The sequence below is a fragment of the Myxine glutinosa genome, chromosome 2, assembly GCF_964187855.1.
Source record: "Myxine glutinosa chromosome 2, kmMyxGlut1.1, whole genome shotgun sequence".
Classification (NCBI taxonomy): domain Eukaryota; kingdom Metazoa; phylum Chordata; class Myxini; order Myxiniformes; family Myxinidae; genus Myxine; species Myxine glutinosa.
In genome coordinates this window covers 267956775-268080509 of record NC_136262.1, presented here as the reverse complement: position 1 = coordinate 268080509, position 123735 = coordinate 267956775, and the positions used below count along the sequence as shown (strand labels likewise).

Below are 123735 nucleotides of genomic sequence, written 5' to 3'. Positions count from 1 at the left end.
CGTCATTGGTCGAGAGGACATGGGGTGTTTCGAGGGAGCTCGGCCGTTGGTCGGCGTGACGTCAGAGAGCGAGAAAGTTCGAGAGGAGGGATGAAGAAGATCTCTCTCTCCCTGGATCTTTTGTCTCTCGGTTGGTTCATGCACTTGGGGAAGGAGCTAGTTTTTGCTCTGTGTGCGCTTCTGAGAGGAAAACAGAGCGGGTTGGGTAATTTTTCTCAAGCAAGAGGAAGAAGTCTCTCTCAGTCGTTTTGTCTCTGGCTCGGCTGCTTCTGGCTCATGTGCGCTCGTGAGGAGAACTTTTCAGAGCTGCTGTGTGAACCTTTGCAACGTTGGAGGAGGGGTGTTGTTGCACTGTGGTGGTTTTCGGGGGAGCTGGAGTCACGTTACGTTTGGCGGTAGAAGCAAGGAAGGGCCGTTTGACTGCTTGCTCATGCCTCGGCATTTTCGGGGTTTCGGCGCCATTGTCAGAGTGCTTCCCGTGCGAGTGGCTGTGCCAGCGGTAACGACCAACAAGCCCCTCAATGCGTTTTGGACCAGCGCTGAGTACCAGCTGACTCAATAAAACATTTTATATTATCTTTCCCCTTGTTCGTGTCTGAGTGGAGGAAATATTAGACTTGCCTCGCCTTTTGTTTTTTTTATCCCTGACATTTACCTTCATTAAATTCATTATTGTTGCATTTTATTTGTCGTGTGTTTATTTGTTCGTGGGTCCGAGAATAAACCAGTGTGGCTTCCATTCGGGTAAGCGCTTTGGTTGCTTCACCCGCATGCGACGGACCAACCGCCAAATTTGGCTATGCACCTCGGAATTAAGGACCGTTACGGCTTTGTCATCCAGTGGCTTTAACCGCCGGGCGACGTGACAATATATGATTGTGCTAGTTATAAGAATAGGTAATTTGTTAATCTTCAGATTTCACTCCAGATTGACACTTTAGTCCACCAGCTCCGATCCTCAAATCTGAAGACAGATTTGGATTATATACTTTAATTACTCCGTGAAAGGTCATCGTGGTTCGAAGGCAAGGCATTTTTTGGATTAGGCCGAGACAAAATGGCGGATTAAGACCCCTGTGAGGTTAACGTGGGCTGACTAAGGGTAAGCCTGTTTTTGCTTTTATTTTAATAAGCTTGTTAATTGTCTTCAATAGGGGTGTTTAAACTTACCCAAATACCAGGTATTCATTCATGCACTCCCTCAAAGTTCCCTTTGTATGCATGCAAAGTTTTGGGCTGCTAGGTTTCATGGTTTTGGAGTTATGGGAGAGACACACTGACTGACACACTCTTTTATTATTATTATCGATAGATATGTGAACCACCTTGCAACCCACACCTGCAGAAAAGTATTTTTTTTTTGGAATGCCGACCACATTTTCCATCTAATCATCATGTAATTGAGTTCAAACATTCTCAATGTGTAGACAGACGCTCCTATGTTCAAAGTTTTGTGTCAATCGCTCAAGTGATTGTGGAGAAAACAAACTTAAAATGGAATAAAAGTGAAAACGTGAGGGTGTCGGCCAACGTTCCACAACATGGTCAAAGATGGTTATGGATGCCTATTACTAATTTAGTTGAAGCAATCAAACGTTCTTGGGGGGTTTACGTAATTAAGAAAATAACAGTAATGTCACAACACCAACATGCTGCTTTGTTTGTTTGAACAATCTCCACTTCCTGGCAAAAGGACAAATGGACCAAATGAACTCTTCACATCCACTCAAACCATCAGAGGATTTTTGTCCCCCGTCGCACCGCAGAGCGAAAGGGGGACTATGGTTTTCCCCTCCGCCCGTTTGTCCGTCCGTGCGTGCGTGCGCGAAGGACCGCATTCGAATTTGGTGTGTGGATGCAACCCACGTCAAAATCCAAGATGGCCACCGCCATGTATGTCTGAACCTTGTGAGCGGAATATCTTGAAAAATAAGCGAAGTACCAACTTCTATTCTGGTGTGTGGGTGTATCTAGGCATACGGAAGAATGCTATTCAAAATCGCGTCGCCACGTCAAAATCCAAGATGGCCACCACCATATATATGTCTGAACCTTGTGAGCGAAATATCTTGAAAAATAAACAAACTACTAACTTCTAATCTGGTGTGTGGGTGTATCTAGGCATAAGGGAGAACGCTATTGAAAATTGGGTCGGCACGTCAAAATCCAAGATGGCCGCCTTGCGTCTTCCACTTTGTCAACTCACATCACTCCACCGACGGGGGACCTAGGCGAAACGCTTGTCACAAATGGAATAGACCAAATAAGTTGAGCACTTTCTTAAAAATAGGACACACTGAATTTACAAATATAAACTTTTATTAGACATTATTAGGCAATGAAAGACATTAAGCAGAGTACATTCAATTCCAGTGCAAAAAATTCAAAATGTGCAAAAATGATTACAAGCAGCTGAAGTCTATCTTAGGACGATATTGAAGTATCATTGGAAATGTCTGCAACGACAAGAACAAGTTGTGTAAACTAAACGATGCACAATTGTGTCACAAAACATGAAAATCCGTTTAGTGTAAATTTACAAACTTACGTTGGTGCCTCTCATTCTCCATCGTGTCATGTAGATAAACTCCAAGGTGTGGTCTTTCCCCATAATCTCGCCATTACAGAGAACGTCGAGCTGAGGCAACACCACATGACATCTCATCAAGCAAGACACAGGACACATGTTAACAACTGCTTAGAGATATGGTCCTCTTTGTAGTCAGCACATGTTAACAACTGCTGAGAGAAATAGATGGACCTCATTGGAGTCGGCACATGTCAACAACTGCTGAGAGAGATAGATTGTCCTCATTGGAGTCAGCACATGTTAACAACTGCTGAGAGAGGTAGATGGTCCTCATTGGAGTCAGCACATGTTAACAACTTCTGAGAGAGGTAGATTGTCCTCATTGGAGTCAGCACATGTTAACAACTGCTGAGAGAGATAGATGGTCCTCATTGGAGTCGGCACATGTTAACAACTGCTGAGAGAGATGAAATCAGCACATGTCAACAACTGCTGAGAGAGATAGATGGTCCTCATTGGAGTCAGCACATGTTAACAACTGCTGAGAGAGATAGATGGTCCTCATTGGAGTCGGCACATGTTAACAACTGCTGAGAGAGATGGATTGTCCTCATTGGAGTCAGCACATGTTAACAACTGCTGAGAGAGGTAGATGGTCCTCATTGGAGTCAGCACATGTTAACAACTGCTGAGAGAGGTAGATCGTCCTCATTGGAGTCAGCACATGTTAACAACTGCTGAGAGAGATCGATGGTCCTCATTGGAGTCGGCACATGTTAACAACTGCTGAGAGAGATAGATTGTCCTCATTGGAGTCAGCACCATGAGGACACATAGAGGGTGGGGGGTGGGGCCGGCGAGTGCAGACAACACAAAATGGACAATGCATGATGATTGTCATTCACTTACAATTAAAATAGGTGACAATGGATTACAAACACAGACGCACAAACATTGTGTATTCCGTAACTATTGAACTACATCTTGAAACGAGCAATTTACTCAAAATGGAACGTGTATTTCTGTGAAAGAAGTGTGTTGGGAATTGCAACAGTTTCAAACGCACCTCGTAGTTGCTGGGAAGCTGAAGTTTCAAACTCAGAAACTTCTTAATGGTTCCAACAGTTACTCGAGAAGAACAGCGAATAAACTTCTTCATCAGACTCTGTGCAGAACACAAGGAAAAACACCTGCACTTTATCGCACGTTTCTAGAACTTTTATCCAACAAACAAATTATCTAACTCGATATAGTCGAACACACGAACTATGCATTCTGCAATCATTACGTCACACAATGTCCAGAGACGTGACATCAAATCAGAACACTTTTCTGATACACCTTGTGTCATAGCTCATCTTTGCGTGTGTCTTTCTCCACACGAAACGCTGGAAGGATTTCTTACTGTTGGACTAAACCTGACGTCCTCAGTCCTCGAAGCAGGCCCAACCTTTGCTCCACACAACACATACCTCAACTGATCCTAAAACCACCCTCCAGAATCGACCTATGTCCCTCAACCGATCCCAATACCACCCTGTAAAATGAACCTGTGTCCCTCAACGGATCCTAATACCACCCTACAGAATCGACCTGTGTCCCTCAACGGATCCTAATACCACCCTACAGAATCGACCTGTGTCCCTCAACCGATCCCAATACCACCCTGTAAAATCAACCTGTGTCCCTCAACTGATCCTAATACCACCCTACAGAATCGACCTGTGTCCCTCAACCAATCCCAATACCACCCTGTAAAATCAACCTGTGTCCCTCAACGGATCCTAATACCACCCTGTGGAATAGTTTGTGGCATGCGTTTCAGTCCATGTGTTAGACGAGGTTGTCTGACTGTGCATTTCCACGATTCACAAGTTGGATCAACCTGCTCATTTCCATCTGAACACAAAGCTCATTATGCTGGGATCACATGTTCAACTAGATCGGGACTTGGTAGAGCACATACCTCCGCCAAGCTGAACCGTTTACATTTTGCATCCACCGGATAGGCCGGATCTGGATTCGGACTTGAACCAAAATCGAATTGGCATGTTCATGTCACCTAACCAACTCGTCCACCAAGTTTTGTCAGAATTCATCCACAACCTTTTGCGATATCCTGCTCCACATCGTTTTTGACCCCATCTGTTAATGGTGAAGAATCACTTTTTAAAATTCTCGCGTCCGCATCCGAATTCAGATCTTCACCAAAATCTAATCAATTCGTCCTCCATAAACACACAACCTCTCCACCAAGTTTGGTCCGAATCCGTCCATAACTTTTTGAGATATCGTGCTATATATAGTTTTGGCCCAATCTCTCAATGGTGAAGAATCATTTTTTAAATTATAGTATCCGGATCTGCACCAAAATCTAATCATTTCATCCTTGCCACACGCGCAACCTCACCACCAAATTTCATCTGAATCCGTCCACAACGTTTTGCAATATCCTGTTCACAGACGCAAACACAAAGACAGACAGTGGTGAAAACATAACCTTGTCCACCTTCAGTGGCAGAGGTAAATATCATACAATTTTTAGTCTCCAAATGCCTTTGCAATTCATTTGAAATTGCATTGATATCTCCTAATCTCCATGTCCTTACATGTATGAGCTCAACCAGTAGCCTTTGATCATGAAAGAACAAATAACAATCCATCAAAAACATTCTTTCCACTCAAATGCAATATGGAACAAAACACTTTTTTTCGTTTGAATGCAGCACAAGGCTGTGGGGTGAAGTCATTGGCTGAGGGCGCAGCTGTGCCGCCGACGAGGTGCCCTCTGCTGGTTAGAGCAGGAATTTGAAATTTGTTCAGGGTGCCGGCGAAAGCTCGCCCACTTTTTGTGAAGGACACCGTGGGATCTTTAATGTCCACCGTGGGATCTTTGACCCTGGTGTTGGGCTAGCGGCTAGGGTGCCGGCTTAGGATCCAAGGATCCTGGGTTCGAATCCCGGTCGATCGCCGAATTAACGCCAGGGGGGTTGACTCAGCCTGTCATCCTTCCGAGGTCGGCAAATTGAGTACCAGTTCACTGGTAATTCCCTGTTTGTCGTTAAAGGCGGCAAAAAGGGTTGGCGTCAGGAAGGGCATCCGGCCGTAAAACATTGCTTCAAAAAGGGGACGGAAAAACAACAACAACCACGGTTCCCGAAAAAGGCCAACCCCCGCTTTGCGGGGAAAAATGGCCTCTAAAGGTGGTTATAATGAATGCTGTCAGATGGGACACCGGTTTAACGTCCACCCGAGGGACGGCACCACAATGATGAATCGCCGTGCTTGTGAAACACCGGGAAGACGGGTTATAGGTGGGTCGGGATTCTAACCCATGCTGGACAGCTTAGAGGTGAGAGCGCGTACCGCTAGGCCATCATGTCAGCCCACAAAACACTAGGTAAATGGAAACAAGACTTTGCACATAATGATGGGTAACAATAGAACTTTGCACAAAATGATGGATAACAATAGAACTTTGCACATAATGAAGGATAACAATAGAACATTGCACATAATGAAGGATAACAATAGAACGTTGCACATAATGAAGGATAAGAATAGAACTTTGCACATAATGATGGATAACAATAGAACGTTGCACATAATGAAGGATAACAATAGAACTTTGCACATAATGAAGGATAACAATAGAACTTTGCACAAAATGATGGATAACAATAGAACTTTGCACAAAATGATGGATAACAATAGAACTTTGCACATAATGAAGGATAACAATAGAACTTTGCACAAAATGATGGATAACAATAGAACTTTGCACATAATGAAGGATAACAATAGAACTTAGTACAAAATGATGGATAACAATAGAACTTTGCACATAATGAAGGATAACAATAGAACTTTGCACCTAATGACGGATAACAATAGAACTTTGCACAAAATGAAGGATAACAATAGAACGTTGCACATAATGAAGGATAACAATAGAACGTTGCACATAATGAAGGATAACAATAGAACTTTGCACATAATGATGGATAACAATAGAACGTTGCACATAATGAAGGATAACAATATAACTTTGCACATAATGAAGGATAACAATAGAACTTTGCACAAAATGATGGATAACAATAGAACTTTGCACATAATGAAGGATAACAATAGAACTTTGCACATAATGATGGATAACAATAGAACTTTGCACAAAATGAAGGATAACAATAGAACGTTGCACATAATGAAGGATAACAATAGAACGTTGCACATAATGAAGGATAACAATAGAACGTTGCACATAATGAAGGATAACAATAGAACTTTGCACATAATGATGGATAACAATAGAACGTTGCACATAATGAAGGATAACAATAGAACTTTGCACATAATGAAGGATAACAATAGAACTTTGCACATAATGAAGGATAACAATAGAACTTTGCACATAATGAAGGATAACAATAGAACGTTGCACATAATGAAGGATAACAATAGAACTTTGCACATAATGAAGGATAACAATAGAACTTTGCACATAATGAAGGATAACAATAGAACTTTGCACATAATGATGGATAACAATAGAACGTTGCACATAATGAAGGATAACAATAGAACTTTGCACATAATGAAGGATAACAATAGAACGTTGCACATAATGAAGGATAACAATAGAACGTTGCACATAATGAAGGATAACAATAGAACTTTGCACATAATGATGGATAACAATAGAACGTTGCACATAATGAAGGATAACAATATAACTTTGCACATAATGAAGGATAACAATAGAACTTTGCACAAAATGATGGATAACAATAGAACTTTGCACATAATGAAGGATAACAATAGAACTTTGCACATAATGTTGGATAACAATAGAACTTTGCACATAATGAAGGATAACAATAGAACGTTGCACATAATGAAGGATAACAATAGAACTTTGCACATAATGAAGGATAACAATAGAACATTGCACATAATGAAGGATAACAATAGAACTTTGCACATAATGAAGGATAACAATAGAACTTTGCACATAATGAAGGATAACAATAGAACAGATTGTAATGTGGGAAAAAAATCAAAATCAAAACTAATATTACCAAAAGAGAGCAGAAAATCCTTCAAAAATGAAACGTCGGTTCAATAAATCTCTCTCTCTCTCTGAAATGATCTGATTGTGAAGTGATTCGTTTATTAGAGAATGTTCACGGTGTGCAAATTCGCGTTTTTTAAAACATAAATTAATCCAAATTGAACTAAAGTATAAATAGCTCGTGTATAATCGGGAAAACGTTTTACAACAAAAGCTTAAACCAATCAAGATTCAAATAGTCCTTGCAATTTGACCTCATGATAAAGGTGCTCTTTCACTTGGGATCGATCATCGTGAACCTGAGGGCCTCACCTGCATGCTCTCTCCAGAAGCCTGCCCGTTTTGCCACAAACAGTCCAAACAGAGGGCAATCTGAGGATCGCTGCGATGAAAGTCTTCGTTCCCACACAAAAAATCATTGTCTATTCGCTCCCTCTTGGCCTTGGGTTCATCATCTGCCGAGAGAAGAACCCCCGAGGGGTAAATGTCACGCAAAGTCCCGAAGGAGAGAAGATTCCCTCTCGTTTTGTCCATCCAGGCTCACCTTCACGGCTTTTGTGCAGACTTTGGGATTTCCAAAACTCCTTTTCTTTCTTCTCTTCACCTGAGACAGAATCAACTTTAGTTTGCTATTACTCCACAGCAATAACCAATGTCTGGTAATCAAACAATGGTCTGGAACACAATGGAATTGGTTCATAAGGATGGATGTCTTCCAGCACGTTATGAGCACAAGATTGAGTGAATAAAAATGAAGGTACCTGCAGGTAAACCTTAGCTCAGCTGCCCTTTACAAACTGTGCCAATCAAACAACATTTGCAATAAATCATCAGATTTCCACACATGGTCACAGCTTATAGAAATTTTGTATATCGTTTATAAATTTTGGATATAAAATGTATTAGAAATGAGACAATGGATTCTGTAATAGTGCGTTATCAAAATATCAAATGTATAATAAATGAGACAATGGATTCTGTAATAGTGTGTTATCGATATATCAAATGTATTATAAATGAGACAATGGATTCTGTGACAGTGTGTTATCAAAATATCAAATGTATTATAAATGAGACAATGGATTCTGTAATAGTGTGTTATCGATATATCAAATGTATTATAAATGAGACAATGGATTCTGTGACAGTGTGTTATCAAAATATCAAATGTATTATAAATGAGACAATGGATTCTGTAAAAGTGTGTTATCGATATATCAAATGTACTATAAATGAGACAATGGATTCTGTAATAGTGTGTTATCGATATATCAAATGTACTATAAATGAGACAATGGATTCTGTAATAGTGTGTTATCAAAATATCAAATGTATTATAAATGAGACAATGGATTCTGTAAAAGTGTGTTATCGATATATCAAATGTACTATAAATTAGACAATGGATTCTGTAAAAGTGTGTTATCGATATATCAAATGTACTATAAATGAGACAATGGATTCTGTAATAGTGTGTTATCAAAATATCAAATGTATTATAAATGAGACAATGGATTCTGTAATAGTGTGTTATCGATATATCAAATGTACTATAAATGAGACAATGGATTCTGTAATAGTGTGTTATCAAAATATCAAATGTATTATAAATGAGACAATGGATTCTGTAATAGTGTGTTATCAAAATATCAAATGTATTATAAATGAGACAATGGATTCTGTAAAAATGTGTTATCAAAATATCAAATGTATTATAAATGAGACAATGGATTCTGTAATAGTGTGTTATCAAAATATCAAATGTATTATAAATGAGACAATGGATTCTGTAATAGTGTGTTATCAAAATATCAAATGTATTATAAATGAGACAATGGATTCTGTAAAAGTGTGTTATCAAAATATCAAATGTATTATAAATGAGACAATGGATTCTGTAATAGTGTGTTATCAAAATATCAAATGTATTATAAATGAGACAATGGATTCTGTAATAGTGTGTTATCAAAATATCAAATGTATTATAAATGAGACAATGGATTCTGTAAAAGTGTGTTATCAAAATATCAAATGTATTATAAATGAGACAATGGATTCTGTAATAGTGTGTTATCAAAATATCAAATGTATTATAAATGAGACAATGGATTCTGTAAAAATGTGTTATCAAAATATCAAATGTATTATAAATGAGACAATGGATTCTGTAAAAGTGTGTTATCGATATATCAAATGTACTATAAATGAGACAATACAACAACAACAACAACATGCATTTTAAGGCCATTTTCCCTGCTAGAGCGGGGGTTAGCCTTGCGGTCCCCATGACAATCTTCTCCATATTGCCCTATTTTCTGCATCTCTCCTCGTTAACCCCCTTGCCCGCATTTCTTCTTCCACTATCTTTAGCCAAGTCTTTCTCGGTCTTCCCCGTCCTCTACTTCCTTCTACATTCATATCCATCACTCTTCTCAACCAGTCACTTTCATCCTTCCTCAACACATGACCAAACCATCTCAACCTGTTCCTCTTCACAGCATCAATCACAGGCTCTATTCCCATCATCTTTCGCAATTCATCATTTGTCTTCCTCTCTCTCAACGATACTCCACACAGCCACCAAACCATTCGCATTTCCACCCTTTCCAGCCTTCGTTGCTGCTCTACGTTCACTACCCATGTCTCGCTCCCATAAATCATAACACTTCTCACACATGCAGCATACACCTTTCCCTTCAGCTTCAACGACACTCCCCTCCTCGTCAGCACGCCACTCAGTTCCCGAAACTTCTTCCATGCACATCTCACTCTAGCAACTGTTGCCGAGTCTGATCCACCTTCTCCATTCAGCATGTCTCCGAGGTAGCAAAATGTTTTCACACCTTCCAGCTTCACGCCATCTCCAAGATCCAACTCAACATTTCCTCCATCTGCAGCTCCCCCTGTGCACACCTTACACTTGAATGTAGCTGCCACACTGGTTAATGACCCTCTCAGACCACTACATTTTTGATGAACCCACTCAGCGCATATTGTACATTGAATGGAGTTCACTCCGACACCCTTCCTGCACACAGCACACGGCCACTTCCCAGTTCTTTCCACCTCACCACATGCTTTACCACTTGCCATCACCTTCGTCTTTCCGATATTCACCTTCAGACCTTTTGTCTCCATACATTCCTTCCACTTGTTCATCTTTTCTTTCAGTCCATCCATACTTTCCGCAATCAACACCAGATCATCTGCATACAACTCCCACGGTAAACCCTCCTTTATGTTCTGAGCCAGCACCTCCATCACAGCTACAAATAGAAGTGGACTTAGTACCGACCCCTGATGCACTCCCACCTTCACCTCAAACTCACCACTGTTCCCGTCCTTCGTCCTTACAGCTGTGCGCGCTCTTTTGTACATTGCCATCACGACTCTGATCAACCATTCCTCCACTCCTAACTTCCTCAATGCACATGTCACTACTTCGCGTGGAACCCTATCGAATGCTTTCTCCAGATCAACAAACCCAAGAATCAACTTCTTCCTCTTCTCCATGTACTTCTCCTGCAACTGCCTCACAATAAAGAGCGCGTCTGTCGTTCCTCTTCCTGGCATAAATCCAAACTGCATTTCGTCGATCTTCACCTTCTTCCTTATCCTCCTCTCCAACACCCTTTCCAATACCTTCATTCCATGCTCCAATAACTTTATTGCTCGGTACGAGCCACACTCCAGAGGGTCACCTTTCCCCTTGTATAGAGGGACGAGGGTACTCAGTTCCCAACCACTGGAATGCGGCATTCTTTCACCACCAGATTACAGATCTCTGTCATTCTCTTCACACCCCAACTTCCTGTTGCCTTCAACATATCTACCACAACTCCCATCGGCCCTCCCGCTTTTCTACTCTTCATTGCTTTTATCGCTTCCTCAACTTCCTTCTCAGTTATCTTTTCTGCCGGTCCTAAAACTGGGTTACTCTCTATGCTGCCATCCCATTCATTCTCTGTATTCAACAGCATTTCCATATATCTTTTCCATCTTCCTTTAATTCCAGCTGGGTCCACAACAATTTGTCTCACTTCATCCTTCAAGCAACTCACCCCCATCACACCTCTTTCGCTATCTGCTTTGCAATCCTGAATACCGCTCTCTGACCCTCTTCCGAATCCAAGCGTTCTCCGAACATTTTCCTACATGCCTCCTGCGCCTTTGCTACCTCTTTCTTTGCAGCCTTCCTGGCTGCCTTATAACTTTCATGCTCTGCCTTTTCTGCCCCCATACCCTTCGCCTTGTGCCACTCCTTGAACTTCTTCCTCTTCTTGTCAATCCTCTTTCCAACTTCATCATCCCACCACCATGTTTCCGGGTGCCTCGCTGGTCCTTTTGTCCATCCACATACCTCACCAACGGCTCCCAACAGACTATCTTTCATTGACATCCAACCACTTTCAAGCTCAACCACATCATCCTCTACCCTACTCAGCCTCTCTTTTAATGCCTCCCTTACTGTCACCTCTTTCAACCTCCACACCTTCATTCTCGGTTGGTACTTCACCTGCCGAGCTCTCCTCGCACCTTTCACCCTTATGTTGCAGACAACCAAGTGGTGCTGTGAAACAGCCTCCTCCCCCGGGATCACCTTTGTGTCCGGGAGGTGCCCCCTATCTCGCCTACGCACCATCAGGTAGTCGACGGTTGTCGTCGACCCACCTGACGTGTATGTAACAAGCTTATTATCCTCTTTCTGGAACTGAGTATTACAAATCAACAAATCAGCTCCATCAGCAAACTCCAAAATCCTTTCACCTTCTCCATTTCTCACACCATATCCATAACCCCCAAGTCCCCCATGAACTCCCTCAAAACTGTCCATACTCCTTCCCACATGTCCATTTAGGTCTTCTCCTACCACAACAACTTCCTCATCTTTCACGTTTTCCATCAGCTTCTCTATCGCACACCAGAACTTGTCCTTCTCCATCGCTCCGACCAACCTGCGGAGCATATCCGAAGATGACGTTCACCAAGAGCTTTCCTATCATCATTTTCACCATCATCAACCTTTCACTCACTCAGGTCACACTCACCACACTGTCTACAAACTCCTCAGAAAACAGGACACCAACACCATTCACGCCCTCCGGGCACCCTTGCCACACAAACTTGTATTTTTGTCCCTGCCTACCCTTCACCATTCTCACACCACTTCCCTTCCATCTCGTCTCTTGCACACAACATATGTCCACTCTTCTTCTGACCAATACTTCCACCACTTCTCCTGATCTCCCTGTCATTGTCCATGTTATTGTCATTGTCATTGACAATTGTCATTGCACACAACAATTGCACACAACATATGGGGCAGAAATTGTCATTCCATGTCCCAAACCTCAGAAACCGATCTCCACTTCGGGCTGTACCCTGCCCATATGTAGTTGTAATTGTCATGGTTCTCTTTTTGAGGCAATGTTTTTATGGCCGGATGCCCTTCCTGACGCCAACCCTCTTAGTCGCCTCTTACGACACGCAGGGAAACGGTGTACCTATTCTAAACCAGGGTACACACCGGGTCCACAATATAAATGACAATGGATTCTGTAATAGTGTGTTATCGATATATCAAATGTATTATAAATGAGACAATGGATTCTGTAATAGTGTGTTATCGATATTAGTTCCTGTGGATATTTTTCTCTGCATAAACCATGCTGCCTGGCACCGAGTTGTGATCTTCAAACTTTGTCCTCTGGTTGGAGTATGTCCTCGATTCATGTTAAAAGTATCCTATACTGTTTCTTCAATCACCTTTAGAAGCTCGATACACACAATACAGCATATGTTGGTGACCTGTCCTATCAGGTCCTCGTTCATTGTTCTGTTTGCAGATGACAAACTCCATTTTAAACCAAACTGTTCCTATCAACAGCAGATATGTTTAAGCTCATCCAGAGACCAGCAGAACACGTTTTCACCAGGAATACGATCTTAAGCCTCGGTTCAATAATTAAATAATAGTAAATAAAATAAAAAGAATGGCCCGAGTGTTTTTGATCTTTCACCAATCAGTGTTCAAAGTCCTCGAAGATAGATCAACCTTGTAGTTGTAGCCCCTTGTCCGATCGGACGCCGATGCCGTGAATAATCTTCCATCTTGTTTTCCAAACCCTGACCCCGATGTGCACAACCTCTCATTTGTACGAGAGGAAACCATTCATAGTGTTTATTTGTAAGAGCAGAAAGATTGATTTTATTCATGAAAAGTAAAAACTATGATGAAAACTCACGTTCTTTTAGTCCAGGCACCAGTTTGAAGATAATTCCCTCGAGAGTTTTGTCTTGTCTGTAACAACATAGGACAAATGAAGGGTGAAAATATTGTATCTCTTTTCTCTATCGATTAAAGTTTCATGTTGATTACCTTCCACCAATAATTTATCGTGCAACACGACCACCGCGGTCGTGCGCCTCGACCGCCGCGGTCGTGCGCCTCGACCGCCGCGGTCGTGCGCCCCGGTCGTGCGCCTCGACCGCCCCGGTCGTGCGCCTCGACCGCCGCGGTCGTGCGCCTCGACCGCCCCGGTCGTGCGCCTCGACCGCCCCGGTCGTGCGCCTCGACCGCCCCGGTCGTGCGCCTCGACCGCCCCGGTCGTGCGCCTCGACCGCCCCGGTCGTGCGCCTCGACCGCCCCGGTCGTGCGCCTCGACCGCCCCGGTCGTGCTCCTCGACCGCCCCGGTCGTGCGCCTCGACCGCCCCGGTCGTGCGCCTCGACCGCCCCGGTCGTGCGCCTCGACCGCCCCGGTCGTGCGCCTCGACCGCCCCGTCGTGCGCCTCGACCACCCCGTCGTGCCCCTCGACCACCCCGATCGATTGACCTGAACCAAAATCTAATCGCTTGTTCTCGTCAACTACTCAACTCATCCACCAAATTTTGTCATGAGTCATTCACAACTTTTTGAAATATCTTGCTATATTTCGTTTTTGGACCCATCTCTCAATGGTGAAGAATCACATCAGAATTTTAAATAAAATTCTCGTATCTAGATCCGTATTTGGATCTTCACCAAAATCGAATCGATTTGTCCTTTTCACCCACCCAACCTGTCCACCAAAGTTAGTCACAAGTCATCCACAACTCTTTCAGATATGCTAGTTGTCATGTTTTTCCCATCTCTCAATGGTGAATAATCACTTTAAAAATTCACAGATCCGGATCCGGATGTTCACCAAAATCTAATCATTTCATCCGTGTCACATACCCAACCTCTCCGCCAAGTTTAGTGCAAATCTGTCCACAATTTTAGATGTACCATTCACAAATATACAAACAAACATATAGGGGTGAAAACATTAACCTCCATCCATCTTCCATGGCCAAAGGAAAAATAGATGACCAGTTCCCAGTTTATTTTTACCCTACAAAACCGCAATCTTATTACTACATGGAAAATGTACCATATTTTTGTGTAGCACTTTAAATTAAATTGTTGATAGCGTTTAAAGTTAAGCCATGTAGTGTTTAGGTTTAAAGTGATTCAGAAAGTGGACCAAAGTGTGGACGTGGCTCGGTTTTCCTTCGTGGGTCAGCCCTGCACAACAGGGAACTGGTGGACCGAGAGTGTGAGGCTTCACAGACATTCTGAACAAGGATTGTGCGAGGGAGACGAGGTTGGAATCAAGTGCGAAAAGCATTTACTGTGTTTACTTTGAAATTTTTACTTTGGTAAGGGAGAAGTGAGGTGGGTGAGGGAGAGGAGTCGAGTGTTGAGGATGAAAATGAGAACAATGCAGGAGGCGAGCAGCGAAAGAGGTTGTGTGTGTGTGTGTGTGTGTGTGTGTGTGTGTGTGTGTGTGTGTGTGTGTGTGTGTGTGTGTGTGTGTGTGTGTGTGTGTGTGTGTGTGCATTCTAGGATAGTTACGATGACAGGGCTAGGGTAGTTGGTCCAGCAGGTCTGCCTGGGTAGTGCTGCTGATTGATGACCCGAATGTCCCAAATTATTCAAGATGGTACTTCGCTCTGTCAGGCGGGCAGCAGTTCAGAAGTGAGGTCTGGCTATGTCGGTTGAATGTGGGATCAATGGAGGAAAGAGGAGTCGAGGTGGTGGGGATGATGCAGAGAAGGAGGTTGGAAGTGTTGTATGTGCAGGATACCAGGTGGGAAGGAGACAGGGTGAGGAGGTTGGTAGGAGGATCCAAGATGTTGTACGTGGGTGAGGTTGGAAGGCGTAATGACCTGAGGATAATATTATTGGAAGAGATCAGCAAGTAGGTGTTCAGAGTGGGAATATGGAAGGGACAGGTAGTTATGGCATGGTTGGCGATACAGAGGCAAATGGTGTGTGTTATGCCAGTATATGGGCCTCAAAGGGGAAGGGCTGTGGAGGAGAAGCAGGAATTCAGTGATGCACTGGAGAGTGGAGGTGATGCTGTGCATTGTGGGGGACTTTAACACGCAAATGGGAGTAGCGGGTCCAGGTGAAGATGAATGTGTTGGAAAATTTGGTTGGGGAACGAGGAATAGAGAGGGTCGAGAGCGAGTAGAGCTGGTGGTGAGGAATGGGATGGCCATAGCTGGTTCATTCTTTCAAAAGTGGGAAAGCCACAAGATTACCTGCAGGGGTGGACAGAACAGAACAGAAGTGTATTTGGTGGTGGTAAGGAAGTGACAGTTATGGAGGGTGAAGGATTGCAAGGCAGTGATGGGAGAGCATGTTACCACCCAACACAAGCCTGAGGTGTTTGTGGTACTGATGAAGAAATGGAGGGAGGTTAAGAGCAGGGCTTGGAAGATTATTAGGTGGGGGTAACGTAGGGGCAATGTCGTAGTAGAGTACAAGGAGAGAAGGAGAGGATGAGGGCCAGGTATGAGCAACTTAGCGAAGAAGGTGGTTTGGAGGAGGAGTGGAAGAAGTATGGAGTAGCATTTAGGGGAATTGCATAAGTTTTGTGTGGAAAGACGTCAGGAAAAGGCGCATCGTCCAGGGATAGAAACCAGGAAGTAGCAACTGAGGAAGTAGCGAGGGCAGTTGGTGAAAAGGAGGAGGTTTGGAAGAGGATAAAGAAGGTCAAGGGCAGAGAGAGGCAACGGGATGCAGGGGAGGGGAAGTGAAGGTGCATCAGCCGATGCACCTGTATGGGCAAAATAAAGCAGCAAAGAGAGCTGTGGAACACCGTGGATTCACCGTTCTCTTACCTTTCCCTTTCCATTTGCTTTATTTGTCGTTTTGCTAAAACATTTGTAATGACTTTGTTGCTCAACTTTGAGTGATATTCTTCGATCTTTGTTCGTTTGCATGAGAAGGGGTGGGTTGGGAGTCCTGGAGGAGGTAGGGGGGAAGGTGGGACAAGGGAGGGGAAGGAGTGTGAGCCAAACTGAGCCATTGTGGCAGCTGCAGAGTCTCATCCCTTAAGGGAAGCCCATGTTATAATCTCTTAACATAGTGCGTGCTGTTTGAAAACGATGGGTACTTTGCTATCCTGTTTGTTCCCTTCCTGTTCATGTTTCTTGCTAAACCTTCCGCTTCCTGATCCCTTCTCCTCTGCTCACGCTGCCTTCACTTCCCTTCCCCTATCCTCACACTACCTTCCCCTACCCTCTCCTCACGCTGCCTTCACTTCCCCTCCCCTATCCTCACACTACCTTCACTTCCCCTCCCATCATGCTGCCATCCCTTCTCCTCTGCTCATGCTGCCATCCCTTCTCCTCTGCTCATGCTGCCTTCCATTCTCCTCCGCTCACGCTGCTTTCCCTTCTCCTCCGCTCACGCTGCTTTCCCTTCTCCTCCGCTCACGCTGCCTTCCATTCTCCTCCGCTCACGCTGCCTTCCCTTCTCCTCCGCTCACGCTGCCTTCCCTTCTCCTCCGCTCACGCTGCCTTCCCTTCTCCTCCGCTCACGCTGCCTTCCCTTCTCCTCCGCTCATGCTGCTTTCCCTTCTCCTCCGCTCACGCTGCCTTCCATTCTCCTCCGCTCATGCTGCCTTCCATTCTCCACTCATGCTGCCTTCCATTCTCCTCCGCTTATGCTGCCTTCCCTTCTCCTCCGCTCACGCTGCCTTCCATTCTCCTCCGCTCACGCTACTTTCCCTTCTCCTCCGCTCACGCTGCCTTCCCTTCTCCTCCGCTCACGCTGCCTTCCCTTCTCCTCCGCTCACGCTGCCTTCCCTTCTCCTCTGCTCATGCTGCCATCCATTCCTCTCCCCTCCCTACCCTCCAACCACCCCTGCTCTCTTTCCTCTTCCCCCTCCCCCGCCTCCCCCCCCTATAATATTCCTACCACAGAGTAACGCTGCATTTCCTGGAAATTCCCCGCATTTCCTGGAAATTCCGGGTAACTATGCTCGTTGAGGTATATAATCAAAATCTGGTTTTGGGATCAAAATCTGGGTTTGGGTTTGAGGATCGGATCTAAGACTAAATAAGTGCCGAAATACAGATTGAAATCTGTCATTTTAATAAATTACCAATTCTTATAACTAAGTGTGTGTGTGTGTGTGTGTGTGTCCCATTGACATATGTCCATGTGTGTGTTACCTTAACATCTCCAGAGGGTTTGTCTCATGCACCTGGATGCCACATCGTGGACATTCGTTACTTTCTTCAAAATGCTGGACGATACAACTCTTGCAAACTAATCGCACAGCAGGGGGTGAGACAAAGCAACTTTATTACAATTGGACCTTAAATCATGGGACGTGATCTCCCCCAATCCCACAACTCCCCTTATACATTCACCTACCTCGATATTTATTGTAAACCCCACACCTCCACTACCGCCCCCCCCCCCCACCCCTCCTCCCCACATATGCACAGGCTCCCCCTTTCTCTGAACGCCCACCCAGAGCCAGATTCAAGTTTAACAGCCCCTGGGACGTTAAGGTAGTAGCTTTCTGGAATCCTCCCACCAACCTTGAAACATAGTGGGAAGGACGGAGGGGTGGGGGGTGGGGGTAGGTGGGGCCACAGCTGAACTGCATTAGTGTTACATAATAAACATTCTGCAACAACACTTTCAATTTTTCTTCAGTTTTAAAAAGAAAAACACTTTTTTCATTGACTGATTATAATAGCCGATTCCAAAACTAATTTATTTAGTCACCGACCTGCATTAAAACCCCAGCAACCACAATTTCCAATACTACTTAAAAATCACACCCGTGTCCAAAGGAAGCAGTTCAGTTTGGCATTTTTAATATGAAACAGGCAAAGCCGAGAAACGAACAAAACCCATTAGAATTAGAATTTTGTCCTCCTCTCCAGACAAGGTGGTTAAGTTTCTGTCAAACCTCGACTCTGATTCTGCAACTGGACCAGACGGGTCCTAAATCAGCCCACGGGTCCTAAAATCCTGCTCTGCCGCTCTATCTGCAACAACACTTTCATCTTTCATCTTTCAACATTTTTCAATACCATCTCGTCTTCAGTTGTCATACCCTTCCTCCCGTCCATGGTACACGGAATCTTGTGGTGAGACTGTTGCCCTGAAACAACTTGCGTTCGTCTCCTGGAAAGCAAATCCAACGGAAGGAAATCTCATTTCCTTTCACAAAGCCCGAAACAAGTGTGTGTCCACCCTCAGGAGAGCCAGGAAACAATATCTCACCATTCTCAAGACCGAACTCTCTTATCTGTCTCCCTCTTCCAAATCCTGGTGGCGTCTGGTCAAATCTGTTTCTGGTGTTTGTTCCCCCTCCATCCCCTCCCTCACCTCAAACGGCTTAACGGCTGACTCCGCACGTGAAAAAGCTGAATGCCTCAACTCTGTGTTTGCCTCTAAATCTTGTGTCCCAAACCCATCCCTCTCTGTACCCACCGTACCCAGTCGTACCCAGCTGCTCCTGGACTCTGTGTCCTTTCCTCCTGACAAGGTGGAAAAGTTTCTGTCAACCCTCGACTCTGATTCTGCAACTGGTCCTGACGGCATCAGCCCACGGGTCCTAAAATCATGTTCTTCTGCTCTTTCACTCCCTCTTTCTGTTCTCTTCACCCTCTCTTTTGCTCAAGGTCATCTGCCATCTGCTTGGAAATCAGCCAACATCACCGCTTTGCACAAAAAAGGTGCAAAAACAGATCCCAGCAACTACAGACCAATCAGCCTTCTCCCAATTATCAGCAAAGTCATGGAATCCATCATTGCTTCAGATATTAAATCTTTCCTCTTCTCCAATGGCTTGATCTCTGATCATCAATTTGGTTTCAGACCTGGTCACTCTACTCTGGACATGCTGCTTCTGCTTTCTCAACAATGGATGGAGGTCCTCAACGCCAAACAGGAAATTAGAGCTGTCTCCCTTGACATTTCACGTGCCTTCGATACGGTCTGGCACCCTGCTCTGCTCTCCAAACTCTCCTCCTTTGGTATCCATGGAAATCTCCACGCATGGCTGGCGGACTTCCTCTCTGGTCGTAGTCAACGTGTGGCCCTGAATGGGTTTCTCTCATCTCCTCTTCCTGTTCAGGCTGGAGTTCCCCAAGGTAGTGTTCTGGGCCCTGTGCTTTTTCTGGTCTTCACCAATGATCTCTCTGACTCTCTTGAAAATCCTCTCTATCTCTTTCCTGACGACTCTACTCTCTGTCGCTCCATTCCTCATCCCTCAGATCGGCAGTCTGCAGCCTCCTCACTCTCTGCAGACCTGGACAAAATCACAGACTGGTCAAACAAGTGGAACATGTCTTTCAATCCTGACAAATTTCACACTCTTACAATGTCTCTCCGAAAGGACCGACTGGACAACCCTCCCATCTACTTTCTCAACAATCCTCTCCAAGAAGTTCTGTCGCTCAAGCTTTTGGGTCTCACTATCTGCCATGATCTTTCTTGGGAAAACCACATTTCCAAGCTGGCCTCCAAAGCCAGTCGCCGACTGGGCATCCTCCGTCGTGCGAAGTCCTTCCTTGGCACACCTGAGCTCCTCACCACATACAAGGCTTTCATCCGCAGCTCAATGGAATACTGTTCCCCCCTCTGGGCTGGTGCTCCTGCCTCACACCTTGCTCGGCTTCACGCTGTTGAGGCCAAAGCTTTCAGAATCATTGGAATCTCCTGCGATGTAGTCAACGCCGAGGGCCTTTCACTCACTCACCGCAGGCAGGTTGGTGGTCTTTCTGTCTTCTACCGACTCCTCTCCAGCCTTGCTCCCCCAGCTCTCTCTGTGCTCTGTCCCCCCAATATTCCTTCAGGTCGCACAAGATCTGCCTGCAACCCTCTTATGGTTAAACTGCCAAAGTCTAGGCTCTCTGCTCACCTTCACTCTTTCATTCCCCTTTTCTCCCGCCTCTGGAACAAACTCCCCCACTCCCTTCAATCCCACTCCTCCCTCCAGGTCTTTAAAACAGCTGTTCACCACCATCTCTTATCTTCCCCCATCGAAAACCTTGATCTTTTCTACCCCCGGTAATTCACCCCAGAGTCCTTGCAGTGTTCATATGTTTTAATCCTCTCCCACCTCCCCCCAAGTCCTCCCGATGTCCCTGCTCTCAAATGTTGTGTTTGTGTCCTTCCCCCTCTTCCCCCTCTCTTTTGTGTCCTTCCCCCTCTCTCCCCATCTTGTCTGCCGCACCCCTTGTTTTTTGTGTTTTGTGTGTCGGTTTGTCTTTTTGTGTGATTAATGTTAGCTCTTTCACGAGCCTCGATCTTGTATACAAAAAACAAAACAAAACAAAAAAAAAACATCTCACCCTCTCTCTGTTCTCTTCACCCTCTCTTTTGCTCAAGGTCATCTGCCATCAGCTTGGAAATCAGCCAACATCACCGCTTTACACAAAAAAGGTGCAAAAACAGATCATTGCACTGCAGACCAATCAGCCTTCTCCCAATTATCAGCAAAGTTATGGAATCCATCATTGCTTCGGATATCAAATCCTTCCTCTTCTCCAATGGCTTGATCTCTGATCATCAATTTGGATTCAGACCAGGTCACTCTACTCTGGACATGCTGCTTCTCCTGTCTCAACAATGGATGGAGGTCCTCAATGCCAAACAGGAAATCAGAGCTGTCTCCCTCGACATATCACATGCCTTCGATACGGTCTGGCACCCCGCTCTGCTCACCAAACTCTCCTCCTATGGTATCCCTGGAAATCTCCAAGCATGGCTGGCGGACTTCCTCTCTGGTCGTAGTCAACGTGTCTCAAAATGGAATTCTCTCATCTCCCCCTTTCTGTTCAGGCTGGAGTCCACCAAGGCAGTGTTCTGGGCTCTGTGCTATTTCTGGTCTTCATCAATGATCTCTCTGACTGAAAGATCCTCTGTATCTCTTTGCTGACGTCTCCACTATCTGCTGCCCCATATCTCAACCCTCAGATCTGCCGTCTGCAGCCTCCACATTCTCTGCAGACCTGGACAAAATCAGACTGGTCAAACAAGTGGAACATGTCGTTCAATCCTGACAAATCTCACACTCTCACTATGTCTCTCCGCAAAGACCGTCTGGACAACCCTCCCATCCACTTTCTGAATAATCCTCTTGAAGAAGTTCTGTCACTCAAGCTTTTGGGTCTCACTATCTGCCATGATCTTTGCTGGGAAAACCACATTTCCAAGCTGGCCTCCAAATCAAGTCGCCGTCTGGGAATCCTCCATCGTGTGAAGTCCTTCCTTGGCACACCTGAGCTCCTCACCACATACAAGGCTTTCATCCGCAGCTCGATGGAATACTGCTCTCCCCTCTGGGCCGGTGCTCCTGCCTCACACCTAGCTCGGCTTCACGCAGTTGAATCCAAAGCTTTCAGAATCATTGGAATCTCCCGCGATGAAGCTGATTCTGAGGGCCTTTCACTCTCTCACCGCAGGCAGTTTGGTGGACTTTCTGTCTTCTACCGATTCCTCTCTAGCCTTGCTCCCCCAGCTCTATCTGTGCTCTGTCCCCCAAATATTCCTACAGGTCGCACAACATCTGCCAGCAACTAAATCCTCTTCTGGTGAAATTGCCAAAATCAAGACTCTCTGCTCTCCTTCACTCTTTCATTCCTCTTTTCTCCCGCCTCTGGAACAAACTCCCTCACTCTCTTCAATCCCACTCCTCCCTCCAGGTCTTTAAAACAGCTGTTCACCACCATCTCTTATCTTCCTCCATCCAAAACCTTGACCTTTTCTACCCCCGTCAACTCAACCCAAATCCAACTCTTTCAAATTCCGTTTTCTTTCCTGAAATCCCCTGTAGTGTCCATCTTGTTTATCCTGTGTGCCCCGCTCCAGCCCTCTCCCTTCCACAGATCTCCCAATGTCCATGTTCTCTGCTGTTATTGTACTTCCCTCTGTCCCCACCCCTTTCTCCCACTCCCTTTATTATATGTTTTGTGTTAGCTCTTACATGGCCCTCGACTTTGTAAACAAAAAACTCCTTTAGAACACTTCAGAACCCATTACAATTACCCTGTAGAACCCTTTAGAACTTTAGAATTACCGTTTATAACCCTTTAGAATTACCCTTTAGAACCCATTAGAATTACCATATAGAACCTTTTAGAATTACCCTGTAGAACCCTTTAAAATTACCCTGTAGAACCCTTTAGAACAAACGTTACGCCTAGGCCCCCCGTCGGGGAAGTGATGCGAGTTGACAAAGTGGAAGACGCAGAAAACATGCTATGACATGATATTTCGCTTACAAGGTTCAGACATACATGGAGGCGGCCATCTTGGATTTTGACGTGGCGACCCAATTTTCAATAGCGTTCTTCCTTATGCTGAGATACACCCACACACCAGATTAGAAGTTGGTACTTCGCTTATTTTTCAAGATAATCCGCTCACAAGGTTCAGACATACATGGCATCAGACATACATGGCGGCGGCCATCTTGGATTTTGACGTGGCGACCAAATTTTCAATAGCGTTTTTCCTTATGCCGAGATACAACGAAACACCAGATTATAAGTTGGTACTTCGCTTATTTTTCAAGATATTCCGCTCACAAGGTTCAGACATACATGGCATCAGACATACATGGCGGCGGCCATCTTGGATTTTGACGTGGGTTGCACCCACACACCAAATTCGAATGTGGTCCTTCACTTACGCACGCATGCACGGACGGAGGGGAAAACCATAGTCCCCCTTTCGCTCCGCGGTGCGACGGGGGACAATTACCCTGTAGAACCGTTTAGAATTACCGTTTAGAACCCTTTAGAATTACCCTTTAGAACCCATTAGAATTACCATATAGAACCTTTTAGAATTACCCTTTGGAACCCATTAGAATTACCCCTGTAGAACCCTTTAGAATTACCCTGTAGAACCCTTTAGAATTACTGTATAGAACCCTTTAGAATTACTGTATAGAACCCTTTAGAATTACCGTTTAGAACCCTTTAGAATTACCCTTTAGAACCCATTAGAATTACCCTTTAGAACCTATTAGAATTACTCTTTAGAACTCTTTAGAACCCATTATAATTACAGTATAGAACCCTTTAGAACTCTTTAGAATAACCCTTTAGAACCCATTAGAATTACCGTTTAGAACTCATTAGAATTACCCTTTAGAACCCAATAAAATTATCCTTTAGGACCCACTAGAATTACCCTTTAGAATTAAACACGGTGGGGTAGTAAGGTTCTTCCTCTTCTTCATTTTGTTTTTCGACAGACAGACAAAGCCAAATAATGAAAGGGCTTCAGCGTTTAACAAGAGTTTGCAATGCAACTCGGTACCTAAGTTACTGCAGTAAATTATACCGTGATTTGAACATTTGTGAATGTGGAAACCACAGGGGGATTTAAAATGAGGTGGAGGAGGTGAGAAGCTGTGCTCTTCTTACCCACAACACATTCAGCGAAGCAAGGCATTTCTGCTGGAAAAGATCCATCCGAATCTGAAGGACAAGTGCACAGAAGGGCAGAAACTTCCTGACAAATGAGTTGTAATGTGAATCGCTACAGGGAGAGATGCCCGACTTTTCCGGGACATCAGGGGATGAGAAGGTGGGGAAGGGGAGCTGGGGGGAGAGGGGCCGAGGAAAGTAAGAAGATCCTTGTCCAAGTTTGGCATCGTCGCATCATATGAATGGCACAGAATTCTGCGCAGCCAGGTAGTTCATGTTAAGGATAAGATCCGGCATGACCGGAAACGTAGCTTGGTGTTGGCATCGGATGTGGAGACCCATCGTACACCGAGACCTACATGGGAGAAACTCGGATAACTCTTCAGGCCTGAATGAACCAACATTGTGGTCCAGCTCATGAAGGGGCTTTGAACTCTGCGGTGTATACGCACCTGAACCTGCATGGTCAAGTGGCCATCTTAGACACAGAAAGGTGGTTTGCACGAGGTGTAAATCCTTTCGGGAAGAGTTGACTCACCGTCCCTCAACAAATATGGAGGTTTGCCATTTCATCTGTCTCGTACATGGGACAAGGCGACAAGTACGACATGTCTCCCATGCCCTCTGCAACCGTCACGTGACCCCCGGATTGGTCGACAGACCAACTCACCCTTCCAACAGTGGAGGTAACATGACGATTCGAGAGGATCTTCTTCTTCACTTCAAAATCTGCCGTGACCAAGGCGAGTGAATTCTCGTCGAAAGGTCAGGTGCACCAACGAGGAAGTCCAGCAGTCTTCAATTATAAACTTTTATTGTTCTCGACTAATTCGATTATAAAGAGATTTTAAATGATCATTTAGATTTTAAATCCCTGGTGTTGGGCTAGTGGCTAGGGTGCCGGCTTATGCTTCAGTCACATTTGGCTCGGCGGCCGAAGGGTCTAAAAAATCTACGGCCACTAGCAATTATAGGGCGGCCGCAGTATTTCCACGGTCACACAATGTTGCAGTCACATATGTTTTTATTTTTCGGGTAGCCGCACGGGGTATTTAGAAATTGTGGAGACCGAAAACGTGGGGGTGCCGTACGGTCTTTGATTTGATGTCGCACGGTGACCTTAGGGCGTCCCTGCGGCGGCCATATAATTTTCAAGGCAGACGCAAGGTAGCCTCAAGGTGCCCGCAAGGCGACCGCAGGGGGGCCCTAAGGCGAACGTGCGGCCAGACGGACGGTAACGAGTGGATATATATACCAGTTCTGTTTCATATGTATATCATATCTCACATCGTCATGGCTACGGCTTGTCGAATTGCTACGGCCAACCTAGAAATGAAAAAAGTTATAACTCCGCGCTATAATTCCACGGCGACCCCTACGGCTTGTAAAAGATAGCCATACGCCCTAGGGCCACCCTGAGGCCACCTCAGAAACTCTGCGGCCGCCGCACGTTTCTATCAATTTAGGGGGGTACGGCCGCCGTATCCTAGCCGTAGAGCAAATGTGACTGAGGAGTTAGGATCCAAGGATCCTGGGTTCGAATCCCGGTCGATCGCTGAATTAACGCCAGGGGGGTTGACTCAGCCTGTCATCCTTCCGAGGTCGGCTAATTGAGTACCAGTTCACTGGTAATTCCCTGTTTGTCGTTAAAGGCACCGTCGTACACGAGTTTAGCTCTTTCACGAGCCTCGATTCAGTATTTAAAAAAAAAAAAAAAAAAAAAAAAAAAGGCAGCAAAAAGGGTTGGCGTCAGGAAGGGCATCCGGCCGTAAAACATTGCTTCAAATAGGGGACCGAAAAAACAACAACCATGGTTCCCGAAAAAGGCCAACCCCCGCTTTGCGGGGAAAAATGGCCTCTAAAGGTGGTTTTTAAATTTTTTTATTTAGAGCTTAATAAAGTGATATCAAATTGATGAAGTGATTTTGACGGAACGTTAACACAAATTTATCAAAAACTGAATGGGAAAGTCCAATTGCCAGCCTTACACAGCAGATGTTGCCATATACCTGGGCACTTACCTGGCTCTGCTGACTTTGAGAAAACAAGGGATAAATAATACTAACTTAATAAATAAATTAATGTATCGTATGTTTTTTGTGGGTCCCCTGGAGCTTGAGCCCTGGACAAACGTCCCGTTAGTCCTTCCCTAAATCAGGTGCTGCCCATACACCTTCCATCTGATTTGAGGTGTAAACCTTCTGTTCTTTCCCCCTTCCACTTCCTCCAGCGCATGCCGACGGTTACTACCCCCTCTCAGACTTCATCCCTGCTGCAGATCCCAACTCTTCCAGCATGAGACTTACCCACCAATATCCGACAACTGGCATCAGGCTACGAGCCAGGATGGGTGGTCGGTACCATCTGGGCGGAGTAATGCTATGTACGATTTTGGCAAGGTAAATGGCCCTAGATATTGAAAATATATGACAGCATTCTATAACTCTTGGCCTTCTCTATGGTAGCCACCGTTATCCAAGCCTAAAGTGTGGAAAACCGCAGATTGCGACCCTAAAATCCCATTGGTCAATTTTCAAATCTGCTTTAGTTACCCGCAAGCACCCTATAAATATGAAGTTGTGTCTTTTATTGCTGAAAATACATCTGTTCTGTAAAAAATGGTGTTTTATTTCAATATCAAGGGCCAACGTCAACAGTTTGTTACAGAACAACACAAAACGAGTACGCAACTTAAAAAATGCGTACGTACCTGTCTTACACCCATTATGCTGTACATACACCTGTCTCTATTCATTTTCAACACCAATAATAATAAATTGTCTTCGTCGGTTGACATAATGTTGTTGAAAATGACAATGGAACTATTGACCAATCCATAGGATGATGATAGATATGTTACTGTAACTACGTCCGGCAAACAAATCACATTGATGTCGTCGGAGAAAATTCCAAAACGTTACAGATTCCAATTGTGACGTTACACTCACGGATTGGTCAATTGTTTTGCGGTAATGTCGGTCTTTAGTAACCATGGTAATTTGATCGTTTTCATTTCCGGTGGTGGTGACAGACAATGTATTATCCATAAGGAACCGCTTCACGTAGACCAGGATGACAGTTTAACAAGTCCACAAAATGTTCCCTCTTGGAAAACCTTGTTGGAAGCTGCAAAAATCAGAAATCGTGCTCCTATTGTGCGCATTCCCAAGTCCGTCACAGACGAAGAAACTCCGAGTGTTGTCTCACAGAAAATGCCGAAGCATATTCACCACGAAAAGAGATCTGGAGGCGCAAACGCAAAGAAAGGCACGTGGCGGCCGAGCAGGAGGACATCATCCGAATCACGAACGTACGGACAAGAATGCATATTCTGCGGAAAAGTGAAGCGACATAAAGGAACAAGTACACGTGGGACATTAGTCAAAGCGGAAGAGCTGAGGGGTGCAAAAAAGCCGCAAGAATGTCCGATTCAAAAATCTTATCCGTCACCAGCAAGGACATAGTCGCTGCAGAAGCACACCATCGTTGTTCTTGCTATAGAAATTACACAAGACCCACAGATGATAGACATCGACGACATGAAGACAGGAAGTGATCAGGAGCTCGAAGCCTACGATGTCTTGAAGGAAGAATCGTACGAAGAACTGCTCCGGTACATGTGTGATGACGTCACTGTGAACAAAACAATTGTTAAAATGGCAAAACTAACAGAAAAGTTGGAAGCACTTAAGAAATCCAAAGGAGCGCATGCCTTCATGGAAGGAACAAAGAAGCATCGTCGCCAGAAGCTGGAATTGGAATTGGCGGAGTCTTCATATTTTTCCCAACATGAAAGGGAATCTTCTTCTTGTGCCTGACAATATTAATCTGCAAGAGGCCGTTATTGAATGTACCGAAGCTAAGGGACAAGTTGAGTTTGAAGAAATAAGTCCATAGCAAAGTTAAAAGTAATTGATCAAGCAGCATCTTTCCTGATTGGTGTCTGAAATAAAAATAGGACCGCCGGTCCTGAAGCTCACCTGGATCAGGAGCAACAGTCACTCAGCCCCCCCGCACCCCTCCACAGACCCCAATATTCTTAATGCTGTGAACAAACCTTGGTACATCATGCATGATGAAGGTTGTGATCACGTTTCATTGAAATCGTGTATGTAGTTTCAGAGAAGACAAAACATTCCTATTTGGGAGGTCAAAAAACCCTCCGTAGACCCCCTTAATGAGCGTAGATTTTGATGTGGTCAATACACCTTTGTTCGTCATCAGATATGAAGCATATAGCCAGGTTTCATAAAAAATCCTGTTTATACATTTGGAGAAGAGAGCAAATACGTATTTGGGGGGGGGGGGGGGGGACAAACTCCTCCCACCCCATATATACCCCTGCCCCTTATTGTGCGCAGATTTTGATGGGTTCAATACACCTTCGTTAGTCATCAGATATGAAGCATATAGCCAAGTTTCATCAAAATTGTATATGTAGTTTCAGAGAAGAGAGCAAATACCTATTTTAGGGGTCAACCCCCCCCCCCCCCCTTCCCCTGTAGACCCCCTTCAATGGGTGCAGATTTTGATGCGGTCAATACACCTTCGTTCGTCATCAAATATGCAGCTTATGGCCGAGTTTCACCAACATCGTATGTTTGGTTCACGTGATAATGACTGAAGTGTTTATGGACTCGCTCACTTACTCATTTACCTACGGACACTACTCAATCGCCTAAGCTCACCGGACTAAAGTACAGGTGAGCTAAACAACGATAAACGGCTAACACCATCACCTTATCATCCAGTGATGTTGGCAAGGATTTGTTCACCGGATACCCGAACACCTTCCTGGATTTATGCTTGGGCCTCTGAAAAACGTCCCAGCAATTAAGTTCCCATCCAGGAGAATGTTCAAACTCATGGAATCATTGTCAAGATATCCCATATGCCATCAGTGATGGAAAGCACGAGGCCCCTAAACATGGTTTGCGCCCGTACAAGGTTAGAACCCTCACGGGCAACGCAGAGCCGATCCGCACATTGAACCGATTAGGACATGGCGTACCATATTCACAATTACAAGGGGATGATACTGCCCTCCGCCTTGAGAAACTCGCAGCAGTCACATCCAAACGGCCCGTTATCCCAGGTAGCTAGGTATCCAGCCATACGTGTTCACAAACTTGCCATGGGATAACATCGACAGATTAGAAGAAACCCTGACTAGAAAATGTACGTTTACATGTCCGTATGCATGTTTGAAGTTGCGTCCTAGTTTAGTGTTGGTCTGTAACAAACTGTTGACGGTCACCCTTGATATTGAAATAAAACCCTTTATTTATACGCAGAAGATAACAGATTTATTTTATGTAATAAAAGACGTTTAAAAGTTCATATTTTAGGGTGCTTATTGACAACTGAAACCGATTTGAAAATTGGCCAATGGGATTTTAGGTCCCCAAACTGTGGTTTTCCACACCGTAGGGTTGGGTTGGATAAAGGTTGCTTACATAGAGAAGGCCGAGAGTTATATAAGGCTATCATACATTTTAAATATCGAGGGGCATATACCTTGCTAAGATCATGATAGCATTACTCCCCCCGGATGGTACCGTGGACCAAATTTTGATGGTCTAGCTCATCGCCAACATGAAGCACAGACTAAAAAAAAATCCTTAGAACCAAATTAATATTTACAACATCCACATCATCATCATCATCATCATCATCATCATCATCATCTCAGCCACTGATTTTCAATGGAAACAAAATCAAAGGTGTCAGCTGTTGAGTGAACCACCATAGCGATTAAAAAGGAAAAATGGACGAATGGTCAGGAGGTCAAAAAGGTGTAAATCGCAAAATGGCGAAAAACCACCAAAGAACCAGTGAGGGTTTATCGTATAACAAAAAACCACCAAAGAACCAGTGAGGGTTTATCATATAACAAAAAACCACCAAAGAACCAGTGAGGGTTTATCATATAACAAAAAACCACCAAAGAACCAGTGAGGGTTTATCGTATAACAAAAAACCACCAAAGAACCAGCGAGGGTTTATCATATAACAAAACACCACCAAAGAACCAGTGAGGGTTTATCATATAACAAAACACCACCAAAGAACCAGTGAGGGTTTATCGTATAACAAAAAACCACCAAAGAACCAGCGAGGGTTTATCGTATAACAAAAAACCACCAAAGAACCAGCGAGGGTTTATCGTATAACAAAAAACCACCAAAGAACCAGTGAGGGTTTATCGTATAACAAAAAACCACCAAAGAACCAGTGAGGGTTTATCATATAACAAAACACCACCAAAGAACCAGTGAGGGTTTATCATATAACAAAACACCACCAAAGAACCAGTGAGGGTTTATCGTATAACAAAAAACCACCAAACAACCAGTGAGGGTTTATCGTATAACAAAAAACCACCAAAGAACCAGTAAGGGTTTATCATATAACAAAACACCACCAAAGAACCAGTGAGGGTTTATCATATAACAAAACACCACCAAAGAACCAGTGAGGGTTTATCGCATAACAAAAAACCACCAAAGAACCAGTGAGGGTTTATCGTATAACAAAAAACCACCAAAGAACCAGTGAGGGTTTATCATATAACAAAACACCACCAAAGAACCAGTGAGGGTTTATCGTATAACAAAAAACCACCAAAGAACCAGTGAGGGTTTATCATATAACAAAACACCACCAAAGAACCAGTGAGGGTTTATCGTATAACAAAAAACCACCAAAGAACCAGTGAGGGTTTATCGTATAACAAAACACCACCAAAGAACCAGTGAGGGTTTATCATATAACAAAACACCACCAAAGAACCAGTGAGGGGTTTATCGTATAACAAAACACCACCAAAGAACCAGTGAGGGTTTATCGTATAACAAAACACCACCAAAGAACCAGTGAGGGTTTATCATATAACAAAACACCACCAAAGAACCAGTGAGGGGTTTATCGTATAACAAAACACCACCAAAGAACCAGTGAGGGTTTATCGTATAACAAAACACCACCAAAGAACCAGTGAGGGTTTATCATATAACAAAACACCACCAAAGAACCAGTGAGGGGTTTATCGTATAACAAAACACCACCAAAGAACCAGTGAGGGTTTATCGTATAACAAAACACCACCAAAGAACCAGTGAGGGTTTATCATATAACAAAACACCACCAAAGAACCAGTGAGGGGTTTATCGTATAACAAAAAACCACCAAACAACCAGGAAGGGTTTATCATATAACAAAAAACCACCAAAGAACCAGTAAGGGTTTATCGTATAACAAAAAACCACCAAAGAACCAGTGAGGGTTTATCGTATAACAAAACACCACCAAAGAACCAGTGAGTGTTTATCGTATGACAAAAAAACCACCAAAGAACAAGTGAGGGTTTATCATATAACAAAAAACCATCAAAGAACCAGTGAGGGTTTATCATATAACAAAAAACCACCAAAGAACCAGTGAGGGTTTATCATATAACAAAAAACTAGAACGGGCACTCGGTAGAGCGCATACCTTCGCCGCAGCTACTGTTCTGTACTTGGCATGGGAGTGTAGGGAACAGAACAGTGAACAGTTTGGTGCTGATTTCATGCAAATCGGATAAGAATTGACCGAGTTATGACAAATAAAAATACGATTTTGACCTTTTCGTGACCTTGACCTTGACCTTTGACCCGATTGCTCCCAAAATCTAATCAAATGTGTCCCGTATAATAACCAATCATCCCACCAAATTTCATGCAATTCGGTTGAATACTTTTTGAGTTATGCGAATAACATACACACACACACACACACACAGACATACAAATAAATACACAGCGATCAAAACATAACCTTCCGCTTTTGCGAAGGTAACCAGCAAAGAACCAGTAAGGGTTTATCGTATAACAAAAACAAACAATCAAAGAACCAGTGAGGGTTTATCGTATAACAAAAAACCACCAAAGAACCAGTGAGGGTTTATCGTATAACAAAAAACCACCAAAGAACCAGTGAGGGTTTATCGTATAATAAAAAACCACCAAAGAACAAGTGAGGGTTTAACGTATAACAAAAAACCACCAAAGAACCAGTGAGGGTTTATCGTATAACAATAAACCACCAAAGAACCAGTGAGGGTTTATCGTATAACAAAAAACCACCAAAGAACCAGTGAGGGTTTATCGCACAACAAAAAAACCACCAAAGAACCAGTGAGGGTTTATCGTATAACAAAAAACAACCAAAGAACCAGTGAGGGTTTATCGTATAACAAAAAACCACCAAAGAACCAGTGAGGGTTTATCGAATAACAAAAAACCACCAAAGAACCAGTGAGGGTTTATCGTATAACAAACAAAAACAATTAAAGAACCAGTGAGGGTTTATCGTATAACAAAAAACCACCAAAGAACCAGTGAGGGTTTATCGTATAACAAAAAACCACCAAAGAACCAGTGAGGGTTTATCGTATAACAAAAAAAAACAATCAAAGAACCAGTGAGGGTTTATCGTATAACAAAAAACCACCAAAGAACCAGTGAGGGTTTATCGTACAACAAAAAACCACCAAAGAACCAGTGAGGGTTTATCGTATAATAAAACACCGCCAAAGAACCAGTGAGGGTTTATCGTATAACAAAAAACCACCAAAGAACCAGTGAGGGTTTATCGTATAACAAAACACCACCAAAGAACCAGTGAGGGTTTATCGTATAACAAAAAACCACCAAAGAACCAGTGAGGGTTTATCGTACAACAAAAAACCACCAAAGAACCAGTGAGGGGTTTATCGTAAAACAAAACACCACCAAAGAACCAGTGAGGGTTTATCGTATAACAAAAAACCACTAAAGAACCAGTGAGGGTTTATCGTATAACAAAACACCACCAAAGAACCAGTGAGTGTTTATCGTATGACAAAAAAACCACCAAAGAACCAGTGAGGGTTTATCATAAAACAAAAAACCACCAAAGAACCAGTAAGGGTTTATCGTAAAACAAAAAACCACCAAAGAACCAGTGAGGGTTTATCGTACAAGAAAAAACCCACCAAAGAACCAGTGAGGGTTTATCGCATAACAAAAAACCACCAAAGAACCAGTGAGGGTTTATCGTACAAGAAAAAACCCACCAAAGAACCAGTGAGGGTTTATCGTACAACAAAAAACCACCAAAGAACCAGTGAGGGTTTATCGTATAACAAAAAACCACCAAAGAACCAGTGAGGGTTTATCGTATAACAAAAAACCACCAAAGAACCAGTGAGGGTTTATCGTATAACAAAAAACCACCAAGGAACCAGTGAGGGTTTATCGTATAACAAAAGCCGTGTCGTGACATTTGACCATAACATGGCTTCATCCAGCAAACTATCAAACGTAACTTGTGGTATATCTCTGCCTGTCATGGAACACAACCGAGTCGGGTTCACTCACATGTGTGCAAACACTCGGTGACGGCCAGGGGCTTCACAAGGTAGCCGCGACACAATGAGCACATGATGAAGGGATTGAAATCTCTGAGGCGCGTGCGGTGTCCCGTGGCCATGGGGACCGGTGGTGCCAGGCCGGGGATCCTGGCCTCGCCCCGTCCTGGCATGCAACGTTTAAGGCAAGAGGCGCGGCGCCACTTAAGGCTCGGAAGATCTGATGTCCCTTAAAGGTCGTGCTCCATCTGCAAGACAGGGAACGTGTTACCAGGTCATGGCGGGTGCACCGAGGGTATTCACCAATGTTTAAGAAAACAATTAAACTTCCAGTGAGATTCCCTCCCAATCCTCATCAATGATGCTCCGACACAATCTGAGAGAACAATCTCCTTTACCACAACCCACAACAACAAACTGCTGCAACGGGTCGACACATATCGCAGACATCCGCACCCGAGAACATCTCATATACCTCCTCGTATATCTCATACTCCTTTGGGAGAAGATCTGGGTTGGGTGGGGGGGGGTGCAAATTACTCCCTCAATCCCACAACCCTCAGTACAATCTTGGAGTACAATCTTGGATGGGGTCGCCATTCCGACACAGCTCCAACTCAAACTTAGGCACAAGAAGCTGTGGATACGAAAATCATTGAGTCTGGGACCGAATATCCTCGAAAACTAGGGATGCCAGCAATTAAAGGTACACTCCCACACTGTCGCGATTCCTGGCATACAAGCTTCACGACCACAGGATGGACAATGGATGTATACATACATACATATATATACAATCACGTGAAAAAGTAAGTACACCCCATGTAAAGTTTTGACTTTTTCAACATACAGCTATTTGATCTTCATTTCAACAATATTGATAGATAAAGGTGATATAAAATAACAAATATCATGAAACATTTACATTTTGTAGTCCATTGTATAATTTAAATAAACATAAATGCAAATTTCACATGTGGAAAAAGTACACCCCTACATTTATAACTTCTTCAAATAACTAAAATTAGAATCAGGTGCACCAGCTCAGGTGCAAATGATTACAACATCGTTAGAGAGGATCTTGGAGGAACCTGTCTTATTCAAATCTCAGACATTTAGTTTGGTTTGCTCTTTGTTGTTGAAGTGTGCGGCGTCACCATGCCAAGATCAAAAGAGCTCTCTGAGGCCTTCAGAAAGAAAGCTATAGATGCCTACGAGTCTGGGAAGGGATTAAAAAAGATCTCCAAACAATTTGAAATCAATCATTCGACTGTCCGGAAGATCATCTACAAGTGGAGAAGATTCCAAGCAACTGCCAACTTGTTCAGGCCAGGCCGCCCCAGCAAGTTCAGCCCGAGAGCAGACCGCAAGATGCTGAAAGAAGTCTCTAAGAACCCCAGAATGTCATCACAGGACCTACAGGTAGCTCTTGCCACTGTTGATGTCAAAGTGCACGAGTCTACCATTAGAAAGAGGCTGCACAAATTTGATCTACATGGGAGGTGTGCCAGGAGGAAACCTTTGCTGTCCAGAAAGAACATCAGGGCAAGACTAAAGTTTGCCAATGAACACCTAAGCAAAGACCAGCACTTCTGGAACAATGTGGTCTGGACAGATGAGTCAAACGTAGAGCTATTTGGCCACAGTACAAGAAGACATGTTTGGTGAAAACCAACGACAGCATTTGACCACAAGAACCTGATACCAACTGTAAAGCATGGTGGTGGAAATATTATGGTTTGGGGCAGCTTTGCTGCATCAGGACCTGGGCAGCTCACCATCATAGAATCCACAATGACTTCTTCATTGTACCAGAGGGTGCTTGAGGATAATGTGAGGCCATCTGTCGGAAAGTTGAAACTCAACCGAAGGTGGACCTTTCAACATGACAATGACCCTAAACATACCAGTAAACCCACCAAGGAATGGCTGAAAAGACAGAAATGGAGGGTTCTGGAATGGCCAATTCAAAGCCTGGATCTAAATCCCATTGAGATGTTGTGGGGGGATTTGAAACGAGCTGTGCATCCAAGAAACCCCTCAAACATCGCACAGCTGAAATAATTCTGCATGGAGGAATGGGCAAAAATTTCTCCCAGTCGATGTCAGAGACTGGTAGACAGTTATAAGAAACGCCTACTTGAGGTTGTTTCTGCCAAAGGGGGCAATACCACCTATTAGAGCCAAGGGTGTACTTACTTTTTCCACATGCGAAATTTGCATTTATGTTTATTTAAATTATACAATGGACTACAAAATGTAAATGTTTCATGATATTTGTTATATTATATCACCTTTATCTATCAATATTGTTGAAATGAAGATCAAATAGCTGTTTGTTGAAATATGTTGAAAAAGTCAAAACTTTACATGGGGTGTACTTACTTTTTCACGTGACTGTATGTGTGTGCATATGTGTACGTGTGTGTGTGTGTGTGTGTGTGTGTGTGTGTGTGTGTGTGTGTGTGTGTGTGTGTGTGTGTGTATATGTGTGTGGGTGTACGTGTGTATATGTGTGTGTGTATGTGTGTGTGTGTGTATGTGTGTGTGTGTGTATATGTGTATGTATGTGTGTGTATATATGTGTGTGGGTGTACGTGTGTTTGTGTGTGTATAATGTATATGTGTGTATGTGTATGTGTGTGTGCATGCACATGCATTCACATGTTTTCAGAAGTAAATACATTGTGTAGATTACATCATTTGTGCATCTGATAAATTGCCAGTAACCATTTTGTGAAACTGAATGTGCAGGTGCAGCATCTAACTCAATATGTCGAAATGTCACACACGTCCATGCCTGTGGGATTCCCACGGGTGACCCCACTAGTATATATATTATAGTCATTGAAATAATTATGGAAAAGGACAAGTATACTGAGTATTGCGCTGCAATACATGTCCCCTTCCGGCATTGGGTAGCACTGTCATAGAAGACAGTATTATGACTTACCGCACTCCAAATTATAGTCCGGAAAACTGTTGGGGAAATTCCCAAAGTTCAAAGTGCCATAACTTTGTCAAAAATGATCGAAACGTCGTGAAGATCGAACTTGATCTGTAACTTATCATGAGGAAACCATGCACCAGGTTTGAAATCATTAGCATTAAGAGTTTAGAAAAAAGTCCGGAAAACTGTTCTTTGCATGACGGACTGACGGACCGACAGACTGACAGACGGAGTGCAAACCTATAGTCCCCTATGGTGCACACCGGTGGGGGACTGTTACGGATTCGTCACTTCCGTTGTTGTGGTTCTCATCCACTGAAAACATTTTTGGTTCCATGTACTATTATTGTTATCCATTCAAACCATTGTACTATTATGTTATTTAAAAAAACATTGCCTCAAAAAGAGAACCATGACAATTACAACTACATGTGGGCAGGGTACAGCCCGAAGTGGAGATCGGTTTCTGAGGTTTGGGACATGGAATGTAGGGACGATGACAGGGAGATCAGGAGAAGTGGTGGAAGTATTGGTCAGAAGAAGAGTGGACATATGTTGTGTGCAAGAGACGAGATGGAAGGGAAGTGGTGTGAGAATGGTGAAGGGTAGGCAGGGACAGAAATACAAGTTTGTGTGGCAAGGGTGCCTGGAGGGCGTGAATGGTGTTGGTGTCCTGTTTTCTGAGGAGTTTGTAGACAGTGTGGTGAGTGTGACAAGAGTGAGTGATAGGTTGATGATGATGAAAATGATGATTGGAAAGCTCTTGGTGAACGTCATCTCGGGATATGCTCCGCAGGTTGGTCGGAGCGATGAAGAGAAGGACAAGTTCTGGTGTGCGATAGAGAAGCTGATGGAAAACGTGAAAGATGAGGAAGTTGTTGTGGTAGGAGGAGACCTAAATGGACATGTGGGAAGGAGTATGGATGGTTTTGACGGAGTTCATGGGGGTTACGGATATGGTGTGAGAAATGGAGAAGGTGAAAGGATTTTGGAGTTTGCTGATGGAGCTGATTTGTTGATTTGTAATACTCAGTTCCAGAAAGAGGATAATAAGCTTGTTACATACACGTCAGGTGGGTCGACGACAACCGTTGACTACCTGATGGTGCGTAGGCGAGATAGGGGGCACCTCCGAGACACAAAGGTGATCCCGGGGGAGGAGGCTGTTTCACAGCACCACTTCGTTGTCTGCGACGTCAGGGTGAAAGGTGCGAGGAGAGCTCGGCGGGTGAAGTACCAACCGAGAATGAAGGTGTGGAGGTTGAAAGAGGTGACAGTAAGGGAGGCATTAAAAGAGAGGCTGAGTAGGGTCGAGGATGATGTGGTTGAGCTTGAAAGTGGTTGGATGTCAATGAAAGCTAGTCTGTTGGGAGCCGTTGGTGAGGTATGTGGATGGACAAAAGGACCACCGAGGCACTCGGAAACATGGTGGTGGGATGATGAAGTTGGAAAGAGGATTGACGAGAAGAGGAAGAAGTTCAAGGAGTGGCAGAAGGCGAAGGGTACGGGAGCAGAAACAGCAGAGCATGAAAGTTATAAGGCAGCCAGGAAGGCTGCAAAGAAAGAGGTAGCAAAGGCGCAGGAGGCATGTAGGAAAATGTTCGGAGAACGCTTGGATTCGGAAGAGGGTCAGAAAGCAGTATTCAGGATTGCAAAGCAGATAGCGAAAGAGAGGTGTGATGTGATGGGGTTAAGCTGCTTGAAGGATGAAATGGGACAAATCGTTGTCGACCCAGATGGAATTAAAGGAAGATGGAAAAGATATATGGAAATGCTGTTGAATACAGAGAATGAATGGGATGGCAACATAGAGAGTAACCCAGTTTTAGGACCAGCAGAGAAGATAACTGAGAAGGAAGTTGAGGAAGCGATAAAAGCAATGAAGGGTAGAAAAGCGGGAGGGCCGACGGGAGTTGTGGGAGATATGTTGAAGGCAGCAGGAAGTTGGGGTGTGAAGAGAATGACAGAGATCTGTAATCTGGTGGTGAAAGAAGGCCGCATTCCAGTGAATTGGGAACTGAGTACCCTCGTCCCTCTATACAAGGGGAAAGGTGACCCTCTGGAGTGTGGCTCGTACCGAGCGATAAAGTTATTGGAGCATGGAATGAAGGTATTGGAAAGGGTGTTGGAGAGGAGGATAAGGAAGAAAGTGAAGATCGACGGAATGCAGTTTGGATTTATGCCAGGAAGAGGAACGACAGACGCACTTTTCATTGTGAGGCAGTTGCAGGAGAAGTACATGGAGAAGAGGAAGAAGTTGTTTCTTGGGTTTGTTGATCTGGAGAAAGCATTCGATCGGGTTCCACGCAAAGTATTGACATGGGCATTGAGGAAGTTAGGAGTGGAGGAATGGTTGATCAGAGTAGTGATGGCAATGTACAAAAGAGCGCGCACAGCTGTAAGGACAAAGGACGGGAACAGTGGTGAGTTTGAGGTGAAGGTGGGAGTGCATCAGGGGTCGGTACTAAGTCCACTACTATTTGTAGCTGTGATGGAGGTGCTGGCTCAGAACGTAAAGGAGGGTTTACCGTGGGAGTTGTTGTATGCAGATGATCTGGTGTTGATTGCGGAAAGTATGGATGGACTGAAGGAAAAGATGAACAAGTGGAAGGAATGTATGGAGACAAAAGGTCTGAAGGTGAATATCGGAAAGACGAAGGTGATGGCAAGTGGTAAAGCATGTGGTGAGGTGGAAAGAACTGGGAAGTGGCCCTGTGCTGTGTGTAGGAAGGGTGTCGGAGTGAACTCCATTCAGTGTACAATGTGCGCTGAGTGGGTTCATCAAAAATGTAGTGGTCTGAGAGGGTCATTAACCAGTGTGGCAGCTACATTCAAATGTAAGGTGTGCACAGAGGGAGCTGCAGATGGAGGAAATGTTGAGTTGGATCTTGGAGACGGCGTGAAGCTGGAAGGTGTGAAAACATTTTGCTACCTCGGAGACATGCTGAATGGAGAAGGTGGATCGGACTCGGCAACGGTTGCTCGAGTGAGATGTGCATGGAAGAAGTTTCGGGAATTGAGTGGCGTGCTGATGATGAGGGGAGTGTCGTTGAAGCTGAAGGGAAAGGTGTATGCTGCATTTGTGAGAAGTGTTATGATTTATGGGAGCGAGACATGGGTAATGAACGTAGAGCAGCAACGAAGGTTGGAAAGGGTGGAAATGCGAATGGTTCGACGGATGTGCGGAGTATCGTTGAGAGAGAGGAAGACAAATGATGAATTGCGAAAGATGATGGGAATAAAGTCTGTGATTGATGCTGTGAAGAGGAACAGGTTGAGATGGTTTGGTCATGTGTTGAGGAAGGATGAAAGTGACTGGTTGAGAAGAGTGATGGAAATGAATGTAGAAGGAAGTAGAAGACGGGGAAGACCGAGAAAGACTTGGCTAAAGATGGTGGAAGAAGAAATGCGGGCAAGGGGGTTAAACAAGGAGAGATGCAGAAAATAGGGCAAAATGGAGAAGATTGTCATGGGGACTGTGGAAGTGTAACTCAGTGTAACTTATTAATTGGCACTGGTAACTTATTAATTAACCTGGTAACAAAGCAGATACATTTTACATGCAAACTCTGTTAAAGACGAGTTTGTAAATGAGTGTCAGAATGTGCATGAACATGGTAATCTCTTGAAACACCTGGTCAAGGCCCCAGGCTAGAGCACCCCCCCTACTGTGTAAATGGAAATCACAGCAGGAGGGGAGCGAGCTGATGCCAGGACTCGGTGCAATGCATGACCTCGGGGCATCAGCGGAGAGAGGATTAAGTCCAGTTTGGCGATATAACCGAGCGCAAACGTTGGGTAAGAACTTGCTACGAGAAGCGCTGACCGAACGGGAGTGGCGGAGGAAACATCGGCTGAACGAGAAGGACCAGCGAAAAGAGTTAACCTGATCCATTATATTATGCGGTATCATTTTGGTCATTGGAATGAAGTAAATACAGTTAATAAACCAGACCTTTTGTAAACCTGTGTCCGGTCATTGGAGTCCTGAGTCCCCCACTACAAATTCCCCTACAATCTGGAGGCACCGCTGGGATCAATTGTACACACAAACAAGTCTTCTTTAAAAGGTGAGTGTGTCTTGTTTTGTCCAATATGATTTACGAACTTGGAAGTTATGGGTACATACATGGGGGAGCAGGTGGTCTGGGGCTTCTTTGCGCACCGATGCCGCGATATAGGTGGCGTGAGCCATCACGAATGGGATTTCGATAAACGACTGTAGCAATTTATTCGTTTTTTTTTCTAAATGATTTCTGTAAATACGTATTTTTGCGCTGGTCATTAAGGGTCTTACTGTGACCTGGAAGCAAACGGAGCAAGTGTGCACCTTGCGACCGTTTGCTTCCAGGACGTGTAAGGCCGGTACACTCGTTTACCCACCCGTACACGTATAAAGTACTTCTTTTTTTGCACTTGTTCAAAGCACTCGGCGCTCGGCGAGCGACAGGGAACCGGGAAAGGGAATTGACACGGATTAAATGATTTTATGATTATGAATTAATGATTAAATGATTTTATATTTAAATATAAAAATTGATCTGCTTGGTGTTAGTTTAAGGGCTGTTCCAAATTTATCCTGATTATGAGACAAAAACAGCAGAATGGGAATCGGCAGACAATGGAACAGCTAGCGACGAGTGTTTGTGGGTGACAACCACCCTCTGGTCGAGGCTCATAGAAGGGGTGATGCTTACTGATTCGGCACGCTTAAAATAGGTGTTAATGGTGGGATGTCAGAGGTTTTGGTGTGGGTTAATGTTCACACTATTTTGGAAAAATAATGAAGGAAGGGATTTTAATGGAAGTCAGGTTTGAAATCAGGAAGGGAAGGAATGGGAAATTTGTTAAGGTTTGAAATTAATCGGACGGGTGGGTCCCAGGGTGTGGTCGCCGTGCTCGCGGGCCGTTCGCTTTGGCTCGGCGAATGGACCGGGCCATTTCATGTGGATAGAGGGGGGGGGTTCTGTGGTCATTCGCTTTGGCTTTGCGAATGGACCAAACCATTGCATGTAGATAGAAGGGGGGTTCTGTGGTCGTTACTGCCACGTGGTTTCAAAGTTTTGTTGTTGCTTGCACGCATGTGTGTTTTTTTTTGCAAGCACGTACGGGCAAGCACGTACGTGCGGGCACGCCCTAGTATATATAAATAGAGGTAATATTGAGAGATAATTACAGGAAATGTGTACTGTTCTTGTTGTGATTATGAGAGATAATTACAGGAAATGTGTACTGTTCTTGTTGTGAGTATGAGAGATAATTACAGGAAATGTGTACTGTTCTTGTTGTGATTATGAGAGATAATTACAGGAAATGTGTACTGTTCTTGTTGTGATTATGAGAGATAATTACAGGAAATGTGTACTGTTCTTGTTGTGATTATGAGAGATAATTACAGGAAATGTGTACTGTTCTTGTTTGGTGAGTATGAGAGATAATTACAGGAAATGTGTACTGTTCTTGTTGTGATTATGAGAGATAATTACAGGAAATGTGTACTGTTCTTGTTGTGATTATGAGAGATAATTACAGGAAATGTGTACTGTTCTTGTTGTGAGTATGAGAGATAATTACAGGAAATGTGTACTGTTCTTGTTGAGATTATGAGAGATAATTACAGGAAATGTGTACTGTTCTTGTTGTGATTATGAGAGATAATTACAGGAAATGTGTACTGTTCTTGTTGTGATTATGAGAGATAATTACAGGAAATGTGTACTGTTCTTGTTGTGAGTATGAGAGATAATTACAGGAAATGTGTACTGTTCTTGTTGTGATTATGAGAGATAATTACAGGAAATGTGTACTGTTCTTGTTGTGATTATGAGAGATAATTACAGGAAATGTGTACTGTTCTTGTTGTGATTATGAGAGATAAGTACAGGAAATGTGTACTGTTCTTGTTGTGAGTATGAGAGATAATTACAGGAAATGTGTACTGTTCTTGTTGTGATTATGAGAGATAATTACAGGAAATGTGTACTGTTCTTGTTGTGAGTATGAGAGATAATTACAGGAAATGTGTACTGTTCTTGTTGTGATTATGAGAGATAATTACAGGAAATGTGTACTGTTCTTGTTGTGAGTATGAGAGATAATTACAGGAAATGTGTACTGTTCTTGTTGTGATTATGAGAGATAATTACAGGAAATGTGTACTGTTCTTGTTTGGTGAGTATGAGAGATAATTACAGGAAATGTGTACTGTTCTTGTTGTGATTATGAGAGATAATTACAGGAAATGTGTACTGTTCTTGTTTGGTGAGTATGAGAGATAATTACAGGAAATGTGTACTATTCTTGTTGTGAGTATGAGAGATAATTACAGGAAATGTGTACTGTTCTTGTTGTGATTATGAGAGATAATTACAGGAAATGTGTACTGTTCTTGTTGTGATTATGGGAGATAATTACAGGAAATGTGTACTGTTCTTGTTTGTTGGGTTTTGCTGACGTTTCCACAACGTCGCTACAACGTTTCACTTTCGTTGTTGCAACGTTTTGCTCCAACGTTTTGGGGACACTCAAAATGTTAAGTGAATCGGATAAGAATTCAGGAATTATTTCATTATTAGCGATTAATGAAGTACTTATTTAATTAATTACATTGCTTATTAAATTACAGTAATTAAATTACAGTAATTACCTGAGGTAATTACAGTAATTACAGTTCCGGTAATTACAGTAATTACAGTAATCATTACAGTAATCTTATTACAGTAATTACATTACATTAACTCAGGCACCTTTTGAGTAAGGAAGCTGATATTTGGACATGACACTGACCGAGTGATATGGCTGTCAAGGAAAATTTTGATTTATTGATTAATCATTTAATAAATTAACTCGTTGATTTATAAATGACTTATTTAATTAAAAGTCCTCAGAGACACATCTTCGGATGAAATACTTGCAGATTGGTTATGCTATGAGCCAATTGATTAAGGAAAATATTTTGTGATGGCCATATTGGCAATTTCGTGGCCATATTCGTGGCAACTCAGTTAGTGCCACTGCACCTTTAAAATGCATCCCTGCGTTCATTTTTCGATCGATTGAGTTGAAATTTTGAACAATCGGATCTGGACTGTCGTTGTTAACGACTCTAGCACGCACTCGTCCAATCAGGATGGAGCGGTATGGTCCCCGGATCATCACTGCCCGCAGTTTTAATTAATTTTACTTTTTCTCTTGGTCATAATTTTGAAGACATGCATGTCATGATAGAGGAAATGTTTGTTCTGTTGAACGGAATAAATGTTGTTTATTTGTGTGGGTGTGTATTTCTTGTGTATTTTGGATATATTTTCACGACTAATTCCAGTTAACATCCTGCAAAATTTGCTCGTTTGCTGGCCGAGTCGCAATTGCGTTGAGTTCCTATGGCATGCGCCATTAAAAGCGCTGTGTAATGGTTGAGCTCCCTTTATTTCGTTTTGGTCATGCGGATGAGCAGACAAAGTGACGTATGCTGCGGATGGAGCAGTAGAAGCGATGTTTTAATTGAAATGATGTAATTTAATTCAACGTGGTAGGTGGGCAACACCACAAAGCATACCTCTTTTAAGGTGTGTATAAACCCATGAACAGTTCAGCAATCAATACGATGCTGAAATGATGTAATTTAATTAAACGTGGTAGGTGGGCAACACCACAAAGCATACCTCTTTTAAGGTGTGTATAAACCCATGAACAGTTCAGCAATCAATTAATTTAATTAAACGTGGTAGGTGGGCAACACCACAAAGCATACCTCTTTTAAGGTGTGTATAAACCCATGAACAGTTCAGCAATCAATACGATGCTGAAATGATGTAATTTAATTAAACGTGGTAGGTGGGCAACACCACAAAGCATACCTCTTTTAAGGTGTGTATAAACCCATGAACAGTTCAGCAATCAATTAATTTAATTAAACATGGTAGGTGGGCAACACCACAAAGCATACCTCTTTTAAGGTGTGTATAAACCCATGAACAGTTCAGCAATCAATACGATGCTGAAATGAGTAATTTAATGAGTAATTTAATGAGTAATTTAATGAGTAATTTAATGAGTAATTTAATGAGTAATTGAATGTGTAATTTAATTGTGTAATATGGTCGACCTTGGGTTTGTTTGGGTTTTGTTGTTTATTTTTGTGGGTGGGTATTTTTGTGTATTTTGGATATATTTTCACGGCTAATTCCAGTTAACATCCTGCAAAATTTGCTCGTTTTCTGGCCGAGTCGAAATTGCGTTGAGTTCCTATGGCATGCGCCATTAAAAGCGCTGTGTAATGGTTGAGCTCCCTTTATTTCGTTTTGGTCATGCTGATGAGCAGACAAAATGACGAATGCTGCGGCTGGAGCAGTGGAAGCGATTTTTGAATTGTTCAATGATTATTCGATATTGTTATGACTTATAGTCAATAGGTATACTAAGTGGCCATGAGGTAGCCTGTTGCTATGTACAGTTTTATTCTATTGTGGATTATACCACATAGCTGTGGTGATAAAGGAAATGTTCGTTTAAATAGATGACTATGATATGACCATGACGATAAAATCATGATGATTATTATGAATGATATCATAGGGTTCAAATGCAGAATGATTGCATGAACTTGGGAAAGAACTTTCAAGCCCTATGGGATAAATTGGGTGTTACAAGCGATGGAGTTTCAAAATTTAGCATGATTGAAGGAATTTGACAGTCTTATTTCAGGAGTTTTACGAAATTTAAATTGCCAAGAGATTTTGGGTACTATTAAAGGAAAAAATGATGAGATATTTTTTCCAATGAACTTTAATATCTGCCATCCATTTTGGCTGTCTCACGAATGAAGGATGAGTTGCCTTTAGTGGTTGCAAAGAAAATTTGTGGAGACCAGGCAAAATGGGGAAATATGTCAGATATGACCCTAGGACAGGACGGTGATTCATCAATTGACATGAGGTACGAACCAGAGGTGACGACCGATGAGAGTCGATCTCAGTCAATGGATGGACCTGTCCTGACATCATTGGGGAAAGGGCTTATGCAAGGAGTCATTCAAAATGATTAATTTGATTTATTGATGAATATTGATGAATTAATTGAAATTGAATAATTGATTGAATTGTTAATTGATTGAATCTAATTGATTGAATTTAATTGCATAAATTGAACTGAATAAATTGAATTGAATATATTGATTGTTTGATTGATGAAAATGCGGTCTCAGGAAAGAAGCTTTGGTATCTTTGCGAGATATTATCAATGTGGAGACAACCTGGGAAAATTGAGCAAGGTGGTGAGTTTATATACAGATATATATGTGCGGTTACCATTGTGTGATTTCCCCATCAAACAGAGCGGACACCTGAGGATTCACCCATTTCATACTGACCCTCCGGCTCATCTGCAAATACTGATCTGTGAGATTGGATTGTGCAAAAGCCACAGCTGAGAGAGACTCTCTGGAAATCACCGTGTGAACAGGTGGAGAGATCCTTCCTGGAAGTACGAGTGAAGCTTTGAAGGAACCTGGAACAAGCTACAACACATCCAACGCTACTTTGATAAAAGGCAGAATGGGAAATGGAGCCTGCAAGAATACACAAGGACAACCAGAAATTCCACAAAAAGGTACTTGTACACATCATATGTACGACCGTTATGGTGCCGAAGCTATAAGGCAGGTCGAGAATTGGTATTTGTGGACAAAGGGACATGATGAGGAGTTTCCAAGAGATGGTACATTTGAGCGAAGTCGATTGGAAAGATTGGAACAAAGATTGAAAGCCAGGAAGAGACAGAATCTAACGGTAGACTGGCTTGCATTCCATCTTTGGGATGGTGAATCCAGACAACGGGAACAGCAAGAACGGATAACGGATCTAGAACTTAAAATAAAAAGGATACAGGATACAGTGGAGGAGACAAATGCACAACTGCCCTCGAAATTAGGAATGAAAGTGACAGTTGTCCCATCAGATTTCCAGTCGTCTCCCCAAAAAGGACGGTACAGAGAATTTTTTCGTGTTTCAGGAGATAACGAGAGATTGCAGTGGCAACTCAGGGATGTAGAGATGCAGCCCAGCAATACAGGTGCACAGGTGCACAGACCAGGCAACGACAGAAACCGGTGTTTCAAGTGTGGACGGATGGGACATTGGAAAAGAGGATGTCCGTATACCAAAAGGAAGACAAGTTAATAGGGTAAACCAAGATCAAGGGTACCAGTGCTGACCGATACCTCAGACAATGATTAGGCCTTCATTGCGACAAATCCCAAATGACGATTGGCCTCAACAAATTAGATTACTGGACAAACATGAATAACTGTCGATGATTCTTGGGTCTGAAAAGTTTTTCGGAGCAAGAATTATTAATTTTTTCTTTTGCTTGTAAGCAAATTGATAATTAATTGATCACATGCCGAAATTGGATCTTTTATGTTGGGCACACAATTTTAAATTTACAAAGTTGGAACAATTGCTTTGCAAATTTTTGAAACCAAGTGACAAGGGTCACGTCATGATCAGGTGGGAATTTCGGACTAGTGTTCCGCATGATTGATAAGTCAGTGGTCGACTGACATGTAAATGGGTGTGTAGTCAAATTTGGATAAATTATTGTGGGAACTGAAAGGGTAATTTCAATGTGACATCATAGGGGTTTTTCTAAGAATAAACTTTTTGGTCCATTTGTGTATTAGCATTTCTAAAATTGAAGGACAAATTTTATGAAATTGAAATAAAATTGACACCCATCTTGATCTGTAAATAATAGTTCCAACGCAAACAAATACGCATAATGCATGTGTGTGTGTATTTTTTGTGTGTCAATGTTAGTGTTTTTTATTGTTTTGTGTATCAATCTTACAAGATTGTTGACACCGACAGTGTGCCTGTCTGGAAATGGATAGTTTTATGTGGATGGGATTGAATATGCAGAGAATCCGTAAAATAAAATAGAAATAAAATTTGATTATGAACATTATCTCTTTTGTCAAGGGAGATGGAATATAAAGATTTGATGTGTTGGGTTATGAGCAGCCATTCATTGATAGTAATTTCAGTGATAGTGAAAATTGGGAGTAATCTTGAGATTCCATTTTGATAGAATTTATATGAGAATCAAAGCTATTTATGGATATGAGCTTCATAAAAATGTGGGAGTACAAAATTAGCCAAATTTGGGAGAGGTCTTACACTGACTTCCCAGAGTACTCTGCTCACGGATTTTTATATATATAAACTTGAATTTTATCAGCATATAAATTGTGCTGTATGTATGGATGTGTTTTAGGCATAGATGATATGGGAAAATAGTAAAGAAAATTTTGCTGGTTTGAACTATTGTGGGTTTTCAGTTCTGGAGTTTAAACAAAGTCACTGGTTAACAGATGAGAAAGGATAGTAAATAAATTATTCGCTGCTGGGCAAATTAAGTACGATATTACTAAGACTTATGAGAGCTATTGTTCCGCCTTACAGCAGTGGAAAATTATTGGGAAAAAAAAAAAAAAAAAAAAAAATTAGATCCAACATAATGAATCTATAAAAGAATGTGATAGGGATAATATCCTCAATTTGTACTAATTATTTGATTGTGGGTAAAGGAATTAAGTTATCGTAGTGGATTGTTAACAGCAGCCTGAAAATGTCCTGAGAGGGTGCATCCATGTAATCAGAAATCCCAGATTTGTTTTTTACAAACAACATTTTGGTAGAGGTCTTGTGTGGAACACTTCCTTGGTAGATAAAAAACGGTACTGCATGCTGGCAGCCACTTTTGCGGCCAGTTGGGCCAAACAAATTGAGAGGAAATTGTAGTTAAATACGTAAGTTACACATGGCTATTTGAAAAAAAAAAAAAAAAGGAAATTTGTTGAGATGGGAAACATTTTTCGAAGGCAAACTGTTGGATCTGTCATATTAAAGTGTTATAATATGACATGTGGCAAGGCAAACTATTGGATGGGAAAATTAGATCTGGCTATAGAATAAATTTATTGACCCCTTGAAGTTAATTCTTCGAATCATTGTTTCACTGGCATTTTTTGTTCAAACTGGAAATAGTTTGGTAGAGCTTTGGTTAAAACCTTTGGTTGCGGTATCTTGGAACAAAATGATAAACCATAGGAGATTGATAAGAATAGAAAAAAAGATGGACCCAAAATAGAAAGTTGGATTCATGCCCCTCATTGCAAACAAGCACATGGGGCTAAGGTGGACGATCCCACAGAAAATGAGGCTGCACCTAGCAGCCCAGCAGAACATTCAGTGGTAGATAAATGATAGTCGTGATTTACAGTCATTTGAATTACATTTTAACACCCCTTGCATTGACAAACATTACATTTTCAACATGTGATATTCCTACTTGGGATAGTGACATTTATTTGCCTACATGACATACAATTACCTGCTGATATTAATACAACATGAGTGAAAAATGTATCACAACTACACTCATGATCAGGGGATTGAGTTCAACCCCGGGAGATAGGGGGATAGGGGGATCAGGGTAAGACAAATAATCTGATTATGTTACATATTAAGGGATTTTCTTTATTTACCTTTTAGGAAGCTTGTTAGTTTGGTATATAATGTTAAATGTCATCGACATATAACTATGTCATAGGTATGAATATATACAAGGAGTAGCAGACTTGTTTGTTGGTTTAGTAGTTATATTGGCAATTGTTTTAGTGGTGGCTTGCTTGAAAGCCTTAGTGACGGTGTGTTTGAATAAGGTAACCAACAACACGATGATAACGCATGAAGTGACAAATGAGGAAAGAAATGTGGAACCAGAAAAGGAAGACTTTTATGGCGACATAAATACTGAGATTAAAAGATTAAATCAAGTGATGTTGCAAATGAATACAGTAGAATTAAGATAATGGCATAACGACAATGTTATGAGTTGTGTCAATTACAATATCAGTGAACTCATATCACCACGAGTGCCACACTGTTAAGGGAAAAAGAGGGAAAAGGAAAAAAGTGGAGAGGAATTATGGTAATAATACATTATGCTTAATTTGTTGGTTTGGGAAAATTGTTGTTGGGAATTAGGTATTCCCGTTTGTGATTGTAATCATATACAATTTATTTTCTTAGAGTAGTGCTAAAATACCTGCATGAGTTAATTTTTGAACTATATTAACCTGAAAGCAATTGTGGATGCTATTCTTAGTTTAGTAATAAAATACATACCTGATTGAATATTATTTGTGTGACGCATATAAATGAATATAACTTTTTGTGTTAAGGAAAAACAGCAAATTGTTGAATGTGAAACTGTCGGAAGATATACATGATTATGCTGTTTCATGGTAAGATGTACCCTATCTGATTCAGTGTGTGCGGAAAGCAGATTCAGATGTGACTGAGCATAAGGATAAGACGAGATCACATTTTGAAGGGAGTGCTAACGGAATTGGGAAGAAGTTCGAGAAAGAAAATTTGTGGCTAAAAATGAAGTTAATCATGGCATACACCCTCTTTCTCAAAGAATGATGAAGACATTCTCCCGTGTAACTTGGAGATGAATGCTTACCTTCACCAAGGAAATTTATGTGACCATTTGCCTGGATCACACTGCAACATATGAAAGAAAGGCGATCACTTACTCTTGTTCGAAGGCTTCGAACATTCATCACATCAGAAGTTGCAGGACAACGACATTTTACCTGCAACCTCTGTGAAATGCGGGGACATATGTTATTACTTCACCAACTTCCGGGGAGCCAGCATGAAGCTGCAAACCAATGGCTGTGCCTTTTCACAACAGCTGTGCGCGATTCTGCGGGCCACGCCTGGTATGGACCATGGATGACCTGAACACCATGGTCCCAACATCATTGTGGATGCATCCGGCATCCCTGTTCCACATCTTGCTGGCCAATCAACGTCACACCAATACTTGCTGCCCACTCATAATGAGGGAGGAGGCAAGTTGACTACAACTGGGCGAAGGCCTTGTTCAAGGAATCATTATGGTTCACAAAAAAAAAGTGGCAAGAATGCTACATGGAGAGAAGGGTCAGTCTATGACTCCGCAGTGTTACCACAACAGCGAAATCCTACACGAAGTAGTGCAGGAGCTATGAAGACATTAGGAGAAAATGTTTCATACCTGGATTCAAACACAAGTGATCAGCCCTTCCTTTCAAACAAAGTCAACATGTGTGTGGAGGCAAACGTTTTTTCCAGATGGTGCAGATGCTTTACAAAACTTGAAAATGAAGTGAAATTGTTGTATCTTGGTGATGGTGAAGTGTTGTTTTGAAAATATATTTGTGATGCAAATGCAATAGATTGAACAATATGGAAGAAGTCAATGACCAACGAAATGTTTTGTGATTCTTGCAGGATGACGGTGTATGCCTAAGGGAATTTGATTACCAAAGTTATGATTATTTACTTATACTTGTAATGATGTTTACTTGTAGTGATTGACTGTTTACTTATATTGATGTTTAGATTAATGGTTAATATAAACAAAAACAAAAAAATGAGGGAATTGTGGAAGTGTAACTCAGTGTAACTTATTAATTGGCACTGGTAACTTATTAATTAACCTGGTAACAAAGCAGATACATTTTACATGCAAACTCTGTTAAAGACGAGTTTGTAAATGAGTGTCAGAATGTGCATGAACATGGTAATCTCTTGAAACACCTGGTCAAGGCCCCAGGCTAGAGCACCCCCCCTACTGTGTAAATGGAAATCACAGCAGGAGGGGAGCGAGCTGATGCCAGGACTCGGTGCAATGCATGACCTCGGGGCATCAGCGGAGAGAGGATTAAGTCCAGTTTGGCGATATAACCGAGAGCAAACGTTGGGTAAGAACTTGCTATGAGAAGCGCTGACCGAACGGGAGTGGCGGAGGAAACATCGGCTGAACGAGAAGGACCAGCGAAAAGAGTTAACCTGATCCATTATATTATGCGGTATCATTTTGGTAATTGGAATGAAGTAAATACAGTTAATAAACCAGACCTTTTGTAAACCTGTGTCCGGTCATTGGAGTCCTGAGTCCCCCACTACAAATTCCCCTACAGGACCGCAAGGCTAACCCCCGCTCTAGCAGGGAAAATGGCCTTTAAAATGCATGTTGTTGTTGTTGTTGTACTATTATTGTTATCGTTTAAGTGAATTGGAAATAACTGTTTTCAAAAGGTTAAAAAAATTAATGTTGTAAAAAGAAACCGGAAATCGGATCGGGAACCGGACGAGGAGGAAGAAGAGTAAAAGGAGGCGGAGCGAGTGAGGTCGGAGAAGGAGCCGAGCTGCGTGAGGTTTTGAGCAAAAGCTGGTGAACGGGGGTCACGAGCGAACTTTGGGGTTTCCTGGGAAAGGGATTCCTGCGACAGAGTTGTTATCGCTGTGACAGATAAACCTGCGTGACAGGTTTTGCGGTTGATTCCGAAGAGAATCATTGGAGTGCCGTTACATCTCGAGAACGGACCGTTGGCCATTTTGCCTCGCGCCTGATTTCGGATCCCTCCAGGCTTTTCACCTCGCTTCAACCATTTCACCGCATCCAGACGTAACCTGGTGTGTGTGTGTAACGTGGATTTTGAGTGGGAATTTGCGGTTCGTCGATTGGGAGCCGTTGAACGTCCATACCCGAAGGTGTGTTTTCCCAGTCGCCTCTTGAGGGTACCTTTGCCCATCTTTGGCAGTGTGACTGTCAACCGAGCGGGATTCTGGTCTCGATGCAACATCGTTTAGACGATCACTGGAGCATGGATCGACTTTGGCTTAAAGCTGGGACAGAGACATTGGGAATGTTATTTTCGCTCACTTGGAGCACAGTGAGTTACATTGTACGAAACTGATGGTACCATCATAGGAATGATATTGTTACGGACGCGGTTAAGATGTTATTTTGACCGAGCGGTGGTGTAACCGCGGCCGAACAGTTATTCCCCGACTAACCCGATTCAACCCCAAACGTTGGCCGTATCGCACCGCAGCTGCTCAATATGGAAAACTCTAAAGCGACCGAATGCAAAGAGGAAGAAGACGTACAGAAGAGTAACTGGGTTTATTATTTACACATATAAGCAGGAAGAAAGCAGTCACGTTTATTTACAGGCACATGAGACGCAGGTGACACAGTGAAATCCTTAGCTTATACAAGCTTAATTACCTACCCAGGACAGAACAAACAAAGACGACTCACACGGGGAATGATGATAGGGATGGCAGGTGGATGGCTGGCGGGATAGGGAGGTCCAACTGGTCCTGCAGCACGATCGACTCGTTGGGCAGCCGCCGTTCCTTCGCGGCCCTGCTCCAAACTGCCGTCTAGGCCTCACGCTGCTGTGGCTGCAGTTTCGGTGGCTCCAGCTGCAGTAAATGCAGTTTCGGTGGCTCGAGCTGCAGTAAATGCAGTTTCGGTGGCTCGAGCTGCAGTAAATGCAGTTTCGGTGGCTCGAGCTGCAGTAAATGCAGTTTCGGTGGCTCGAGCTGCAGTAAATGCAGTTTCGGTGGCTCGAGCTGCAGTAAGTGCAGTTTCGGTGGCTCGAGCTGCAGTAAGTGCAGTTTCGGTGGCTCGAGCTGCAGCTCAACTCTGGACTTCTCTCGGACTCGACTCAAAGCGCCTCTCTTGGACTCAACTCAAAGCGCATCTCTTGGACCCAACTGCTTGGACTCCCTCTCGTCTCTCTGTAAAAGCTCATCTCCTTCGGGAAACGCCCTGCCGTGGGTTATATAGGCCCCGCCCCTCAACCTTTGCGAACCTCCCCGATCGCTCTTCCTCTGCCCTCTCTAGCCAAACCCCTGGCTCATGGTTGGTCGAGTGGGGCTGGCTCACTCCTCCCCTCTATGACGAGGTGGAGACACGCCTTTATTCTCCGACCCTGCCTCGTGGTCAATGGCGGCAATTGGAGGGGAGGTTCTTGGCAATGGCACTCGAGGCCTGGCAATGATGAAAGGGGAAATTAAAGTTTTGGGAATGGGAATGAAGGGAATCTATCTCTTTCACTGGTGCAATGGAGTATTTCAATTAATGGGAGACACAGCCTTACCCTAAAACACATAATAAGATATAACTATCGAACAGGGGTATTCTATGATGGGCTGACGTGCATGCTCTTGGACTAATTATGGGACGCCCTTTGACCTTTACACAGCTCCGGAGGCAGGAGGCGCAGAATAAACAATAATAATAATAAAGCACACAATAAAAAAAAATACAGTCCTCATATCCGCAACAATATATATTGGTTGTACAATTGATTACTATTGTTTTTGTGTTGTTATTCTTGTGTGACCTTAATACAATACTTGTTTGTTGGTAACAATTGGTGTGGTTTCACCATTTATCTTTGATACACAGAATAACATCTTTCTGCCGTGACTCTTCTCGGGGCTCGGAGGTACACCGTGACCGGGGTTTGGGGAGGAGCACGTAACAGGGACTAACAAGATAGAAAGGTCGATTAAAGTCATACATGGGTTGGCCTCTCTGCCAATTCCCATCTGAGCCCTTGGCATATATGGAAAATGTAGGCGTACATACGGTCTCACCCGCTGACTACACCCGACATTCCGGCCAAAACTACAAGAGCGATGATGAGATCGCTCACCTGGGTCTCGTGGTCGATTGTACATCCAGGTGAGTCAGTCCCTTCGGGAGGGTGTTTGAGATCCAAGCGCACGAGACCCAGTTTATGGTGAAGTTGTGCCAAAACTTTGGATTTCTTCGATGGTCCTTGTTGGAAAATGCTCAAGCATGTTTGTTTTTTTCGTATTGTGCTCAAGTCAAGACCCTCTTCCCCTCCCTAAAGTCAAAACAGGACCCCCTTCCCCTCCCTAAAGTCAAAACAGGACCACCTTCCCCTCCCTAAAGTCAAATCGGGACCCCCTTCCCCTCCCTAAAGTCAAATCGGGACACCCTTCCCCTCCCTAAAGTCAAATCGGGACACCCTTCCCCTCCCTAAAGTCAAATCGGGACACCCTTCCCCTCCCTAAAGTCAAATCGGTGTTGGGGTTTTGAGAACCCTGCACTTGTAAATTGTTGTAAATATACCCTTTGTAAATAATTCTTTTTGTAAATACCTCCATTCATTGTCAAGGTCAAAGGTCGTCCCCTAGTTAGTCCACATCGCAACACGTAGCGAACCATAGGCCCTCTTCATAGTTATTTCATTATTATGTGTTTCAGGTAAGGCTGTGTTTCCAATAGTTTGTCTCTACATTGCATTAATCAAATAAGATAGGCCCCATTCGATCCATTTGCTCTCCCTCTCCAAATTGTGGTACGTCGTTGGCAGCAGCCAAAACTCCATTGCGCACGAGGCCAAGAACAGGAAAAAGGGGGAGGAGCCGCCGGATCACGGGCGTGGCATCAACTAGTCATCGGAGATGGAGTCAGCCAGCCCTAACCAGCCAACCAGCACTGCGGTGAGCGATCTGGTAGGCGTGCCCTCGCTGCCCGCGGCTTGATACGGCCATGAGTGATAAAAGCGACTGCGGGGGACTGCTTGGGGGCAGATGAGTGATCCAGCCGAACCAGAGAAGAGAGAGGGAGACGTGAGGGGGTGCTCGTACTGCGGCAATAGACCGAGACCCTCTAGCGCCATATTGTCGCCGGTTGTTGAGACGCGGAGCTGCCGGCTGCTGTTCGCTTCGAGCCCGGAGCGTGAACCTCAATGCTTACCGCTGTCTGGACCCTTCTCTCCCTGGCGCATCCTTACCATCGGCCTGAACCATTCGCTCCCTGGCGAATCCCTGCCTGCAATTCCCTTTGTCGTGTAAGTCTGTGATCTGTCCTTTGTGTTGTCTGGGGTTCCATAATTAAGACTGTTTAAGACTTGCCATGTGTATCTGCTTTTTCCTCTTTGTAAATGCCCTTCTTTCGTTTCCTCTTGTAGATAGAAATAAACCTGTGTTCTTCCTTTACCCTTGTTGGTTCTTTGGCTTCCTCTCATCCGATCGCTTTAGTCTTTTCTTTCAACTGAGTACCTGTGGCGCGATTTTTGGCCAAACGCTTTATAATCGGGTTTAGTCCTTTGATAACGGCTCGAACCGCGGATTGCTAAACCGCTCGGCAAATACCATCTTGTCCGTGGTTCGAGCGGTACTTGTCTCCCTGTTCTGCAGAGGGATTGGTGAAGGTATTCGGGACAACACCTTGACCAATAACCCTGATCAATTCCACCCCGCAGAAGAGCGTTACAGGTACCAGGACCGGTCGGACGGCCAGCTTAACAGGACAAGTGGATTAACCGCCCCCCCCGCCCCCCCCTTGCTAACGGGAGTGCCGTCCCCCGGATTCATAACAATTGGTGTCGGGGAGTGGGATTTGAAGCCCGAACCAAATTTTTAATCCATCTGAAAAATTTGGTCGAAATTACGAGCGGCCGAAATTTTGCTTAACATCTAAATTTTCAAATCGTGCCATGGATAGTCAAGGTGATCGGATGCCGGTCAGGGAGGTAGAAGAGGGGTTATAGGCAACCCAGGACCCCAGGGAGGAGGAGAACAATGAGGATGCGGTAGAGGGGGTGGCAGGCGCACAAGATGGCGGCGCCTCGCACTAGGTTGCAGCAGCACAAAATGGCGCGTCGCACATGGCGGCGAGGGCCACACCTGCCGCGCAAATGGGCGTTATGGATGTGCAATCCTATCTGGACACCTTCATGGCACAAATGAGGGCCTATATGGTAGAGTCGGGGAGTAAGATGGATGCAATGAGAAACGAGATGGGAAACCAAATTGGAGGATTAGAAAGTAGAATGGGGGGGCGATTAGAAAGCCAAATAGGGGGGCTAGAAGGCAAATTGGGAGGATTAGGGGGCCAACTGGAGGAAGTGGGTAACCAAATCGGGGAAGTAAATGAGGGGTTAGCGAGGGACAAGGCCACATATGAGGTAAGGGAAGCCGAGAGGGAGGTTAACCGCAGGTTGAGCGAAGAGGTCGCGGGGGTACGCGACGGGGTAACGCGGGTTGAGAAGCGCGGGTTGAGCGGGTGGAGCAAAGCGCAGGTAACTGGACGGGGGTAGAAATCGCGACCCGGGGTATGGGAAAGCCGGCGACCGCCGAGGTAGAAAAGGAAATTTTATTCGGACCAGCGGTCGTCGAGGGAAAGAAAAAAGAAATTAAGTCCGAATCATTCGAAGCAGTAGTGGAAATTGGAATTGGAGAGACCGCAGATGCAGAAAAGCACTCGCGGCAGGGAGAAATGGAAAATGCACAAAGTCTGAATTCACATCCTGATGCTGTACTTGCTAATCCTTATAACGATTTGCAGGTGCGCGTGGAGAGGAGGATCCCAAAGGTGAGTAAGGTGGTATATGGTGCTAAGAGGTTTTGCGGGAGAATGTTTTTTTCACACGCTTGGGATCCCAGCGTACCGCGGGCGTTTGTGGGAGGTCCGTGGTGCGCTGTGTGAGGAAAAAGTGTGCGTCGGAGAGTGAGTGTGTGACAGAGTATGGGAGTGATACCGGGTGCGAGAGCGAATGCACGTCGGAGGGTATGTGTGAAACCGAGTGTACAGAGTACGTACCGGGAGAGTGTGCGCAAGAGTTGGCGCGAGAGTGTGCGGTGATGATTGGGTGTGCAGAAGAGTGCACACTCGTGGTGAGTGTTACGGAGGACGTAACGGGGGAAGAAAGGTGTGGAACGAAGTGTGTGAACGACGTGTGCGCAAGAAGGTGCGCGAGTGGTGTGTAACAGGGTGTGCGAATGGTGGAATGGATGCGCAAGAACGTGCACGAGAAAGGTGTGTAACAGAGGAGTGCATGATAACAGAGTGTGCTGTCGAAAGTGAGGATTAGTGCACAAAAGAGTAGGCGAGCGTTATGAGTAGACCCGAGTTTGTGCGAGGGGAGAGTGCACGAGCGAGTGCTGTGACAAAGTGTGTGGGATATACGAGCGGCGTTGGAGCGCCGGGTTTGGAGAGTGTGAAAGGGGTCGCCGTATGGATGCGAGCATGCGAGTAAGGCATCGACGTTAAACGGAGCAGCGGTTAGACCGACCTTTAGCCGACGCGCGCCCCCGGTCCATGCCGGGCTTTGGGTATTGCGGGAGCCGGCGGGGATCGGTGCAGCGTCGCTTCTGTTCGGAGCGTCGTGCACGATCCGGGCCGGGCCCCACCCCGCAGTCGAGTCCGGGCTTTGCCGGGCAAGGCAACCGGTCCGGTTCGAGGGAAGGTAGGAGGGAAGGTAGGAGGGATCGGAACGGCGCCCCCTTGTGGTGGCGGCGTTCTACCCGGGCAAGGTTGGCCCACCGCGCATGGGAGCGAGAAGCCCTGCGTAGGGATGGTGCTTTAAACATTGGCCCAACCAAACCTCCTCCCCTGAACCGAATGCCGGATGGACCCAACCTGCAGGAGACCAAACCACCTGCATTCATCGCTCGGCCTTGCGAAGCCGAGCTTTGAAAATGTAACGACGCACCGAGGCTCGAAGTTTAATGGACGATGGTAGGGATAGGGAATATGATTGGCAAATTGGATTGGCAAATTTTATGGGCAATGTGACTGGCAAAAATTTGATGGGTAAATTGATTGGCAGATGTGATTGGAAAAATTGGATGGGCGAATTTGGTTGAAATTTTATACCTTTTATTGGCGAATGGTATATGGGTAAAGGGATGGTAACTCTGCCATCCCTCCCATCCCCGGGCACATGAGCAATAGTTATGGGGTTATGGCAGTGTAAGCTCGCCGAGGGCGGGTTAGGATAAATGTATAGGGACCTAGAGACCTCAATGCTTACCGCTGTCTGGACCCTTCTCTCCCTGGCGCATCCTTACCATCGGCCTGAACCATTCGCTCCCTGGCGAATCCCTGCCTGCAATTCCCTTTGTCGTGTAAGTCTGTGATCTGTCCTTTGTGTTGTCTGGGGTTCCATAATTAAGACTGTTTAAGACTTGCCCTGTGTATCTGTTTTTTTTCCTCTTTGTAAATGCCCTTCTTTCGTTTCCTCTTGTAGATAGAAATAAACCTGTGTTCTTCCTTTACCCTTGTTGGTTCTTTGGCTTCCTCTCATCCGATCGCTTTAGTCTTTTCTTTCAATTGAGTACCTGTGGCGTGATTTTTGGCCAAACGCTTTATAATCGGGTTTAATCCTTTGATAACGGCTCGAACCGCGGATTGCTAAACCGCTCGGCAAATACCATATTGTCCGTGGTTCGAGCGGAACTTGTGGTGAAGGGATTGGTGAATGCGGAGGGAATGCGGACTGTTCTGCGGAGGGATTGGTGAAGGTATTCGGGACAACACCTTGACCAATAACCCTGATCAATCCCACCCCGCATAAGAGCGTTACAGGTACCAGGACCGGTCGGACGGCCAGCTTAACAGGACAAGGGGATTAACCCCCCCTTGCTAACGGGAGCGCCATCCCCCGGATCCGTAACATCGGGATCCCTCCCCTCTCCCAAAAGTCAAATCAGGACCTCTCCCCACTCCATAAAGTACAAGCAGGATCCCTCCTCCCCTCCCTAAAGTAAATCCAAGATTCCTCCCCCCCCCCAAAGTTAAATCAGGATCCCTCCCCCCACCCCTCCCTAAAGTCAAATCAGAATCCCGACCCCCCTCCCTAAGGTCAAGTCAGCACCCTCTTCCCCTCCCTAAAGTCAAGTGAAGACCCTCTTCCCCTCCCTAAAGTCAAATCAGGACCCCCTTCCCCTCCCTAAAGTCAAATCGGGATCCTTCCCCCCTCCCTAAAGTCAAATCAGGACCCCCTTCCCCTCCCTAAAGTCAAATCGGGATCCGTCCCCCCTCCCTAAAGTAAAGCCAAGATTCCTCCCCCCCCCCCTCCCTAAAGTCAAATCAGAATCCCTTCCCCCCCCTCCCTAAGGTCAAGTCAGGACCCTCTTCCCCTCCCTAAGGTCAAGTCAAGACCCTCTTCCCCTCCCAAAAGTAAAGTCAAGACCCTCTTCCCCTCCCTAAAGTCAAGACTGGACCCCTCATACCTCCCTCCTTGAAGTTATGTCAGGATCCACACCACCGTCAAGGTAGCTTTCAACACCTCAATTACTTCCCCAATTCCTCTCGTCCTCCCCCAAACCCCGCATTCCTCACCCAACCTCACCTCCCCACCTCTTCTCCTTCTCCCCACTAATTCCTTCACCCTCCCCGCCCACAACCACTTCCCCTCCCCTCCAAGTCTACGCCTTTCCACACCCCACACCTCCCCACCCCCTCCTCAAAACTCCACCTTTTTCCCATCCCACCATACCTGTTCCCAACCCCTCTTACCTTTTCCCTTCACCCCCACCTCTTCCCCTCCCAACTTCCCCATTCCTCTCCCTTCCCCCTCTCCCTCTTTGGCATTCACCTTAGCCACTTATCGCTGCTATACATCCAACATTTATATTAAACCTTAATTTTGTTTCTCTTCCTTTCCCCCACCCCTCTTGTTTTATTCATTTACACCGCCCCAACTTGTTCTCAACCTTCACCCCGCCTCCACTTGTTCTCAACCTTTACCCTGCCTCCACTTGTTCTCAACCTTCTCCCCGCCTCCACTTGTTCTCAACCTTCACCCCACCTCCACTTGTTCTCAACCTTCACCCCGCCTCCACTTGTTCTCAACCTTCACCCCGCCTCCACTTGTTCTCAACCTTCACCCCGCCTCCACTTGTTCTCAACCTTCACCCCGCCTCCACTTGTTCTCAACCTTCTCCCCGCCTCCACTTGTTCTCAACATTTATTCCACCCCCTCTTGCTTGTGATTATCCTCCACACTCGTCCTCCACCTTAACTCGTCCTCCACCTTAACTCGTCCTCCACCTTAACTCGTCCTCATCCTCCACATCCTCCACCTTAACTCGTCCTCCACCTTAACTCGTCCTCATCCTCCACATCCTCCACCTTAACTTCTCCTCCTCTTCTTCTTCGTTTACGTCGTCCCCCTTTATCTCCCTCTTCGTCCTAATTTTTCCTTCCTCATTACCCAAAATGTTCTTCCCATTCTCTCCCATCCACTACAAACACATTTTTCCCATCACCTTTAGTTTAGTCCTTACCATGTCCATGAGATCGTTCAGTCTGGCTTCTCTTTTCTTCTTTAAAGTCCGGTATCGTCGCTCCGTTCCACACTCCACCAATGAAGTACCTCGATATATTTATGTGTATGTATATAAATATTTATCTTTGTGTAAATAACCCAGGAAGCACACTCCGGAACTCAGCGAAAAAACCTCCGACATCACGTCGCCTCGTACCTTCTTCCTCTTCACCTTAATTAATCTTAAAAACTTCTTTTCAAAACAATTATCATTATTCTTTCTCATTATCTGTTTGGTCTTTTGTTTGGCGCCATAAATCTTTACCTCTTACGTCTCGGATCGTTTTGATTGTATTTGCTAGATCTACTGGAATCTATACGAACCAAGGTGTGTCTAGTTTAACCAAAACACATGAAAATGCGTGGAGGGAAACAAAGCGAAGACACATCTTTATATTTTATAACGATATCTGTGCTAAAACCACGGTTCATGTGCTCCCACCTCTTTAAATTCCCCATTTTTCCTTTCGTTTATGCTAGTAATGACGTAGGTAGAACGGCGTGACGTAAGGTAAGGAGGACATGATGTGTCGTGTTGTGATCGAGCTCAAATCGCCTCTCCGTTCGTTAATTGTTCATTTACGGGTTTATTTAACTTTCGAAACCCGAAACACCGACATTGTTGGAAGTATCTGGATAATTCAAATGTAGATAGACAAGTGATCGAATGTCCCTCGTGTAATGGCGACCGATCAGTTTTAACAAACCTGAACACAACACACGAAGTCCGTGCAGGTAACTTCAAGATTGCCAAGGCTGTATCGACACGAGGAAGGACATTCCATGTATTACGGTCTACGGAGAGGTATATTTAATACATACGCATATTTTGATCCCCATCCCCAATTTTCACGAAAACGCACATGATGGAATCACATGACCGTACGTACGTAATAAATATATGACCAATTATAAAATAATTTTTATTCTAGCTTCGCATCGATGTTTTGAACTAGAGTGTATTCATAGAATACTTATCCTGCGCAATCAACTTGGTGCGACCAACTATTCCGTTTTTAAGTAGTTTCTTTCTTTGATCCAATATGGCTGCCAGTCCATGTGACCGATGACGTCATATATTTGCATTCTCCAATATAATTGTTCCTTAGATCACGCTCAATAAATTTCAAACTAATTGGACTAAACGTTGTACTTATCGAATTATGACGTCATAATGAAGGCAGCAGTGACGTCTTCATTAACAACACTCCTCCATCACCAAAGGTGGATGGAAGTTATGTTTTCACTCCTCTCTGTCCGTTTGTCTGTTTGTTTGTGAACAAAATATCTCAAAAAGTTGAGGACGGATTCAGACTAGATTTGGCAGAGAAGTAGCGAATGTGACGCGGACGAAATGATTAGATTTTGATGAAGATCCGGATTCGGCTAGTAGAATTTTTAAAGTGATTCTTCACCATTGGGAGATAGGGCCAAAAACGATATATAGCAGGTATCATGTATGAAGGTCTACACCCGACAGATGAGAAAGTCCGAGCTATCAAGGATGCTCCTGCTCGACGAGACGTGACCGAATTGAAGTCATACCTCGGTTTGCTTCAGTTCTATGGTCGTTACATCCCGAATGTGACCGACGTTTTGGGCCCCCTTTATCGGCTTTTGAGGAAAGGAGTCTCCTGGAGCTGGGGGTCCACTGAACAATCAGCATTCCAGACCTCCAAGGATCTGCTCAAATCGTCCAATGTTCTCGTTCATTTTGATCCAGAGAAGGATCTTGTGCTGACATGCGATGCCTGTCGGTATGGAGTGGGGCGTGTATTATTATTATTATAATTATAATAATAATAATAATAATAATAATACATTTATTTTATATAGCGCTTTTCAAGAAGCCCAAAGACGCTTTGACAGAGTACAAAAAACAAGTGCAAAAAGACAAAAATCAATAGGTAAATTAATCAAAGCCAAAGGAAGGAGAAGGAGAAGAGATAGTCAGGGGTTAAATGTTGAATGCAGTGTTGAACAGGTGGGTCTTGAGTGCTGTTTTGAATGTGGTGAGTGAGGAGGAGTCTCTGATGGTGTGAGGTAGTGAGTTCCAGAGGGTGGGAGCAGCAATGGAGAAGGCCCTGTCCCCCCAGGATCTGAATCACACGTGATGCCCGATGGTACGGAAAGACCTGTTGCATTTGCTTCCAGAACGTTGTCCCCGGCAGAGAAGAACTATTCCCAACTTGACAAGGAAGGATTGGGAATCGTTTTCGGCGTCGGCAAATTTCGCCAGTACCTTCTTGGACACCATTTCACGATTCGCACTGATCACAAGCCGCTGATCAGTCTGTTTGGTCCAACTAAGGCGACGTCTGACACACTACCGCCCAGGATCATCCGCTGGTCCCTGTTTCTCGCTGCTTATGACTACACCATATGTTATAAGCCCGGTTCGTCTATCTCAAATGCAGATGCCATGAGTCGGTTACCCCTTCCAGAATCCGTTGATGATTCGCCTACACCAGGATCCATTATCGCACTGATGGAGCATCTGGAAGATTGTGCTGTCGATTCCGGCCAGATCCGCACTCATACTCGACGAGACCCCGTTCTGTCCAGAACCGTCCAGGCTGTACAGCTTGGATGGCATTTGCTACCTGAGGGTGACCCAGATTTTGCGGCTTTTAAAGCACGTAAAAACGAACTCAGCGTGGAAAATGGTTGCCTGCTCTGGGGGTGTCGTGTCGTGATCCCGGAAAAGCTGCGTTCCAGGGTCATGGATGAAATCCATGACTGTCACCCCGGGATTGTGAAGATGAAGTCACTCGCCAGAAACTATGTGTGGTGGCCGAATCTTGATGCTGATATCGAACATCATGTTCGACATTGTTACCCCTGCCAGAGCACCCGGAATACACCTGCGAAAGCGCCACTGCATCCCTGGGAATGGCCCAGCGAACCGTGGCATCGCCTACATCTCGATTATGCCGGGCCTATTAACGGCAGCATGATTCTAATAATTACGGACGCGCACACAAAATGGATTGATGCCTATGTGACGCGTGGTACTACGTCAGCCATTGTCATCGAAAGACTCAGACGCTGTTTCGCCACTCATGGTCTGCCCAGGATGATCGTGAGTGATAACGGTTCATGTTTTTCCAGTTCCGAGTTCGCCGAGTTCACACGTCGGAACGGCATAAAACATAAGTTTGTCATCCCACATCACCAGGCATCAAATGGCTTGGCCGAACGATCCCTGGGAATCATCAAATAACCCCCCCCCCCCCCCCCCACCCCAAAGCCGTCTCCCTCCCACAGATCTCTCGATGTCCCTGCTCTCAGATGTTGTGTTTGCGTTCCTCCCCCTCTCCCCCCCCATCTTGTCTACCTCTCCCCATGTTATATGTTTTATGTGTCGGTTTGTCTTTCTGTGTGATTAATGTTACCTCTTTCACGAGCCTCGATCTTGTATACAAAAAAAAAAAAAAAAAAGAACAAAAAACAAGTACACATACATTCAAAGTACACCGCCCCCATGCCAAATAATGAAATATCCTACAGCGCGGCATTGCCGGGGCGCCCGGCAATACCGCAGTGCACCTCATAGAGGCTGCATTGGGAGGAAGAGGTGTTCGCTAATTGATTGATTAATTGTATAATTAAAATCGATAAAAGATTATCACAAAATATTTTCTTAATCAATTGGCTAATAGCATAACTAAACCAGTAGTGCTTCATCCGAAGACCTATCTTTTAGAAATTTTATTAAATGTCATTAATAAAAAATTAAATAATTAATTGATTAATCAATAAATAATTAATCAATTAATCAATAAATAATTAAGCAATTAAATGATTAATCAATAAATCAAAAATATCCTTGATAGCCACATCACTTGGTCACTCATGTCCAAATATTAGCTTCCCAGCTCAAAAGGTGCCTGAGATATTGGCCAAATGAGAAAGAAAATAAATAAATGATTAATAATGAAAATAAATAAATAATAATCATAAAAAAATTAAATTATTAATCAATTTGGTCAGAGAACACATAAACTACCACTATTTCATCAGAATCTGTAACTTAAAAAAAAAAAATTCTTGTCATTAATCGAATAATTAAATAATTAATCGATTAATTGATTAATTAATAAATCAAAAATAGCATTTGCAGCCAAATCACCTGGTCATTGGCATGTCCAAATATCAGCTTCCTAACTCAAAAGGTGCCTGAGTTAATGGTACGAAGAGAAAGGAAATTTAATTAATTAAATAAGTACTTCATTAAACGCTAATAATTAAATAACTCCTCAATTAATTGATTAATCAAAAAACAAAAAATACCGTTTTTGACAAAGGACTTGCTCACTATTGTGCCGAAATTTCAGCTTCTTAGCTTGAAGGATGGCTGAGATATCGCCCGGACAACCAAGAAAACAAACAAACAAACAAACAAACAAGAAACCAGAGTGAAAACTGAGTACTCTCTTTCAGCGTGCGTCACTGCCGAGCCCCCTTTGGTGCCCGGCAATGACGATTTGCAATGCCTGGAGATGGCATAGGAAAGGAGCGGTGTACAAAAAAGCTTTCTCGTCTCCTGTTCAAATACCGCATCACGCCACAATCAACAACCGGTGCAGCTCCGTCTGAGTTATTGATGAAACGACACTTGAGATCGACACTTGACAATCTCAAACCAGACATATCATCAAATGTTTATCAGAGCCAGCTTAATCAAAAGTTGGTGCACGATAAGTCATCCAACAGTCGCTGTATCAACATCGGAGATCCAGTGTTTGCCCGAAATTTTTGTGCAGGTGCGACGTGGCTACCGGGGGACATCATCGAGAAGCCAGGTCCCCTGTCCTGCTTGATTCGCCTGCAGGGCGGCCGTGAAATTCGTCGACATCAGGACCACATAACCTACCGTCACTGTGAGTCAATAGAGCCTGCAGCATCATCACAGTCAGAACAACAGTTCGACCGGAGATCGTCGTGGCCGCTCCAGCCAGCTCGGATGCCCCGAAAACCTCTGTGAACGCTACACCCTTCGTGGAGTCCAAAGGGATCACCTCGGAATCTGTATCCACTGGTACACCGCCACCCAAAGGGATCACCTCGGACTCTGTATCCACTGGTCCACCGCCACCCAAAGGGATCACCTCGGACTCTTTATCCACTGGTCCACCGCCACCCAAAGGGATCACCTCAGACTCTGTATCCACTGGTCCACCGCCACCCAAAGGGATCACCTCGGACTCTGTATCCACTGGTACACCGCCACCCAAAGGGATCACCTCGGACTCTGTATCCACTGGTCCACCGCCACCCAAAGGGATCACCTCGGACTCTTTATCCACTGGTCCACCGCCACCCAAAGGGATCACCTCGGACTCTGTATCCACTGGTACACCGCCACCCAAAGGGATCACCTCGGACTCTGTATCCACTGGTCCACCGCCACCCAAAGGGATCACCTCGGACTCTTTATCCACTGGTCCACCGCCACCCAAAGGGATCACCTCGGACTCTGTATCCACTGGTACACCGCCACCCAAAGGGATCACCTCGGACTCTGTATCCACTGGTACACCGCCACCCAAAGGGATCACCTCGGACTCTGTATCCACTGGTACACCGCCACCCAAAGGAATCACCTCGGACTCTGTATCCACTGGTACACCGCCACCCAAAGGGATCACCTCGGACTCTGTATCCACTGGTCTACCACCACCCAAAGGGATCACCTCAGACTCTGTATCCACTGGTCCACCGCCACCCAAAGGGATCACCTCGGACTCTGTATCCACTTGTCCACCACCACCCAAAGGAATCACCTCGGACTCTGTATCCACTGGTCCACCGCCACCCAAAGGCATCACCTCGGGCTCTGTATCCACTGGTCCACCGCCACCCAAAGGGATCACCTCGGACTCTGTATCCACTGGTCCACCACCACCCAAAGGAATCACCTCAGACTCTGTATCCACTGGTCCACCGCCACCCAAAGGAATCACCTTGGACTCTGTATCCACTGGTACACCGCGACCCAAAGGGATCACCTCAGACTCTGTATCCACTGGTCCACCGCGACGCTCAATGCGTGAGAGAAAAGCACCCGGCCGTTTGAATCTTTGAAGATGTTTTTTTTTTTTACGTTGACACATGTTCTATTTTCACGTTGACACATGTTCTATTTTCACGTTGACACACGTTATATTGTCACGTTGACACATGTTCTATTTTCACGTTGACACATGTTCTATTTTCTGGTTGACACATGTTCTATTGTCACGTTGACACATGTTCTATTGTCACGTTGACACATGTTCTATTTTCACGTTGACACATGTTCTATTGTCACGTTGACACATGTTCTATTTTCACGTTGACACATGTTCTATTTTCACGTTGACACATGTTCTATTTTCACGTTGACACATGTTCTATTTTCACATTGGCACATGTTCTATTTTCACATTGACAGATGTTCTATTTTCACGTTGACACATGTTCTATTTTCACGTTGACACATGTTCTATTTTCACGTTGACACATGTTCTATTTTCACGTTGACACATGTTCTATTTTCACGTTGATGCATGTTCTATTTTCACGTTGATGCATGTTCTATTTTCACATTGACACATGTTATATTTTCACGTTGACACATGTTATATTTTCACGTTGACACATGTTATATTTTCACGTTGACACATGGTCTATTGTCACGTTGACGCATGTTTTATTTTCACGTTGATGCATGTTCTATTTTCACGTTGATGCATGTTCTATTTTCACATTGACACATGTTCTATTTTCACATTGACGCATGTTCTATTTTCACGTTGACGCATGTTCTATTTTCACGTTGACGCATGTTCTATTTTCATGTTGACGCATGTTCTATTTTCACGTTGACGCATGTTCTGTTTTCACGTTGATGCATGATCTGTTTTCATGTTGATGCATGTTCTATTTTCACGTTGACACATGTTCTATTTTCACGTTGAAACATGTTCTATTTTCACGTTGACGCATGTTCTATTTTCACGTTGACGCATGTTCTATTTTCACGTTGACGCATGTTCTATTTTCACATTGACGCATGTTCTATTTTCACGTTGACACATGTTCTATTTTCACGTTGACGCATGTTCTATTTTCACGTTGATGCATGTTCTATTTTGACATTGACGCATGTTCTATTTTCACGTTGACACATGTTCTATTTTCATGTTGACACATGTTCTATTGTCATGTTGATACATGTTCTATTTTCACGTTGACGCATGTTCTATTTTCACGTTGACGCATGTTCTATTTTCACGTTGACGCATGTTCTATTTTCACGTTGATGCATGTTCTATTTTCATGTTGACACATGTTCTATTTTCATGTTGACGCATGTTCTATTTTCATGCTGATGCATGTTCTATTTTCACGTTGACGCATGTTCTATTTTCACGTTGACGCATGTTCTATTTTTACGTTGACGCATGTTCTATTTTCACGTTGACGCATGTTCTATTTTCACGTTGACGCATGTTCTATTTTCACGTTGATGCATGTTCTATTTTCACGTTGACGCATGTTCAATTTTCACATTGACACATGTTCTATTTTCACGTTGACACATGTTGTATTTTCACGTTGACGCATGTTCTATTTTCACATTGATGCATGTTCTATTTTCACATTGACACATGTTCTATTTACACGGTTACGCATGTTATATTTTCACGTTGACACATGTTCTATTTTCACGTTGATGCATGTTCTATTTTCACGTTGATACATGTTCTATTTTCACGTTGACGCATGTTCTATTTTCACGTTGACACATGTTCTAGTTTCACTTTGACACATGTTCTATTTTCATTATTTTCATAATCGTTTGTACACATATTTTCACATGTTTTTGGAAATGTTGTTTTGGATCAATTTTGGAAATCTAGCACGTATTGCTCATGGTAATTTTGGACTTAAAGGGGAGGATGTCATGTATGAAGCTGCAAATATTCACCGTTTTATCCGGACACTCGTGCCCGCGGGTTTATTTCCGTTTCCGGAAGATACGGCCCAGCTCGGATGGCGCTGGGTGTGAATCGGGCCTGTATCTGCAGAGTCAATAAATGTGCAACAATCTATCGTAGTTTGTCGAGATACTTTGCAGCAGGATATCTCAAAAAGTTGTGGACCGATGATTTTGATTAAATGTGATTCTGTATTGTGATTTTCTGGTCTACTCTGGTGTACAAAATGTTAAATGTTCACCTGTTGGAGGTATGCTCTCCACTGAGTGCCGTTCTAGTTCCCCATGTGGAGTTCTTTACAATGAGCCACGTTTCAAATTTTTGTCCATTGAGCAGTTTCGGAGATATACGTGTCCAGAGAAGAGGTTGCCAGCAACCCTGTTATGGCTGACCTGCCAAAATCAAGACTCTCTGCTCACCTTCACTCTTTCATTCCTCTTTTTTCCCGCCTCTGGAACAAACTCCCTCACTCTCTTCAATCCCACTCCTCCCTCCAGGTCTTTGAAACAGCTGTTCACCACCATCTCTTATCTTCCCCCATCCAAAACCTTGATCTTTTCTACCCCTGCTAATTCACCCCAGATCCACTTTTTTGAAATTCCAACTTCTTTCCTGGAAGTCCGAGTCGTGTTCATTTCTTTTGTACCATGTACCCCTCCCTCCTCCCCTCTAGCCTCCCCCTTCCACAGATCTACCGACGTCGTTGTTGTCTGCTGTTGCTGTGATTGTGTGCTTCCCTCTCTTCCCCTCTTGTCTCCCGCTTCGGCCATGGGACGACCCCGTTTTTCTTTCAGTTTCGTTCACTACCTTTGATGACACGCACTACACAGATTTGACATTAAAAAATGCATTAAAATATTTGAATAACGAATATGCTTGTTCTTTTTGTCAAAAGTTGCACATGAATGAGAAATTATCAAAAAAAACAGGAACATTTTCACATGACGTAAAATATGTTGATGTTCTCACGGTATTCGCAATTGGTCTAAAAAATAACGTGTATGCACTGATTGACCAATCACATGCGCTAATACATAGTACGCATGAGGGGGGAAATACAGCACGGATGAGGTTATATTGTGCTATAGCGCGCGTTATATATATATATACGGTACATGCACGTACAGACCACAACATGGAGTGTTGTATGCACGTCTGTTTGTCCACAAAATCCACGATTTCATCGTTTTCCTTGAGCTCCTGTTTCAAATTTAGGCATTTTAGTGTGCGGGGCGATGGAAGAACATATGTGGCATTTATGCGAATAAAGCAACTGGAATTTGGTCAGATTTAGAGTTGGAGACAAACCCGAATCTATCAGACGATCTGAGGTTACACTTTGGCTACCATGGAGACCTTTGGCTCCCAACGTTTCACTGATGTCTCAATGCTTGGATTAGCGGAGAGAGCACATGCATCTCGAGCTCCAGCTCAACAATCCTCTACCAATACTAGTCAAGAAGAAGGTATGTGTATGTCTTCGCAGTTACCTATAACGTTTTTTAACACTGGACCTCGAATCTAAACTGAACATCAAAAGAAACTTATACTTTCATTTTTTGAAATGTGCAGCTTTACAAACACGTTTCTTCAATTGTAATGGCTGATTATGTAACGGGAACTTCACTTCAATCACCTGGTTGATCAACAATGGCATGCTTGAGTAGTTCTGTACAGAGATCTTTCGCTTTAAATAATGACCCTCATAATGAAATCCTTCAGTTCTCGTACAGACTTGGCATTTAATATGGAATATTTTTTTTGTGGGGGTGAACTTACTTTTCAAGATGACTTAGAACCAAAAGTTCATTGGAATTATGTTGAAATTATTCTAGATTTTGTTAATGTGACTGTGGAAGCATACCAGAATATATGTTCTCATATATGTGTTCTCATATACTTCTTTTTCAGAATGTGTTTTTCTGTGTAACTCTGTAAAAACTGAAACCTGGGCCTAAGTGCATTCCTGTTCGGACAGGTCAAGAGGGAGTGACCTACAGAGAACAGATAAGAAGTGCTTTACCATTTTTAAATTATAACAGCTGTTTAAAAGCTTTTGGAACTCTCCAAGATAGAAACCAGAGGGTTACAAATGTCTCACGGTCTGGGCCGAAGGGCGCTGTGCGGAGGCCTGAATTCCATGCTCATATAAGGAAACGAGCCTTTATTATATAAGAAAGGGGCTTTGAGGAAAATGGGGCGCTGGCCAAGGACTGGAGCAGATCTGCGCACAGAAGAAGATTGAGGGTGCCACGACCGGCAGAACGACGCTTCGTTAAGTTTAGTCAGTTCATTAGTTAGTCAATATCTTGAATTAGTACGTTCATGTAACAACCCTTTACAGTTTTAATAAACATTGTGTGAGAAACAAAGGTGGAGTTTTTTTGTCGTAGGATTAGGAATTCTTCAATAGTTGGTAGCCCGTACCAGGATCAACTGTGAAGTTCGACAAGAAGACCACTCCAGGTCCAAGGTAAGCGTGCCTCTTGTTGATCTTTACAGAACGATATAAGAACCTGCTTAATTATTGTTTAAAGTTTCCTAAGCCTTTACAGAACGATATAAAAAGGACTTGCTAAATTTTTGTTACATACATTTTAATACGGACAGAATGGCGATTTTTTAAAACGAATATGCGAGGGTTTGCGATTTCCAGCGATAAAGAGCGACATTTTTCGATGAATAACGATTTTTTCGCTATTTTTAACGACTTTTTGTAAATATTGTTGCGGATATGGGATTTGGCCTCCATCCATATCCGCTTGTAAATATTCCCCTATTTCCCCAATACTTCCCAACTATCCCCAATCCCCCATTCCCTAGTCCCATTTTCTGTAAACAACACTCTGTAGAACCGACCTTCCCCTATTTCCCCCATTAAATGTCGCACCCAGGTTCACCGCATCTCACGTAGACAACTATAGGACATCTTGCTAGTTATTCTTAGTCTATGTCAGTTAAGGACTCGTTTCCATTAATTCTGACTCTTCGTTGCACCAGAATGTGATTGTATGGCACCGTTAGAAAGTTTAGGACCTCCCAATACCTCCCCGCAGCTCTTCCTCATGGTACAACAACAACAACAACAACAACAGCGGCGACGGCGCGGGGAGTGTGCGTCCTCACTCCGGCTTGGTTAGCCGCCATTGAACATGTGCTCCGATGGGGTTACCACGCAGGGGCTCGCTGTCAGCTCCTCGTCAAGGGCGGAGCCCGGTAACCCCCCGCACCCAATAGAAGTGGCGGACCGATTCCATCTGGGGCGGAGCTAACGAGCCGAGGGCGTGTCACTCCCCGCTGAGCATGCGCAGAAAAGAGGGAGGTGACGTGAGATGCGCCCCCAGCTTGGAGAGAGAAGACGCCACCTCCAAGCGCTGAATACCTCCCCGCATCTCTGGACCGGACCGCGTTTGATTCTGCCCCTGAGCCAAGGTGCACCTTGAGCTATCGACTGCCTGCCCTTCCTTGCCATCAATCCCTGTGTAAGTCAGTCTTGTCCCGTTTGTCTGTGGTCTGTCGGGGATAAGATATGACTGTGTCTAAGTGCCCATCTTTTCTGTGCTTTACCTCTTACCGTGTAATCTACCCGTTTCTGCATCACCAATATTATATCCTCCTCCGGAGGTCTTGAGAACTGTACCCCTTGTGTCGTTGCATTTATCCCAGCCGTTGTGTCCTTTCCTTCATTGATTTAGCATAGCGCGACTTGGTCAACGTCGAGTGGAATCGGGCGGGATAGGGTTCTAATCGGGGAGTAACTGTGCGGACGCGGTAATACCAAACCGCTCGGTAAACTAACATCTAAAACTGCGTCTGTAACAATATATACGAATTTGATCATGAAGTGCGTGGCTTTTTGTACAAATATAGATGGGTGTCGGTGCGAAGTTTTACCATTTCGCAGCGTTTTGCGTTTGTAAAACGAAAGAGTTTGGGAAAGCCGTCTGGAGTGATGTGTGAAAAGGAAGGATGGGAGGTTGAATCGCCCTGTTGGGTGTTAATTCAACAGCAGACACGGAAATGCGTGCACGAGCACTGTGTATTTAAATGACTTCATGACGCAAAGTGCGTTCGCATGCTTAGTTACCGCTTCGTGAGTCAAACCGTGGGTATACGCTAAGAGCACGTATACATACATGGTATGTGCAGGCCGCCAAATCAGTGCAGGTCACATACGTGAATCATCGCTCCGCGGTTCATTTGACGCAGATGGGACATTTCGTGCATGCACCCACACGTACGTAGGCGCACTCGAATCTTGCATGATCGACATGTCCATTCAACATACACGGTATGCACGGGCGGAGCGCACAGCATATTACATCGCTTCGCTGATGGACACGTACGCGAGCATCATTTAGAGAAGCAGCGCAAATGTTTCGTTTGTGTACAGTATATTAATAGACTGCAATTAATTACAGCACACGGTTATTGATTTTCCTGATGCAGATAAAAAGGGCGGCTGTGTTTATTATTTTTCAAATATCGATCGATTTATGAGACCTAACAGTGTAGAAATAGTGCCAGGTGTGTTCTTTGAGTGATCGTCTCACGATAAAACGATTTTTTTTTTTATAGTTGTGAAATATGGTTTCTTAAGTCGTGGGAACATGGTGATTTGTTTTGAAATCTTTTTGTTCAGAAGTAAAGCATAAAATACCACGACATCGCTGGAGCGGTGTATAAGTTGAAAAAATAAACCCGGAAGTGTCGATCGCATTTTTACCACGAAACATGCGTGAATTTGCGCTCCATAGTACGTGCGGGCGCCTGCGTGTTTGTAGCGCATGTTTGTTTAGCGAGTGAGCGAGCAGATGTTAAATGATCAGTCAATTCGTGTAGCTTTGTAACAATCATGTGACTTGGTACGTGTGTGCAATGTGCACCGTGTCTACACAGCACGACATGACACATATACGTACGCACGTACATGGGCGGGTTCGTACGTGCGGGCGAAACGTACGTCAATCATAGTACATGTACGCCCCCCCCCCCCCTCCCCTGCTCTTTGTGTACATATGACCTCGGCACGCCAGTTTGCGTGTACTATATTGTCAAATCACGGCTGGTTTAGTATTGGGCGATCGTGCAGAGCAAAATATAAAATTTTGCTCGTATAATCGTTAAATGGAATTAAATTAAAGGGTATTCGTTGTGTCAACATTTTGACATGGTTCAAATTTTTTGTTACGAAGGAAAACGGCAAAACAATGTCGTGGTAAATATCCGGAAGTACAGTACATTCCTGCGTTATGACATCATTACGTTCCTTGTCATGGAAGTCAATTTCGGTGGATTTTGCCGTAAGACATAAGAAATATTCATTATTTTGATAAAATAAATAACTCTATGAGATATCATTTAATGTTCTCTATCTAACGGGTATTGATTTAAGTCATAATTCATTAAGCCCCACTAAAGTAAGGGGGTCTGAGGCAGATAAAAGGCGGTGGTTGTTTACTCGTATTAAAACCCATGACTGCTTAATCTTAAAGATGAGTCGCCGTGGGTTACCTGACAGGAGTAAATTCCCTGTCGGAGGATCAAGGGGTCTTACTCCTATTGAGAGGAGTGGTCCCGATTGTATGACCATGCATTGTGGCCCTTCGGGGGCATGATGCATGCGTTTGATTGACCATGTGCTTCCCCCTCGGGGTTGAGGCGCATGTGTATTGTTATGGGGACAGCCTTGTTGACGTTGTGCCTTGACCATGTGGTCAAGGTGCACGTCCGAGGCTGTTCGAATGTTTGGACTTTTTACCTTTTTTCATCGTAAAAGAGGCAGGCCTTCAGGTGGGCCCTAAACGTCGCCGTGGGTTACCTGACAGGAGTAAATTCCCTGTCGGAGGATCAAGGGGTCTTACTCCTATTGAGAGGAGTGGTCCCGATTGTATGACCATGCATTGTGGCCCTTCGGGGGCATGATGCATGTGTTTGAATGACCATGTGCTTCCCCCTCGGGGTTGAGGCGCATGTGTATTGTTATGGGGACAGCCTTGTTGACGTTGTGCCTTGGCCATGGGGTCAAGGTGCACGTCCGAGGCTGTTCGAATGTATGACTTTTTACCTTTTTTCACAAGCAAAAAAGGCAGGCCCTGACTGGGGCCCTAAAACACTTACTCCTATTGAGAGGAGTGGTCCCAATTGAATGACCATGCATTGTGGCCCCTCGGGGGCATGATGCATGCGTTTGAATGACCATGCGCTTCCCTCTTGGGGTTGAGGCGCATGTGTATTGTTATTGGGACAGCCTTGTTGACGTTGTGCCTTGACCATGGGGTCAAGGTGCATGTCCGAGGCTGTTCAAATGTTTGGACTTTTTACCTTTTTTCACACGCAAAAAAGGCAGGCCTTGACTGGGGCCCTAAAACAGTTGCCGTTGGTTACCTGACAGGAGTAAATTCCCTGTCGGAGGATCAAGGGGTCTTACTCCTATTGAGAGGAGTGGTCCCAATTGAATGACCATGCATTGTGGCCCCTCGGGGGCATGATGCATGCGTTTGAATGACCATGCGCTTCCCTCTTGGGGTTGAGGCGCATGTGTATTGTTATTGGGACAGCCTTGTTGACGTTGTGCCTTGACCATGGGGTCAACGTGCACATCCGAGGCTGTTCAAATGTTTGGACTTTTTACCTTTTTTCACATGCAAAAAAGGCAGGCCTTGACTGGGGCCCTAAAACAGTTGCCGTTGGTTACCTGACAGGAGTAAATTCCCTGTTGGAGGATCAAGGGGTCTTAGTCCTATTGAGAGGAGTGGTCCCAATTGAATGACCATGCATTGTGGCCCCTCGGGGGCATGATGCATGCGTTTGAATGACCATGCGCTTCCCCCTTGGGGTTGAGGCGCATGTGTATTGTTATTGGGACAGCCTTGTTGACGTTGTGCCTTGACCATGGGGTCAAGGTGCATGTCCGAGGCTGTTCAAATGTTTGGACTTTTTACCTTTTTTCACATGCAAAAAAGGCAGGCCTTGACTGGCGCCCTAAAACAGTTGCCATTGGTTACCTGACAGGAGTAAATTCCCTGTCAGAGGATCAAGGGGTCTTACTCCTATTGAGAGGAGTGGTCCCAATTGTATGACCATGCATTGTGGCCCTTCGGGGGCATGATGCATGCGTTTGAATGACCATGTGCTTCAGCCTTGGGATTGAGGTGCATGTGTATTGTTATTGGGACAGCCTTGTTGACGTTGTGCCTTGGTCATGGGGTCAAGGTGCACGTCCCAGGCTGTTCAAATGTTTGACTTTTTACCTTTTTTCATTGTAAAAAAGGCAGGCCTTCAAGCGGGCCCTAAACAGTTGCCGTTGGTTACCTGACAGGAGTCAATTCCCTGTCAGAGGATCAAGGGGTCTTACTCCTATTGAGAGGAGTGGTCCCAATTGAATGACCATGCATTGTAGCCCCTCGGGGGCATGATGCATGCATTTGAATGACCATGCGATTCCCTCTTGGGGTTGAGGCGCATGTGTATTGTTATTGGGACAGCCTTGTTGACGTTGTGCCTTGACCATGGGGTCAAGGTGCACGTCCGAGGCTGTTCAAATGTTTGGACTTTTTACCTTTTTTCACACGCAAAAAAGGCAGGCCTTGACTGGGGCCCTAAAACAGTTGCCGTTGGTTACCTGACAGGAGTAAATTCCCTGTTGGAGGATCAAGGGGTCTTACTCCTATTGAGAGGAGTGGTCCCAATTGAATGACCATGCATTGTGGCCCCTCGGGGGCATGATGCATGCGTTTGAATGACCATGCGCTTCCACCTTGGGGTTGAGGCGCATGTGTATTGTTATTGGGACAGCCTTGTTGACGTTGTGCCTTGACCATGGGGTCAAGGTGCACGTCCGAGGCTGTTCAAATGTTTGGACTTTTTACCTTTTTTCACATGCAAAAAAGGCAGGCCTTGACTGGCGGCCTAAAACAGTTGCCATTGGTTACCTGACAGGAGTAAATTCCCTGTCAGAGGATCAAGGGGTCTTACTCCTATTGAGAGGAGTGGTCCCAATTGTATGACCATGCATTGTGGCCCTTCGGGGGCATGATGCATGCGTTTGAATGACCATGTGCTTCAGCCTTGGGGTTGAGGCGCATGTGTATTGTTATTGGGACAGCCTTGTTGACGTTGTGCCTTGGCCATGGGGTCAAGGTGCACGTCCCAGGCTGTTCAAATGTTTGAATTTTTACCTTTTTTCATTGTAAAAATGGCAGGCCTTCGAGCGGGCCCGAAACGCTTGCCGTTGGTTACCTGACAGGAGTAAATTCCCTGTCAGAGGATCAAGGGGTCTTACTCCTATTGAGAGGAGTGGTCCCAATTGTATGACCATGCATTGTGGCCCTTCGGGGGCATGATGCATGCATTTGAATGACCATGTGCTTCAGCCTTGGGGTTGAGGCGCATGTGTATTGTTATTGGGACAGCCTTGTTGACGTTGTTCCTTGGCCATGGGGTCAAGGTGCACGTCCAAGGCTGTTCAAATGTTTGACTTTTTACCTTTTTTCATTGTAAAAAAGGCAGGCCTTTGAGCGGGCCCGAAACGCTTGCCGTTGGTTACCTGACAGGAGTAAATTCCCTGTCAGAGGATCAAGGGGTCTTACTCCTATTGAGAGGAGTGGTTCCAATTGTATGACCATGCATTGTGGCCCTTCGGGGGCATGATGCATGCGTTTGAATGACCATGTGCTTCAGCCTTGGGGTTGAGGCGCATGTGTATTGTTATTGGGACAGCCTTGTTGACGTTGTGCCTTGGCCATGGGGTCAAGGTGCACGTCCAAGGCTGTTCAAATGTTTGACTTTTTACCTTTTTTCATTGTAAAAAAGGCAGGCCTTCGAGCGGGCCCGAAACGCTTGCCGTTGGTTACCTGACAGGAGTAAATTCCCTGTCAGAGGATCAAGGGGTCTTCCTCCTATTGAGAGGAGTGGTTCCAATTGTATGACCATGCATTGTGGCCCTTCGGGGGCATGATGCATGCGTTTGAATGACCATGTGCTTCAGCCTTGGGGTTGAGGCGCATGTGTATTGTTATTGGGACAGCCTTGTTGACGTTGTGCCTTGGTCATGGGGTCAAGGTGCACGTCCAAGGCTGTTCAAATGTTTGACTTTTTACCTTTTTTCATTGCAAAAAAAGGCAGGCCTTCAAGCGGGCCCGAAACGGTTGCCGTTGGTTACCTGACAGGAGTAAATTCCCTGTCAGAGGATCAAGGGGTCTTACTCCTATTGAGAGGAGTGGTCCCAATTGAATAACCATGCATTGTGGCCCCTCGGGGGCATGATGCATGCGTTTGAATGACCATGCGCTTCCCTCTTGGGGTTGAGGCGCATGTGTATTGTTATTGGGACAGCCTTGTTGACGTTGTACCTTGTCCATGGGGTCAACGTGCACGTCCGAGGCTGTTCAAATGTTTGGACTTTTTACCTTTTTTCACATGCAAAAAAGGCAGGCCTTGACTGGGGCCCTAAAACAGTTGCCGTTGGTTACCTGACAGGAGTAAATTCCCTGTTGGAGGATCAAGGGGTCTTACTCCTATTGAGAGGAGTGGTCCCAATTGAATGACCATGCATTGTGGCCCCTCGGGGGCATGATGCATGCGTTTGAATGACCATGCGCTTCCCCCTTGGGGTTGAGGCGCATGTGTATTGTTATTGGGACAGCCTTGTTGACGTTGTGCATTGACCATGGGGTCAAGGTGCACGTCCGAGGGTGTTCAAATGTTTGGACTTTTTACCTTTTTTCACATGCAAAAAAGGCAGGCCTTGACTGGGGCCCTAAAACAGTTGCCATTGGTTACCTGACAGGAGTAAATTCCCTGTCGGAGGATCAAGGGGTCTTACTCCTATTGAGAGGAGTGGTCCCAATTGAATGACCATGCATTGTGGCCCCTCGGGGGCATGATGCATGCGTTTGAATGACCATGCGCTTCCCTCTTGGGGTTGAGGCACATGTGTATTGTTATTGGGACAGCCTTGTTGACGTTGTGCCTTGACCATGGGGTCAAGGGGCACGTCCTAGGCTGTTCAAATGTTTGGACTTTTTACCCTTTTTCACATGCAAAAAAGGCAGGCCTTGACTGGGGCCCTAAAACAGTTGCCGTTGGCTACCTGACAGGAGTAAATTCCCTGTCGGAGGATCAAGGGGTCTTACTCCTATTGAGAGGAGTGGTCCCAATTGAATGACCATGCATTGTGGCCCCTCGGGGGCATGATGCATGCGTTTGCATGACCATGCGCTTCCCTCTTGGGGTTGAGGCGCATGTGTATTGTTATTGGGACAGCCTTGTTGATGTTGTGCCTTGACCATGGGGTCAAGGTGCACGTCCGAGGCTGTTCAAATGTTTGGACTTTTTACCTTTTTTCACACGCAAAAAAGGCAGGCCTTGACTGGGACCCTAAAACAGTTGCCGTTGGTTACCTGACAGGAGTAAATTCCCTGTCGGAGGATCAAGGGGTCTTACTCCTATTGAGAGGAGTGGTCCCAATTGAATGACCATGCATTGTGGCCCCTCGGGGGCATGATGCATGCATTTGAATGACCATGCGCTTCCCTCTTGGGGTTGAGGCGCATGTGTATTGTTATTGGGACAGCCTTGTTGACGTTGTGCCTTGACCATGGGGTCAAGGTGCACGTCCGAGGCTGTTCAAATGTTTGGACCTTTTACCTTTTTTCACATGCAAAAAAGGCAGGCCTTGACTGGGGCCCTAAAACAGTTGCCATTGGTTACCTGACAGGAGTAAATTCCCTGTCAGGGGATCAAGGGGTCTTACTCCTATTGAGAGGAGTGGTCCCAATTGTATGACCATGCATTGTGGCCCTTCGGGGGCATGATGCATGCGTTTGAATGACCATGTGCTTCAGCCTTGGGGTTGAGGCGCATGTGTATTGTTATTGGGACAGCCTTGTTGACGTTGTGCATTGACCATGGGGTCAAGGTGCACGTCCAAGGCTGTTCAAATGTTTGACTTTTTACGTTTTTTCATTGTAAAAAAGGCAGGCCTTCGAGCGGGCCCGAAACGCTTGCCGTTGGTTACCTGACAGGAGTAAATTCCCTGTCAGAGGATCAAGGGGTCTTACTCCTTTTGAGAGGAGTGGTTCCAATTGTATGACCATGCATTGTGGCCCTTCGGGGGCATGATGCATGCGTTTGAATGACCATGTGCTTCAGCCTTGGGGTTGAGGCGCATGTGTATTGTTATTGGGACAGCCTTGTTGACGTTGTGCCTTGGTCATGGGGTCAAGGTGCACATCCAAGGCTGTTCAAATGTTTGACTTTTTACATTTTTTCATTGTAAAAAAGGCAGGCCTTCGAGCGGGCCCTAAACGGTTGCCATTGGTTACCTGACAGGAGTAAATTCCCTGTCAGAGCAAGGGGTCTTACTCCTATTGAGAGGAGTGGTCCCAATTGTATGACCATGCATTGTGGCTCTTCGGGGGCATGATGCATGCGTTTGAATGACCATGTGCTTCAGCCTTGGGGTTGAGGCACATGTCTATTGTTATTGGGACAGCCTTGTTGACGTTGTGCCTTGGCCATGGGGTCAAGGTGCATGTCCAAGGCTGTTCAAATGTTTGACTTTTTACCTTTTTTCATTGTAAAAAAGGCAGGCCTTCGAGCGGGCCCTAAACGCTTGCCGTTGGTTACCTGACAGGAGTAAATTCCCTGTCAGAGGATCAAGGGGTCTTACTCCTATTGAGAGGAGTAGTCCCAATTGTATGACCATGCATTGTGGCCCTTCGGGGGCATGATGCATGCGTTTGGATGACCATGTGCTTCAGCCTTGGGGTTGAGGCGCATGTGTATTGTTATTGGGACAGCCTTGTTGACGTTGTGCCTTGGCCATGGGGTCAAGGTGCACGTCCAAGGCTGTTCAAATGTTTGACTTTTTACCTTTTTTCATTGTAAAAAAGGCAGGCCTTCGAGCGGGCCCTAAACGGTTGCTTGTGGCCCCTCGTGGCCAGGGTGCATGTCTTTAAATGACCATGCATTTTGTGGTCAGAATGGATGTCCAGGCAGCAAATGCTTCCATGGAGCAAATAATCGCCGTTGTTGTTGTTGTTTTTCCAATTTTTCTCTTTGTTCTTCTTCTTCGTTAAGTGATCAAACACCTTAACCCTACAAAGAACTCTATAACAACAGGTGTGGGTGTGTGTGTGTGCTTGCAACGTCAGTGTGTAGGTGTGGAACATTCCGTGCTGTTTGCATACAGTGACGTCATTATGTTTGACCATCATGTTAAAAAAGATGTTGTCTGATTATCTTGCATCCATTACTGAGATATGTGGGATAAATAATATCATGCGTGGATTTTTTTTTAGCAAATAAGTCTGAATTGTCAATTGTAACTTCAGTTTTGGGTTGAGGCTCATACAGTGCTGGCAAATTGAGGAGCACCGGGAGTCTACATTGATTTTGCATTTTAAGGTGGTACGAGGATGGTGCGTATCGTTACTCCCGCCGTTTACCCGCGCTTCTGTGAGTCTCTTCGCTTTGACATTCAGAGCACTGGGCACTGTTGTCGATGTCGTTTCTCCTGTCTGTTGTTCATCGCCAGTGTTGTTTTTTTTTCTTCCCTCCTCATCTTTTTCTTCTTCTTTGGCTCATACAAGAGCGAGCACAATGAGACATTAACCCAATGAAAACATATTTTGTCCCAGGAGCTGGTTAAATGATTGGAAGATAGATGGATGTTTTGGTTGGATGCATTTTCATGCCTTTTACTTTTTTCACACCCACCTGTGATGAGTGGTGAGGTGTTGCCTTCCCTATCTTAAACTACCCCCTTCTTCGTTTCCCCTGCCCTCTTTCCCCCCCCCCCCCCCCCCCCACTTTTCTTTTTCAGATCTCTCCCCCAACCCTCTGTATCATCTCATCTCTGTATCCCATCCTTGTAGATTGTATGACACAATTATCGATATGATTGTAATGAATGATTTGCATGAGGACAATAATGAAGAAAAATCTGCTCACATTCTCCAAATGACGTGAATTTATGATTTGAATTTTTTTCGAGATATTGTTACATTGTTTTAGAATCGGAGTGGGAAACAAGATTGTGTGCTGGCATCATTGAAAGGTGTGCAGCTATGCGATTGATGTGATGTAATGATGATGATAAACAGTAGAATGACACATTCTGTATGATTATGATTGTGGTTGCTATATATGAGGGATTAATCTGATGGAATTCATTGTTCTGCTCCTTTTTTTTCTCCTTCATTCCTTTTTCTTTGTTTTTTCCCCGTCTTTATACAGGTGTCGGTCCTCTTTCACACCCCTCCCTCCAGTTTGCTTTACTTTTCTATTCCTACCTTTTATTTCTTCTTCCTTCTTTCCATTTTTCATTCATTCATTTTTTAATTCTTTCAATTTCTCACTCCTTGATTTATGGTAACCCCTCGGACCAAATATGGGAAATGGAGATTACCTTGCATTAAATGGAAACATGATTATAAAGAATTTTTTTTAGATCGATAGTATTGTGATACAGGTATTTAGAATTATGATTAAAATAATCAGCAGGATAAAAAAGGGTACGAATGGTACCACAAGTGTTTCCGGTGTTAGGTGATTGCACTAGTGTAGAGAAGAGCTTCTTACAACAAGAACTTTCAAGCCCTATAGGATCAGTTGTGAATTACAAGCAAGAGAGTTAAATTGCAGGATAACTACACTCTTAAAAAATAATAATAATAATAATTTGAACATGATTGGATCAAAACTGTTTATACATGAATGAATTTACATGTACATGAATTTGTTGACCCTTTAAAGTGCCCCCCTTACCCTCACCCTTCCCTCACCCTCACCCCATCCCACCATTATCTAACCCCCTCCCATCTCACCCCCCTTCCCTCCTGTGTCCCTTTCCCCCTCCCTCCCCACCCCCTTCCCCCACCACCCTCCCGCTCTGTAATATGACATTTTCACCTGTAATTATTCCTATATTTGAATCCCAAAGAGGAAAATATACATGTTTTTTTTGGCGGCCATCTTGGATGACAGCTAAAATTCATTCCATTAATATAAAAAATGATGAGAGGCAATCCCATGTCCCTGGGATGTAGAATCTATAAGGCACACCCATTGAATGTAAATTTGAAAATTTATTTTGGATTCGAATGCTTCATTTGTTCCAATTGATGCATGGGGTGGAAATATGCCTTGCGGGTAAACGTTATTGTTTTTTTCCCTGAACTCCTTGCCATGAGATGTTATGTTTTCATTTTATTGGTTATTATAAATCAATATTCATATGGTGTATAGGTAATATAATTATCATAGACACAGAAATCAGGATTGTGGATTTTTGCCAGGATTTTTTCTCAGTGATTTTAAGATGGCTGTGTTAAAACACACCAACATGATTAAGATTTTATACACTTGCACAGGTGGTGTTGCACCTGTGATGGAAGTTTTCTGTTATTCATATTAACAAATGTAGAGAAAACCAAAATTGTTCTGTGCCGAAAGACAACCATATGGGTTTAAATGTAATATCCTCTTTTTGATGGAGGTCATAGGATGAGTGGGAAACATATCCTCGCTCCTTGGAGGGCCCCCAAGCAGCGGAATTGTGTTTCCTACTTGTAAAATGGGGAATCTGGCTGTATTGAGCTAAATGGTGTTCTATTGAATTTTATTAGGATTTTTTTGGCTGATGTTTTTTTTGTAGTTGTGGGTTTGGAACAACATATTATTGTTCCTTTGATCGAGCTTGTGATTTTCCATTCTCTTCCAGACTCCTTTGTAGGATTTGATAGGGAAATGGATTAGAATGGACAAATATTTTTTATCGGTTAAACCTTTTGGCCGAACCTTTGAGTTAGTTTTCAAAATTGAAGTTGGACCAAATTGGAAAAGGGATTAAGCATGTTGTCTTTTAATTGGTTTAACAGTGAATTCTTAAAAAGGGAGCATTGACGTTGTGGAAGTGTAACTCAGTGTAACTTATTAATTGGCACTGGTAACTTATTAATTAACACTGGTAACGAAGCAGATACATTTTACCTGCAAACTCTGTGAAAGACGAGTTCGTAAATGAGTGTCAGGAATGTGCCCGAACATGATAATCTCTTGTCCACCTGGTCACAGCCCCTGGCTGGAGCACCCCCCTATCGTTTGGTAAACGGAACTCACAGCAGGAGGGGAGCGAGCTGATGCCAGGACTTGGTGCATGCATGACCTCGGGGCATTAGCGGAGAAAGGATTAACGTTCAGCGGACAGGGGATTAAGTCCAGTTTGTCCATATAAACGAGAGCAAACGTTGAGTCAGGAGAACTTGTCACCAGGAGCTCTGACCGACGGAACGGACGAGCACTCCTCATCATCAGACCCTCTGCCCGACGGGAGTGGCGGAGGAACATCGGCCGAACGAGAAGGACCATGCGAAAAGAGTTAACCTGGTCCATTGAATTAAGCGGTATTATTTGGTAATTGGAATGAAGTGAATAACCAGTTAATAAACCAGACCTTTTGTAAAACCTGTGTCCGGTCATTGGAGTCTTGAGTCTCCCCCAATACTTCCCCTACAATTTGGAGGCACCGCTGACATCAATTGTACAAACAAGTCTTTAAAAGGTGAGTGTGTCTTGTTTTGTCCAATATGATTTATGAACTTGGAAATAATTTTGTACATACATGGGGGAGAAGGTGGTCCTGGGGGTTCCTTGCGCACCGATGCCGCGATATAGGTGGCGTGACCCATCACGAATGGTACTTCGATAAACGACTGTAGCTATTATTCGTGTTTTTTCTAAATGATTTCTGTAAATACGTATTTTTGCGCTGGTCATTAAGGGCCTTACTGTGACCTGGGAGCAAACGGAGCATGCGTGCACCATGCGACCATTTGCTTCCAAGACGTGTAAGGCCGGTACACTCGTTTACACACCCGTACACGTGTAAAGTAGTTTTTTTTTTTTTTTTTGCACTTGTTCAAAGCACGCGACTTGCTCGGCGTGCGACAGGGAACCGGGAAATGGAATTATATTTATATATATATATTTTTACCTCATTCCAATTTATGGTATTGCGACAAAACGGCTTATATCTTTGGAACGACTGGTCGGATTTAGACAAATTAAACGGAATTGTGTAGGACGAAAGCCGTGGGTCCAAAGTAAAAAAAAAAAAAAAAAAAAAAAAAGGGGGGGGGTGGAGGAGAGAATTTTTTTTTTCAGTTTTCCCGCCATGTTTAAAACTCGTTCGATCAACAAATAAATTCATGACAGACAATCCCACCTCATGCCGGTCCAGAATTATTGTGAAAGATGGCGATTGGATAAAAATTGCATACCAACACTCCCTCACTGTCCTTCATTGTCCCTCATGTCCATTCCGGCACCCTGTCTCTTGCTCCCGCTCCTTCTCCCTCCCCTCCCTCTAGTTCTCATAGGCGGACGTTTTGCGAGAAGCAAAGCGTTTTGCAGGAAGCTTCCAGGAAGCAAAGCCAGGGCTGTTGCTTTTTGTGTATTTTCTCTGCGCCCCATACTCGCAGATTTGGTTGGTAGAAATATTTTATTGAAAGGTGAAAGATGCTTTTGTGGAAGAGCAATGGCAGACCACCCATTGTCACCACTTTCATGAGCTCAGAGAAATAAAACAGCTAGTGGAAATCGGCAGCAGAGTGGGAATCGGCAGACAATGGAACAGCTAGCGACGAGTGTTTGTGAGTAACAACCACCCTCTGGTCGAGGCTCATAGGAGGGGTGATGCTTACTGATTCGGCACGCTTACAATAGGTGTTAATGGTGGGATGTCAGAGGTTTTGGTGTGGTTTAATGTTCACACTGTTTTGGAAAATAATGCTCGATGCAACATGATCCTAAAAAGAACCCATCCCTACATCGAAGGATCAGGAAGGGAAGGAATGGAAAATTTGAAGTATTAAAGTTACGGAACTCAAAATGTCTGGGTTTGGATGTAGTCATTAAAGGATTGAGTCATTCATTGGTGTGATGATGGTCCTAATATTTTGATAAATGTTTGATAATGGTCCTGGTAATTTTAGTCCTAGGAATAATATTGCTAGTGGTTTGTCTGAAGGTTTTAATGGGATCGGATTTTTATCTATCTATAATTCCAGTAATCTCGGTGTGTGTGTCGGTCTGTCTGTATGCGACCGCTGTTTCTCGACAACTACCGGTCCGATATACTTGAAACTTGCCAGGTATATTGCTGGGGACCCGAGGATGTGCCTTTTCAAGGTTTGAAATTAATCGGACAAGTGGGTCCCAAGGTATGGTCACCGTACTCGCAAGCCGTTCGCTTTGGCTTTGCGAATGGACCAAACCATTTCATGTAAATAGAGGGGGGGGGGGGGGTTCTGTGGTCGTTCGCTTTGGCTTTGCGAATGGACCAAACCATTTCATGTAAATAGAGGGGGGGGGGGTTCTGTGGTCGTTACTGCCACGTGGTTTCAAAGTTTTTTGTTGTTGTTGTTCGCACGCATGTTTTTTTGCAAGCACGTACGGGCAAGCACGTACGTGCGGGCACGCCCTAGTATATATAAATTGAGGTAATATTGAGTTATGGAATTAATTGCTTTCAACAATGCAAAGGGTGACAAGATATGGGATTTTAATGGTATTTTAATGGGATTTTAATGGGATATTGGTTTAGGAATGTTTAGAGATCATTGCAATGTGATAATTACTTGTGATCATTTGTTGTTGCAACGTTTTGCTCCAACGTTTTGTGAACATTTAAATGTTGGGTTTTGCTGACGTTTCCACAACGTCGTTACAACGTTTCACTTTCGTTGTTGCAACGTTTTGCTCCAACGTTTTGTGAACATTTAAATGTTGGGTTTTGCTGACGTTTCCACAACGTCGCCACAACGTTTCACTTTCGTTGTTGCAACGTTTTGCTCCAACGTTTTGTGAACATTTAAATGTTGGGTTTTGCTGACGTTTCCACAACGTCGCTACAACGTTTCACTTTCGTTGTTGCAACGTTTTGCTCCAACGTTTTGGGAACATTCAAATGTTGGGTTGTGCTAACGTTTCCACAACGTCGCTACAACGTTTCACTTTCGTTGTTGCAACGTTTTGCTCCAACGTTTTGTGAACATTTAAATGTTGGGTTTTGCTGACGTTTCCACAACGTCGCCACAACGTTTCACTTTCGTTGTTGCAACGTTTTGCTCCAACGTTTTGTGAACATTTAAATGTTGGGTTTTGCTGACGTTACCACAACGTCGCCACAACGTTTCACTTTCGTTGTTGCAACGTTTTGCTCCAACGTTTTGTGAACATTTAAATGTTGGGTTTTGCTGACGTTTCCACAACGTCGCCACAACGTTTCACTTTCATTGTTGCAACGTTTTGCTCCAACGTTTTGTGAACATTTAAATGTTGGGTTTTGCTGACGTTTCCACAACGTCGCCACAACGTTTCACTTTCGTTGTTGCAACGTTTTGCTCCAACGTTTTGTGAACATTTAAATGTTGGGTTTTGCTGACATTTCCACAACGTCGCTACAACGTTTCACTTTCGTTGTTGCAACGTTTTGCTCCAACGTTTTGGGGACACTCAAATGTTAAGTAAATCGGATAAGAATTCACGAGTTATTTAATTATTAGCGATTAAGGAAGTACTTATTTAATTAATTACATTTCGTATTACATTACAGTAATTACATTACAGTAATTACCTGAGGTAATTATAGTAATTACAATTCCGGTAATTACAGTAATTACAGTAATCATTACAGTATTACATTACATTAACTCAGGCACCTTTTGAGTAAGGAAGCTGATATTTGGACATGACACTGACCAAGTGATGTGGCTGTCAAGAAAAAATTTGATTTATTGATTAATCATTTAATAAATTAACTCGTTGATTTATAAATGACTTATTTAATTAAAATTCCTCAGAGATACATCTTCGGATGAAATACTTGCAGATTGGTTATGCTATGAGCCAATTGATTAAGGAAAATATTTTGTGATGGCCATATTGGCAATTTCGTGGCCATATTCGTGGCAACTCAGTTAGTGCCACTGCACCTTTAAATGCATCCCTGCGTTCATTTTTCGATTGATTGAGTTGAAATTTTGAACAATCGGATCTGGACTGTCGTTGTTAACGACTCTAGCACGCACTCGTCCAATCAGGATGGAGCGGTATGGTCCCCGGATCATCACTGCCCGCAGTTTTTAATTAATTTTACTTTTCTCTTGGTCATATAATTTTGAAGACATGCATGTCATGATAGAGGAAATGTTTGTTCTGTTGAACGGAATAAATGTTGTTTATTTTTGTGGGTGTGTATTTCTTGTGTATTTTGGATATATTTTCACGACTAATTCCAGTTAACATCCTGCAAAAATTTGCTCGTTTGCTGGCCGAGTCGAAATTGCGTTGAGTTTCTATGGCATGCGCCATTAAAAGCGCTGTGTAATGGTTGAGCTCCCTTTATTTCGTTTTGGTCATGCGGATGAGCAAACAAAGTGACAAATGCTGCGGCTGGAGCAGTAGAAGCGATGTTTTTTTTAATGGAAACGATGTAATGAGTAATTAAAAGTGGGAGGGGGCAACACCACGCATACCTCTTTTAAGGTGTGTATAAACCCTGGAATATTTCAGCAATCAATACAATGCTGAAACTATGTAAGTTAAGTTAATGAGTAATTTAATGAGTAACTTAATGAGTAATTTAATAAGTAATTTAATGAGTAATTTAATGAGTAATTTAATGAGTAATTTAATGAGTAATTTAATAAGTAATTTAATGAGTAATTTAATGAGTAATTTAATAAGTAATTTAATAAGTAATTTAATGAGGAATTTAAATGAGGAATTTAATGAGGAATTAAAAGTGGGAGGGGGCAACACCACGCATACCTCTTTTAAGGTGTGTATAAACCCTGGAATAAACGTGGGAGGGGGCAACACCACGCATACCTCTTTTAAGGTGTGTATAAACCCTGGAATATTTCAGCAATCAATACGATGCTGAAATGATGTAATTTACTGTGTAAGAGGGTCGACCTTGGGTTTGTTTGAGTTTGTTGTTTATTTTTGTGGGTATATATTTTTGTGTATTTTGGATATATTTTCACGACTAATTCCAGTTAACATCCTGCAAAATTTGCTCGTTTTCTGGCCGAGTCGAAATTGCGTTGAGTTCCTATGGCATGCGCCATTAAAAGCGCTGTGTAATGATTGAGCTCCCTTTATTTCGTTTTGGTCACGCGGATGAGCAGACAAAATGACGAATGCTGCGGCTGGAGCAGTGGAAGCGATTTTTGAATTGTTCAATGATTATTCGATATATTTATGACTTATTGTCAATAGGTATACTAAGTGGCCATGAGGTAGCCTGTTGCTATGTACAGTTTTATTCTATTGTTGATTATACCACATAGCTGTGGTGATAAAGGAAATGTTCGTTTTAAATAGATGATTATGATAGGACCATGACTATAAAATCATGATGATTATTATGAATGATATCATAGGGTTCAAATGCAGAATGATTGCATGAACTTGGGAAAGAACTTTCAAGCCCTACGGGATAAATTGGGTGTTACAAGCGATGGAGTTTCAAAATTTAGCATGATTGAAGGAATTTTACAGTCTTATTTCAGGAGGTTTACGAAATTTAAAGTGCCAAGAGATTTTGGGTATTATTAAAGGAAAAAATGATGAGATATTTTTCCCAATGAACTTTAATATCTGCCATCCATTTTGGCTGTCTCACGAATGAAGGATGAGTTGCCTTTAGTGGTTGCAAAGAAAATTTGTGGAGACCAGGCAAAATAGGGAAATATGTCAGATATGACCCTAGGACAGGACGGTGATTCATCAATTGACATGAGGTACGAACCAGAGGTGACGACCGATGAGATTCGATCTCAGTCAATGGATGGACCTGTCCTGACATCATTGGGGAAAGGGCTTATGCAAGGAGTCATCCAAAATGATTAATTTGAGTTATTGATGAATATTGATGAATTAATTGAAATTGAATAATTGATTGAATTGTTGATTGATTGAATCTAATTGATTGAATTTAATTGAATAAATTGAACTGAATAAATTGAACTGAATAAATTGAATTGAATATATTGATTGTTTGATTGATGAAAATGCGGTCTCAAGAAAGAAGCTTTGATATCTTTGTGAGATATTAGCAATGTGAAGACAACCTTGGAAAATTGAGCAAGGTGGTGAGTTTATATACAGATATATATGTGCGGTTACCATTGTGTGATTTCCCCGTCAACAGAGCGGACACCTGAGGATTCACCCATTTCATACTGACCCTCCGGCTCATCTGCAAATACTGATCTGTGAGATTGGATTGTGCAAAAGCCACAGCTGAGGGAGATTCTCTGGAAATCACCGTGTGAACAGGTGGAGAGATCCTTCCTGGAGGTACGAGTGAAGCTTTAGAGGAACCTGGAACAAGCTACAACACATCCAACGCTACTTTGATAAAAGGCAGAATGGGAAATGGAGCCTGCAAGAATACACAAGGACAACCAGAAATTCCACAAAAAGGTACTTGTACACATCATATGTACGACCGTTATGGTGCCGAAGCTATAAGGCAGGTCGAGAATTGGTATTTGTGGACAAAGGGACATGATGAGGAGTTTCCAAGAGATGGTACATTTGAGCGAAGTCGATTGGAAAGATTGGAACAAAGATTGAAAGCCAGGAAGAGACAGAATCTAACGGTAGACTGGCTTGCATTCCATCTTTGGGATGGTGAATCCAGACAACGGGAACAGCAAGAACGGATAACGGATCTAGAACTTAAAATAAAAAGGATACAGGATACAGTGGAGGAGACAAATGCACAACTGCCCTCGAAATTAGGAATGAAAGTGACAGTTGTCCCATCTGATTTCCAGTTGTCTCCCCAAAAAGGACGGTACAGAGAATTTTTTCGTGTTTCAGGAGATAACGAGAGATTGCAGTGGCAACTCAGGGATGTAGAGATGCAGCCCAGCAATACAAGTGCACAGGTGCACAGCCCAGGCAACGACAGAAACCGGTGTTTCAAGTGTGGACGGATGGGACATTGGAAAAGAGGATGTCCGTATACCAAAAGGAAGACAAGTTAATAGGGTAAACCAAGATCAAGGGTACCAGTGCTGACCGATACCTCAGACAATGATTAGGCCTTCATTGCGACAAATCCCAAATGACGATTGGCCTCAACAAATTAGATTACTGGACAAACATGAATAACCGTCGATGATTCTTGGGTCTGAAAAGTTTTCGGAGCAAGAATTATTCATTCTTTCTTTTGCTTGTAAGCAAATTAGTAATTAATTGATCAAATGCCGAAATTGGATCTTTTATGTTGGGCACACAATTTTAAATTTACAAAGTTGGAACAATTGCTTTGCAAATTTTTGAAACTAAGTGACAAGAGTCACATGATGATCAGGTGGGAATTTCGGACTAGTGTTCCGCATGATTGATAGGTCAGTGGTCGACTGACATGCAAATGGGTGTGTAGTCAAATTTGGATAAATTATGGTGGGAACTGAAAGGGTAATTTCAATGTGACATTATAGGGGTTTTCTAAGAATAAACTTTTTGGTCTATTTGTGTATTAGCATTTATAAAATTGAAGGACAAATTTTATGAAATTGAAATAAAATTGACACCCATCTTGATCTGTAAATAATGGTTCCAACGCAAACAAATACGCATAATGCATGTGTGTGTGTGTTTATGTGTGTCAATGTTAGTGTTTTTGTTTTTGTTGTTTTGTATATCAATCTTACAAGATTGTTGACACCGACAGTGTGCCTGTCTGGAAATGGATAGTTTTATGTGGATGGGATTGAATATCCAGAGAATCCGTAAAATAAAATAGAAATATAATTTGATTATGAACATTATCTCTTTTGTCAAGGGAAATGGAATATAAAGATTTGATGTGCTGGGTTATGAGCAGCCATTAATTAATAGTAAAATTGTGAGTAATTTTGGGATTCCATTTTTGATAGAATTTATATGAGAATAACATCTATTTATGGATATGAGCTTCATAAAAGGAAATGAGGGAGTACAAAATTATCCAAATTTGGGAGAGGTCTTAAACTGACTTCCCAGAATACTCTGCTCATGGATTTATATATATATATATAAACTTGAATTTTATCAGCATATAAATTGTGCTGCATGTATGGATGTGTATTAGGCATAGATGATATGGGAAAATAGTAAAGAAAATCTTGCTGATTTGAACTATTGTGAGTTTTAAAACGGAATGCATTGTGAATCTTAAACCAAGGGGCAGCCATGAACGCGCTGTTACGTTATTTATACTCAGAACGCGATGTCACGTGTACCTGCAACATATTTGTTAAACTCGCACACCTATATTGGCATACTGGTGTCAGTAGTACTCACTGGGTGCATAGAAATGGATGAGCAACAGTTAAGGGGGTTTAAAATAAAAACACTTACTTGGATATTTTCTACAAAAGTATGGGTTTCAATAAGTGGTAGCTGTACACATGGGATTCATCAAATTAAGTTTTGGAGTTCAAACAAAGTCACTGGTTAACAGATGGGAATGGATAGTAAATAAATTCTTCGATGCTGGGTAAATGAAGTGAGATATTACAAAGACTTATTAGAGCTATTGTTCTTCCTTGCAGCAGTGGGAGAAAATTTAGATCCAACATAATGAATCTATAAATGAATGTGATAGGGATAATATCCTCAATTTGTACTAATTATTTGATTGTGGGTAAAGGAATTAATTTATCGTAGTGGATTGTTAACAAGCAGCCTGAAATGTCCTGAGAGTGTGCATCCATGTAATCAGAAATCCCAGATTTGTTTTTTACAAACAACATTTTGGTAGAGATCTTATGTGGACGAATACTTGCTTGGTAGATAAAAACGGTACTGCATGTTGGCAGCCACTTCGGTGGCCATTTAGGCCGAACAAATAGGGAAAAACTGTAATTGAATATGTAATTTACAGATGAGTATTTGGGAAGTAAAAAGGGAATTTATTGATTTGGGAGACATTTTTCGAAGGTTTATTAAAGTGTTGCAATATGACATTTGGCAAGGAAAATTATTGGATGGGAAAATTAGATCTGTTTATAAAATGAGTTTGTTGACCCATTGAAGTTAATTCTTTGAATTGTTGTTTAATTAGCATTTTGAGTTCAAATTGGAAATAGTTTGGTAGAGCTTTGGTTAAAACCTTTGGTTGCAGTGTTTTGGAACAAATTGATAAACCGTAGGAGGTTGATAAGAATAGAAACAAATATGGACCTAAAATAGAAAGATTGTTATGATGATATGAATAATACCGAGATTAAAAGAATGAATCAAGTGATGTTGCAAATGAATAGTGAATACAGTAGAATTAAGATAATGGCATAACGACAATGTTATGAGTTGTGTCAATTACAATATCAGTGAACTCATATCACGACGAGTGACACACTGTTAGGAAAAAAAAGAGGGAAAAGCAAAAGTGGAGTGGAATTATGGTAATAATACATTATGTTTAATTTGTTGGTTTGGGAAAATTGTTGTTGGGAATTAGGTATTCCCGTTTGTGATTGTAATCATATACAATGCTATTCTTAGTTTAGTAATAAAATACATACCTGATTGAATATTATTTGTGTGACGCATATAAATGAATATAACTTTTGTGTTAAAGAAAAACAACAAATTGTTGAATGTGAAACTGTCGGAAGATATACATGATTATGCTGATTTCATGGTAAGATGTACCCTATCTGATTCAGTGTGTGCGGAAAGCAGATTCAGATGTGACTGAGCATAAGGATAAGACGAGATCACATTTTGGAGGGATTGCTAACGGAATTGGGAAGAAGTTCGAGAAAGAAAATTTGTGGCTAAAAAATGAAGTTAATCATGGCAAACACCCTCTTTCTCAAAGAATGATGAAGACATTCTCCCGTGTAACTTGGAGATGAATGCTTACCTTCACCAAGGAAATTTATGTGACCATTTGCCTGGATCACACTGCAACATATGAAAGAAAGGCGATCACTTACTCTTGTTCGAAGGCTTCGAACATTCACCACATCAGAAGTTGCAGGATAACGACATTTTACCTGCAACCTCTGTGAAATGCGGGGACATATGTTATTACTTCACCAACGTCCGGGGAACCAGCATAGAGCTGCAAAAAACGGCTGTGCCCTTGTCACAACAGCTGTGCACGATTCTGCTGGTTGCTCCTGGTAAGGACCATGAATGACCTGAACACCATGGTCCCAACATCATTGTGGATGCATCCGGCATCCCTGTTCCACATCTTGCTGGCCAATCAACGTCACACCAATACTTGCTGCCCACTCACAATGAGGGAGGAGGCAAGTCGACTACAACTGGGTGAAGGCCTTGTTCAGGAATTACTATGGTTTACAGCAAAAAGTGGCAAGAATGCTACAAGGAGAGCAGGGTCAGTCTATGACTCCGCAATGTTACCACAACAGCGAAATCCTACACGAAGTAGTGCAGGAGCTATGAAGACATTAGGAGAAAATGTTTCATACCAGGATTCAAACACAAGTGATCAGCCCTTCCTTTCAAACAAAGTCAACATTTGTGTGGAGGCAAACGTTTTTTGCCAGATGGTGCAGATGCTTTACAAAACTTGAAAATGAAGTGAAATTGTTGTATCTTGGTGATGGTGAAGTGTTGTTTTGAAAATATATTTGTGATGCAAATGCAATAGATTGAACGATATGGAAGGAGTCAATGACCAACGAAATGTTTTGTGATTCTTGCAGGATGACGGTGTATGCCCAAGGGAATTTGATTACCAAAGTGATTGATTATTTACTTATACTTGTAATGATGTTTACTTGTAGTGATTGATTGTTTACTTATATTGATGTTTAGATTAATGGTTAATATAAACAAAAACAAAAAGATGAGGGAATTGTGGAAGTGTAACTCAGTGTAACTTATTAATTGGCACTGGTAACTTATTAATTAACACTGGTAACGAAGCAGATACATTTTACCTGCAAACTCTGTGAAAGACGAGTTCGTAAATGAGTGTCAGGAATGTGCCCGAACATGATAATCTCTTGTCCACCTGGTCACAGCCCCTGGCTGGAGCACCCCCCTATCGTTTGGTAAACGGAACTCACAGCAGGAGGGGAGCGAGCTGATGCCAGGACTTGGTGCATGCATGACCTCGGGGCATTAGCGGAGAAAGGATTAACGTTCAGCGGACAGGGGATTAAGTCCAGTTTGTCCATATAAACGAGAGCAAACGTTGAGTCAGGAGAACTTGTCACCAGGAGCTCTGACCGACGGAACGGACGAGCACTCCTCATCATCAGACCCTCTGCCCGACGGGAGTGGCGGAGGAACATCGGCCGAACGAGAAGGGCCATGCGAAAAGAGTTAACCTGGTCCATTGAATTAAGCGGTATTATTTGGTAATTGGAATGAAGTGAATAACCAGTTAATAAACCAGACCTTTTGTAAAACCTGTGTCCGGTCATTGGAGTCTTGAGTCTCCCCCAATACTTCCCCTACAACGTCCTTAAATTGAAATCAGAAGATTGTGATGATTTTTTGAGGGAGATGATTTGTGATTTTTTTCCTTTTTTATGCTTTTTTTTTTCATTTTTCATTTCATTTTATGATTTGAATGAAAGTGCCCTCTCCCTCCCTCCTTCCATTTCCCACCCCCTCCACCCTAATCCTAACACTAACCCCATCCCACCATCATCCACCTTTTCTAAGTCATGTCATATTACTGATTGTATGAGGCACGTTGCGCTGTGTTTTTTTTTTCTTTCAGGATTCTATAGGATTGTTGATCCCATACCCCCATGTTAATCCCATGTTGATTTGGCATATCACCTCATTATGTGTCCTTTATCCTCACCTCTCTTTCTCCCCCCTCCTCTCCCTCAAACCATGGCCCCATAGTGCGAAAGTAATTTGTGCGATGATACGACACAGTTGAAATGGTTAAATGTCACTTTATGAGTGTAATGGTTCGCACAGAAAGTCCAAGGCAGGGGACAGCATTAACACACAATCTCTGAAAGCCTTGTAAGGGAAACAAGATATAAAACACTAAGTTATGAGTGCGACCAATAATACACAGTTATCTTTAGGATAATGAAATGAGTGTCATATTTCGCATAGTATTAACACCCCTAAGGGAGCCCCCGCCCCACCCTTTTTCTCCCCCCCCCCCCCCCCTCGCTTCTCATCTTTTCCCTCGCCCTTCTTTCCTACCTCTCTCACCTGTCTTCTACCTGTTTTCCCCTTCCCTTATTCCTGCCTCTTTCTTTCCCTCCCTCCCTCCCACCCTCTTCCTCCCACCCCCTTCCTCTCAAACCCTTATTGTGGCTTGTTTCTATGTCAAGCTCTTGTAGGGGAATTTGTAGCTGAGACTCAAGACTCCAATGACCGGACACAGGTTTTACAAAAGGTCTGGTTTATTAACTGGTTATTCACTTCATTCCATTTACCAAATGATACCGCTTAATTCAATGGACCAGGTTAACTCTTTTCGCATGGTCCTTCTCGTTCGGCCGATGTTCCTCCGCCACTCCCGTCCGGCAGAGGTCCTGGTGACAAGTCCTCCCGACTCAATGTTTGCTCTCGTTTATATGGACAAACTGGACTTAATCCCCTGTCCGCTGAACGTTAATCCTTTCTCCGCTAATGCCCCGAGGTCATGCATGTACCAAGTCCTGGCATCAGCTCGCTCCCCTCCTGCTGTGAGTTCCGTTTACCAAACGATAGGGGGGTGTTCCAGCCAGGGGCTGTGACCAGGTGGACAAGAGATTATCATGTTCGGGCACATTCCTGACACTCATTTACGAACTCGTCTTTCACAGAGTTTGCAGGTAAAATGTATCTGCTTCGTTACCAGTGTTAATTAATAAGTTACCAGTGCCAATTAATAAGTTACACTGAGTTACACTTCCACAATTCCCTCATCTTTTTGTTTTTTGTTTATATTAACCATTAATCTAAACATCAATATAAGTAAACAATCAATCACTACAAGTAAACATCATTACAAGTATAAGTAAATAATCAATCACTTTGGTAATCAAATTCCCTTGGGCATACACCGTCATCCTGCAAGAATCACAAAACATTTCGTTGGTCATTGACTCCTTCCATATCGTTCAATCTATTGCATTTGCATCACAAATATATTTTCAAAACAACACTTCACCATCACCAAGATACAACAATTTCACTTCATTTTCAAGTTTTGTAAAGCATCTGCACCATCTGGCAAAAACGTTTGCCTCCACACAAATGTTGACTTTGTTTGAAAGGAAGGGCTGATCACTTGTGTTTGAATCCTGGTATGAAACATTTTCTCCTAATGTCTTCATAGCTCCGGCACTACTTCGTGTAGGATTTCGCTGTTGTGGTAACATTGCGGAGTCATAGACTGACCCTGCTCTCCTTGTAGCATTCTTGCCACTTTTTGCTGTAAACCATAGTAATTCCTGAACAAGGCCTTCACCCAGTTGTAGTCGACTTGCCTCCTCCCTCATTGTGAGTGGGCAGCAAGTATTGGTGTGATGTTGATTGGCCAGCAAGATGTGGAACAGGGATGCCGGATGCATCCACAATGATGTTGGGACCATGGTGTTCAGGTCATTCATGGTCCTTACCAGGAGCAACCAGCAGAATCGTGCACAGCTGTTGTGACAAGGGCACAGCCGTTTTTTGCAGCTCCATGCTGGTTCCCCGGACGTTGGTGAAGTAATAACATATGTCCCCGCATTTCACAGAGGTTGCAGGTAAAATGTCGTTGTCCTGCAGCTTCTGATGTGGTGAATGTTCGAAGCCTTCGAACAAGAGTAAGTGATCGCCTTTCTTTCATATGTTGCAGTGTGATCCAGGCAAATGGTCACATAAATTTCCTTGGTGAAGGTAAGCATTCATCTCCAAGTTACACGGGAGAATGTCTTCATCATTCTTTGAGAAAGAGGGTGTATGCCATGATTAACTTCATTTTTTAGCCACAAATTTTCTTTCTCGAACTTCTTCCCAATTCCGTTAGCAATCCCTCCAAAATGTGATCTCGTCTTATCCTTATGCTCAGTCACATCTGAATCTGCTTTCCGCACACACTGAATCAGATAGGGTACATCTTACCATGAAATCAGCATAATCATGTATATCTTCCGACAGTTTCACATTCAACAATTTGTTGTTTTTCCTTAACACAAAAGTTATATTCATTTATATGCGTCACACAAATAATATTCAATCAGGTATGTATTTTATTACTAAACTAAGAATAGCATTGTATATGATTACAATCACAAACGGGAATACCTAATTCCCAACAACAATTTTCCCAAATCAACAAATTAAACATAATGTATTATTACCATAATTCCTCTCCACTTTTTCTTTTCCCTCTTTTTTTTTTTCTAACAGTGTGTCACTCGTGGTGATATGAGTTCACTGATATTGTAATTGACACAACTCATAACATTGTCGTTATGCCATTATCTTAATTCTACTGTATTCATTTGCAACATCACTTGATTTAATCTTTTAATCTCAGTATTTATGTCGCCATAAAAGTCTTCCTTTTCTGGTTCCACATTTCTTTCCTCATTTGTCACTTCATGCGTTATCATCGTGTTGTTGGTTACCTTATTCAAACACACCGTCACTAAGGCTTTCAAGCAAGCCACCACTAAAACAATTGCCAATATAACTACTAAACCAACAAACAAATATTGGAGTATCTTAGCTACCACCCCTCCAAATGTGTTTCCCAACCATGCAAAGGCACCCCCTTTTATATAATCGTGGTATCTTGCTCCCTCTTGTCTGATTGTATCGGCTATGTTATAAATTTCTTCTGACTCATCAGGTATGTACGTACAGCAATCTGTACCAATGACTGCACATGTACCTCCTTTTTCTGCTAACAGCATATCTAATGCCATACGATTTTGTAATGCCATCGTTCTTGTTGCTGCCAGCTCTCTTGTAAGTTTTTCCAATCCACTTGCTGTTTTATTTGCCAACTTCTCCATAGCCAATGCCATGTGCCTGAGTTCTCACCCTGCCTTCCAGGTTCCATAAAATGGAAATATTACCATTCCAATCCATTCCCCCATGCTAATAGTTCTTTTCTGCCTAGAATGCAGGATATGCGTTGGTGACTTTGTTAACAGGCGCATGTGTGGAAGCACAAACCCAAGAAAACATGATCCTGACCATGTCAGTGGGAGATACGCATACGCCTTGTGTCCACATATAAAATATGTATTATAATTATAGGTCCATGTCGTATCTGACATCCAAGTTCCTTCCCAATACAAAGATATCATCTTTAAGCTAGTGTCCTTTACTGGGACAAGCAATCTCATATAGCCCAACTCGTAACTATAATGGTGGCAGGTGGAGTTTCCCATCAACTTATTATTCTCTGTGGTTCGATGTCGGATGAAACATAGGAGCCCTTTTATTTGTTGTTGAATAGTTACGTAAGGGGGCATAACTTCATTGTCATATTTAGGCCTATAACTGTCTTCAAATTCCTCACATTGATATCCCCCTTTTTCCCAACTAGCATCCCCTAGCATCATCGACATTGGTAAATCAGGTCGTATTGTTGCTACCAACCTCTGTGGGAAGCGACTACATAATTCATCCCAACCAAAAGGAACTGCCTCCAATGGTACTCCGTTCTCACTAGAATGCAGCATTTGTGTGCATATCCAACAATTACTTTCATTTGCTATATCAGCCCTTGTGTGGGCTAAATGTAAAAAAGTATTAATCCCGTGTAATCCATCGGGTTCTAAAGGTGTGTCCCTTTCTTCCATTAAACTTCTTTTTTGCTTATGTCGTCCCGCATAATCATATATCTGTATGTCGGCCACCAATGTTGCGTTTTGTTCTCTTATTACCCCGAAACAATGTATGCAACACATAGTCCCCACTACAAGAGAACTCATTCCTAGGATGAATATCACCATTTTCAAGGAGTATCCGAAGTAGAAGTCTCTGTTTTCCCCTGATTTGTCGGCTTGTCTTGATAAGGTCTTTCCCTTTGTCCCACCTGTAGCCATCTGTAAAACATGTGAGCTACCCCTTGTATATGTTCACACCTCTAACATAATTATATGTCCATGACATTCAACATTATATACCAAACTTCCTAACCTTTGTAAGCTTCCTAACAGGTAAATAAAGAAAAATCCCTTAATATGTAGCATAAATCAGATTATTTGTCTTACCCTGATCCCCCTATCTCCCGGGGTTGAACTCAATCCCCTTGGTCATGAGTGTAGTTGTGATACAATTTTTTTTACTCATGTTGTATTAATATCAGCCGGTAATTGTATGTCATGTAGGCAAATAAATGTCACTATCCCAAGTAGGAATATCACATGTTGAAAATGTAATGTTTATCAATGCAAGGGGTGTTAAAATGTAATTCAAATGACTGTAAATCACAACTATCATTTATCTGCCACTGAATGTTCTGCTGGGCTGCTAGGTGCAGCCTCATTTTCTGTGGGATCGTCCACCTTAGCCCCATGTGCTTGTTTGCAATGAGGGGCATGAATCCAACTTTCTATTTTGGGTCCATATTTTTCCTATTCTTATCAATATCCTATGGTTTGTCATTTCGTTCCAAGATACCGCAACCAAAGGTTTTAACCAAAGCTCTACCAAACTATTTCCAATTTGAACAAAAATGCCAGTGAAACGATGATTCGAAGAATTAACTTCAAGGGGTCAATAAATTTATTCTATAGCCAGATCTAATTTTCCCATCCAATAGTTTGCCTTGCCACAGTTTGCCTTGCCCTATGATGTCACATTGAAATTACCCTTTCAGTTCCCACCATAATTTATCCAAATTTGACTACACACCCATTTACATGTCAGTCGACCACTGACCTATCAATCATGCGAAACAATAGTCCGAAATTCCCACCTGATCATCATGTGACCCTTGTCCCTTGGTTTAAAATTTGCAAAGCAATTGTTCCAACTTTGTAAATTTAAAATTGTGTGCCCAACATAAAAGATCCAATTTCGGCATGTGATCAATTAATTACTAATTTGCTTACAAGCAAAAGAAAAAATGAATAATTCTTGCTCCGAAAACTTTTCAGACCCAAGAATCATCGACAGTTATTCATGTTTGTCCAGTAATCGAATCTGTTGAGGCCAATCATCATTTGGGATTTGCAGCAATGAAGGCCTAATCATTGTCTGAGGTACCGGTACGCACTGGTACCCTTGATCTTGGTTTGCCCCATGACCTTGTCCTCCTGTTGACATACGGACATCTTCTTCTCCAATGTCCCATCTTTCCACACTTGAAACACCGGTTTCTGTCGTTTCCTGGTCTGTGCACCTGTGCATTTGTATTGCTGGGCTGCATCTCTACATCCCTGAGTTGCCACTGCAATCTCTCGTTGTCTCCTGAAACACGAAAAAATTCTCTGTACCGTCCTTTTTGGGGAGACAACTGGAAATCAGATGGGACAACCGTCACTTTCATTCCTAATTTCGAGGGCAGTTGTGCATTTGTCTCCTCCACTGTATCCTGTATCCTTTTTATTTTAAGTTCTAGATCCGTTATCCGTTCTTGCTGTTCCCGTTGTCTGGATTCACCATCCCAAAGATGGAATGCAAGCCAGTCTACCGTTAGATTCTGTCTCTTCCTGGCTTTCAATCTTTGTTCCAATCTTTCCAATCGACTTCGCTCAAATGTACCATCTCTTGGAAACTCCTCATCATGTCCCTTTGTCCACAAATACCAATTCTCGACCTGCCTTATAGCTTCTGCACCATAACGGTCGTACATATGATGTGTACAAGTACCTTTTTGTGGAATCTCTGGTTGTCCTTGTGTATTCTTGCAGGCTCCATTTCCCATTCTGCCTTTTATCAAAGTAGCGTTGGATGTGTTGTAGTTTGTTCCTCTAAAGCTTCACTCGTACCTCCAGGAAGGGTCTCTCCACCTGTTCACACGGTGATTTCCAGAGAATCTCCCTCAGCTGTGGCTTTTGCACAATCCAATCTCACAGATCAGTATTTGCAGATGAGCCGGAGGGTCAGTATGAAATGGGTGAATCCTCAGGTGTCCGCTCTGTTGACGGGGAAATCACACAATGGTAACCGCACATATATATCTGTATATAAACTCACCACCTTGCTCAATTTTCCCAGGTTGTCTCCACATTGTTAATATCTCGCAAAGATATCAAAGCTTCTTTCTTGAGACCGCATTTTCATCAATCAAACAATCAATATATTCAATTCAATTTATTCAGTTCAATTTATTCAGTTAAATTTATTCAATTAAATTCAATCAATTAGATTCAATCAATTAACAATTCAATCAATTATTCAATTTCAATTAATTCATCAATATTCATCAATAAATCAAATTAATCATTTTGGATGACTCCTTGCATAAGCCCTTTCCCCAATGATGTCAGGACAGGTCCATCCATTGACTGAGATCGAATCTCATCGGTCGTCACCTCTGGTTCGTACCTCATGTTAATTGATGAATCACCGTCCTGTCCTAGGGTCATATCTGACATATTTCCCCATTTTGCCTGGTCTCCACAAATTTTCTTTGCAACCACTAAAGGCAACTCATCCTTCATTCGTGAGACCGCCAAAATGGATGGCAGATATTAAAGTTCTTTGGGAAAAATATCTCATCATTTTTCTTTTAATAGTACCCAAATCTCTTGGCAATATAAATTTCGTAAAACTCCTGAAATAAGACTGTAAAATTCCTTCAATCATGCTAAATTTTAAAACTCCATCGCTTGTAACACCCAATTTATCCCATAGGGCTTGAAAGTTCTTTCCCAAGTTCATGCAGCATTCTGCATTTGAACCCTATGATATCATTCATAATAATCATCATGATTTTATAGTCATGGTCCTATCATAATCATCTATTTAAAACGAACATTTCCTTTATCACCACAGCTATGTGGTATAATCAACAATAGAATAAAACTGTACATAGCAACAGGCTACCTCATGGCCACTTAGTATACCTATTGACAATAAGTCATAACAATATCGAATAATCATTGAACAATTCAAAAATCGCTTCCACTGCTCCAGCCGCAGCATTCGTTATTTTGTTTGCTCATTCACTATTCCTGATTCGTCATCAAGGATCTCCATCATCACACAGCGTACTTAATTCTGCATTTTAATGAGAATTCAACAGGAATTTACGACTCAAAGGAAAAAGAACGAGCAGACCTTTTGCAGGATGATCGTTACAAAAATCGTTACATATATTAAAGTATTTATAATGTCGACAAATCATATCTTAATTCTTACAAAATTTGGTTCTTTGAATAAATCACAGCACCGGGAGAACCAGCTCCAAAAAATGGATCTTTGTGTTTATTCAGCACCCTAGTAATTGGTTCTTTGTGTACTAATTACACAGCACCCAGGCCCCGCTCATATGGATCTTTGTGCAGCGCTGCACAGCACCTGAGCAAAAGGGGTTTCATCTACATTTTCCTTATCCGGTGTACCATCCGTGATATTTGTTTGCTCATTCACTATTCCTGATTCGTCATCAAGGATCTCCATCATCACACAGCGTACTTAATTCCGCATTTTAATGAGAATTCAACAGGAATTTACGACTCAAAGGAAAAAGAACGAGCAGACATTTTGCAGGACGATAACTGGAATTAGTCGTGAAAATATATCCAAAATACACAAAAATACACACCCACACAAATAAACAACATTTATTCCGTTTAACAGAACAAACATTTCCTCTATCATGACATGCATGTCTTCAAAATTGTATGACCAAGAGAAAAAGTAAAACTAATTAAAACTGCGGGCAGTGATAATCCGGGGACCATACCGCTCCATCCTGATTGGACGAGTGCGTGCTAGAGTCGTTAACAACGACAGTCCAGATCCGATTGTTCAAAATTTCAACTCAATCGATCGAAAAATGAACGCAGGGATGCATTTTAAAGGTGCAGTGGCACTAACTGAGTTGCCACGAATATGGCCACGAAATTGCCAATATGGCCATCACAAAATATTTTCCTTAATCAATTGGCTCATAGCATAACCAATCTGTAAGTATTTCATCCGAAGATGTATCTCTGAGGACTTTTAATTAAATAAGTCATTTATAAATCAACGAGTTAATTTATTAAATGATTAATCAATAAATCAATATTTTCCTTGACAGCCACATCACTTGGTCAGTGTCATGTCCAAATATCAGCTTCCTTACTCAAAAGGTGCCTGAGTTAATGTAATGTAATTACTGTAATAAGATTACTGCAATTACTGTAATGATTACTGTAATTACTGTAATTACCGGAACTGTAATTACTGTAATTACCTCAGGTAATTACTGTAATGTAATTACTGTAATTTAATAAGAAATGTAATTAATTAAATAAGTACTTCATTAATCGCTCATAATTAAATAACTCGTGAATTCTTATCCGATTTACTTAACATTTGAGTGTCCCCAAAACGTTGGAGCAAAACGTTGCAACAACGAAAGTGAAACGTTGTAGCGACGTTGTGGAAACGTTAGCAAAACTCAACATTTGAATGTTCCCAAAACGTTGGAGCAAAACGTTGCAACAACGAAAGTGAAACGTTGTAGCGACGTTGTGGAAACGTTAGCAAAACTCAACATTTGAATGTTCCCAAAACGTTGGAGCAAAACGTTGCAACAACGAAAGTGAAACGTTGTAGCGACGTTGTGGAAACGTTAGCAAAACTCAACATTTGAATGTTCACAACACGTTGGAGCAAAACGTTGCAACAACGAAAGTGAAACGTTGTGGCGACGTTGTGGAAACGTCAGCAAAACCCAACATTTAAATGTTCACAAAACGTTGGAGCAAAACGTTGCAACAACGAAAGTGAAACGTTGTGGCGACGTTGTGGAAACGTCAGCAAAACCCAACATTTAAATGTTCACAAAACGTTGGAGCAAAACGTTGCAACAACGAAAGTGAAACGTTGTGGCGACGTTGTGGAAACGTCAGCAAAACCCAACATTTAAGTGTTCACAAAACGTTGGAACAACAAATGATCACAAGTAATTATCACATTGCAATGACCTCTAAACATTCCTAAACCAATATCCCATTAAAATCCCATTAAAATCCCATTAAAATCCCATTAAAATCCCATTAAAATCCCATATCTTGTCACCCTTTGCATTGTTGAAAGCAATTAATTCCATAACTCAATATTACCTCAATTTATATATACTAGGGCGTGCCCGCACGTACGTGCTTGCCCGTACGTGCTTGCAAAAAAAACATGCGTGCGAACAACAACAACAAAAAACTTTGAAACCACGTGGCAGTAACGACCACAGAACCCCCCCTCTATTTACATGAAATGGTTTGGTCCATTCGCAAAGCCAAAGCGAACGACCACAGAACCCCCCCCCCCCTCTATTTACATGAAATGGTTTGGTCCATTCGCAAAGCCAAAGCGAACGACCACAGAACCCCCCCCCCCCCTCTATTTACATGAAATGGTTTGGTCCATTCGCAAAGCCAAAGCGAACGGCTTGCGAATACGGTGATCATACCTTGGGAACCACTTGTCCGATTAATTTCAAACCTTGAAAAGGCACATCCTCGGGTCCCCAGCAATATACCTGGCAAGTTTCAAGTATATCGGACCGGTAGTTGTCGAGAAACAGCGGTCGCATACAGACCGACCGACACACACACAACTAGAACGACGCTCAGTAGAGAGCATATCTCCGCCTTGGTGAACAGTTTATGTTTTGTATCCCACTGATAGGCCGGATCTGGATTCGGACCTGAACCAAAATGGAATCGGCGTGTTTTTGTCACCTCCCCAACTCATCCACCAGGTTCATTCACTCATCCATAACTTTTTTTAATATATGAATAATATTAAAATAATAACATTAATAAGTATATTATGTTAAATATAATGTATATCGCTTTTCACCCGATCTCTTGATGGTGAAGAATCACTTTAAACAATTCTCGTAGCCGGATTCGCACCTGGGTCTTCACCAAAATCCAATCATTTCGTCCGTGTCACCCATGCTATCTATCTGGCAAATTTCGACAAAAAAAAACAACAGCACTGGTTTTGTTTCCTGGAAGCTTCCTGCAAAACGCTTTGCTTCTCGCAAAACGTCCGCCAATGGGAAGTAAAGGGAGGGAGAAGGAGCGGGAGCAAGAGACAGGGTGCCGGAATGGACATGAGGGACAATGAGGGACAGTGAGGGAGTGTTGGTATGCAATTTTTATCCAATCGCCATCTTTCACAATAATTCTGGACCGGCATGAGGTGGGATTGTCTGTCATGAATTTATTTGTTGATCGAACGAGTTTTAGACATGGCGGGAAAACTGAAAAAAAAATTCTCTATTTAAAACGGGTGTACACGATTGTACACGTGTACGGACCTTACCGAACCTTACCGAAGCGGCAAACAAATCGTCTCATGGTGCACTTCATGAGCCGATTTGCCTGCAGACCAGAGTAAGGCTTTTAATACCCAGCGTATAATAAATCATATCCTCGCAAGCACACGAATAAATAGAATCATTTAAAACGTTTCATCCTTGTATTACCTATGGACAATCGCAAGTCCCACACACCAAATCCTCCATCTTCAGAATTCATATTTCATAATGGACAGATCCCCAAGACGTCATGCTTACCTTGACGACGTCCACTCGAAATTCCAGCGGTGCCTCCAGATTGTAGGGGAATTTGTAGCTGAGACTCAAGACTCCAATGACCGGACACAGATTTTACAAAAGGTCTGGTTTATTAACTGGTTATTCACTTCATTCCAATTACCAAATGATACCGCTTAATTCAATGGACCAGGTTAACTCTTTTCGCATGGTCCTTCTCGTTCGGCCGATGTTCCTCCGCCACTCCCGTCCGGCAGAGGTCCTGGTGACAAGTCCTCCCGACTCAATGTTTGCTCTCGTTTATATGGACAAACTGGACTTAATCCCCTGTCCGCTGAACGTTAATCCTTTCCCCGCTAATGCCCCGAGGTCATGCATGTACCAAGTCCTGGCATCAGCTCGCTCCCCTCCTGCTGTGAGTTCCGTTTACCAAACGATAGGGGGGTGTTCCAGCCAGGGGCTGTGACCAGGTGGACAAGAGATTATCATGTTCGGGCACATTCCTGACACTCATTTACGAACTCGTCTTTCACAGAGTTTGCAGGTAAAATGTATCTGCTTCGTTACCAGTGTTAATTAATAAGTTACCAGTGCCAATTAATAAGTTACACTGAGTTACACTTCCACACTCTCATTAAAAAAAAATTTTCTCTTCTTCTTTATTTTTCAATAAAGAATTGATTTTTGATTTTTGATTTGAAAATGATTTTTCTCTTCTTCTTCTTTATTTCGAAATGCTTATACAGGAAATGTTTGTTCTTTTGAATGGAAGAAATATTTATTGTATTAATTAAATGTGGTAGGTGGGCAACACCACAAGGCATACCTCTTTTTGAGGTGTGCGGAAACCCTGGAACATTTCAGAAATCATGACGATTTTTTCATGTCAACTGAAATGGTGTAATATTGTGTAATATGGTCGACCTTGTGTATTTTATTTTTTTTGTGTTGTTTATTTTTTGTGTGTGTATTTTTGGGTATTTTGTATATATCTCACGATTGATTCCAGTTAATGTCCTGCGAAATTTGCTAGTTTTTCTGGCCGAGTCGAAATTGCGTTGAGTTCCTATGGCATGCGCCATTAAATGCGCTGTGTAATGGTTGAGCTCCCTTTATTTCGTTTTGGTCACGCAGATGAGCGGACAAAATGACGAATGCTGCAGCAGGAGCAGTAGAAGCGATTTTTTTTCTTTTTTAATTTTTTTTAATGATTATTCGATATTATTATGACTTCTTGTCAATAGGTATACTAAGTGGTCAGGAGGTAGCCTTTTGCTATGTACAGTTCTCATTTTTTTTCATTGTTGATTATACCACGTGGATGTGGTGATACAGGAAATGTTTGTTTTTTCAAATGGATGATTATGATATGACTATGATTATGATAGTGATGATAATTATGATAATGATTTTAAGATCATGATGTTATGATTGACAGGAATGAGATCATGAGGTTTCGTGCAAAATGATTGCACGGGCTTAAAGGACAACTTTTGAGCCCTGCAGGATTAATGATGCATGACAAGTATTAGGGTTAAATGAAGTGTCGAATTTTCAGCAGGATCGGATTACAATTGGCAAATATTATGAATTAATTGTCATTTATTGGTAGAACACTTCAGGAGTTTTAAGAAATTTTAATTGTCAAGAAGTTTGGGAACCATTTAAATTGGAACATTTTCTCAGTGACCTGTTTCATACCTGTTTGATTAATCTTGGCTGACTATTTCATAAATGAAGGGTTGGGTTGCCTTCAGTGGTTGCTAAACTTGAATTTGTGATATAATGGCCGGACAAGATTGGGAAAATATGTCAGATATGATCCAGAGGCAGAACGGTGATTTGTCAATTGACAAAAGGTATAGGTCAAAGGTGACGATCAATGATCATATATCTCCATCAGTGGATGGAACTGTTCTGGCAACATTGGGAAACGGTTTATGTATAGAGTTATCTGATTGATTAATGTGATTTATTGATGAATATTGATGAATTGATTTAATTGAATAAATTGATTAATTGCTTGATGAAAGTGAAGTCTCAAGAAAGAAGTTTTGAGATATTTGTGAGACATTAATGTGAAGAAAACCTTGGAAAAAGAGCAGGGTGGTGAGTCTATATATAGATATATGTGCGGTTACTATTCTGTGTGATTTCCCCTTCAACAGAACGGGATATCTGCGGATTCACCCATTTCATACTGACCCCTTTGACCCATCTGCAATGCCGATCAGTGCGATTGGGGTGTGGGCAAGCCACAGGACAGGGAAACTCTCTGGCAATCACTTGAAGTTATCGATTGCAAAGGTGGAGAGATACTTCCTGGGAGACTACAGAGTCGAGCTTATAGGAAACAAGCTAGGCAACAACACATCCAACGCTACTTTGATAAAAGGCGGAACAAACCCTAGTAGATTTTATTTACAGTACATATAGTACAGGTGTGTACAGGTGTATTCCATAGCGCAGATCCTAGTAATTTACCTGGTACATTGAGTGAATACTGAGTGTTATTCACATACAGGCAGAATGGGGAATGGAGCCTGTAAGAATACACAAGGACAACCAGATATTCCACAAAAAGGTACTTGTGCATATTATATGTACGACCGTTATGGTGAAGAGGCTATTAGATAGGTTGAGAATTGGTATTCGTGGACAAAGGGACATGCTAAGGAGTTTCCAAGAGATGGTACATTTGAGCGAAGTCGATTGGAGAGATTAGGACAAGAATGGAAAGCCAGGAAAGCAACAGAATTTAACAGTAGACTAGCTTGCATTCCATTATTGGGATGTTGAATCCAGGAAATGGGAACAGCAAGAACGGATAATGGACCTAGAACTTAAAATAAAAAGAATGCGGAATACATTGGAGGAGATAAATGCACAACTGCCCTCGAAAATAGGAATAAAAGTGACAGTTGTCCCATCTGATTCCCATTTGTCTCCCCAAAAAGAACAGTACAGAGAATTTTTTATGGTTCAGGAGATAACCAAAGATCGCAGTGGCAACCCAGGGATCCAGAGATGCAGCCCACCAATACAAGTGAGCAGGTGGGCAGATCAGGCAATGACAACAACCGATGTTTTAAGTGTGGAGAAATGGGACATTGGAGAAGAAGATGTCCATATGTAAATAGGAAGACTAGTTCATAGGACAAACCAAGCTCAAGGGTACCAGTGCTTACCGGTACCTCAGATAACGATTAGGCCTTCATTGCTGCAGATCCCAAATGACGACTGGCCTCAACAGATTAAATCATTAGACCAACATGAATAACTGTTGACGCTTCTTGTGTCTGAAAAGTTTTCGGAGCAAGAATGACTTTTACCTTTTTGCTTGGCAGTTAAAGTGGCAGTTCTAGTTATTATTATTATTATACCTGTGATCATACGAGGCTGATCGGGCGATAGGTAGAATCGGGACAAAGCTAATTCCCCGGTGAGTCAAACCTCTGTGATTTATCCATTGTCCCTCATGGCAACATATCACATACATTAGTTAGATCCATTAGTGCACACACTAATTAAATTCCCCCACCGCCACAATGACTGGAAGAAGAGACCAGAAGCGGCCACGTACAATGGTGCCATGGCAAACAGACATCGACCAGGCAGGCAATAGCCACGCCCAGAAGGACTCTTGATTGACGGGGGGGAAGGGCGAGTAAGAGCAGGTCGCTGATTGGAGAGTAGGGAAGGACATGTGATTGGTCAGGGGAGGGGCAGAGAGCTTCCCCGTGATTGGTGGAAGAAGCGACACACTGATTGCCCTTAGACCGATGGCATGACATGAAGGGCAAAAAGTGCTCGGCCAATGAGAGGACACCAATGCGATCGGAAGATTCGAGAGGTCGAGGGGCGCCGTGCTAGTTGGAGGAGAGGAGGGCTGATGTCATGTGATGGCGAGTAAAACCTCTCGCTCGTCGGCATTTTCTCTCTTCCCTTTTCCCTCTTGCTTTTGGACTGTCCCTTTGCGCTGGACCTTCTCATTTTGGCTTCCTTCCCGTTTGGACCCCTTCTGCCCTCACTTCTTGTTCCCGTTTGGACAATGGTTATTGAGCGCCGACGATCATCCTCCCCTGTTGTTCGTGCTCCTGGTGCCTGCGTGCTGTGCTGTGTGGCGCGGGATGGACCATGCAGTGAGGGGTGTTCGCGCCAACGCCTGAGCGGTTCGCGCCAACCAGAGCGTGGTCAGACGACTGCGCTTGGAGCTAACCATCCCGGACAATTCCTGACAACCACATCCAGACAAATCAATGAATGAATGAATGATCGTTTTAAAGGCCATTTTCCCCGCTAGAGCGGGGGTTAGCCTTGCGGGCCCCATGACAATCATGGTTCCCTGTTTGAGGCAATGTTTTTATGGCCGGATGCCCTTCCTGACGCCAACCCTTGGTCACGCTCTTACGATGCGCAGGGATACGGTGTACCTATTCTAAACCGGGGTACACACCGGGATCATTCATCCCAGCAAGCTGGTACTCAATTTGCCGACCTCGGAAGGATGACAGGCTGAGTCAACCACCCTGGCGTTAATTCAGCGTTCGGCCGGGATTCGAACCTAGGATCCTAGGATCCCAAGCCGGCACCATAACCGCTAAGCCAACACCAGAATTGGATAATCCAGACAGATAAGCACAAACGCGCACACAACGGTTTCTTTGATTCATCCTTCCATTGTCTTGTATTTGAAGTGAGGTGTGCGGGATCCCGATTTAGGAACATTATTTATTTATCATCGCGTCCATTGTTCTCGGGTTCGGTAAAATAAACGTTTTCTTTTTTGTACAAAAATTCCGTTTCATGTGAGTTTAATTATTTCCCGCAGGTTGTATACTGCGCGCAGACCGTCAGGTAAATTCCCACTTCTTCTTCTTTCCTTTCTTCCTCCGCGCATATAGTGAAGTCTGCCATTGATCGTCGCCTCGGAGTTAAAGCTCGTTTTGGCTATTCGTCTTTTCCCCGGTCTTAACCGAGGGGGAAATCGCACGACAATATATATATATATTGTTGCAGACGCGGTTTTAGATGTTATTTTACCGAGCGGTTGGTATTACTGCGTCCGAACAGTTACTCCCCGATTAGAACCCGATTCCACCCGACGTTGACCAGATCGCACCGCAGATATTCAATCGGGAAACCTCTAAAGCGACCGAAAGAGAAGGAAAAGAGAAGAAGACAGAGTACGGAGGAAGAACAGATTTATTATACACACACAAGCAAAAAGAAAGAACGACCAAAATTATTTACAAGCAATGGATGGAAAAAGCAGTCACACAGTGCATCGTTAGCTTATTCTATTCAATTTACTTAACCCCAAGACAACGAGTAGGACAGACGACGTTCACACTTACACGGGGGATATTGCAGGCAGGTAGGGCTTGAGGTGGATTGCTGGGGAGGGAGGCAGGGTCGGAGGCAGCAGCTCTCAATTCCTCGCGGTTTTTGGCGGGAAAACCCTTCGTCGCGTATCCGCTGCCAATGCTGTAGACGTCACGCGCTGGCTCGGGCACACCTGCTCCTCTCCTTCTGGTAGAGCCGTCTCCCTCCTTTCAGCGCGTCTCTCCAAAGCTGGTTTCCTTTTTTTTTTTTTTTTTTTTTTTTTGTATACAAGATCGAGGCTCGTGAAAGAGCGAACATTAATCACACAGAAAGACAAACCGACACACAAAACATATAACATCGGGAGCGGTAGACAAGATGGGGAGAGAGGGGGAAGGACACAAACACAACATTTGAGAGCAGGGACCGAGAGACATGGAGACATCGAGAGATCTGAGAGATGGAGAGGGCTTTGGGGGGGGGGGGGCATGGGAAGGGGGCGGTGGGAGAGGTATAAAACATATGGACACTGCCAGGACTTCCAGGAAAGAAGTTGGAATTTCAAACAAGGTGGATCTGGGGTGAATTAGCGGGGGTAGAAAAGATCAAGGTTTTGGATGGGGGAAGATAAGAGATGGTGGTGAACAGCTGTTTTAAAGACCTGGAGGGAGGAGTGGGATTGAAGGGAGTGAGGGAGTTTGTTCCAGAGGCGGGAGAAAAGAGGAATGAAAGAGTGAAGGTGAGCAGTGAGCCGAGATTTCGGCAGTTTAACCATCAGAGGGTTGCTGGCAGATCTTGTGCGACCTGTAGGAATATTTGGGGGACAGAGCACAGAGAGAGCTGGGGGTGCAAGGCCGGAGAGGAGTCGGTAGAAGACAGAAAGACCACCTACCTGCCTGCGGTGAGTGAGTGAAAGGCCCTCAGAGATAGCTTCATCGCGGGAGATTCCAATAATTCTGAAAGCTCTGGTTTCAACAGCGTGGAGCCGAGCTAGGTGTGAGGCAGGAGCACCGGCCCATAGGGGAGAACAGTATTCCATTGAGCTGCGGATGAAAGCCTTGTATGTGGTGAGGAGCTCAGGTGTGCCGAGGAAGGACTTCGCACGACGGAGGATGCCCAGTCGGCGACTGGCTTTGGAGGCCAGCTTGGAAATGTGGTTTTCCCAAGAAAGATCATGGCAGATAGTGAGACCCAAAATCTTGAGCGACAGAACTTCTTGGAGAGGATTGTTGAGAAAGTAGATGGGAGGGTTGTCCAGTCGATCTTTTCGGAGAGACATAGTAAGAGTGTGAGATTTGTCAGGATTGAAAGACATGTTCCACTTGTTTGACCAGTCTTTGATTTTGTCCAAGTCTTCAGAGAGTGAGGAGGCTGCAGACTGCCGATCTGAGGGAAGAGGAATGGAGCGGCAGAGAGTGGAGTCATCAGCAAAGAGATAGAGAGGATTTTCGAGAGAGTCAGAGAGATCATTGATGAAGACCAGAAAAAGCACGGGGCCCAGAACACTGCCTTGAGGAACTCCAGCCTGAACAGGAAGAGGAGATGAGAGAAACCCATTCAGGGCCACACGTTGACGACGACTAGAGAGGAAGTCCGCCAGCCATGCGTGGAGATTTCCATGGATACCAAAGGAGGAGAGTTTGGTGAGCAGAGCGGGGTGCCAGACCGTGTCGAAGGCACGTGATATGTCGAGGGAGACAGCTCTAAAAATAGTTTGTATAGTTTGAGACGACTTTCCGAGTACCTCTCCTCTTTGGCTTGGAGCGTTTCGCATCTCACCGCTCCTCTTGGTGTCGCCTCTTCGCTCATCTCCCAGGTCATCTGGTGAAGCAGTCCCTTACAGTCGCTTTTATCACTCGGGGCGGAATCAAGCCGCCGGCTGCGAGGGCACGCCTACCGGGTCGCTCACCACGGTGCTGGTTGGCCAAGTGGGGTTGGCTCACTCCTCCCCTCTATGACGAGGTGGAGACACTCCTTTCTTCTCCGAGATTAGCACATGGGCAATGGCGGCTTGCGGGATTGAACACCACTCGCACCCCTTTTGAAAGGAACTTTGGAGAGCGGAGATGTTTGGGGAAATTGAAAGGGCCTACGCTTATTTTGTTTGATACAATGCAAAGTCAATCTAGTGGGAAACACATATTTAGCCTACATAGAATAAGGAAATACACTATTTAAAAAGATATATCGTGGCCTGCGTGTAAGTTTCATGGAATTAACTAGGAGGACGGCTGCGACCATTATTTACATTACGAGGGTGTTACACATAACAAAACCATACTTTTTACATTCGTTACACTTCCTCCAAAATTGTTACACTTCTCAAAAACCGTTACACTTCTCAAATTCGTTACACTTCTCAAAACCGTTACACTGCACCCTCCTTTCTTCAGGTCCGTGCTCGGGCCTACAAAACTTTAACTTAGTGTGACACGTAGGTGTAATTCCCTCTACAATTAACCTGACCCTGAGTGTGACAATCTTAAAACACAAATAAGTATGTCCCCCTATTGCATTGCACCCTGTCTAACAGACTCAAGCCCACAGCTAACCGAATTACGGAATTATTCTCAAACTATACATTTACGGTGGGGAGCATTATTTACAGTGACGTTATTTCTTATTTACAACGCAACCCAGGACCTGTGTTTTTCTTTTTTTTTTTTCTTTTTAGGGAACAAGAAAAAGAAATTCCTGTTGGGAGGGAGGAGACAGCACGCATTGCATCGATGCACCAGTACCAATACCACCAAAGCACCCAAAAGCATCACAAAGCACCAAAAGCACCACAAAGCACCAAAAGCACCACAACGCACCAAAAGCACCACTCGGTGCACAGTCACCATGGTTCATAATAAACACAACAAAACAACTGGTGGTGGTCTTCTCTTTTTCTGCTGGGCCGATGTTCTTCCCGATGTCTTCTGGCTTCATGCGGCCTACTTGGAACTAATAAAAAGCACAACTTGTGTTCGTTTTTATTTAGGGCCTCAGGGGCCAACTAAGGGTGGTCCACCTGTTTGGCATAGGTGCCACCTTACCGAGGTCCGCAAGCAAGATTCCCTGGCCACTATGGCCGGTCTCCAACAGAGGTGCCCTGCCCCAGAACCTGGGGTCCATCAAGTGGTACTTGGCCGCAGAACAGCGGTCCATAAAGTGGTACATCAACGCAATGCATGCTGGTTCTGGGAATCTCGTGCGCACAATGGCCACCTCACGCACGCTCCCCTCGGCACCCAATGGCGCACAGGTCCTCAAGTGGGAGACAAAAGGGGGGAAGACAATTGAGCGAGGGGTAAGGTCACAAGGGTACACGTCAATAAGGCAATGCAAGGCAAAATGCATACGGAGGGCGAAGTGAGAAAGCTCGTCCCTACCGTACGTCACCCCCCTGTCACCTACCCTACCCTTGCCCTTACCCCATATGTACAAAATCTACACATTACCAATTCGTCACTACTGTCACGTCTTCCCCATATTTCCCCTATACCAAATTCGTCTCCACAATCCCTCGACTTCAAAATTTGCCATCACCAATTCATCATCAATCCTCATAAGGAGGAAGAGATGGAACAACAAAGCACAATGTCACACCCACGTCATGATGCGTCTCACAATCCAAAACATTTGCATCAAAAATAATTAAACATGGCATGGTGTGGAGTACCTGTCACCTCAGGTGAGTGGATGCAGATGGTGCGAGGAGATTCTTCATCCTAACTATCCTCTAAGTGATCTTAACACACTTTACACTACCCGGGGTCTCTCCCTGCCAATCCATTGGCCAACTTACACTATGGGTTCTAAAAACCAATTCCCATTGACCAAACTGTGGTGCTTCTCAATTTGGGGTCTCACTCCCCCGATTCATCTCCCGGTGCCCTCGCACAATTTCTGGGCTGCGACGTGTAGCTCTCCCAGCAGGTCTACCCACCTGCACACCTCCACCACTGCAGTTGCCACCCGAGCTTACCTAGCTCCTCACCCTAACCTAACTAACTGGGGACAGCCCTCTCCTGGCTCTGTCACCCCTCGGTGTCCTCTGGCACTGGGCTACCCGGGTCCGTCCTCCGGATCCTCAGGCCCCATCCACAACAACTACTACCGGCTCCCAGAGCCCACCTGCGGCCTCACCTGGCCGACATCCTCACAGTGGTGGAGCGCCCAACCAACTACACACACTAACAGGCTACACGCCCAGCCATTTCCACAACACTAATGCACCCATCCAAAGACCATTCTTTCACCCGCACCACAGATGCCAATATCCAACCACAATTTACCTGTACCCTCTACCTAACACTTACACTACCCGCCCCGGGTATCCGTGATGGGGGTGTACTCTTCCCCCATTCACACCTTCGCACCATCCACTCCACTCCACAATTTCCACCATACTCACTCCACGACCATCCATTCCAATACTCCATTTATTCCACACTACCATTCTCCATACCTGCTGTTGCACACCTGTGCCCTCACACCTGGTGCCACCTGCACCCTCCTTTCTTCCTGGACCATTTGGTCATCACAATACACATCATCATCACTCACTCATACACTGCTCCATACACCTGTTCAGTTGCACACCTGTGCAATCACACCTGTTCAATCCTCAAACACACGGCATCATCTCATCTAACTACTCCCCTCTGAAACTTGCGCTTCCCAGTCGTCCCTTTAAACTATTGCGCTCCCACGTCATTATCATCCACACTAAACTACCTGCGTCCCCACTACAGGTATCAGTCACTAACTAAACTTAACGTTACCTAATGTCATCTTCGCTAGATCCCTACACACGATATATCCTAACCCACCCGGGCTAGTTTTCACTGCCATCCACCCCATAAACTATAGCGCATTTGCCCCACTCTGTGAGGGATGGTGGATTGCTCATCCCATCACATCGGGGAGGTCCTACTATCAATTTCGCTCGTCCAAATTCAACAAATCAAAATTTTTTCCAATTACTGCCAATTCTATTCACTATTATAAATTTCGTATCAAATCACTACCATCATCATCAAATTTTGCCCTTTTTTCTATTTCTAATTTCGGGTCCAAAACACTAACCTCATCACCCGTCTACTTATTAGGTCCTCTCGGTGCGCCAATTCCCTTCTAAAGCTCGGCTTCATACAGCCGAGCAATGAATACGGGTTGTTTTGTGCCAGCGGCTGGATACGTCCCGCATTCGTGGCAGGGACGGGGGCTTACCCGGGCCGAGATCCCACGCACCACCTCGGCGTGGAGCCATCCAATGTCCCGATCTCGACCTGCCGGCACGTCTCAATAGAAAGTGGTCGCCATGACGACCCTTCCTATCGGGCTGCCCGCTCCGCCTAGTGGAGCCCGGACGCGGCCGTTCCAAGCGAGGCCCAGCGTGGATCGCGTACGGCGGTTCTTTCGAAACCGCCGTGGTTCGGATCCCCGCTGGTCCTCGCGGCACGCGAAGCTGCCCGACGTGCACCGAGGGCCCGATTCGGCTATAAGTCGTTCTAACCTCTAACCCGGTTACCGTCGATGCTTCACCTGCATGCTTACATGCATACGCTACCCCTTTCTTGCTCATACCTCCAGCTGTTCCCATGCTCCTCGTACCTTTCCTTACACACCTCGGTACACTCATTCTGCTCACCGACTTGGTCACACACCTGACCACCGAACACCTTGGCACACATTCGTCGCTCGCACACCTCACCAACACACCTCTTCGCGCCCCTTCCTCGGTCACCTCCTCTGTGACCATCACAGGTGTGCTTTCACTCGCACACCCAACCACGTGCCTCAAGACCAACTCAAGTGTGCATTCCCACACACGCTCTACCATTCCAGGTGTGCATCCTTCCATTCCAGGTGTACATCCTCGCTCACCTGTCATAACCAACTCACGCTCCGTGTCACTCTCACTACTCTCACCTCCACTCTCGGTCGCGCACTCACCCTTACTCTCGACAGCGCACTCTTTCTTCATGCACCCGTCCGTTACACACCTTTCTCGCGCACACTCTTGCGCACACTCTCCCGTTACATCCTCTGTAACACTCACCACAGGCGTGCATTCTCCCTTACCCTTGACAACATGCGCTTTCCCCATGCACCCGTCCGTTACACACCTTTCTCGCGCATCCTCTCGCGCACACTCTTTCGTTACTTCCTCCGTAACACTTACCACACCGCGCTTCCATGTACCCCCTCGCACACATGCTTCGACCAACTCACTCTTGACGGCACACTCACTCCTTGGCGTGCACTTTTTCCTCACACACCCCATGGTCGGACATTCTCGCACACCTCTTTTTTCGCACACCAGACCTGTCGCACACTTCACCAACGGCCTCTCACGAACACCCGGATCCAAACCAATCCCCAAGCCGACTGAAGCTTTCCTCACATCATATACATTGCCACTCACCTCCGTACCTCGTCTCCGCACCTCCTTTGCCACCTGCAAACTCTTTATTTGGTTAGTGAGCATCAATTATGAGTTGAGCACCGACCTTGCACATATTCCATCACCTCCTCCTGGATTTCTCTCTTAGTTTCTGTCCGTCTCTTCTTAATTTCACTCACCTCTTCTTCCACTTCCTCTAATTTTCGCTTCACCTCTTTTATTCCCCGGTGCGTCTCCTCAAGTTCGTCCTCTAAGGCTACCGTGACCGTCTCTATGTGCATCCTCACCTCTCGGTCCTTCGTCTCCATTATCTCTGTCACCTCGTCCACCCTCATTGTCAGTTCCTCACGTACCATCTGACATTGCCTCTGTGTCGCTATTAATTCGTTTTTAATTTCTTTTTGTGTCGCCTTTAACCCTCCTAGTACCGCAGTGTTCTTTTGAACCTGCTCCACTAGTTCTTTTTGTCCCTCCGTCAGCTGTTCCACCTCCTCCGTCAGATCTTCTATTCCCCCTTGTAACTTTGCCGTATTATTTCTCACCTCTTTCTCCATACGCTTCTCACCTCGCTTTACCTCCTCGCGTAGCCCCGAAACCTCCTCACTTACACCTCGTCGTATCTCCTCCATCTCTTTTGTAGATGCCACCCTCATCTGTCCCAATTCATCCCTCTGAGCATCCAATTTGGTTTCTACCCCGATTTTTACCTCCTCTATCTGCTCTCCCATTTGTTTAATTTCTCGGGCGGATTGCTCCCCTATCTCCCGTAATTTGTCCTCCATCCTATTTTCTAACCCCATTAACCCATTTTTTACCCCCTCTAACTGATTCTCCTGGGCAGCCATTCTATTTTCCACCCCCGTTAACCCATTCTTTACCTCTTTTATCCCGTTGTCTAACCCCTCAAAATTATTGTCTAACTTCTCACCGGTACCCCTCGCTTCGTCCCTCATTACCCCCATTTGGTTTCCCATTACCCCCATTTGGCCCTCCAATCGCTCACCCTGAGCATCCATCCGGTTCCCCATTACCCCCATTTGCTCACTCTGCAGGTTGAGGGACGCCTGCATTTGTACCATAATGTCGTTTTCTCTCTGCATTTCCACCATGAATTGGGCCATGAAGGCTTGCATTTGGGCCACCGTTGGTAGTACCAAGGGTGCGGCCGCAGCTGCCCCAACCTCGTGCGCAAGAGCGCCATTTTGTGCGCCTGATACCCCCGCAACCACATTGCCATTTTTCTCCTCCTCCCTTTCCTCCACATACATTTCCCCGAGGTCCTGGGTCGATTCCACCCCGTCTATCTCTCCCACCGGCATCCGATCGCCTTGATTGTCCATGGCGCGATCTCAAAATTCGGGTTTTATAAAACAACAAAATTTTGGCAGCTCGTAATTTTGACCAAATTTTTTTCTAGACGTTTTAAAAATTTGGTTCGGGCCTCGAATCTCACTCCCCGACACCAATTGTTACTGATAACACAATTGGTGTTCCAAAATTTGGGCCTAACAAATTTAGTCCCAGGTCCGAATCCAACTCCTGACAACCAATTGTTGCAGACGCGGTTTTAGATGTTATTTTACCGAGCGGTTGGTATTACCGCGTCCGAACAGTTACTCCCCGATTAGAACCCGATTCCACCCGACGTTGACCAGATCGCACCGCAGATATTCAATCGGGAAACCTCTAAAGCGACCGAAAGAGAAGGAAAAGAGAAGAAGACAGAGTACGGAGGAAGAACAGATTTATTATACACACACAAGCAAAAAGAAAGAACGACCAAAATTATTTACAAGCAATGGATGGAAAAAGCAGTCACACAGTGCATCGTTAGCTTATTCTATTCAATTTACTTAACCCCAAGACAACGAGTAGGACAGACGACGTTCACACTTACACGGGGGATATTGCAGGCAGGTAGGGCTTGAGGTGGATTGCTGGAGAGGGAGGCAGGGTCGGAGGCAGCAGCTCTCAATTCCTCGCGGTTTTTGGCGGGAAAACCCTTTGTCGCGTATCCGCTGCCAATGCTGTAGACGTCACGCGCTGGCTCGGGCACACCTGCTCCTCTCCTTCTGGTAGAGCCGTCTCCCTCCTTTCAGCGCGTCTCTCCAAAGCTGGTTTCCTTTCCGAGTACCTCTCCTCTTTGGCTTGGAGCGTTTCGCATCTCACCGCTCCTCTTGGTGTCGCCTCTTCGCTCATCTCCCAGCTCATCTGGTGAAGCAGTCCCTTACAGTCGCTTTTATCACTCGGGGCGGAATCAAGCCGCCGGCTGCGAGGGCACGCCTACCGGGTCGCTCACCACGGTGCTGGTTGGCCAAGTGGGGTTGGCTCACTCCTCCCCTCTATGACGAGGTGGAGACACGCCTTTCTTCTCCGAGATTAGCACATGGGCAATGGCGGCTTGCGGGATTGAACACCACTCGCACCCCTTTTGAAAGGAACTTTGGAGAGCGGAGATGTTTGGGGAAATTGAAAGGGCCTACGCTTATTTTGTTTGATACAATGCAAAGTCAATCTAGTGGGAAACACATATTTAGCCTACATAGAATAAGGAAATACACTATTTAAAAAGATATATCGTGGCCTGCGTGTAAGTTTCATGGAATTAACTAGGAGGACGGCTGCGACCATTATTTACATTACGAGGGTGTTACACATAACAAAACCATACTTTTTACATTCGTTACACTTCCTCCAAAATTGTTACACTTCTCAAAAACCGTTACACTTCTCAAATTCGTTACACTTCTCAAAACCGTTACAATATATATATATATATATATATATATATATATATATATATATATATATATATATATATATATATATATATATATATATATATATATATTGTAACGGATTTGAGAAGTGTAACAATTTTGGGAAAGTGTAACGAATGTGAAAAGTATGGTTTTGTTGTGTGTAACTGACCCTCATAATGTAAAGAATGGTCGCAGCTCGTCCTCTTAGTTAATTCCATAAACCTACACACAGGACACGATATATCCTTTTAAATAGTTAGTCCCTTATTCTCTGTGTAGGCTAAGGATGTGTTTCCCACTAGTTTGACTCTTCATTGCACCGAATTAAATAAGAGTAGGCCCTCTGATGCCCCATGGCAGCTTCCAAGTGCCAGGTTCGCCACTTTCCTGCAATTGCCTCTTTAGGCACTTTGCTGCATTTCCATCTGCCGTCCACTGTGCTGCATTTGACTCCATTACGCACGAGGTAACGCCGAAGAAGAAAGGCGGGTCTCCACCTCGTCATAGAGGGGAGGAGTAAGTCAGCCCTGCTCATCCAACCCAGAACGAGGGGTTTGGCTTGAGAGGGCGGAGAGAGAACGTTTGGGGAAGGTTCGAAAAGGGTGAAGGGCGGGGCCTATATAACCCGCCGCGGGACGCTCCCCAAGGAGATCTGAGATGAGCTTTTACGGAGATGGGTCCAGGAGATGCGCTGGAGACGAGCAGGTGTGACCGAGCCGCCGTGAAACATGCCGCGCTGCAGGAAAAGCGGACCGGAGCAACGCAAGGAGCACACGAGGCAGCAGTACAGAGAGAGGAACTTCGCCCGCGCAGTTTGGGACCAAAGCTCGGCTTCTTGACGGCGGTGCCTTCTGGCCCGACCGTGCCCAGTACCCGCTGAACCTTCCTTGCCTCTAAAAGCCACCCATCTCCAAGCCATTCATTCCTGCCTGCATTTCCCCGTGTAAGTGTGATCGTCCGTCTGTCTTTAACGTTGTCCTGGGGTTTATTAATTAAGCTTGTATAGGTAAGCTAAAGATTTCACTGTGTGCCTGCTCCTTCCATTTTCTGAATATAACCAACTGCTCTCTTTGCTTTGGCTTATGAAAATAATTAATAAAACCTGTTATTCCTCCGTACGTCTTCTTCTTCTTCCTCTTTGCATTCGGTCGCTTTAGAGTTTTCCACATTGAATAGCTGTGGCGCGATACGGCCAACGTCTGGGTGAATCGGGTGAGTCGGGAAAAACTGTTAGGTCGCGGGGCCTCCGCTCGGCAAATATAACATCCTTAACCGCGAATCGTAACAATATATATATACAGTCACGTGAAAAAGTAAGTTCACCCCATGTAAAGATTTGACTTTTTCAACATATTTCAACATACAGCTATTTGATCTTCATTTCAACAACATTGATAGATAAAGGTGATATAATATAACAAATATCATGAAACATTTACATTTTGTAGTCCATTGTATAATTTAAATAAACATAAATGCAAATTTCACATGTGGAAAAAGTAAGTACACCCTTGGCTCTAATATGTGGTATTGCCCCCTTTGGCAGAAACAACCTCAAGTAGGCGTTTCTTATAACTGTCTACCAGTTTCTGACATCGACTGGGAGAAATTCCACTCCTCCATGCAGAATTCTCTCAGCTGTGCGATGTTTGAGGTGTTTCTTGCATGCACAGCTCGTTTCAAATCCCCCCACAACATCTCGATGGGATTTAGATCCGGGCTTTGACTTGGCCATTCCAGAACCCTCCATTTCTTTCTTTTCAGCCATTCCTTGGTGGATTTACTGCTATGTTTAGGGTCATTGTCATGTTGCAAGGTCCACCTTCGGTTGAGCTTCAACTTTCCGACAGATAGCCTCACATTATCCCCAAGCACCCTCTGGTACAATGAAGAATTCATAGTGGATTCTATGATGGTGAGCTGCCCAGGCCCTGATGTAGCAAAGCTGCCCCAAACCATAATATTTCCACCACCATGCTTTACAGTTGGTACCAGGTTCTTGTGGTCAAATGCTGTCTTTGGTTTTCGCCAAACATGTCTTCTGGTACTGTGGCCAAATAGCTCTACCTTTGACTCATCTGTCCAGAGCACATTGTTCCAGAAGTGCTGGTCTTTGCCTAGTTGTTCATTGGCAAACTTTAGTCTTGCCCTGATGTTCTTTCTGGACAGCAAAGGTTTCCTCCTGGCACACCTTCCATGTAGATCAAATTTGTGCAGCCTCTTTCTAATGGTAGACTCGTGCACTTTGACATCAACAGTGGCAAGAGCTACCTGTAGGTCCCGTGATGACATTCTGGGGTTCTTAGAGACTTCTTTCAGCATCTTGCGGGAAGGGGGGAGGGGAGAGGAGGGAAGGGGGGAGGGGGGTGGGGAGAGGGAAGAGGGGGGATGGGGAGGGTGAGGGATGGGAGGGTGAGGGATGGGAGGGTGAGGGATGGGAGGAGGGAGGAGGAGGGGGAGGGGTGGGAGGGGGGTAGGGGGTGGGAGGGGGAGGGGTGGGGGGAGGGGGTGGGAGGGGGGGACCCGGCAGAAGTACCTGGCATTGCTGGGCGGGGGAGGGGAGGGGAGGGGGATGGGAGGGGAGGGGAGGGGAGAAGAGGGGGGGAGGGGAGAAGTGTGGGGGAGGGGAGGGAGAAAAGGGAGGGGGAGGGGAGAAGGGGAGGGGTTAGGGTGGAGGGGGAAAGGAGGGGGAGGGGGGAAGGGGGAGGGGAGGGGAGGGGGAGGGGGGAAGGGGGAAGGGGGAGGGGGAAAGGGAGGGGGAGGGGGAGGGGGAAAGGGAGGGGGAGGGGGGAGGGTGAAAAGGGAGGGGGAGGGGGGAGGGGGAAAAGGGAGGGGGAGGGGGGAAATGGAGGTGGAGGGGAGAAGGGGAGGGGGGAGTGGAGAAGGGGAGGGGTAGGGTGGAGGGGAAGGGA

General features: G+C 43.9%; 1 protein-coding gene across 4 annotated transcripts; it reads right to left on the bottom strand.

Annotated features, from left to right (window-relative positions):
* Positions 1–2301: 2301 nt before the first annotated feature.
* Positions 2302–60852, bottom strand: PCGF5 (polycomb group ring finger 5). Of its 4 annotated transcripts, XM_068105711.2 has the most exons (10): positions 60633–60843; positions 34173–34226; positions 33727–33964; positions 18095–18191; positions 13850–13905; positions 8149–8208; positions 7917–8059; positions 3597–3695; positions 2549–2638; positions 2302–2456 (listed from the first exon to the last, which is right to left on the bottom strand). In XM_068105711.2, exons 3-10 carry the CDS (start codon positions 33887–33889, stop codon positions 2403–2405), a joined length of 762 nt encoding a protein of 253 aa, XP_067961812.2. In that variant the 5' UTR covers positions 33890–33964; positions 34173–34226; positions 60633–60843; the 3' UTR covers positions 2302–2402. The 4 variants fall into 4 exon arrangements, with proteins under 4 accessions (XP_067961812.2, XP_067961811.2, XP_067961813.2 ...); XM_068105710.2 differs by lacking the exon at positions 34173–34226 and having other exon boundaries at positions 60633–60852; XM_068105712.2 differs by lacking the exons at positions 34173–34226; positions 60633–60843 and adding an exon at positions 54242–54377.
* Positions 60853–123735: the final 62883 nt, after the last annotated feature.

Coding starts and splice junctions, on each gene's coding strand:
- PCGF5 (XM_068105710.2), bottom strand. CDS start 33,889: ATGCCAGGACGGGGCGAGGCCAGGATCCCCGGCCTGGCACCACCGGTC. Junction 8,209..13,849: donor GGTGCCTGGACTAAAAGAAC/GTGAGTTTTCAT, acceptor ATTCTGTCTCAG/GTGAAGAGAAGAAAGAAAAG. Junction 8,060..8,148: donor TCTGCACAAAAGCCGTGAAG/GTGAGCCTGGAT, acceptor TTCTCTCGGCAG/ATGATGAACCCAAGGCCAAG.